The sequence below is a fragment of the Dendrobates tinctorius genome, unplaced genomic scaffold, assembly GCF_039654945.1.
Source record: "Dendrobates tinctorius isolate UK_male_01 unplaced genomic scaffold, ASM3965494v1 ptg000126l, whole genome shotgun sequence".
Lineage (NCBI taxonomy): Eukaryota > Metazoa > Chordata > Amphibia > Anura > Dendrobatidae > Dendrobates > Dendrobates tinctorius.
This window is the reverse complement of record NW_027361794.1, coordinates 17,731,918-17,857,500: the sequence shown is the minus strand read 5'-3', so window position 1 is coordinate 17,857,500 and position 125,583 is coordinate 17,731,918. Positions and strand designations below refer to the sequence as shown.

Here is a 125,583-nt window from a genome sequence, read left to right as displayed (position 1 = left end):
GACTCCTAACAATGGAGACTCAAATACATCAGGCCCTAGGATCGAGTGCATCAGTACTCGATTCCTAGCCTAGGACCTCATTGTTTCAGCCAATCTGATTGGCTGAAACAATGAGAAGCGCTGTGATTGGCTGTTCGGAATAGAACAGCCAATCACAGCGATCAGGGGGGCGGACCAGGGAGGAGACAGCCCTTCTGATGATGACTTTTATGGTGAGGATGCAGAAGAGGGTTTTTGTGATGATTCTTCCATGAAGGTCATATTTGTGCAGATATCTCTGAAGAGTACAACAATGAACCACAAATTCAGTGTCTGCTAAATCCTTCTGATGGTCTTTTACAGTCAAGCATCTATGGAAGGTCAGCTCACTTAGCTGCTCCATGAGGCAGACACAGGAAAACATTTGGTTAAAGTCTCTGGATTGTTTATTGCAACATAAATCAAACAGCCCAAACTGGTAACAGAAACAGCCTTTCTGGCTCAAATGAAAGTAAAAAGTTCATATAAAGTCCTCCCCAGTATGGCATCCATCTTCTGGGACAACACGTATAGCAGCTCACGCAAGAGCGTCAGTCTGGAGGCTTCCTTCCTCCACACAACACAGACAGAGGAAAACAAAACTGGCTGGACATTTATTTCCCCAGCCACAGCCTTGAGGTGGAGATATGTTGAGTAGAAGTCCCGCCCATCCCCTGAGGCCATCTTTTGCATGGCTTATCTTACTGCTTTTTGGACGCAGAGTCATTAACTTGATGTGGGGCAGGGGCGGTTTCTCTGCTGCGGACATCTCCCACCAGGAGTACCATCTGCCTCTGTTGTTGTTGGATCTGCTGCATCAGGAGTTTATTTGTCTCCTGCTGCTGCACACGGAACTGCTGCTCCTGGCACTGCTGCTGTTCACAATGCAGTTGATGTTGCTGCTTTTGAATCAAAATCAGGTGCTTGATTAGCTCCTCCATTTCGTCCAACCATTGTTCCATCTTTGTAGCCGTCTTAACCCAGGACATACAATTTTTCCACAGTTGCTACCCGTGTTCCTCGCTTAGCTGCTCCCTGAGGTAGACACAGGAAAATGTTTGGTTTATGATGCAATAAATAAACCACCCAGAGACTTTAACCAAACAGCCCAAACTGGTAACAGAAAACAGCCTTTTTGGCTCAAATGAAAGTAAATAGTACATATAAACTCCTCCCCAGTATGGCTTCCATCTTCTGGGAGAGCACATAAAGCGGCTCTGATAGGAGCATCAGTCTGGAGGCTTCCTTCCTCCACACAACACAGACAGAGGACAAAAACTACTGGCTGGCCATTTAATTCACCAGCCACACCCTTTCGGTGGAGATATGGTGAGTAGGCATCCCGCCCATCTCTTACCTACTCACCTAGAAACCGTCCCATCTCATGGCTGATTAACACTTTCAGCACATGGCATGCTGAAGAGAAACTTATAGCTTTCTAGATCACGGAGGAAAGCAATCTTTGGGACACATATCTCCCCTCATATACTGTGCCAGTGACCCTGTCACATATTCCCCCCTCTGCCCAAAGCCGGAGGCTTTGGCACCTTCAGACACCAAACTGGGAATTCAGGAGAGGGCAACTGCGTTCCCTATTAACTTCCCAGGTCTGTGTTCTACATGGAACCTGACATTCTGGAGGCCTAAGAACCACCTAGTCACCCAGACATTCTTACCCTTTGTCTACCTTAACCATCTCAGAGAGGTATGATTGGACACAAGTTTGAACCTTCGGTCTAGTAGAAAATACCTAATTGTATCCAAGACCCATTTTATGGCTAGACACTACTTCTTGATGATGGCGTAGTCCTTTTCACATGACGAGAGCTTCCGGTTCAAATACAGAATAGGATGTTCTTCTCCATTTATTACTTGAGACAGCATGGCTCCAAAACCAACTTCTGACACATCCGTCTGGACAACAAACTCTTTGCTTAAGTTTGGTGAGACCAGAACCGGATGTTTACACAGCGCCCTCTTCGGCTCCTGGAACGCCATCTGTTATGATTCTGCAACCGTGGAGGATAGCCGGGGCATAGGCTAGGCAACCAGAACACCAGAAAGGTTGGTAACTAAGCGGACTGCAGTCCCCTAAACTGACAACACAACTAGAATTAGTCGTGGGACGTACCTACGATGCCCTAGGCGCCTCGGCGCAGCCAAAGAGTTAACTAAACAGAAAGAAAGAAAGAAAGAAAGAAAGGGAAATGCTAAACTGCCCTGGAGTAGAACCCCAAAGGAATAGATAGCCCTCAAACATATATTGCCGCTGAGACAAGATGAAGCACAAACACAGGCAGAAAATAGAGTAAGCAAATTATGGGGACCATACTGTCTAGATAGAATAGGACAGGAAAGAATCCTGTCTGCAATCACGCAAAAAACTCTAAGAAAAATCCATAACATCTGATAAGCAAAAATACTGAGGCCACACGACCTCTCCCCCACTAGATCAGAATTCTGGTGTGAACTGGAAGCAAAGCAAAAGGCACTGATATACCAGGGGATCAGAAACACTGAACAAACTGACATGAGCTGAAGCATATAGAACGGGGTCCAGCGCAGGTCCCCGCTGGAACAAGGCTTAGCACACAACAGCAAAGCAGAAATCAGAGTAAAGCAAAAACGGTCAAATAACTTATCTGAAAGATGCAGGACCAAGCAGGGGACAAACAGACTTCCAAAGTGCACAGGAAGAAACAAAATCACCAGCAGCAATTGAGGGAAGGTTGCTCACTTAAATCTTCCCAGTCAGTAACACCTGACCTCCAATCATCTTCTTCAGGTGATTGACCTCCGTCAGATAGACCAACTTCATTACCCGCTGCAACCACCAGAGGGAGCCCAAACTCAGAATCCAGGTCAAACGTGTTGACAACAGTACATCCCCCTTGAGGAGGGGTCACCGAGCCACCAGACCAATCAGGATGGGCCCTGGTGGAAGGCGCGAACCAATCTCTCGGCATGAATGTCAGAAGCAAACACCCAAGAATAATCTTCCTGACCATAACCCTTCCAGCTGACCAAGTACTGGAGTCCCCGTCTAGCCAGACGAGAATCCAATACCTTTTCTACTTCCTACTCCAGATTATCCTTAGCCAATACAGGATCAGGGGGCGCAGCCATGGGAACTACTGGCTCCACAAACCTTTTCAACAAAGATTTATGAAAATCGCTGTGAATCTTAAACGTTCCTGGAAGAGCCAAATGGAAGGAAACAGGATTAATGATTTTCAAAATCTTATAAGGTCCAATGAACCTGTTAGGCGTCGGGTTCCGGTTGCTGCACAGCAGGAATCCCGAGCCTTGCATTTGGCAGTCTCCCATTCCTCTCCGGCCACAGAGGAGGCTGCTCCGCAGACTCGTTGATCCAGGCGCTCTGGTCAGACCAGCTCTGTAGGTTTGGTTGCTGCTGCTGCTGCCACCTCTGGTCCAGCTATAGCAATGCATGCTAGTCAGCAGCGAGCTACTCCAAGGACTAAGTCCTCCTTTCGGTCCACTGAGCATGTCCATGGGATGATCTCTCATTGGAAATCGGAGGTCGCATGCTCAGTTCCTTCTCCAGCTCGGATTGGACCATCAGGAAGGTCCCGGAAGGACGCTGCTATAAAAGAGTCGCATGGCCGCACGGCCATGCACTAGTATAGACTCTTATGCTTAAGGTGTGTATGATGATGGATGCATGTATCTAGTGACTGACTCATTGGAAACCCCTACCCTTCGTTGTGTCTGCATTTAGGTTCTTCGTGTTAGTCAGCGCCCATCAGTGGCTAGGCTTTAGGCCACAGCGCGTCCAGGTCAGCACCTCACGTAGCGCCATATTGTGCCATCCAGCACAAGGCACATAGTACCGCATCTACTGCGGTGCCGTTGAGGGAGGATCTGGAGTCACCAAGTGATTTCCAAATTAATCCACAGGGCGTTGCCAGCAACTGAGAATGACCAGACGGAGACGTGTCTCTGTTTGGGAGGATCAAGGCAGATCTCTAATCCCCTTTATTATATCACCTCTTTTATAGTATTAGCAGTAGCGTAGCTACCGGGGGGGGGGGCAGAGGGGGCGGTCGCCCCGGGCCCTGCTCTCTGAGGGGGCCCACCGGAGCTACACTAATGTAACTGTATCGGCGTGCACAGCGCGCCCATACAGTTACATTCTGCGGCAGAGCAGGGAGAATCGATCTCCTTCCTCTGCCACCCGGCCTCTATGGGCCCCTGAGAAGGCAGTGGGGGGCCCCGGTGCCAGCAGTGGGCTTACAGCCAGCAATGTAATCCTGAGTTAATCTGTGCGCACAGGACCTGTGATGAGGTCACACGAGGGGCGGAGTCAGGGGGTCACATGATCAGGGACTTCAGTGGCTGGCTGCAGGACTCTGCTGTGCTGGTTGTCATGCATTGGTGCTGGATAAGGTGAAGTTTATGTGTGGGGTCGGGAGGGGTTTACAGCCAGGTGGATGTAGCAGAGCTGTGTGTGTATGAGGTGTACAGAGTGGAGCCGTGTGTGTAGAAGGTGTACGAAGCGGAGATATGCATGTATGAGGTGTACGGAGGAGCAGAGCCGCGTATGTATGGGGTGAGCGGAGCCGTTTGTGTACAAGGTGTACGGAGCGGAGCCATTTGTGTACAAGGTGTTAGGAGCGGAGCTGTTTGTGTACAAGGTGTTCGGAGCGGAGCTGTTTGTGTACAAGGTGTACGGAGCGGAAACGTGTGTGTGCGGGGTGTACGGAGCGGAGCCGTATGTGTACAAGGTGTATGGAGTGAATGGGGGGGTGCTGCCTTATACTACAGTCTGCCTATAGGGGATGGGGGAGTGCCTTATACTACAGTCTGCCTATGGGGGGTTGTGCTGCCTTATAATACAGGCTGCCTATTGGGGGGTTGGGGGGGTGCTGCCTTACATTACATTCTGCTTATGGGGGCTGCAATATACTATTGAGTCTGCCCATGGGGGGGCTGCATTATACTGTAGAGTCTGCCTAAGGGGGCTGCATTATACTATATTGAGGACTATCTGGTGTATTATACTATATGGAGGCTATCTAGGGGGCCATCATACAATGTGGAGATTATTAAGGGGGCCATCATACAGCGTTGGAGCCATCATTGGGGGATACTAAGGGGTCAGTATGTATACAGTGAGGGGGCATATTACTGTGTATAGGGGAGCTGTACAGGGGGGGACTCAGGACATTAATAAATGTAAAGTGGGCACTTATTGTTATAGGGGAACTCAGGTTACAGTGACTGTCAAACGGGGCACACAGAGCGCAATATTACATTCTAGGAGACAATATGTGGGCACTGTTTTTTAGGGCAATTGCACCCGGCATTACTATATTATAGAGGGATGCTTTAGAATTTAGAGGTCACACAGAACCACACAGTAGGTGCAGTAATAGGGACACATACAGCTGCAGCGGCTCAGTATTGGGGTATCAGGTGCAGTAATAGGGACAAATACGGCAGCAGAGGCTCAGTATTGGGGTATCAGGTGCAGTAATAGGGACACATACGGCAGCAGTGGCTCAGTATTGGGGTATCATGCGCAGTAATAGGGACAAATATGGCAGCAGCGGCTCAGCATTGGGGTATCAGGTGCAGCACTAGGGACACACGGCAGCAGAGGCTCAGCATTGGGGTATCAGGTGCAGTAATAGGGACACGGCAGCAGCGGCTCAGCATTGGGGTATCAGGTGCAGTAATAGGGACAAATACGGCAGCAGAGGCTCAGTATTGGGGTATCAGGTGCAGTAATAGGCACATACGGCAGCAGTGGCTCAGTATTGGGGTATCAAGTGCAGTAATAGGGACAAATATGGCAGCAGCGGCTCAGCATTGGGGTATCAGGTGCAGCAATAGGGACAGACGGCAGCAGAGGCTCAGCATTGGGGTATCAAGTGCAGTAATAGGGACACATGAGGCAGCAGAGGCTCAGCATTGGGGTATCAGGTGCAGTAATAGGGACACATATGGCAGCAGCGGCTCAGCATTGCGGTATCAGGTGCAGTAATAGGGACACATACGGCAGCAGAGGCTCAGCATTGGGGTATCAAGTACAGTAATAGGGACACATATGGCAGCAGCGGCTCAGCATTGAGGTATCAGGTGCAGTAATAGGGACACATATGGCTGCAGCGGCTCAGCATTGGGGTATCAGGTGCAGTAATAGGGACAAATACGGCAGCAGAGGCTCAGTATTGGGGTATCAGGTGCAGTAATAGGGACACATATGGCAGCAGCGGCTCAGCATTGGGGTATCAGGTGCAGTAATAGGGACACATACGGCAGCAGAGGCTCAGCATTGGGTATCAAGTGCAGTAATAGGGACACATATGGCAGCAGCGGCTCAGCATTGGGGTATCAGGTGCAGTAATAGGGACAAATATGGCAACAGAGGCTCAGTATTGGGGTATCAGGTGCAGTAATAGGGAAACATACGGCAGCAGCAGCTCAGTATTGGGGGTATCAGGTGCAGTAATAGGGACACATATGGCAGCAGCGGCTCAGCATTGGGGTATCAGGTGCAGTAATAGGGACACATACGGCAGCAGAGGCTCAGCATTGGGGTATCAGGTGCAGTAATAGGGACACATATGGCAGCAGCTCAGCATTGGGGTATCAGGTGCAGTAATAGGGACACATACGGCAGCAGCGGCTCAGTATTGGGGTATTAGGTGCAGTAATAAGGACACATACGGCAGCAGAGGCTCAGTATTGGGGTGTCAGGTGCAGTTATAGGGACACATACGGCAGCAGCAGTGGCTCAGCATTGGGGTATCAGGTGCAGTAATAGGGACACATATGGCAGCAGCAGCATCTCAGCATTGGGGTATCAGGTGCAGTAATAGGGACCCATACGGCAGCAGCGGCTCAGTATTGGGGTATTAGGTGCAGTAATAAGGACACATATGGCAGCAGCGGCTCAGCATTGGGCTATCAGGTGCAGTAATTGGGACACATACTGCAGCAGATGCTCATCATTGGGGTATCAGGTGCAGTAATAGGGACACATACGGCAGCAGCGGCTCAGTATTGGGGTATTAGGTGCAGTAATAAGGACACATATGGCAGCAGCGGCTCAGCATTGGGGTATCAGGTGCAGTAATAGGGACACATACGGCAGCAGAGGCTCAGCATTGGGGTATCAGGTGCAGTAATAGGGACATATATGGCAGCAGCAGCTCAGCATTGGGGTATCAGGTGCAGTAATAGGGACACATACAGCAGCAGCGGCTCAGTATTGGGGTATCAGGTGCAGTAATAGGGACACATATGGCAGCAGCTCAGCATTGGGGTATCAGGTGCAGTAATAGGGACACATACGGCAGCAGCAGCAGCTCAGCATTGGGGTTTCAAGTTCAGTAATAGGGACACATATGTCAGCAGCGGCTCAGCATTGGGGTATCAGGTGCAGTAATAGGGACACATATGGCAGCAGCGGCTCAGCATTGGGGTATCAGGTGCAGTAATAGGGACACATACGGCAGCAGGGGCTCAGCATTGGGGTATCAGGTGCAGTAATAAGGACACATACGGCGGCAGCAGCTCAGCAATGGGGTATCAGGTGCAGTAATAGGGACACATACGGCAGCAGAGGCTCAGCATTGGGGTATCAGGTGCTTTAATAGGGACACATACGGCAGCAGCAGCTCAGCATTGGGGTTTCAAGTTCAGTAATAGGGACACATATGGCAGCAGCGGCTCAGTATTGGGGTATCAGGTGCAGTAATAGGGACACATACGGCAGCAGAGGCTCAGCATTGGGGTATCAGGTGCAGTAATAGGGACACATACAGCAGCAGCGGCTCAGTATTGGGGTATCAGGTGCACTAATAAGGACACATACGGCAGCAGAGGCTCAGCATTGGGGTATCAGGTGCAGTAATAGGGACACATACAGCAGCAGAGGCTCAGCATTGCGGTATCAGGTGCAGTAATAGGGACACATACAGCAGCAGTGGCTCAGTATTGGGGTATCAGGTGCAGTAATAGGGACACATACGGCAGCAGCAGTGGCTCAGCATTGGGGTATCAGGTGCAGTAATAGGGACACATACAGCAGCAGCGGCTCAGTATTGGGGTATCAGGTGCACTAATAAGGACACATACGGCAGCAGAGGCTCAGCATTGGGGTATCAGGTGCAGTAATAGTGACACATACAGCAGCAGAGGCTCAGCATTGGGGTATCAGGTGCAGTAATAGGGACAAATATGGCAACAGAGGCTCAGTATTGGGGTATCAGGTGCAGTAATAGGGAAACATACGGCAGCAGCAGCTCAGTATTGGGGGTATCAGGTGCAGTAATAGGGACACATATGGCAGCAGCAGCTCAGCATTGGGGTATCAGGTGCAGTAATAGGGACACATACGGCAGCAGAGGCTCAGCATTGGGGTATCAGGTGCAGTAATAGGGACACATATGGCAGCAGCAGCTCAGCATTGGGGTATCAGGTGCAGTAATAGGGACACATACGGCAGCAGCGGCTCAGTATTGGGGTATTAGGTGCAGTAATAAGGACACATACGGCAGCAGAGGCTCAGTATTGGGGTATCAGGTGCAGTTATAGGGACACATACGGCAGCAGCAGTGGCTCAGCATTGGGGTATCAGGTGCAGTAATAGGGACACATATGGCAGCAGCGGCTCAGTATTGGGGTATTAGGTGCAGTAATAAGGACACATATGGCAGCAGCGGCTCAGCATTGGGGTATCAGGTGCAGTAATAGGGACACATACGGCAGCAGCAGTGGCTCAGTATTGGGGTATCAGGTGCAGTAATAAGGACACATACAGCAGCGGCTCAGCATTGGGGTATCAGGTGCAGTAATAAGGACACATACGGCAGCAGAGGCTCAGTATTGTGGTATCAGGTGCAGTAATAGGGACACATACGGCAGCAGCAGTGGCTCAGCATTGGGGTATCAGGTGCAGTAATAGGGACACATACGGCAGCAGCGGCTCAGTATTGGGGTATCAGGTGCAGTAATAGGGACACATAAGGCAGCAGCGGCTCAGTATTGGGGTATCAAGTGCAGTAATAGGGACACATACGGCAGCAGAGGCTCAGTATTGGGGTATCAGGTGCAGTAATAGGGACACATACGGCAGCAGCAGTGGCTCAGCATTGAGGTATCAGGTGCATTAATAGGGACACATACGGCAGCAGAGGCTCAGTATTGGGGTATCAGGTGCAGTAATAGGGACACATACGGCAGCATCGGCTCAATATTGGGGTATCAGATGCAGTAGTAGGGACACATACAGCAGCAGCGGCTCAGCATTGGGGTATCAGGTGCAGTAATAGGGACACATATGGCTCAGTATTGGGGTATCAGGTGCAGTAATAGGGACACATACAGCAGCAGCGGCTCAGTATTGGGTATCAAGTGCAGTATTAGGGACACATACGGCAGCAGTGGCTTAGTATTGGGGTATCAGGTGCAGTACTAGGGACACATACGGCAGCAGCTCAGTATTGGGGTATCAGGTGCAGTAATAGGGACACAAATGGCAGCGGCTCAGTATTGGGGTAGCAGCAGGATGAGGAGTTTGTGCAGGTTGGGGATAGATGGTGATGGGGCTGGAATATGAGAAGTGAAACATGTCTTTGTTGTATTCTCTGTAGCAGAGTCGTGGCTGGAGAAGTTGTCATGTTGGTCTGGGCCAGATGGAAAAGACTTGAAAAGTGGACGATTCCATCAGAAAGAACGTCAGCGGTAAGGCAATATCTGTAACTGTGCAGTAATTACTTGTATGTTTTGTAGGACTGGTATTTACCACTGACCATGTAATATCCATGTTGGTCTTTATATTGAGATTATTTTCAGTAACAGCGCAGTCATCTTCTACATCCACTATTAGGGTGCGTCACCGAGTTGTAATCAAAGTTACCTAGTTAGGGGCCCACTCAGAAGTTTCGCCCCCTCTAAAGCAAAACCCTAGCTACGCCTCTGAGTATTAGCATACAGCACTTAACCTATAAAAATACAGAAAAACCGGAAACTACATATATGTCCGTATCTACGTGGCATGGAAAGAAGCGCAATAGCACATTCATCAGAGTCATACACAATAATACACCCCCGGGTCTCATATCTCATATCTTGTTCAGACTGGAGCAGTCTGGTTTTATTACAGCCATGGACTTTACTCTAGTTAAGTTACAGAATTTATCTCGTAAACAACAAGATGGATTCACCAGCATAAAAATGGAGCCTTTAGTTTTGATCTTAGATTAGCCCTTCACAGAGGGACTCCGACCCTGTGTCTTGGGGCAGAGTCCTGTAACTTTACCCCAGCGCTCACCTCGCCGAGCTCTGTGATCTTAACAGGCTTCAGCATTTATGTTCAGTGTTGGTGTGGCTCTGTGAGGCAACAGAGTTACACCGGGTGACGCAGACCCGCGTGCGTTCACTTATTATGCCGCTATATAGTGCCGCCATTACCGAGCAGCAGCTACCATCTCTGCACGGTGGACCCCGGGCTGCGAACGCACCTAAATACCTTCTATTTTATTTGGTGCGTTCCGCCAGCCCCTAACCGAACCTTGGCTTGAATTTTGGAGACGCAACTTTCATAGGAATATTTTTTGAGGATAACCAAACCATGTCACCCACTTTCAACCGGGGACCAATAGTCCTATGCCGGTTGGCAAACCGTTAGGCCTTCTCCTGAGAATGAGAAAACTTATCCACTACTTGATCCCAAATCTGCTGCATTCTCTCTACCACAGAATCTACACCTGGACAGGCCGAAGCCTCCACCTGTCCTGAAGAAAACCGAGGGTGAAACCCAAAGTTGCAGAATAAAGGAGACATCAAAGTGGCAAAACTAGCCCTATTATTTAGAGCAAATTCAGCCAAGGGAAAAAAGAGACCCAGTCATCTTGCTCAGCAGAAACAAAACATCTCAAATAGGTTTCCAAAGTCTGGTTTGCTCTCTCAGTCTGCCCATTGGTCTGAGGATGAAACGCAGAGGAGAAGGACAACTGAATTCCCAGTTTAGAACAAAAAGTTCTCCAAAGTCTGGAAACAAACTGGACTCCAGACACAATGTTCTCAGGAATGCCATGCAAACAAACAAACCACCTGTTGTAAAAACAAGGGCACCAACTCGGAAGAGGATGGCAACTTCAGCAATGGTACAAGATGGACCATCTTGGAGAATCTATCACAGATCACCCAGATAACAGTCATTCTCTGAGAGACAGGGAGGTCGGAAATAAAATCCATTGAGATATGGGTCCATGGCCTCCTGGGCACCGGCAGTGGCATTAACAATCTACCAGAACAAGAACAAGTGTTGTGAGTTCATTTTCCCCTTCATTACTGAGGCCCGAGGAACTCCCTCTTCTGGTAAAGAAAGGTAGTGAGCCTGATTGTCAAACACCTGAGGCTGATGATTGTGACTGGCTGAGTGAAGTTACGGACTGGATATAATGCTGCCGACGCCCTTCTGCCCTGCGGGTGATTTCTCTGTGGGATCCTTGGAGACCAGTCTGAATTCCTTCTCCTCCAAAGCTAAGTTTGCTGCTCGGCCTTTTGCTTTTGTGCTTTGACTTTGTTTTTGCTTTGTTTTTCTGGATTTCTGCCATTCCCTGCTGGGGTGTGCTGAATTCATTTAGCTCTGTCTTCTGAAAATACCTGAGTGCTGATTCAGTTTTTGAAGCCTAGCTGCTTCAGGGCCTTTTTCTTATCAGCTGGTTGGCTTATGTCTTTGATAGGGTTTTGGCAGATTGCAGACAGCAGCCTTCCTTTCCTTTCCTATCTAGGTAGTTTTGGGGCCCCGTCTTTGCTCAGTCTATCTTTCTGTCTGTGTTAGTATTTTCATCTTGCTTCACCGTCATTATATGTTGGGGGCTGCCTACTACTTTGGGGTCTGCTCTGGGGCAGTTTAGATTTCCCCTTTCTTTCTTTAGGCCTATGTATTTCTCCGGCTGTGATCGAGGGGTCTAGGGCATCGTAGGAACCCCCTACGGCTACTGCTAGTTGTGTTGATAGGTTCAGGGGTCTGCAATCTGATAGTTGCCAACTTCTCTGGTTTTCTGGACTTAGCTTGTATTTCTGCTTTTGCCTCCTATGGTGACTCATTCATAACAGAATCACCCGCCATACCGCAGATTCTAGGGTACTCAATAGCAGGAAAGAATTGTAAAAAAAAAAAAAAAGTGTGTATATTTTTTCCTCTATATCTCTGAGGCTGTAGGGGGAATTTTTTTTTCCATCAATGGAGATAAAGCAATTGTCTGATCGTGTGGAGCAGCTCGCTGCGGAAGTGCGGGGAATTTCCGCCTACCTTGCTCATTCACATGATGTTGAACCAAAGATTCCTACACCTGATGTATTTTTTGGGGATCGGTCTAAATTTTTGAATTTCAAAAATAATTGTAAATTATTTTTTGCCTTGAAGCCTAACTCGTCAGGGAGCTCCGTGCAGCAGGTTAAAATTGTCATCTCTTTGCTGCGCGGCGATCCCCAGGATTGGGCGTTTTCTTTGAAACCAGATGATCCTATTCTGACTAATGTGAACGCATTCTTTCAAGCTTTGGGGTTGTTGTATGACGAACCTAATGCTATTGATCAGGCTGAAAAGACCCTGCTGGCATTGAGCCAGGGTCGTGATTCTGCAGAATTGTACTGTCAAAAATTCCGAAAGTGGGCAGTACTTACTACCTGGAATGATAATGCCTTGGCTGCTCTCTTTCGGAAGGGGTTGTCAGAAGCCGTAAAAGATACTATGGTGGGATTTCCTGTTCCCTCTGGTCTTGACGATTCTATTTCATTAGCCATTCAGGTTGATCGGCGTTTGCGCGAACGCAAAGCTGCACGAGAGGTGTTGCCACCTGTTGAACAAATGTCTGAACCTATGCAATGTGATACAGTTTTTTCCAGAGAGCAGCGTCAGGAGTTCAGAAGGCGTAATAAGTTGTGTTTTTTCTGTGGAGATGCCTCGCATATTATTTCTGTCTGTCCCAAACGAGAGAAACGCTTTGCACACACGTTTTCTGTTGGGGGTGTTCAACCTAAGTTTTTTCTGGCTATTACTCTGATCTGCTCCCTGTCCACATTTTCCGCCAAGGCGTTTGTGGATTCGGGAGCAGCCCTAAACCTAATGGACTTGGATTTTGCTAAACGTTGTGGATTTCTGATGACACCTCTGCAGACGCCTATCCCTTTGAGGGGAATTGATGCTACTCCTTTGGCTAAAAATAAACCCCAGTTTTGGACCCAGGTGGTAATGCGGGTCGCCCCAGACCATCAAGAAAATTGCAGATTTCTGGTGTTGCATAATTTGCATGATACTGTTGTTCTGGGGTTTCCCTGGTTACAGATTCATAATCCAGTTTTGGATTGGAAATCTGTGTCTGTGGTGAGTTGGGGTTGTCGGTGTGAGGCTCCGGTGTTTTCCACCTCTCCTCAGTCGCATGATGTTCCTGATTATTTGGCGGACTTTTATGATGTATTTAGTGAGAATGAGTCTGCGTCTCTGCCTCCTCATAGGAGTTATGACTGTGCAATTGAACTGAGCCCGGGGTGTAAATTTCCCAAGGGTCGGCTCTTCAATTTATCTGTACCCGAGCACGAGGCTATGCGATCCTATATTAAGGAGGCGTTGGAGAAGGGTCATATTAGACCATCCTCGTCACCCTTGGGTGCCGGTTTTTTTTTTGTAGCCAAAAAGGATGGATCATTAAGACCTTGTATTGATTATCGTGCCCTCAACAAAATTACTGTTAAATATCAGTATCCGTTACCCCTGATTTCTGATCTATTCTCCAGAGTTAAAGGTGCTTGCTGGTTTACCAAGCTTGACCTCAGGGGGGCGTATAATCTTATCCGCATTAAGCAGGGGAATGAATGGAAGACAGCGTTTAATACTCCGGAGGGACATTTTGAGTACCTGGTGATGCCTTTTGGGCTCACTAATGCCCCTTCTGTCTTCTAGTGCTTCATGAACGATATTTTCCGAGATTTTGTCAATAAATTTTTGATTATCTATCTGGATGATATTTTGATCTTCTCCAAGGATTGGGATTCTCATGTGGAACATATTCGGACTGTGTTCCGGATCTTGAGGGAGAATTCCCTGTATGTCAAGGGATCTAAATGCCTTTTTGGAGTACAGAGGATTTCTTTTTTGGGATTTATTTTGTCCCCGTCAACTATTGAAATGGACCCGGCCAAGGTACAGGCCATTCACGATTGGGTTCAGCCCACTTCTTTGAAGGCCCTCCAGAAGTTTTTGGGTTTTGCTAATTTTTATCAGAAATTTATAGCAAAATTTTCTAGTATTGCCAAGCCATTGACTGATTTGACTAAAAAGGGTGCTGATGTGTTAAATTGGTCTCCGGAGGCTGTTTCTTCCTTTCAGGAGTTGAAGCGAAGATTCACCTCCGCCCCGGTTTTGCGGCAACCTGATGTCTCACTTCCATTCCAGGTAGAGGTGGATGCTTCTGAGATTGGTGCAGGAGCTGTTTTGTCCCAAAAGGATCCTGTAACATCTAAAATGAATCCCTGTGCTTTCTTTTCCCGAAAGTTCTCTCCATCTGAACGTAACTATGATGTGGGGAATAGGGAACTGTTGGCCATGAAATGGGCATTTGAGGAGTGGAGACATTGGTTAGAGGGAGCTAAGCATCAAGTCGTGGTCCTCACTGACCACAAGAATTTGATTTACCTAGAGTCGGCTAAGCGCTTGAACCCTAGACAGGCTAGGTGGGCCATGTTTTTTACACATTTTGATTTTGTGGTTTCTTTTCTTCCTGGAACAAAGAATGTCAAGGTAGACACCCTCTCTAGGAGCTTCCTTGCTGATTCTCCTGTGGTGACCAAGCCTGCTACCATCTTAGGCGAAGGGGTAGTTCTTTCTGCCAACTCGCCCGATTTGAGACGTGCTCTGGAAGAGTTCCAGGAGGACAAACCTGAGCGTTGTCCCAGTGGAAAGTTGTATGTTCCTGACCAGTGGAAGATGAGAGTGATGTCTGAAGTTCATTGCTCTGCTTTGGCTGGTCATCCAGGTATTTTTGGTACTAGAGATCTGGTGAGTCGGTTTTTTTGGTGGCCCTCCTTGTCTCGTGATGTCAGGAATTTTGTGCAGTCCTGTGGGAAGTGCTCCCGGTCTAAATCGTGTTCTCGCTCTAGTGGGTTGTTGATGCCTTTGCCTGTCCCCAAGAGGCCATAGACCCATATTTCAGTGGATTTCATCTCTGATATGCCTGTCTCTCAGAGGATGACTGTTATTTGGGTGATTTGTGATAGGTTCTCTAAGATGGTTCATCTTGTACCACTCCCTAAGTTGCCATCTTCCTCTGAGTTGGTGCCCCTGTTTTTACAACAGGTGGTTCGTTTGCACGGGATTCCTGAGAACATTGTATCTGACAGAGGAGTTCAGTTTGTGTCTAGATTTTGGAGAACTTTCTGTTCCAGGCTGGGAATTCAGTTGTCCTTCTCCTCTGCTTTTCACCCTCAGACCAATGGGCAGACAGAGAGAACAAACCAGACCTTGGAGTCACATTTGAGATGTTTTATTTCTGCTGATCAGGATGATTGGGTTTCATTTTTGCCCTTGGCCGAATTTGCTTTGAATAATAGAGCTAGTTCTGCCACTTTGATGTCACCTTTTTTTTGTAACTTTGGGTTTCATCCTCAATTTTCTTCATGGCAGGTGGAGCCCTCTGCCTGCTCAGGTGTTGACACTGTGGTGGAGAGAATGCACCAGATCTGGGACCAAGTGGTGGATAAGTTATCTCTCTCCCAGGAGAAGGCCCAGCGGTTTTCCAACCGACATAGGACCATTGGTCCCCAGTTTAAGGTTGGTGATATGGTGTGGTTATCATCAAAAAATATTGCTATGAAGGTGGCTTCTCCTAAGTTTAAGCCTAGATTTATTGGACCTTACAAGATTGTGGAGATTATTAATCCGGTCTCTTTTTGTTTGGCTCTTCCTGTCACATTTAAAATCCATAATGTGTTCCATAAATCTTTGTTGAAGAGGTTTGTTGAACCTGTTGTTCCGGGGGTGGCACCTCCAGACCCTGTATTGGTTGAAGGTAACATGGAGTATGAGGTAGAGAAAGTACTGGATTCCTGTCTGGCTAGACAGAGACTCCAGTATTTGGTTAAGTGGAAGGGTTATGGTCAGGAGGATAATTCCTGGGTCTCCGCCTCTGATATTCTTGCCAAACGATTGGTGCGTGCCTTTCATCGGGCTCACCCTGATCGCCCTGGTGGCATAGTTGAGGGTTCGGTGACCCCTCCTCAAGGGGGAGGTACTGTTGTGAGTTCATTTTCCCCTTCATTACTGAGGCCCGAGGAACTCCCTCTTCTGGTAAAGAAAGGTAGTGAGCCTGATTGTCAAACACCTGAGGCTGATGATTGTGACTGGCTGAGTGGAGTTACGGACTGGATATAATGCTGCCGACGCCCTTCTGCCCTGCGGGTGATTTCTCTGTGGGATCCTTGGACACCAGTCTGAATTCCTTCTCCTCCAAAGCTAAGTTTGCTGCTCGGCCTTTTGCTTTTGTGCTTTGACTTTGTTTTTGCTTTGTTTTTCTGGATTTCTGCCATTCCCTGCTGGGGTGTGCTGAATTCATTTAGCTCTGTCTTCTGAAAATACCTGAGTGCTGATTCAGTTTTTGAAGCCTAGCTGCTTCAGGGCCTTTTTCTTATCAGCTGTTTGGCTTATGTCTTTGATAGGGTTTTGGCAGATTGCAGACAGCAGCCTTCCTTTCCTTTCCTATCTAGGTAGTTTTGGGGCCCCGTCTTTGCTCAGTCTATCTTTCTCCCTCACCCATGACAGCACCACGGAGAGAGGGGGTCCGCCCATCAAGGATAGGAACCTACAGACAAAAGAGCGGCACCTCTCCTCCGCCCCCAGTTGGGTTCCTGTCCTTGACGGGTGAACCACGGCAGCAGGAGCGCAGCGCTTACCTGAAGGTGAAGATCCGGGACCGTCCCGTCCACAGTCAGACAGCGGGGAGGCCCCTGTCGCGGCGGGGTTGGTTGCCGAAGCCGCCACCGCTGCAGCTGAGGGGCTGTCCAGGGTGAGCGGGCGGGGAGGACCGGGCCGCCTCTCCGGGAGGAGTAGGGGCCGGGGGACGCCGGTATAGGGGCAGCGCCGGGTACAGAGGTGTACCAAGATGGCGCTGCCCTGGAAGTAGAAGGAGGAACTTCCGGGTTCCCGCGGTCGGCACATGCGCAGTGCGCACTCCCCGGGGGAGGCAGCGGTGCAGGCCGGGAAGACAGGTGACGCCAGGGCGGCTTATTCAAATTTGGAACGCTGAAGCAGCCTCAGGGCTGGAAGCGTTCAGGCGCGATGGATAGCGACCAGCATGAGGAGCTACAGCAGCCTAAGCAGCAGCAACATAGGCAGCATCACCAGCACCGCCAAAAGGATAAAGACGGACGGGGGAGCCGGTCCAGTAGCCACTCCACGCAGCATTCAACTGCAAGGAGCAAGTCACCTGCCGTGGATCGCCCAGTGAGAGATTTGGATCCACTTCCAGAACCGGTACCTGCAACCGCGCATGGGGGGTAAGTGGATCTTCGTGAATGTTCCCCATTGTAATAGACTTCTTTCCCTTATCTGGGAAAGAAGAAAGAAAATACCAAGAACAGGGAATGCCCCACCTGTAGGAAACCATTACCAACGCCCTGGGAGAAAAAATTGTGTGACTCCTGTATACAGGAGGTCCTCGGCGGTGAAACCCCGGATCATGCCGCAGACCTAAGGGCGGTAATCCGCGCAGAAATTCAGAGTGCCCTTTCATCCAAAAAATGGGAAAGGAAAGGAAGGAAGGGGGACGTGGTAATAGAGTCCCAATCAGAGAGCTTATTGTCAGGGGAAGTCACCTCCCATACTGTAAATACCGACTCGTCATCCTCCGAAGAGGAGACGGAAGGTCGTCATTGTTTCCCCCTGGACGAAGTGGATGCCTTAGTAAAGGCGGTAAGATCCACTATGGGGGTGGAAGACCCCCGGACTGATAGATTAGTCCAGGACATTATGTTCGGGGGACTGGGTCAAAAGAAACGGAGGGTATTTCCGTTAAATAAGAACGTCCAAGGCCTCATAGATAAAGAATGGGAAAAACCGGATAGGAAAAGCTCTACGGTTCCTTCCATCAAAAGAAAGTACCCATTTGATGAGGAGGCATCCACATCGTGGGATAAGGCCCCCAAACTAGACGTGGCGGTAGCCAAAGCTTCAAGAAGGTTTGCACTCCCCTTTGAAGATATGGGTACCCTGAAAGACCCGTTAGATAAAAAAGCGGATACCCTACTTAAGGGCACCTGGGAATCAGCAGGGGGAAACATCAGGCCGGCGGTAGCGGCAACCTGTACCTCCAGAGCTCTTATGGTATGGATAGACCAATTGGAGAGACAGATAAGGGAAGTGGTTCCCAGAGATAAAATCCTGGAATCCATGCCAATGATAAGAGGGGCGGCAGCCTTCCTGGCCGACTCTTCGGCTGATTCGATAAGATTGTCATCTAAAACGGCAGCCTTGTCGAATGCAGCTAGAAGAGCTTTATGGTTAAAATGTTGGCCTGGGGATCTCCAGACAAAAATGAAGTTAAAAAAAAGAAAAGAGAAGCCAGCGTTGCCAAGGTCAGAACGCATAACATAAAGTGCATTTGCACATAACATCTAACTGTATTCAAAATGAGATATTTAGCAAAAAAATTGATCAATTCAATTGAGCCACCCCGCCGCGCCAAGGCAATCTCATGTGGGGGGTCCTACTCTACGTTTTTAATAAACACTGTGCCATTACGACCTCCTAGATACATTAAAAGCAAGACCACTTTAAATGCAATCCGTACCTGAGCATTTCTGGATCGCTCCCATGATGCCAGAAAAGGCAAGTGCGGATGAAGGCCAACCAGGTCTGAATGCAGACGTGTCAGGTTTAGCCTCCACACATTGCCCGACCAGCAAGCATAGATGAAGGGCAATGCAGGTTCAGATACAGGTGCACAATTAAATAAAGCTTGGGGCAGGGTGGGGCTGCTGTGTATGTGTGCACAGCAGCCTAGATCCATCACAGTGAACACAGAAAAAATGGCGAACACAACCCAGCGCGCACGGCAACAGTGGTGGTCAGCCACATACCAATGTACAAAAAAAGAAAAGAGAAGCCAGCGTTGCCAAGGTCAGAACGCATAACATAAAGTGCATTTGCACATAACATCTAACTGTATTCAAAATGAGATATTTAGCAAAAAAATTGATCAATTCAATTGAGCCACCCCGCCGCGCCAAGGCAATCTCATGTGGGGGGTCCTACTCTACGTTTTTAATAAACACTGTGCCATTACGGCCTCCTAGATACATTAAAAGCAAGACCACTTTAAATGCAATCCGTACCTGAGCATTTCTGGATCGCTCCCATGATGCCAGAAAAGGCAAGTGCGGATGAAGGCCAACCAGGTCTGAATGCAGACGTGTCAGGTTTAGCCTCCACACATTGCCCGACCAATGAAGTTATGCGCCATTCCCTGTGAAGGAAAATTCCTCTTCGGGGAAACCTTGGATGACATCCTCGAAAAGGCAGGCGACAAAAAGAAAGGCTTCCCAAACCTAGGACCAGTGAGCGCCACAGGCTTTAAACGGTCCTTTCGGAACAAAAAGTTCTTTCAGAGGAGACCCCCCGAGAGACCAAAAATGGGAAGACAGAAGAAGGGACAGGGGGTTCATCTTCGGTAACTCGTCCCGGGATAAAAAACCCGCCAAGTGACTGTGGGCCCAGGGTGGGAGGGAGACTAAGTTTTTTCCTCCCAGCCTGGGAGAAAATATCCAACAATCCCTGGCTGATAAATCTTGTAAGATCAGGATTAAGGATAAACTTTTATTCTCTCCCGCCGCAAAAATATATAATTACCCCGATAAGGTCGTCAAAAAACGAACAGGACGCCCTCGAAAAGGAGGTCCTGAGTATGTTGGACAAAAAAGTCCTACAGGAGGTTCCCCCACAGGAGAGAGGCAGGGGGTTCTACTCGCCTCTCTTCCTGGTAGCCAAACCAGACGGCACCTTCCGCACCATCATAAATTTAAAAAGACTGAATTGCTATATCAAGAACGAAAAATTCAAGATGAAATCGATCAAATCGACCATCAAAATTCTCTTTCCGCAATGCTTTATGGTGGTCTTAGACCTCAGCGATGCCTACTACCATGTCCCCATTCACAAAGAATCCAGGCAATACCTCAGGCTAGCAGTCTCGATAGCAGGAGAAATAAGAGAATTCCAATACAAGGCCCTGCCATTTGGGATCTCAGTGGCTCCACGGGTCTTTACGAAATTGGTGGCAGAGATGATGGCTCACATAAGAGAACAGGATGTTCTGATAGTGCCTTATTTGGACGACTTTTTAATAGCGAGCAACTCGGGCCAGAAATGCACAGAACAGAGGGACAGAGTGATGAGCACTCTAAAAAACCTCGGGTGGCTTCTGAACCTGAAAAAGTCAAGGCTGGAACCAAGGAGAGTCCAGGAGTTCCTAGGCCTGACACTGGATTCAAACATCCAAGTGTGTTACTTGCCAGATCACAAAAGGGACAGAATTATTCATATGGTACAAAAAGCGAGGCAAAACCCTTCTATGACACTAAGACGAGCAATGTCCCTGTTAGGGTCCTTCTCTGCATGCTTGCCGGCGGTCCAGTGGGCACAAATACACATGAGGGATCTGCAGTGGGATATCCTGACCAACCAGCGGGCCTTAGGAGACCACTTGGAACATCATATTACGCTAGTTTCAAAAACTATTCATTCCCTAGCCTGGTGGGAGGACAAAAACAACTTGTCCAAAGGGATCCCCTGGGAGGCCAAGATCACACATGTAATTACCACCGACGCCAGTCCTGTGGGATGGGGAGCACACATGGGCATCATTGTGGCTCAAGGGGGATGGAGAAGTCAAGAACTAAAAGCCTCCTCGAATCAAAAAGAACTGCTAGCAGTAAATTATGCCTTGAGTCACTTTTTGCCAGCATTAAAGGGCCATCATGTCCGGATATTCTCGGACAACCGAGTAACAGTGGCCTATATAAACCACCAGGGGGGAACCAGGTCCAGAACGCTAATGGAGGCATCCTCCGAGATATTCAGGTTAGCCGAGGAAAACTTACTGTCCCTATCGGCGCTACACATACGGGGAGTAGAGAACCAGACAGCAGACTTTCTGAGCCGTACCCAACTACATCAAGGGGAGTGGGCTCTAAATCAGTCCGTTTTTCAGAAGATTGTGGAAATGTGGGGAACCCCAGACATAGACTTATTTGCAGACCACAAAAACAAAAAAGTGGAAGCATTCTGTTCTCTAAATCCCAAGGGGAATCCTCAGACCCTGGACGCATTTATGCTCCCATGGACACGGGGACTACTGTATGCCTTCCCACCGACCATTCTCCTCCCGGCGGTGATAAGGAAAGTCAGGGAAGAGGGGGCTCGGGTAATACTTATAGCCCCTTTCTGGCCAAAAAGAACATGGTTTTCATGGCTCAGAATAATGTCAGTAACCGACCCCTGGGTTCTACCAGATCTCCCCGACCTTCTATCGCAGGGTCCTGTGCTACACCCCCAAGCAGTGAACCTCCATTTAACAGCATGGAATTTGAAAGGTCACTGCTGAGGGGGAAAGGATTTTCAGAAAATCTAATTTCCACGTTACAAAAAAGTAGAAAACCAATTACAATCAAAGCCTATGGTAGAACCTGGAGGAAATTCCTATCCAGTTCGGGAGCAAAGGTTCAGGATGGAATACAAATGGATAAAATCCTGGAATTCCTCCAAAGGGGGTTAGAACAGGGACTAGCGACTAACACACTGAGGGTACAGGTAGCGGCCCTAGGCGCCCTCTATAATCAGGAGGTGGCGAGCGACCCTTGGGTATCACGGTTTATGAGGGCCGCAGCCAGGTCTAGACCAGTAGCTACCCAGAAAGTACCATCATGGGATCTGAACTTAGTGTTGTCAGCCCTAACAGGACCCCCATTCGAGCCTATTCAGTCAGCTCCACTAAAGACCCTATCATTAAAAACGATACTGCTAGTGGCCCTAACATTGGCTCGCAGAGTGAGTGACATTCAAGCCTTATCGGCATTACCCCCATTCATTAAAATTATGGAGGATAGAATTATATTGAAACCTGACCCTGCATATTTGCCCAAGGTAGCAACACACTTCCATAGATCACAGGAGGTAGTCCTTCCTTCCTTCTGCCAAAACCCTACGAATAGAGGAGAGGAGAAATTTCACACATTAGATGTGAAGAGGTGCTTAGTGCACTACCTAGAGGCCACCAAGGGATGTAGGAAGGAAGGATCTCTCTTTGTGTGTTTCCAGGGACCTCGTAAGGGGCTCGGGGCGTCCAAAAGTACCCTGGCAAGATGGATAAGGGATGCGATTGCCCTGGCATACTCATGCAGCGGGAATACCATCCCGGAGGGTCTAAAAGCCCACTCTACGAGAGCAATGGTGACCTCATGGGCAGAAAGATCAGAGGTATCAATAGAACAGATCTGTAAGGCGGCCACCTGGTCAACACCTTCTACCTTTTTCAAACACTATCGCCTAGATCTAGCCTCTGCGTCTGACCTGACCTTCGGGAGAAGGGTCCTTCAGGCGGTGGTCCCTCCCTAAGCTACCAATCTCTGAAATTCTCTCCGTGGTGCTGTCATGGGTGAGGGAGAATAGCTTAGTTACTCACCGATAACGGTGTTTCTCGGAACCCATGACAGCACCCGCTTAATTCCCCCCCTTTTTTCACGTGTGCGGTGAGCACGATTTAATGTGTGTAGAGTGTGTTCTTAGACACGAGGCTTCTCTATAAGTATACAAATTATAATGTTATGTATATACTTTTGTTGTTAACTAACCGGGAGACCCTCTGATGCTCTGTAACCAACTGGGGGCGGAGGAGAGGTGCCGCTCTTTTGTCTGTAGGTTCCTGTCCTTGATGGGCGGACCCCCTCTCTCCGTGGTGCTGTCATGGGTTCCGAGAAACACCGTTATCGTTGAGTAACTAAGCTATTCTGTCTGTGTTAGTATTTTCATCTTGCTTCACCGTCATTATATGTTGGGGGCTGCCTATTGCTTTGGGGTCTGCTCTGGGGCAGTTTAGATTTCCCCTTTCTTTCTTTAGGCCTATGTATTTCTCCGGCTGTGATCGAGGGGTCTAGGGCATCGTAGGAACCCCCCATGGCTGCTGCTAGTTGTGTTGATAGGTTCAGGGGTCTGCAATCTGATAGTTGCCAACTTCTCTGGTTTTCTGGACTTAGCTTGTATTTCTGCTTTTGCCTCCTACGGTGACTCATTCATAACAAACAGGGCTTGAACCGAGAAAAAGTCCTACAGGACTGCACAAAGTTCCTGACATCACGAGATAAGGCAGGCCACCAAAAAGACCGACTCACCAAATCTCTGGTACCAAAAATACCCGGATGACCAGCCAACGCGGAGCAATGAATTTCAGACATCACTCTTCTCCTCCATTGGTCTGGGACATACAATTTCCCCATTGGGCATCGTTCAGGTTTGTCCTCCTGAAATTCCTCCAAGGCAAGTCTCAAATCGGGTGAAATAGCGGAAAGAACCACACCCTCATTTAGAATAGTAATAGGCTCAGTCACATCAAGAGAATCCACAAAGAAACTCCTAGAGAGGGCATCCGCCTTAATATTCTTAGTGCCCGGAAGAAAGGAGACCACAAAATTAAAACGCGTGAAAAACAAGGCCCACCTAGCCTGTCTAGGATTCAATCGCTTGGCTGATTTAAGATAGATCAAGTTCTTGTGGTCGGTGAGGCCCACAACTTGATGTCTGGCTCCCTCCAACCAACGTCTCCACTCCTCAAACGCCCACTTCATAGCCAACAATTCCCGATTCCCCACATCATAATTACGTTCAGAATGGGGAAAATTTTCGAGAAAAGAAGGCACAAGGGTTCATCTTAGAGGTTACCGGATCTCTTTGAGACAAAACAGCTCCTGCACCAATCTCAGAAGCATCCATCTCCACCTGAAATGGGAGAGAAACATCAGGTTGCCATAGAACAGGAGCAGAAGTGAATCTCCGCTTAAGCTCCCGAAACTCCAAAACTGCTTCTGGAGACCAATTCACCACATCAGTGCCCTTTTTGGTCAAATCCGTCAGTGGTTTCACAATACCAGAAAAATTACTTATGAATTTACGGTAAAAATTAGCAAAACCCAAAAATTTCTGGAGAGCCTTCAAGGAAGTGGGCTGAACCCAATCATAAATGGCCTGGACTTCAACTGGGTCCATTTCAATAGCGGACGGGGACAAAATGAATCCCAAAAACAAAATTTTTTGTACGCCAAAGAGACATTTTGATCCCTTAACATACAGAGCATTTTCTCTCAAAATCCGGAATACAATCCGAACATGTTCCATATGAGAATCCCAATCATTGGAAAAAATCAAAATATCATCCAAATAAACGATCAAAAACTTGTCTACATAATCCCGGAAAATATCGTTCATGAAAGATTGGAAGACGGAAGGGGCATTAGTGAGCCCAAAAGGCATCACTAGGTACTCAAAATGCCCCTCAAGAGTATTAAACGCCGTCTTCCATTCATCACCGTGCTTGATGCGAATAAGATTATACGCCCCCCTAAGGTCAAACTTGGTAAACCAACTAGCACCTTTCACTCTGGAGAATAAATCAGAAATCAGGGGTAATGGATACTGATATTTAACAGTGATTTTATTAAGGAGACGATAATCAATACATGGCCTTAATGAGCCATCTTTCTTGGCCACAAAGAAAAAGCCGGCACCTAAAGGTGAAGAGGACAGTCTGATATGACCCTACTCCAATGACTCCTTGATATAAGCATAGCATCATGTTCAGGTACAGATAAGTTGAAAGGCCGACCTTTGGGAAATTTACAACCAGGCGCTAACTCGATCGCGCAATCATAACTCCTATGAGGAGGCAAAGACGCAGACTTACTCTCACTAAATACATCAGAAAAATCAGCCAAATAGTCAGGAACATCATGAGACTGGGGAGAGGTGGAGAAACCAGTAGTGTCACTAAGCACTCATTGACAACCCCAACTCACCACAGACATAGATTTCCAATCCAGAACAGGATTATGGGTCTGCAACCAAGGAAAACCCAGTACAATAATGTCATGTAAATTATGCAACACCAAAAATTTACAACTCTCTTGGTGGTCCGGAGCTACCCGCATTATCACCTGGGTCCAAAACTGGGGTTTATTCTCCACCAAAGGGATAGCATCGATCCCCGTTAAAGGAATAGGAGTCCGCAGGGGTACCATGGGAAAACCACAACGTTTGGCAAAGTCAAAATCCATCAGGTTCAGGGCTGCTCCTGAATCAACAAAAACCTTAGCAGAAAATGAAAACAAGGAGCAGATCAAATAAACCGCCAAAAAGAATTTAGGCTGTACACTGCACAAAGCAAATGAGTGAGCAAAACGTTTTTCTCGCTTAGGGCAGACGGAAATAGTATGAGAGGCGTCCCCACAAAAGAAGCACAACTCATTACGCCTTCTAAATTCTTAACGTTGCGCCCTGGACAAAACTCTATCACACTGCATGGTTTCAGAAGTTTGTTCGAAAGGCAACACCGCCTCTCGCATAGTTTTACGTTTACGTAAACGTCGATCAATTTGAATGGCTAATGACATAGAGTCGATAAGGTCAGAGGGGACAGGAAGTCCCACCATAACATCTTTTACGGTTTCTGCCAGACCCTTCCGAAAAAGAGCCGCTAGAGCGTCATCATTCCATTTAGTAAGGACCACCCACTTTTGGAATTTCTGACAATATAACTCTGCTGTTTCCTGACCCTGGTTCAATGCCAGTAAAGTTTTCTCAGCTTGATCAATCACATTAGGTTCATCATACAACAACCACAGAGCCTGAAAAAATGCATCCACATTAGCCAGAATAGGATCCCCAGGTGTCAGGGAAAAAGCCCAGTCCTAAGGGTCACCGCGCAACAGAGAGATGACAATTTTAACCTGCTGCACTGAGGTCCCCGAGGACTTAGGTTTCAAGGCAAAAAACAGTTTACAATTATTCTTAAAGTTCAAAAATTTAGACCGATCCCCAGAAAATAAATCAGGAATAGGTTCTACAGCAGACGATTGAGCAAGATAGGCAGAAATTCCCCGAACTTCAGCAGCAAGCTGCTCAACACGATCGGACAATTGCTTAGTCTCCATTACAGAAAAAATCCTCCTACGGCCCCCAGAGAAAAAGAGGAAAAAATATATAAAAAATTCTGACACATTTTTTTTTTTTTTTTTTACAATTCTCGCCTTCTTTAGAGTTCCCTAGGATCTATAATGTGGGCTGGTGATTCTGTTATGATTCGGAAACTGAGGAGGATAGCCGGGGCATAGGCTAGGCAACCAGAACACCAGAAAGCTTGGTAACTAAGCCGACTGCAGACCCCTGAACTGACAACACAAATAGAATTAGTTGTGGGACGTACCTACGATGCCCTAGATGCCTCGGCACAGCCAAAGAGTTATCTAAGCCTAAAGAAAGAAAAGGAAACTCTAAACTGCCCCGGAGTAGAACCCCAAAGGAATAGATAGCCCACAAACATATATTGCAGGTGAGACAAGATGACGCACAAACACAGGCAGAAAATAGAGTAAGCAAATGATGGAGCCCAAACTGTCTAGATAGAATAGGACAGGAAAGAATACTGTCTGCAATCACGCAAAAAACCCTAAGAAAAATCCAACACATCTGATAAGCAAAAATACTGAGGCCGCACGACCTCTACCCCACTAGATCAGAATTTTGGTGTTAACTGGAAGCAAAGCAAAAGACACTGATATACCAGGGGATCAGAAAACTGAACAAACTGACATGAGCTGAGGCATATAGAACGGGGTCCAGCACAGGTCCCCGCAGGGAACAAGGCTGAACACACAACAGCAAAGCAGAAATCAGAGAAAAGCAAAAATGGACAAATAATTTATCTGAAAGATGCAGGACCAAGCAGGGGACAAGCAGACTTCCAAAGTGCACAGGAAGAAACAAAATCACCAGCAGCAATTGAGGGAAGATTGCTCACTTAAATCTTCCCAGTCAGTAACACCTGACCTCCAATCATCTTCTTCAGGTGTCTGACCTCTGTCAGCTAGACCAACTATATTACCCACTGCAACCACCAGAGGGAGCCCAAACTCAGAATCCATGTTAAAGTGTTCGCAACAGCCATCTCTGTGTCATCAGTCCATTTAACTATCGTCGATTTGATGCATGTAAGAAGCTCCATCAATGTTGCGGCTATTATAGTGAAACTCAGAATAAATCGCCGATAGTACCCCACAATTCCAAGAAACGCCCTCACTCGCTTCTTGGAAAGCGGTTGCGGCCACTCTTGAATGGCCTCGATCTTGTTTATTTGTAGCTTAATTTCACCCTTCCTGACGACATAGCCTAGGTACTATTTTTTCAGAATTATGGTGAACCCCGCATTTCTTAAAGCATCCAGAACCATCTGTACCTTTGGCAGATTACTAGCCCAGTCAGGGCTAAAGACCACAATGTCGTCGAGGTACGCTGTGGCATACTTCTTATGCGGAGTCAGGATCCGATCTATCGCACTCTGGAAGGTTACCGGGGCCCCCTGCAGACTGAAGGGCATTTTGATGTATTGAAAACACCCATCAGGTGTCGAGAAGGCCATCTTCTCTTTGACACTATGGGACATGGGAATCTGACACTAGCCCTTCGTCAGGTCTAGGGTTTTAATGTACCTTGCGGGACCAAGTCTCTCAATGAGCTCGTTCACATAAGGCATTGGGTGTGTATCAAATCTTTAGACTTCAGTCAGCTTGCAGTAGTCTTTACAGAACTGCCACTCACCGTCAGGCTTTGGCACAAGGATGATTGGACTCCACTATCCACTGTTCGACTCCTATATCACCCCGAGATCTAGCATCCTTTTCACCTCATTTGAAATTACCTCCCGACATGCTACTGGAATTCTATAGGGCTTGAGGTTCACCCTGACATGCGGTTCTGTCAACACGTCATGCTCTACAACCTGAGTATGCCCTAAATGCTCCGAGAACAGGTCATGGTTCTGCTGCAATAGCTCCCGACGCTGTTGTCTCTGGGCAGGTGTTAGATTCTCCGCAACAGTGACATCGTCCACTGTGGCTTTGGGACTGGCTCTCAGGCAAGGGGTGTCCAGCGACTCTTGGTCTAACATGATAGACTTGGTGCAGTTTCCTTCGACCCAGCTGTGTACTTTGTAATTAAATTCACCCAGTATTTCTACCACCTCGTATGGGCCTTGCCACTTAGCTAGGAACTTGCTCTCCACCGTACAGATAAGCACTAGCATGGGGTTCCCGGGCTGGAACTGCCACAGCCTTGCTGATTGGTTATAGACTCTTGACTGTGCATCCTGTGCCTGGAGAAGATTCTCCTTTATGATAGGCATTACTTTCGCCATGCTCTCCTGCAGTTGTGGAACACAGAATAATATTAGAAAGAAGGAAAAAGACACAAGACGATAATACACGGATGGGAATAATGGAGAGGAAATATTGGAGAACAATACATGCAGGCTCTGTCTGGCCTAGTGGGGTACCGGGAAATCCCCCGGTAGGCCCTCCCCTTGGCTGTGGGAATGAGCCAGCCAGGAGGAGAAGAGAAAAAAATAAAAAAAAGGGTGCGGGCCCTTTAAAAGAGCAGGGAGGCGCGCACGCAGTGTTCATTACCTGAACTGCTGCGGCGCGCGTTCCGATTGATAGTGGCATGTGTGCGCCCGGCGTATGACGTCAGTTTCATGCGACGGGCACACACATCCACCGCTGGCCTCTGCTATGTCGGTGGCCATTTTGCAATGAGCGCGCCGGCCGCCGACCTGCAGAGGAGGAGGAGGATGCCAGTGCCACCGCTGGGAGCGCAGGCAGGTAAGAGTGAAAGATTTTTTTTTTTCTTCTCTCTCTCTCGGGAGGAGGGGGCCCTGGAAGGATGCACATAAGGGGGGACCTGCATGGATGCAAACAATGGGGGGAGCCCTGGAAGGATGTACATAACAGGGGGGGGCCTGGAAGGATGCACATAACGGGGGGGGGCCTGCATGGATGCAAATAGCGGGGTGGGCCCTGGAAGGATGCACATAACAGGGAGGACCTGGAAGGATGCACATAACGGGGGGGTCCCTGGAAGGATGTGTGGCACCCCTGAGTCTCAGTCGCCACAGAGGTACTGCACCTCCTCCTGAGGTGTGGTGCCCCACCATCCCGGTAAGTTGGAGGCTCCTGACCACGCTCCAATACCTGCATCCCACACAACATGGTAGTTCAGCAAAGCCACATTGCGGCTCCCTGCTTGGAGTGTAGCAGAGCACCTTTGGTGGCTCCCTGCTTAGAACACGAAACGTGCTGGGAGGCGGGTGGAGTTAGAATACATAAAAGAGCGGGAAGGTTTAGGATTTGAGGTCAGTCAGTCAGAGGGACACACCGCAAGATTCTGATGCAGAAAGGTGATTTAATAGATAACAGTACATACATACACAGACGTTTCGGTCTAGGACCTCCATCAATGTACTGTGAAATATAAATAACAAAAGAAAATAATAAAATTGGAAATAAAGTATATACAACAATATATGGGTATTTCACGTAAACAGTTGAAAGGAATGCTGAGACATCGGTCACATTATAGCACATGATGAATACTGGCATAAGAAATAGTCAATCATGAAGAGGAAAAAAAAAAAAAAAAAGGGGCTGGAAAAACACATACACCGATATATTGTACTGTGAGGTTCTCAGTGACTGGGCTTTGTGAGATAAACCTAAAGGAGAATATAGGTACTATAATAGCCAGGAAAACTTTGTGAGTGATAAGATAACTATGTCATCTTAGTTACATACCAATCCTATGAGGAGGTACATGTGGCCGTCCCACTACTGAAAACAGAAAACAGCGCTGAGATGAAGAAAAGTGACGTGCAGTCACTAATCTGTCTGTGTAAAGCATCTAGGTCTTACCGTGGTTATATGTGGAGTATGGACGCGGTATCCGCCGCGAATCCAAGGCGCTATGGTGTGAGAGAGTGACAGGGTTATATTGCCCTGTAAATCTTAAACCCTGGATGGGAGTGCGCCACCGGAAGTCGGTGGGCGTGTACTGAACACGTCATCAAGCGCTGTGAGAAACAGGGAGGAGGCGTGTCGGCAACGAACCCGGGGAGTATACCAGACACATCATCATGTGCTCATGCGCTGTGATAGACAGGGAGGAGGTGTGTCGATAATGAGCCCGGGGAATGTGCCCCAGTCTATCAGGCTGGCTAACAGGGCAGTGCGGTGAAATGGGGTATATTACCCTGGGGGCTACTGCGGCGCCGGTGTCACAGGTGCCAATGGTGAGGATAGTGGCTATTCAGTGCTTTTTGAGGTGATGATTCAAAAAATCACAGTTGTGGGTTCTGTAAATGAGACAAAGTACAATTAGTATCGATGGCATACAATATTACAGCAGTATACAAAAAGGAATATTATAGCGGTATACAACAAAGATAAAATAAAAAGGATAAAAGAAACGAGGTCATTATTTATGATATTGTTACACTAGTGACAATGTTCAGGTACCGGAAGATGTGAGAAATTATGATTGTAAGAAGGCCTGTGTATCATAGTCTTTATTTAACCCCTTAGGTGTCAGGGTATTGAGCTCATGGATCCAATAGGCCTCTCTCCTTTTTAATATATTGATACGGTTGCTTCCTCTGCGTGATGGATGGATTTGCTCGATAACTTGAAATTTCAAATGAGCAATGGTATGACCAGGGGTAATGAAGTGATATGGGATGGGGAGAAGCATATTCTTGCACCTGATCATAGATTTATGCTTGGATATACGATCCCTAATATGTTGTGTGGTTTCCCCCACATAGAGTAGGCCACACGGACATTTAATGATGTATACTACAAACGAGCTGTCGCAGGTGTAGTATTCACGAATATTAAATTTTTTGCCGGTGTAAGGATGGTAAAAGGAGTTACCTTTCTGTACATTAAAAAACCTAGAAAAGACAAAATGAAAAAACCCTGCTGTAATTAAATAAGTAAAAAGCAAAAGTGCATTTAAATCATACAGAGTTCTTAGTAATACTGTATTTGATCAAACATTTGAGGGTTTTTTCATTTTGTCTTTTCTAGGTTTTGTATGCTTTTTGGCCATGTGAACATGCATTTATATGCTGCATGTGTACCAACTCAAACCAAGCTCAATTTTTGTGTTCTTTCTTTGTATTTTTGCATTCTGTGCAAGCTGGGGTGTGGCCTCCTTCTCCTGAGCTGGAAATTGTATTTAAAGGCTTCCCCTGACTGGTGTCCAGTGGTTGGGACCCGGTCCTTGTCTGCCCTTATTCACACAGACGTCAACTTTGACACATGATAAGGTTTTAAATACTAGACAGTGTAGGACCGCCCCGACCACAGAGTCACCTTGTTGATGGTGGGGCGGCTTTTATGCTATGTTTGATCAAATACAGTATTACTAAGAACTCTGTATGATTTAAATGCACTTTTGCTTTTTACTTATTTAATTACAGCAGGGTTTTTTCATTTTGTCTTTTCTAGGTTTTGTATGCTTTTTGGCCATGTGAACATGCATTTATATGCTGCATGTGTACCAACTCAAACCAAGCTCAATTTTTGTGTTCTTTCTTTGTATTTTTGCATTCTGTGCAAGCTGGGGTGTGGCCTCCCTCTCCTGAGCTGGAAATTGTATTTAAAGGCTTCACCTGACTGGTGTCCAGTGGTTGGGACCCGGTCCTTGTCTGCCCTTATTCACACAGACGTCAACTTTGACACATGATAAGGTTTTTAATACTAGACAGTGTAGGACCGCCCCGACCACAGAGTCACCTTGTCGATGGTGGGACGGCTTTTATGCTATGTTTGATCAAATACAGTATTACTAAGAACTCTGTATGATTTAAATGCACTTTTGCTTTTTACTTATTTAATTACAGCAGGGTTTTTTCATTTTGTCTTTTCTAGGTTTTGTATGCTTTTTGGCCATGTGAACATGCATTTATATGCTGCATGTGTACCAACTCAAACCAAGCTCAATTTTTGTGTTCTTTCTTTGTATTTTTGCATTCTGTGCAAGCTGGGGTGTGGCCTCCCTCTCCTGAGCTGGAAATTGTATTTAAAGGCTTCCCCTGACTGGTGTCCAGTGGTTGGGACCCGGTCCTTGTCTGCCCTTATTCACACAGACGTCAACTTTGACACATGATAAGGTTTTTAATACTAGACAGTGTAGGACCGCCCCGACCACAGAGTCACCTTGTCGATGGTGGGACGGCTTTTATGCTATGTTTGATCAAATACAGTATTACTAAGAACTCTGTATGATTTAAATGCACTTTTGCTTTTTACTTATTTAATTACAGCAGGGTTTTTTCATTTTGTCTTTTCTAGGTTTTGTATGCTTTTTGGCCATGTGAACATGCATTTATATGCTGCATGTGTACCAACTCAAACCAAGCTCAATTTTTGTGTTCTTTCTTTGTATTTTTGCATTCTGTGCAAGCTGGGGTGTGGCCTCCCTCTCCTGAGCTGGAAATTGTATTTAAAGGCTTCCCCTGACTGGTGTCCAGTGGTTGGGACCCGGTCCTTGTCTGCCCTTATTCACACAGACGTCAACTTTGACACATGATAAGGTTTTTAATACTAGACAGTGTAGGACCGCCCCGACCACAGAGTCACCTTGTCGATGGTGGGACAGCTTTTATGCTATGTTTGATCAAATACAGTATTACTAAGAACTCTGTATGATTTAAATGCACTTTTGCTTTTTACTTATTTAATTACAGCAGGGTTTTTTCATTTTGTCTTTTCTAGGTTTTGTATGCTTTTTGGCCATGTGAACATGCATTTATATGCTGCATGTGTACCAACTCAAACCAAGCTCAATTTTTGTGTTCTTTCTTTGTATTTTTGCATTCTGTGCAAGCTGGGGTGTGGCCTCCCTCTCCTGAGCTGGAAATTGTATTTAAAGGCTTCCCCTGACTGGTGTCCAGTGGTTGGGACCCGGTCCTTGTCTGCCCTTATTCACACAGACGTCAACTTTGACACATGATAAGGTTTTTAATACTAGACAGTGTAGGACCGCCCCGACCACAGAGTCACCTTGTCGATGGTGGGACGGCTTTTATGCTATGTTTGATCAAATACAGTATTACTAAGAACTCTGTATGATTTAAATGCACTTTTGCTTTTTACTTATTTAATTACAGCAGGGTTTTTTCATTTTGTCTTTTCTAGGTTTTGTATGCTTTTTGGCCATGTGAACATGCATTTATATGCTGCATGTGTACCAACTCAAACCAAGCTCAATTTTTGTGTTCTACCTTTCTGTACATTGTTGCACTGTGTGCATTGCAGGCAAGGGAAAGTGCCGAATTTAGGATTTGATAAGAAACGTTGTTGTTTTAAAGGGGCAGGGGAGCCAATATCTGCTTTAATTAGAGTGTCACGAACATTCCGTGGTCTCCTAAAGCAAGGTAGAAAGGGTTCTCTAAATGCCTCAACATGTGGGTGAGCCGTGGAGAGGAGATGCCAATGACGTCTGATACTGGAATGGATACGATAGGCAAAGGGGTGGTAGTCGTGGATGAAAGAAATGCGGTTGGTGACCTTAGATTTCATAGGGGGGGAAGTATTTACATTGTTTAATACATATGTCGGATATCCCCTCTCAAGGAATTTAGTGCGCATTTCGTCCATGCGTGTTACTAGGATCTCAGTGTTCGACACTATCCTCTGAACCCTTTTGAACTGTGACTTAGGTATCGCATTTTTCATTTTGGTGGGATGAAAGCTATCGTAATGTAGCAAGCTGTTGCGGTCAGTGGGTTTCCTGTACAGGTCAGTGGAAAGGTGTCCCGAATCATCCTTCATGACTAGTGTGTCCAAGAAGTTGATCTGTTGAAGGTGATAGGTCATGGTGAAACTCAGTCCCGGCCAGGCTGTTTGTAGCATAGAAAAGAAGGATTGTAGTGTATCTAGTGATCCCCCCCAAATACAGAAGATATCGTCGATGTATCTCTTCCACACTAGCGCGTGAGTGCGGAAGAGACAATCACGATAGATGATAGAATCCTCAAAGTGGGCTACGTAACAATTTGCATAGGGGGGTGCGGTGTTCGAGCCCATCGCAGTCCCCCTGGTCTGCAAATAGTACGTATAATAATAATAATAAATTTTATTTTTATAGCGCCGACATATTCCGCAGCACTTTACATTTCAGAGGGGATTTGTACAGACAATAGACATTACAGCATAACAATAATCACATACAGTAGATTATAACAAATACCAAGAGGAAAGAGGGCCCTGCTCGCAAGCTTACAGTCTATGAGGAAAGAGGGAGACACGAAAGGTGGGTGGTAACAGTTACCCTGATTGTATGGACCAGTCATAATGTTAAGTGTGTAACAGTACAGACACAGAGGACTAATGGAGGCATAAAGCATGTGGGAACATGATGCGGGGAACCTGGTTATGGTAAAACTTTTGGCTCTGCCACACAGGGATAGATTAGGTTAATGTGTTGGGGTGGTAGGCCAGGTACGTATCTTCAAAAATAAAAAAATTCCTGGTTAATATGATGGACAATAATTCACAACACAAGTTGGTTTGTTCTGGGTGAAAATTAGACAGTTCAAGAAGCCTTTGCACTGACTGGATACCCTGCATGTGGGGAATGGATGTATATAAATCTTTTACATCAAATGTAACAAGGATGGCATCTCTAGGGACGTGGTTCAAGGTACGGATCACGTCTAGAAAGGCCCCTGTGTCAAGTAGGAAGGAAGATGTCTGTTTGATAAGAGGTGTAAGGATTTTCTCAAGGTATTTGGAAATAGGAGAAAAAATAGACTCTGTAGAGGCCACGATGGGTCTTCCTGGTGGATTGTCTAGGTTTTTGTGCACTTTAGGAAGTATGTAGAAGACTGGTGTGATGGGGCCAGGCTGTTTGTAGCATAGAAAAGAAGGATTGTAGTGTATCTAGTGATCCCCCCCAAATACAGAAGATATCGTCGATGTATCTCTTCCACACTAGCGCGTGAGTGCGGAAGAGACAATCACGATAGATGATAGAATCCTCAAAGTGGGCTACGTAACAATTTGCATAGGGGGGTGCGGTGTTCGAGCCCATCGCAGTCCCCCTGGTCTGCAAATAGTACGTATAATAATAATAATAAATTTTATTTTTATAGCGCCGACATATTCCGCAGCACTTTACATTTCAGAGGGGATTTGTACAGACAATAGACATTACAGCATAACAATAATCACATACAGTAGATTATAACAAATACCAAGAGGAAAGAGGGCCCTGCTCGCAAGCTTACAGTCTATGAGGAAAGAGGGAGACACGAAAGGTGGGTGGTAACAGTTACCCTGATTGTATGGACCAGTCATAATGTTAAGTGTGTAACAGTACAGACACAGAGGACTAATGGAGGCATAAAGCATGTGGGAACATGATGCGGGGAACCTGGTTATGGTAAAACTTTTGGCTCTGTCACACAGGGATAGATTAGGTTAATGTGTTGGGGTGGTAGGCCAGGTACGTATCTTCAAAAATAAAAAAATTCCTGGTTAATATGATGGACAATAATTCACAACACAAGTTGGTTTGTTCTGGGTGAAAATTAGACAGTTCAAGAAGCCTTTGCACTGACTGGATACCCTGCATGTGGGGAATGGATGTATATAAATCTTTTACATCAAATGTAACAAGGATGGCATCTCTAGGGACGTGGTTCAAGGTACGGATCACGTCTAGAAAGGCCCCTGTGTCAAGTAGGAAGGAAGATGTCTGTTTGATAAGAGGTGTAAGGATTTTCTCAAGGTATTTGGAAATAGGAGAAAAAATAGACTCTGTAGAGGCCACGATGGGTCTTCCTGGTGGATTGTCTAGGTTTTTGTGCACTTTAGGAAGTATGTAGAAGACTGGTGTGATGGGGAATCTTTTAGTTAAGAAATCACATGTTTTATTGTCTAGGACTCCGCTCAATTTGTATTTCGATAAAGCAGTTTGGATCATTAGTTTTACTTCGTTGGTGGGATCCCTCTCAAGTGGTAAGTAGACCGAGGTATCACTCAATTGGCGATGAACTTCGCCCAAATACATTGTTTTGTCAAGAACAACTATGGCCCCCCCTTGTCTGCTGGTTTAATGATTATGTCTTTATCGTCCTGTAGGGTTTTAAGGGCTTGTTGATCAAGTGCAGTAAGATTAGATGGGAAATGCATTCGCCCTTTGTGGATGTCGTCTCGCAGATTTTGGAAAGTGTTGTCAATGAAAGAAATGAATGTTTCCAAGGCATGTGAGCCCGTGGGTGGTCTAAAATTGCTTTTGTTCCTAAGTCCTAAGCTATCCGAGGATAGCAGGAGAGGATGTGGAAGTATAGTGCTATTGTTGATAACAGTAACATTGGAAAAATGTAGTTTTAATCTTAGCGATCTATAGAACCTCTGCAGGTCCATGTCAAGATTAAAGGTATTGTACCTATAACTTGGGCAGAAGGAAAGGCCCTTTTGTAATACGCGATATTCTGCAATGCCTAGGCTTTTGGAAGAGATGTTGATTACCAACGGGTCTTTACCTGCGAGCGGGTGATACGACCGGAGTCCATACTTCTGTGTGGGTCTCTTCCCCCTGCGGGTCCTCTTCTTTTTGTGGATCTGCGTCTCTGTCCTAAAAAACGACTGGATGAAGTCTGTCTGTCGTGATCCGATCCTGAAGATGAAATGTCCGTAGTGGATCTGTAATTGGAATAGGGATTGAAATTGCCGGAGTTGTGAGACTCTCGCCATTTGTAAACTCTATTTTGTTCGTAATCTTCTGTATCACGGGCAAACTTATTTGTTTTCCTTGTCTCAATGTCTCGTCGATGCTGTTCAATGACTCCGTTGATCTTGGTCTTCAGATTGTTGAAATCTTCAGTACTGATGGAAGATGAGAGCTGGGTTTCTATGTTAGTGATTTCCTCTTTACACTTGGCGATTCCAAGATGCAGATGCTCTAACGTGAGAGTTATAAGGTCAAAAGATCATTTATTAATAATTTGTTCAAAACGGAAACAAAAATCACTTGAATCGCTGAAGAGGGTGGGACGTAGGGGAACACGTAGTCCCCTTGGTATCCTCTGAACTTTAAGGTATTCAGTAAGAGTAACACAGTGTAACTCCAGATTAGTGCACCGCCTGAGTGTCCTCTCCAAGTCACGACCCTTGGTCTCCTTTGGAGGAATTCTAAGGAAATCGCTAGGAAGAGTGGATTGTGCTATAATGTTCGATGTCTCTTCTGCATTATACGAGAAGGTAAGAGATGTCATTGCCCAAAAAGGGTGTGCACAGCGTAAAGGATAATGATATAGGAACAAAACCGTTGGCACAACCCTGGAGGTCAGAGGTGGTGCCCAAGTAGGATCCCAATCCGTGAACTTAATATATATAAACTTCGCACACACCGCCAAGAGATACATCGACGATATCTTCTGTATTTGGGGGGATCACTAGATACACTACAATCCTTCTTTTCTATGCTACAAACAGCCTGGCCGGGACTGAGTTTCACCATGACCTATCACCTTCAACAGATCAACTTCTTGGACACACTAGTCATGAAGGATGATTCGGGACACCTTTCCACTGACCTGTACAGGAAACCCACTGACCGCAACAGCTTGCTACATTACGATAGCTTTCATCCCACCAAAATGAAAAATGCGATACCTAAGTCACAGTTCAAAAGGGTTCAGAGGATAGTGTCGAACACTGAGATCCTAGAAACACGCATGGACGAAATGCGCACTAAATTCCTTGAGAGGGGATATCCGACATATGTATTAAACAATGTAGATACTTCCCCCCCCCCCCCCTATGAAATCTAAGGTCACCAACCGCATTTCTTTCATCCACGACTACCACCCCTTTGCCTATCGTATCCATTCCAGTATCAGACGTCATTGGCATCTCCTCTCCACGGCTCACCCACATGTTGAGGCATTTAGAGAACCCTTTCTACCTTGCTTTAGGAGACCACAGAATGTTCGTGACACTCTAATTAAAGCAGATATTGGCTCCCCTGCCCCTTTAAAACAACAACGTTTCTTATCAAATCCTAAATTCGGCACTTTCCCTTGCCTGCAATGCACACAGTGCAACAATGTACAGAAAGGTAACTCCTTTTACCATCCTTACACCGGCAAAAAATTTAATATTCGTGAATACTACACCTGCGACAGCTCGTTTGTAGTATACATCATTAAATGTCCGTGTGGCCTACTCTATGTGGGGGAAACCACACAACATATTAGGGATCGTATATCCAAGCATAAATCTACGATCAGGTGCAAGAATATGCTTCTCCCCATCCCATATCACTTCATTACCCCTGGTCATACCATTGCTCAATTGAAATTTCAAGTTATCGAGCAAATCCATCCATCACGCAGAGGAAGCAACCGTATCAATATATTAAAAAGGAGAGAGGCCTATTGGATCCATGAGCTCAATACCCTGACACCTAAGGGGTTAAATAAAGACTATGATACACAGGCCTTCTTACAATCATAATTTCTCACATCTTCCGGTACCTGAACATTGTCACTAGTGTAACAATATCATAAATAATGACCTCGTTTCTTTTATCCTTTTTATTTTATCTTTGTTGTATACCGCTATAATATTCCTTTTTGTATACTGCTGTAATATTGTATGCCATCGATACTAATTGTACTTTGTCTCATTTACAGAACCCACAACTGTGATTTTTTGAATCATCACCTCAAAAAGCACTGAATAGCCACTATCCTCACCATTGGCACCTGTGACACCGGCGCCGCAGTAGCCCCCAGGGTAATATACCCCTTTTCACCGCACTGCCCTGTTAGCCAGCCTGATAGACTGGGGCACATTCCCCGGGCTCATTATCGACACACCTCCTCCCTGTCTATCACAGCGCATGAGCACATGATGACGTGTCTGGTATACTCCCCGGGTTCGTTGCCGACACGCCTCCTCCCTGTTTCTCACAGCGCTTGATGACGTGTTCAGTACACGCCCACCGACTTCCCGTGGCGCACTCCCATCCAGGGTTTAAGATTTACAGGGCTATATAACCCTGTCACTCTCTCACACCATAGCGCCTTGGATTCGCGGCGGATACCGCGTCCATACTCTACATATAACCACGGTAAGACCTAGATGCTTTACACAGACAGATTAGTGACTGCACGTCACTTTTCTTCATCTCAGCGCTGTTTTCTGTTTTCAGTAGTGGGACGGCCACATGTACCTCCTCATAGGATTGGTATGTAACTAAGATGACATAGTTATCTTATCACTCACAAAGTTTTCCTGGCTATTATAGTACCTATATTCTCCTTTAGGTTTATCTCACAAAGCCCAGTCACTGAGAACCTCACAGTACAATATATCGGTGTATGTGTTTTTCCAGCCCCTTTTTTTTTTTTTTTTTCCTCTTCATGATTGACTATTTCTTATGCCAGTATTCATCATGTGCTATAATGTGACCGATGTCTCAGCATTCCTTTCAACTGTTTACGTGAAATACCCATATATTGTTGTATATACTGTATATACTTTATTTCCAATTTTATTATTTTCTTTTGTTATTTATATTTCACAGTACATTGATGAAGGTCCTAGACCGAAACGTCTGTGTATGTATGTACTGTTATCTATTAAATCACCTTTCTGCATCAGAATCTTGCGGAGTGTGCCAAGTTTATATATATTAAGTTCACGGATTGGGATCCTACTTGGGCACCACCTCTGACCTCCAGGGTTGTGCCAACGGTTTTGTTCCTATAAGTCAGTCAGAGGGAGTCACTCAGTTAGGAGTGAGGAAAGAAGATCCCTCAGAGAGGGATGGAGGAAGGAGGTGCTGCAGCAGATCTCAGTGACCTGGGTCTGCTGGCACGGGAAAGGAAAGAAGGAGAAAGACATTGAACTGAAACCTGATCTTCCATAAGAAGGAGAGACTAGTACGGAACGAAGGAGTAAAAGGGAACAGAGGACGTGGGTTAGGAGAGAACCCTGCCTAGAATTTCTAAGCGCAAGGCCAGGGCCCGGTCACCGAGGTTGTATGAATACTAATGGTCCTACAGCAGACACCGGTGGAGTAGTGGGATGTAAATGCACTACTCCCATCTAAGACTTGGGGGCACAACAGCAACTTGGATAGTGAGCCGGGACTCAGGAGTCCCCGAAGCAGGCTACAGCTGTCTGCCGTACATGTAGAGTTCTTGGGAACATCTGTCAGGAGGCACTCCAGTGTAACTCAGTACTGGGAGTACTTCACACTTAAAGGCGCTATAAGAGGAGACGTTCAGAAAGGCACATGTTGGCGGAACGTTGGAAGGGAGCATTCCATCTGGCCTGGAGGTTGATTGAGTCCCTGACCCGGAGGACACGGCACGGAGGCGGGCAACTGTATGTGTACTACAGACTGTGAGTAAAGCTTTGGAACTACAAGCCTGGTGTCCTCCATTGATTCTTGCGCCAACACACCCAGCACCGCTACATCTGGGTACCAGTTCTACACCGCTTGTCCCTCTCCTCTAACCCCTACATCCACACTGCCCTGGGGCTACAGCTCCACCTGTGGGGAGCTTCACCATCTTGGCTGCAACACACCACCAGCCCCAGAGGATCTGCACACAGCGTCAGCTCAACGTCTCACTTGCCGAACACCACAGGTGGCGTCACGAACTATTCCATTAACTACATTCCACCATTCAACTTCCCTGTTAATTGGGCACCCAGGGCCACGGACCGGGTCACTGTTGCTGTGACACATCCCACCGACACCGGCCCGGTATCGAGTACCCCACATCCCTGGGAGGGCGACCCAGATGCACATAACGGGAGGGGGCCTGCATGAATGCAAATAACGGACGGGGCCTGGAAGGATGCACATAATGGGGGGGCCCTACATGGATGCAAATAACGGGGGGCCCTGGAAGGATGCACATAACTGGGGGGGCTGGAAGGATGCACATAACGGGGGGGCCTGGATGGATGCACATAACGGGGGGGCACCTGGATGGATGCACATAATGGGGGGGCTGGATGGATGCAAATAATGGGGGGGCACCTGGATGGATGCAAATAACGGGGGGGGCCTGGATGGATGCAAATAACGGGGGGGGCCTGGATGGATGCACATAATGGGGGGGCCTGGATGGATGCACATACAGGGGATGGGAGGGTGGATGGATGCACATACAGGGGAGCCTGGTTGGATGCCCATACAGGGGTTGGGGGGGCTGGATGGATGCCCATACAGGGCGGAGCCTGGAAGGATGTACATACAGGGGATGGGGGGGGCCCTGGAGGGATGCACATACAGGGGATGGAAGGGGGCTAGAAGGATGCACATACAGGGGATGGGGGGCCCTGGATGGATGCACATACAGGGGATGGAGGGGGGCTGGAAGGATGCACATACAGGGGATGGGGGGCCCTGGAAGGATGCACATACAGGAGATGGGGGGCCCAGGAAGGATGCACATACACGGGATGGAGGGGGGCTGGAAGGATGCACATACAGGGGATGGGGGGCCCTGGAAGGATGCACATACAGGGGATGGGGGGCATTGGATGGATGCACATACAGGGGATGGGGTGCCCTGGAAGGATGCACATACATGGGATGGAGGGGGGCTGGATGGATGCACATACAGGGGAGGGGGGTCTGGATGGATGCTCATACAGGGGAGGGGGGCCTGGATGCAGGCACATACAGGGAAGAGGGGAGCCCTGGATGGATGCACATGGGGGGCAGAATGGATGAATGTACAGGGGAGGCCAGGATAGATACATGTACGGGATGGAGCTAGGATGGATGCACATGGGGGCCAGGGGTAGGACAAGGGGCCAGGATGGATACACACATGGGGGGGAGGGGCAGGACAAGATGCCTGGATGGATACCCATCCGGGGGGTGCAGGATGGATACATGTGGGGGGCCCAGATGGATACATATGGGGGGCCAGGATAGATACTGTATATGGGGGGCAGGATAAGAGACGAGGATGGATATATGAGGGAGTCAGGATATATTTATGTGGGGGGCCAGGATGGATTTATGAGGGACAGGACAAGGGACCAGGTTGCATATTTATGGTGGGTCAAGATGCATATTTGGAGCGGGTAGGATGGATATATGGGGGAGGGGGCCCTGATGGATATATGGGGGAGGGGCAGGACAAGGGACCAGGATGCATATATAAGGGGGGGGCCTGGATGCATATATATGGGGGGTGGCCAGGATGCATTTATAGGGGAGGGGGACAGGATGGATATATGGGGGAGGGGCAGGTCAAGGGACCAGTATGCATATATATAGGGGGGCCTGGATGCATATACTGTAAATGGCAGGCCAGGATTCATTTATGGGGCAGCCAGGATGGATATATGGGGGGAGGTGGTGGCCAGGATGAATATATGGAGGGGGGCAGGTTGGATACATATGAGTGGGCAAGAATTCATATATGGGGGAAGGGACCAGGATGCAGATATATGGGGGCCCAAGATAGATTTATGGGTGAGGGGGGCAGGGCAAGGGACTAAGATGCAGATATATGGGGAGGTGCCAGGGTGGATATATATGGGGGGGCAGGTTGCATATATGTGGGGCCAGGATGGCTATATGGGGGGGCAGGACAAGGGACCAGGAAGGATATATGCGGGTCCAGGAGAGATATATGGTGAGGCAGGACAAGGGACATATGAGGGCCAGTATGTATACCTGGGGAAGCGGGATGGATATCTGGGGGCCAGTCTGGACAAGGGACATAGGGGTTCAGGCTGGGTGAGGTTATTAAATAAAGGGGGCCAGGATGAGGGACTTTATTACTGTTTGGGGGCCAGAATGAAGAACATGCTATATTAGTTTATGGTGACAAGTGGGGAACATAATTTCTTTAGGGTCCAATTAGGGACATTATTACTACTGTAATATAATTTACTTTTTAGGAAATGGTTTTCCATGGAGGGAACAAAAGGGGATCTTGTTACTGTGCAGGGTGGTACTACGTTGCTTTTCTTCTTCATCTTACATAGTGTAGAAGTCAGGGAAAAAGTAAGGAAAATGCTCAGGAAGCGATCAGCTATTGATGACTGTGTTATTTTTTGCAGAGACGAGTCCTGGTTGGAAGATGTGACGGCAGTCTCTGCTGGTTGAAGAAAAGCAAAGATGAAGGACTTCAACTACAGACGTCACTGGTGAGGCAGTGTATTACATGCACACACACACTATACACTATATACTGTGTACAGAGCTCCTTTGTATAATGTTACTGGTGATCATTGTATTACCTGCACACTATATGCTATATACAGAGGTCCTGTGTATAATGTCACTAGTGATCTCTTTATTACCTGTACACTGACACTATATACAGAGCTCCTGTGTATAATGTCACTGGTGATCACTGTATTACCTGCACACTGACACTATATACATAGCTCCTGTGTGTAATGTGACTGGTATTACCTGTACACTGATACTATATATAGAGTTCTTGTGAATAATGTCACTGGTGGTAATAAGTGTTGTTAGTATTGTGGTTTGTATTCATAATCAGTATTGTATGCGGTCACTATGTGGTGGTAATTTGTGGTCTGGTCACAGTGTGGCAGTATTTCTCCTTGTATGTGGTATTATTTGGTCCCTATATGTTGGTAATATGTCATATTATTCGGTCACTATGTGGTGCTAATATGTGGTCTAGTCATGGTGTGGTGGTATTTGTCCCTTGTATGTAGTATTATGCGGTCTCCATGTGGTCTGATCATGGTGTTTTGGTGTTTCTTCCTGTATGTGATGGTATTGGTCTTGGTATAATGGATTGTGTTGTGTATGGCGGTCATTTGTTCTCTCTGATATTATTTAGGAGAAGATTCTTTATTTCAACTAGAGATTAAATACTGTGTACACAGCGGCAGAGATGCACTTACAGGGGGTTTCCTGTGGAAAAAAGTAATCATCTCTCCACAGGATAAATGATAACGTATTGATTGGTGGGGGTCTGACTACTTGGACCCATTCAGCAAAATGTGGAACTTTTCATCCCCATTAGACTGGAGTGGCATGTCCGACTTGACCACTGATCCATTCTTTCCGTCAGTGGCTGCACTTTTTTTTTTTTTTTGTAGACGCTCCAAAGAGAATGAATGGAGCTTCAGTCAGATATCTAACCTGCCGCTCCATTTTAAAATGAGGATAAGTGTCCTATCAACGATAAAACTTCCTCATTCTTCCGATCGGTGCAGTTTCTAATGGTCGGACCTAAGCGATCACCTATGCTGTGGAGCCCATGGATCGGTGATAACTTGTTCTAACCAAAGAACCCCATTAATGTAAACTACTGTAATTATACATCCCATTTGTGGTGGCGCACAGTAGATGTACAGGAGTTGCCTATATTTTACAGCCGATGCTCCATTATAATGGGGATAACGACTGACAGATATTTGTATATACCTGTAGGGTGGGTCCCTAGAGTCCAATCCCCTGGTGGGCCCCAGACACCCCAGTCCAACCCTGAATACATGTAATATTCAGATGGATCCAATCATTGTTTTATTAAAAAATCTACATATGAAATGAACCAAAACATGATGGAACAAAGCTCAGCTCTGTACACACACGGCTCCGCTCCGTACACCTCGTACACACACGACTCCGCTCCGTACACATCGTACACACACGGCTCCACTCCGTACACCTCGTACACACACGACTCCGCTCCGTACACCTCGTACACACACGACTCCGCTCCGTACACCTCATACACACACGGCTCCACTCCGTACACCTTGCACACACACGGCTCGGGTACATTCACACTGTAAACCCCTCCTGACCCCACACATAAACTTCCCCTCATCCAGCACCATGACAACCAGCACAGCAGAGTCCTGCATACACTGAGGCCCCTGATCATGTGACCACTGACTCCTCCCCTCCTGTGACCTCATCACAGGTCCTGTGCACACAGAACAGCCATACATGTGTGCGGCTCTGCAGGTGAAGGTATGTGGAGATTCTCCATTACTGATGCATTAATATTAGAAATATATTGCTTGATCTTCCAGACCTTATCTTGACCTCTACTGTTCCTGATAACTGCCAGTTTCTTAATTACTAGAGTTGACCAAAACAGGTCGGCCAAATTCAGAATCCGACGATCGAAACCCGAGGTCGGCCATGAGGTCGCCGACTTGAGTGCCAAAGTCGCGTTTCCCACAATCCTTCCAGCGCCTTTTCTCAGCCAATCATCAAGGACGCACACTGTGGGCAACGCGATTACTTCGGCAGCGGCCCCCACCATGTTAGAGAAGGGCGTGCAAGTGATTGGCTTTGTGTGGCGTCACAGTGCCTATAAAAGGCCGTGACCGCCGACCGCCATCTTACTTCTGCCGATCTTACCATAGGGAAAGGTTGATGCTGATCGTTCTCAATGGGGAGAGTGTTTAGGCAGGGAAAAACTAAAACAAATTCCTTCTGCTGATAGCGATTGTCACTGTAAAACACAACACTTAGTGAGCAGTGACAGGGGAGGATATATTTGTGTGCAGCAGCTCTGGTGGTTATTAGGCTGCCTTATAAGGCTCCCTGATAGCTGCATTGCTGTTTGCACACTGCTGTGCAGACTGCTTTTTTAAAAGCAAAAATCCTTTTATTCTTTTTTTTCTGCACAGTAATAATAATAATAATAAATTTTATTTTTATAGCGCCGACATATTCCGCAGCACTTTACATTTCAGAGGGGATTTGTACAGACAATAGACATTACAGCATAACAATAATCACATACAGTAGATTATAACAAATACCAAGAGGAGTGAGGGCCCTGCTCGCAAGCTTACAGTCTATGAGGAAAGAGGTAGACACGAAGGGTGGGTGGTAACAGTTGTCCTGATTGTATGCACCAGCCATAAAGTGTGTGACAGTACAGACACAGAGGGCTAATGGATGCATAAAGCATGTGGGAACATGATGCAGGAAATCTGGTTATGGTAAAACTTTTGGCTGTGCCACACAGGGATAGATTAGGTTAATGTGTTGAGGTGATAGGCCAGTCTGAATAAATGCGTTTTCAGGGCACGCTTAAAATTGTGGGGATTGGCGACTAATCGTATTGACCTGGGAAGTGCATTCCAAAGAATTGGCGTGGCACGTGTAAAGTCTTGGAGACGGGAGTGGGAGGTTCTGACTATTGAGGATGCTAACCTCAGGTCATCAGTAGAACGGAGGGTGCGGGTAGGGTGGTATACTGAAACAAAGGAGGAGATGTAGGGTGGTGCTGAGCCATGGAGGGCTTTGTGGGTGAGGGTAATAAGTTTATACTGAATTCTGGAGTGGATGGGTAGCCAGTGTAATGACTGGCACAAGGTAGAGGCATCGGTGTAGCGATTGGTGAGGAATATGATCCTGGCTGCAGCATTCAAGACAGATTGGAGAGGGGAGAGTTTGGTAAGAGGGAGACCGATTAGAAGAGAGTTACAATAGTCCAGACGAGAATGAATAAGAGAAACAGTAAGAGTTTTTGCAGAGTCAAAAGTAAGAAAAGGTCGAATTCTAGAAATGTTTTTGAGGTGCAGATGACAAGAGCGAGCCAGTGATCGAATGTGGGGGGCAAAGGAAAGCTCAGAATCAAGTATGACCCCAAGACAGCGGGCCTGTTGCTGGGGAGTAATAGTGGAGCCACACACAGAAATAGCAATGTCGGGTATAGGTACATTAGTAGAGGGAGGAAACACCAGGAGTTCAGTCTTTGACAGGTTCAGTTTCAGATATAGTGAGGACATGATATTAGACACAGCGTTTAGACAATCGCCGGTGTTTTCTAGAAAGGCTGGCATGATGTCAGGAGAAGAAGCGTATAATTGGGTGTCATCAGCATAGAGATGGTACTGGAAACCAAATCTACTGATTGTTTGACCAATAGGGGCAGTGTACAAGGAGAAGGGGAGGGGGCCTAGAACCGATCCTTGGGGGACCCCAACAGTAAGGGGAAGGTGAGAGGAGGAGGAACCGGCAAATGATACAGTAAAGGAGCGGTCGGAGAGATAGGAGGAGAACCAGGAGAGAATGGTATCCTTGAGGCCAATGGAACGGAGCATAGTGAGGAGGAGCTGATGATCCACCGTGTCGAATGCTGCAGAGAGATCCAAGAGAATTAGCATGGAGTAATGACCATTTGATTTAGCTGTTAGCAGATCATTAGAGACTTTAGTGAGGGCAGTTTCAGTGGAGTGTAAAGAGCGGAAACCGGATTGGAGAGGGTCGAGAACAGAGTTTTCTGAGAGATAGCGGATAAGACGGGAGTGGACCAGGCGTTCCAGGAGTTTAGAGATGAAGGGAATATTAGAGACAGGTCTATAGTTAGCTATAGATACTGAGCGTAATTTTTTTCACACACCGTTTAGAGGTGTACGTGCCTCACACACTACCGTGTACCGGCTGGTATTACTGACAAATACATGCTATATGTTGTGAGCTCATTTTCTCGTTCACCTTTGGTGTCCGATGAACTCCCTCTGCTGGTGAAAGGAGGTGGTGAAACTGATTTGGATGGGAGAGACCTGCCACCTGAACAGGTGGATTGTGATTGGACATCAGGAATCTCTGAGTGGATATAAGGCAGCCGGCGCCCTGTAGGGTTGCTGGTGATGTTCTCCTGCTCTGAGCTCTGGCCTCCAGTTCAGTTCCTGTCTTCTAAAGCTAAGTTTTGCTCTGCTATTGTTCCATGAGATTTTGTCTGATTTACTTAGTTTTGTGTTCAGCCAGCCCCTGCTGGGACTGTGCTGAACTTCCATTTTGTCCCTGATCGGTTTAATCTCTTTTGCTCTGGCCTCAGAATATATCGGAGTGCTGATATAGGGATTTTGAAGTCTAGTGACTTCAGGGCCATTTTTCCTATCAGACGTGTTGGGACATTTTTGGTAGGGTTTTTGCGGATTGCCGCCAGCAACTTTTCTGTCCTGACCTATCTAGTTAGTTGGGCCCCATCGTTTGCTCTGCCGGTCTTTCTGACTGGATTTGTGTTTTCATCTTTTTTCAACGACAATACATGTTGGGGGCTGTCTATTGCTTTGGGGCAGTTTAGATTTCCCCTTTCTTTCTTTAGGCTTATTTAGCTCTCCGGCTGTGACGAGGCATCTAGGACCACCGTAGGCACGCTCCACGGCTACTGTTAGCTGTTGTGAATAGGATCAGGGGTCTGCAATCCGCTAGCTACCATCCTCTCCGGTTTTCTGGACTTAGCTTGCATTTTTGTTTTTTCCTCCTCCGGTGACTCATTCGTAACACTATATGTGTGTGACTCCGTTAAAAAAATACACGGAGATTAACATTTTTCCATACATACACCGTATAGAGGTGTCCGATTCTCAAACAGTATCGGATATCTGGTGTTTTTACTACGGTCACATCTACGCAGAGTCAGCGTGTGTGTGACACTCCATAAATACATATACGGACATTTCCTTTTCTCCATACACTGTATTGACTGCTGTTCGATTCTCTAACAGTATCGGATATTCGGTGTTCTTATTACGGTCTCATCTACACAGAGTGAGCGTGTGTGTGACACTCTGTAAATACATATATGGACATTTCCATTTTTCCAGACACCGTATTGACTGCTGTCCAATTCTCAAACAGTATCGGATATCTGGTGTTCTTAGTTATTACGGTCACATCTCCACAGAGTCAGCATGTGTGTGTGACACTCCGTAAATACCAATACGGACATTTCCATTTCTCCATACACCGTATTGACTGCTGTCCGATTCTCTAACAGTATCGGATATCTGGTGGTCTTAGTTATTATGGTCACATCTCCACAGAGTCAGCGTGTGTGTGACACTCCGTAAATACATATACGGACATTTCCATTTCTCCATAAACCGTATTGACTGCCGTCCGATTCTCTAACAGTATCGGATATCTGGTGGTCTTAGTTATTATGGTCACATCTCCACAGAGTCAGCGTGTGTGTGACACTCCGTAAATACATATACGGACATTTCCATTTCTCCATAAACCGTATTGACTGCCGTCCGATTCTCTAACAGTATCGGATATCTGGTGTTCTTATTACGGTCACATCTACACAGAGTCAGTGTGTGTGTGTCACAGTCCGTAAATACATATACATTTTCACCAACAGCGTATACAGCTGTACACTTCTGATACAGTACTGTATATCTTCTTGTTGGATTACGGTGAAATACATACTGGGTGTGTGTCTGTGATTCACAAAATATATACAACAATTTCACTTTTTACATACACCTTACATAGCTGTACGCTCCTCATACAGTACCATTTCTCTGTTGGTCTTTTTGGTACATTTTCCCAAACATGAGGAAGTATGGTGGAAGAGGCCGCAGATGTGGGCGGGGGGGCGCAGCTGGTACTGATGGTGGTGGTGGTGCATCGGCTGGTTCTGGGAAAAGCACAATAGCAGCTAAGGCAGGAGGTGTTGAACCTGCGTCATTGTCTGGTACAAGAAGGCCTTTAAGTTTCCCTTTTCTGGGAGTAGGTAAACCGCTTTTAAAGCCGGAGCTTCAGGAACAGGTTTTGGCTTACATTGCCGAAACAGCCTCCAGCTCTATTGCATCCTCTTCTGAAGTTACAACAACTGCAAGCATGGAATCGTCAGTGCAGGCTTCTGGTCAGGAACAACACTTTTCCTTGTGTCCTTCACCCACATCAAAAGTGAAGGATGCCGCAGCACACACTTCAGATTACTCCATGGCGCTCTTTTCACATACCATGCCTGGGTTATCAAGTCAAATCCTGAATTCCTCAGTCCAAGATGAATCTGACATGGACTGCACTGATGCACAGCCACTGCTAGATGATTATGCTGGTACATTCACCCACAACACTACATTGCCCTTGCAGTCTACTGAGCCAGAATCAGACCCTGATGAAACTCAGGTGCCCCTTCCCGCATACTATACCACCTTACACGGTGACACAGAGGAAGGTACAGAGGAAGGTGCTTTTGACATTGAAGACGAGGTCATGGATGACCCAGTTGTTGACATGGATTGGCATCCATTGGGGGAAGAGGGTGCCGGTGAAATTAGGTCAGAACAGGAGAAGGATCCACAGCAGGCATCGTCATCGCAGCGGTTATCTGGCAGGTCCGTAGCTGTCAAAAAACTTGCTAAGAAAACTAAGAGTTGCAGGACAGCTTGGCCAGATGGTCAAATTAGTACAGCGTGCAAGCCCTGAAAATTTATACCATAGTAGGAAGAGTGCAGTGTGGCACTTTTTGAACAAAATCCTACTGATGACGCAAAGGTTATCTGCAAGAAGTGCCGAAGGACCTTTAGCAGAGGGAAAAATCTAAGAAGTTTGAATACCAGTTGCATGCTTAGACATTTAATCAACATGCACTTGGAAGCGTGGACGGACTACAAAACCTCAGGTAGCACATGTGCATCTGCTCCGACTGAAGGTAGCCGGCAATGCTCCATCGCTTCACCCACTCTAAGGCCACCGTCAAGCACACCACCATCAAGAAATGTTGAGGTGTCGTCGCAAGGCCAAAGCAGTCAGTGAATCACAATATTTTCGCCAGGAAACACTGAATCTAGGCCATCAACACCCTCACCAACCCCTTTTCAGTCCATCCGGTCCAACGCTAGTTCCCCCATATGCAGCTCTCAAGTCCAGTTCACCCTACCAGACACTCTCAGGACAAGAAAGTACTCATCCTCTCATCCGCTTTCACTGGCTTTGAACGCCAGTAACGGCACCCTTGACTGGGACAACCCTGCTTGCTCAGGGACACAGCACTTGCAATACTTACCTCTCCCTGCTCCACCGATGTGTAGTCTGGCCACTTAAATCCTTCACAGGGACGGCCACTACAAATTTGGTGTACTGATCGATGATGGTTAAGATGTAGCTATGTCCTGTCCTGCTGGCCTCTACCTTCAGATGATCAGTGGCTACCATTTGTAATGGATGTCAACTCACAATCAGCTGCAGTGGTGCTTTATGACCACCTTTCACATTTTTTATAGTCATAGACGTGTGACATTCCTGCCACCATTTTTCAATGTCTCCTCTCATGGCAATCCAATAGAATCCCCTACGGCCTGTGTCTTCTGTGTTTTGCACTCCAAAGTGACCAGACAGATCATAATAGGCAGTGAGGACCATGTCTACAGCTCTCCCTGCGATCACAATGTGATGGAGACGAGTAACGGTGATGGGATCGACCCTACTGCGATACAGCAACCCTTTCTTCACTAATTTCCGTTTTAGCTGTATCCACATTAAAAGTAATTGAGGGTCAGCATCGCCTCTGCTAATTCTCCCGGGAGGTTTTCCCGTGATTAGTAATTCAAACTTTTCTGAAATCACTCGCCTTTCCATCTGTACTTTTATCCATCTAGCTTCTTGTAGCGGAGAGTCTGGACTGGCTTACTGAGACTGAAATATATACGAAGATTTCAAAGTACCCCAACACTGTATAATGGTGTACGTTTCGAATACATTTCCCTTTTTCTCATTTTTATATTCTTGTGTAATCCATACTGAGCCTGTGAACGTCTGTCTGTAACTCCAGAAATATATTTGTACATTTAAGATTCCCCAACACTGTATACAGCTGTACGCTTGTGATACCTTACCCATTTAATGCTTTTAATATTGTGGTCTAATCCATACTGAGCCAGTGACAGTCTGTTTCTGACTCTGGAAATATATACTGAGATTTACAATGCCCCCTACACCGTATACAGCTGTACGCTTCTGATCCATTACCCTTTTACTGCTTTTTATATTGTGTAATCCATACTGACGCTGAGAGCGTCTGTGTCTGCCTCCTGAAATAAATAGGGAGATTTGCAATATTTAAACAATACTATATCTACCTTGTATCTGGTGAAACAGTACCCTTTTTGTACTTTTTATATTCTTGGCTAATGCATACTGGGACTTAGAGCGTCTGTGTCTGCCTCCAAAAATATAAACGTAGATTTAGAATGTTGAAACTATACTATATAGCCCTTTTATCTGGTGTTAAAATGAAACGCCATGCAGGGCCGGGGGTTACTCAGTACCAGGCCTTTCAGGCTCTTTTAAGGGTGAGGTATGTCACGGTGGTGATTGGGACCCAGTACGTGGCCCTGGGTGTCCAATAAAGAAGATGACAGTTCAGATGAGGGGGAAGATGGTATGATTATTAATTTGGAAAAGGGGGATCATGACGCCACCTGTGGTGCTCAGCTAGGGTAGCCGACGCTGCAATGCATATCCTCTGGGACGTTGTTAAAGCATCCAAGATGATGAAGCTCTCCACGGGCACAGCTGTATTCCAGGGCAGTTGAGATGGTGCTTGTGAGCCGTTGACTGTGATGGTGAGTGTACCTTGTGTAGCAGGCGAGTTGTAAAAGACAACAAGGACATAGTTGGGTGCAGTTTCTGAGTTTTTCCTCAAAAGTTTTGTGCGCAAGATGAACCGCTTGGTACTGTGTCCTCTGAGGGATGGGTCCGCCAAACTCCAAGGTAGATCAGGAACGCCTGTTCAAGACTACTCCTTGTGTATCCTTTCTAGGCCGTGTCTCTGCGCTGATCGCTCCCTTCCTTCCTGCTGTGTGCCTTTGCAAACAGTGTCCCAAGCCGGCAGCCACAGATCACACCGGGCAACGTGGGTCAGGCCCCGGGGTCCTTTATTCCAACTGCTGCCTTTTTGAGTTTTGAATGCGGCTGCGACTGAGGCGCTTAAAGTTACCTCTGCCTCCGTCTTTCTAGCTGAGCCCTGTATTTCTCCACTACCTTTAGGAGCCACCTTCCCGAACGAGGCCTGGTCCTTCCTTGTCCAGAAACGGGCTTCACAGGTGGGTTATTGCACTTCCCGTGCCCCAATGACCCCTTCCTTCCAGTCTAGGAGCTTGGACAAAATGTTTCTCTCTTCTCTGACCCTCAGCCCTCTCACAGCAATCCTGCTCTTACTCTGTCCTGTCACCAACTGACAACTCTCTAGAAAGATCCATTTACCTCAGACTAGCTACACCCACCAACTGTCACCTTGCTCTCTCTCATTGGATGGCCACAATCACTCCACTACCTAAGCTCCTCCCACTGTACCTACCTTCCACACTAACCCCCAACACCCTTTCCTAGTCAGTCTGGGATGAGGCCATTCTCCCGCCGGGTACACCCAGATGCCCTGACAATCTAGTGTGTGTGTTGAGTGCAGGATTAGGAGTCCTGAGTGGTGATCCCTCTTTACCTGAGGGTGGGATACCACACCTTTGGATGAGGTGCAGTACCTCTGTGGCGACTGTACCCTCAGGGGCACCATAGTACCCTTTCTCAATGTTCTATATTGTTGTCGGATCCATACTGGGCCTGAGAGCGTCTGTGTTTGCCTCCAGAAATGTTTACGGATATTCATTATGTTTAAACTATACTATAGATACCTTGTATCTAGTGATGCTGTACCCTTTTGCAAATTTTTATATTATTGTCTAATCCATACTGAGCCTGTGACCGTCTGTGTCTGACTCATGAAATATATACGGAGATTTACAATTATCCCTAGACTGTATAGAGCTGTCCACTTCTGATACAGTACCATATATTTGCTTGTGTTTTGAGTCCATTTTCACAAAAATTAAGTATGGTGGAAGAGGCCGCGGACGTGGGTGTGGAGGGGCCAGCTGGTACTGATGGTGGTGGTGCATCTGCTGGTAGTGCAAAAAGCACAATAGCAGCTAAGGCAGGAGGTGTTGAGCCTGCGTCAATGTCTGGCACAAGAAGGCCTTTAAGGCTCTCTTTTCTGGGAGTAGGTAAACTGCTTTTAAAGCCGGAGCATCAGGAACTGGTTTTGCCTTACATTGCCGAAACAGCCACCAGCTCTATCACCTCCTCTTCTGAAGTTTACAAAAATGCAAGCACTCAGTCATCAGTGCAGGCTTCTGGTCAGGAACCACCCCTTTCCTTGTCTCCTTGACCCCCCATCCAAAGTACAGGATGCGGCAGCCCACAATTCAGATTACTCCATGGAGCTCTTTTCACATGCCATGCCTGTTGTATAAAGTGAAATCCTGAATTCCCCAGTCCAACATGAATCGGAGATGGAGTGCACTGATGCACAGCCACTGCTAGATGATTCCGCTGGTACATTCACCCACAGCACTACATTCCTCTTGCACTCTAGAGCCAGAATGTGACACTGATGAAACTCAGGTGCCCCTTCCCGCATACTATTCCACCTTACACGGTGACACAGAGGAAGGTGCAGATAAAAGTGGCAGTTCCCTGAGCAGGTGGGGGGTCCTACTCGTGGGCGACGGCAGTGTCACAGGGCCCCTCATGGCATGCAAAAGTGTCTCTGCCGGTGGGAGGGCCCACTCGCCGTCAGACATACCTTTGTAATATGTGGGGCCCTGTGCCAGTGCCGTCGCCCACGAGTGGGACCCCCATGCTTGCTCAGGGCCACAGCACTTGCAATACTTAACTCTCCCTGCTCCACCACCGTGACGTCTTCCGCGTTTCCTGACAGTGACATTCAGGTTAGAGAGCGCGTTGACATCACATCTGTATGCCCTCTACCGAAACAGTACAAGTGCAGAGAGCTTGAAGATGGGAATGCTGAGGAGTCCAGAGTACAGCAGTGCCCAGCGAGGAGAGGTATTTAATTTATTTAAATGTTGGGAGCATTTTTTGGGGAGCAATATACACTGGAGAATGAGATATGGGGCCCATCATACACTAGAGCATCATCCATTTGGCCCATCATATACTGGAGCATTCCAAATGGGGGACTTCAGACACTGGAGCAGCATTTATGGGGCCCATTATACACTGGAGCATTAGAAAAGGGGGCCCATTATATATTGAGCATTATTTGGGCTCATAACACAGTGGAGCATCATGCATGGGGACCAACCTATACTGTAGCATTATGTGGAGCTCATCATATACTGTATGGAACATTATATGTGATCAGTTATTCTGTATGGAGAAATATATGGGGCTCATTATTCTGTATGGCGCACTAGGTGGTGGCCATAATATTGTATGGAGTAATATACTGTCCTTTTTTTGAGCTATTGTAGAATTTAAAATCGATAATATCAGTCATGTCATGTAAGCAGTGAAGTATTTTTCATTGTACTATACCTATATTTCTGTGCCGTGTCAGAGCATTTATGAATTGTGGGATGTGTTAAAAGGGCGCACTGACACTCTTTGGCCAAGGGCACATGAAAACCTGGTGCCAGCCCTACCCCCTCACAACTTTAGCCAAATAACCCCCAGTTTTCAATGCGTAACTATTATTATGAAGTAAATTAAGGTTGACAAGCTTCAGTAATATGAATTGATGTATTTGGCATTGAAATGGGCACTCTAGGTGTGTTTACTGTCCTCCACTCCCTGCCGACTATGCTTCCCCATTGACTTGCATTGGGATTCGTGTTTCAGTCAGACCCCGACTTTTCCCTATAGTCGGCCGATTTCGTTCGACCCGACTTTTGAGAAAGTTGGGTTTCATGAAACCTGATTCGACCCGAAAAAAGGCAAAGTCGCTCATCTCTATTAATTACATTTTGAACTGAGGAAAGGGCAACTTGAAGAAAACACTTTGCTATCTTCTTATATCCTTCTCCCGATTTGTGGGCCTCCACCATTTTCATTTTCAGAGTGCTAGGCAGCTGCTTAGAACCCATGGCTGCTATTTTTTGGCACAAGGTTAGAGGAGGCTGGGCTTTTTACAAAGCTGGGAAATTTGCATTACCTGGATAACAATGATAGTGAACAAGCCATAACCCTAACAGGCTAATTAAGGTGTGAAACCTGGGTCTAAGTTATCTGGGCACACAAATCTACAAGGGTGTCCAAACTTTTTCTTCACCCCCTTTTCCTTTTTGTAGTTTTTAAAATGTAAAAAATGGCTATATACAATATATATATATATATATATATATATAATATATATATATGTGACGAGCATCAGCTTACGCTGAGTCGTTTTTCTTGAATGAGTGGACCCTCCGCACACTTTGTACACACACGACTCCCCTCCGTACACCTCGTACACACGGCTCTGCTCCGTACACCTTATACACACATGGCTCTGCTCCATACACCTTGTATACACACGGCTCCGCTCTGTACACCTTGTATACACACTGCTCTGCTCCGTACACCTTATACACACACGGCTCCGCTCCGTACACCTTGTACAGACGCAACTCTGCTCCGTACACCTCGTACACATGCGGCTCCACTCTGAACACCTCGTACACACACGGCTCTGCTCTGTTCACCTCGTTCACACACGGCTGCGCTCCGTACACCTCGTACACATGCGGCTCTACTACGTACACCTAGTACACACTGTTCCGCTCCGTACATTTCGTACACACACGGCTCTGCTATATCCACAATGTAAGGGTAAGTGCACACACTGCGGATAGTGCTGCAGATTTTTCCGTGTGGATTAGCCTGCGGTTTTGCCCTGCGGTTTGACACCTGTACAATGGAGCAGGTTTAAAACCGCTGTGGATTCCGCACAAAGAATTGACATGCTGCGGAATTGAAACCGCAGCAAATCCGCGCGGAAAAATCTGCAGCATATGCACAGCGGTTTTTGTTTTTCATTGATTTTAATGGTACTGTACAATGCAGCAGAAACTGCAGCGTGTGCACACACCCTCAATCCCTCCTGACCCCCCCCACATAAACTTCCCCTCATCCAGTACCATGACAACCAACACAGCAGAGTCCTGCATACACTGAGGCCCCTGATCATGTGACCCCTGACTCCTCCCCTCCTTTGACCTCATCACAAGTCCTGTGCGCACAGAACAGCCATACATGTGTGCGGCTCTGCAGGTGAAGGTATGTGGAGATTCTCCAATATTGGCGCATTATTATTAGAAATATATTGCTTGGTCTTCCAGACCTTATCTTGACCTCTACTGTTCCTGATAACTGCCATGTCTTAATTACATTTTGAACTGAGGAAAGGGCAACTTGAAGAAAACGCTTTGCTATCTTCTTACAGCCTTCTGCCGATTTGTGGGCCTCCACCATTTTCATTTTCAGAGTGCTAGGCAGCTGCTTAGAACCCACGGCTGCTATTTTTTGGCACAAGGTTAGAGGAGGCTGGGTTTTTTACAAAGCTGGGAAACTTGCATCACCTGGATAACAATGATGGTGAACAAGCCACAACCCTAACAATCTAATTAAGGTGTGAAACCTAGGTCTAAGTTATCTGCGCACACAAATCTCCAAGCGTGCCCAAACTTTTTATCACCCCGTTTTCCTTTTTCTACTTTTTAAAGTGTAAAAATGCCTATATGGTACAGACCAAAAGTTTGGACACACCTTCTCATTCATATGTTTTCTTTATTTTCATGACTATGAAAATTGTAGATTCACTCTGAAGGCATCAAAACTATGAATTAACACATGTGGAATTATATCATTAACAAAAAAGTGTGAAACAACTGAAAATATGTCTTATATTCTAGGTTCTTTAAAATCGCCACCTTTTGCTTTGATTACTGCTTTGCACACTCTTGGCATTCTCTTGATGAGCTTCAAGAGGCAGTCACCGGGAATGGTTTTCACTTCACAGTTGTGCCCTGTCAGGTTAAATAAGTGGGATTTCTTGCCTTATAAATGGGGTTGGGACCATCAGTTGTGTTGTGCAGAAGTCTGGTGGATACACAGCTTATAGTCCTACTGAATAGACTGTTAGCTGCTTTTTTCTTGCCATAATACAAATTCTAAGTAAAGAAAAACGAGTGGCCATCATTACTTTAAGAAATGAAGGTCAGTCAGTCCGAAAAATTGGGAAAACTTTGAAAGTGTCCCCAAGTGCAGTGGCAAAAACCATCAAGCGCTACAAAGAAACTGACTCACATGAGGACTGCCCCAGGAAAGGAAGACCAAGAGTCACCTCTGCTGCGGAGGATAAGTTAATCCGAGTCACCAGCCTCAGAAATCGCAGGTTAACAGCAGCTCAGATTAGAGACCAGGTCAATGCCACACAGAGTTCTAGCAGCAGACACATCTCTACAACAACTGTTAAGAGGAGACTTTGTGCAGCAGGCCTTCATGGTAAAATAGCTGCTAGGAAACCACTGCTAAGGACAGGCAACAAGCAGAAGAGACTTGTTTGGGCTAAAGAACACAAGGAATGGACATTAGACCAGTGGAAATCTGTGCTTTGGTCTGATGAGTCCAAATTTGAGATCTTTGGTTCCAACGACGCAGAAAAGGTGAACGGATGGACTCTACATGCCTGGTTCCCACCGTGAAGCATGGAGGAGGAGGTGTGATGGTGTGGGGGTGCTTTGCTGGTGGCACTGTTGGGGATTTATTCAAAATAGAAGGCATACTGAACCAGCATGGCTACCACAGCATCTTGCAGCGGCATGCTATTCCATCCGGTTTGTGTTTAGTTGGACCATCATTTATTTTTCAACAGTACAATGACCCCAAACACACCTCCAGGCTGTGTAACGGCTATTTGACCAAGAAGGAGAGTGATGGGGTGCTACGCCAGATGACCTGGCCTCCACAGTCACCAGACCTGAACCCAATCAAGATGGTTTGGGGTGAGCTGGACCGCAGAGTGAAGGCAAAAGGGCCATCAAGTGCTAAGCATCTCTGGGAACTCCTTCAAGACTGTTGGAAGACCATTTCCGGTGACTACCTCTTGAAGCTCATCAAGAGAATGCCAAGAATGTGCAAAGAAGTAATCAAAGCAAAAGGTAGCTACTTTGAAGAACCTAGAATATAAGACATATTTTCAGTTGTTTCACACCTTTTTGCTAATTATATAATTCCACATGTGTTAATTCATAGTTTTGATGCCTTCAGAGTGAATCTACAATTTTCATAATCATGAAAATAAAAACTCTTTGAATGAGAAGGTGTGTCCAAACTTTTGGCCTGTACTGTGTATATATATATATATATATATATATTTGCCTAAAATATAAAGTAAATGTGTCATCTTTAACTTTAGACCTTTTAGACATCTCTTAATCTTTAACTTGCTTAACTGTTCACATTAACAGCAAAAAACATCTTTTACAATAGGGATAATTTTCAGTTTAGTACTTAGCAGCACATCCGCACTTTTATTATTTACATTTTTGCACAGTAATATTGCATGCACTAGTCCCTTATTTTCATTTTTCTTAAGTGTTTATCCACACTTTAACACTTTACAGCTCACCGCTAATATTCACACACATTAATAGGTTGCTCATAGAGGAAACACATTCTTCACCACTCCACCCTCTATAGGTATAATGCTTCCTTTTTCATGTTTATCTCCATACATACAGTGGGTACAGAAAGTATTCAGACCTTTTGCTCAGTATTGAGCAGAGGCATCCTTTTGAGCTAGTACAGCTATGAGTCTTCTTGGGAATGATGCAAAAAGTTTTTCTCCCCTGGATTTGGGGATCCTCTGCCATTCTACCTTGCAGATCCACACCAGTTCCGTCAGCTTGGAAGGTGAACTTTGGTGGACAGACATTTTCAGGTCCTCCAGAGATGCTCAATTGGGTTTAAGTCAGGGCTCTGTCTGGGTCAGTCAAGAAGGTCACAGAGTTGTTCTGAAGTCACTCCTTTCCTATTTTAGCTGTGTGCTTAGGGTCATTGTCTTGTTGGAAGGTGAACCTTTCACCAATTTTGAGGTCCAAAGCACTCTGGAAGAGGTTTTCATCCAGGATATCTCTCTACTTGGCCGTATTCAAGTTTCCTTCAATGTCAACCAGTCATCCAGTCCCTGCAGCTGAAAAACACCCCCATAGCATGATGCTGCCACCACGTTTCACTGTTAGGATTGTATTGGGCAGGTGATGAGCAGTGCCTGTTTTTTTCCACAGGTACCTGTTGTGAGTTCATTTTCCCCTTCACTACTGAGGCCCGAGGAACTCCCTCTTCTGGTAAAGAAAGGTAGTGAGCCTGATTATCAAACACCTGAGCCTGATTTTGATGACTGGCTGAGTGGAGTTACTGACTGGATATAAGGCTGCCGACGCCCTTCTGCCCGGCGGGTGATTTCTCTGTGGACTTCTAGGATACCAGTCTGATTCCTGCTCCTCTAAAGCTAAGTTTTCTGCTTTGCCTTTTAGCATTTGTGTTTTGTTTTTGTTTGCCCTGCTTTTCTGGATTCTGCCATTCCCTGCTGGGGTGAGCTGAATCTCCTTTTGCCCTGTCTTCAGAATATTCCTGAGTACTGACATAGCCTTTTTGAAGCCTAGCGTCTTCAGGGCCTTTTTCACTGTCAGTTTGTTGGCTCTTATTTTCATAGGGTTTTTCACGGATTGCAGAAAGCAGCCTTCCTGTCCTTTCCTATCTAGTTAAGCTTGGGCCCCTTCTTTGCGCAGTCTATCTTTCTGTCTGTGTTGTGTTCTTTCTTCTTGCTTCACCGTCATTATATGTGGGGGGCTGCCTTTTGCTTTGGGGTCTGCTCTGGGGCAGTTTAGATTTCCCTTTCTGTCTTTAGGCTATTTAGTCCTCTGGCTGTGAACGAGGGGCCTAGGGCATCGTAGGAGCCCCCCACGGCTACTGCTAGTTGTGCTGATAGGTTCAGGGGTCTGCAATCCGATAGCTGCCAACCTCTCTGGTTTTCTGGATGATTTTATGAAACAAACACAACTCTCCCTAGCAGCTGCTCACACTCTCCCTACACTTGCTGTGTTCTGAGTTATGATTGAGTCACCGTAGGAGGCAAAAATAGAAATGCTAGCTAAGTCCAGAAAACCAGAGAGGTTGGCAGCTATCGGATTGCAGACCCCTGAACCTATCAGCACAACTAGCAGTAGCCGTGGGGGGCTCCTACGATGCCCTAGGCCCCTCGATCACGGCCGGAGGACTAAATAGCCTAAAGACAGAAAGGGAAATCTAAACTGCCCCAGAGCAGACCCCAAAGCAAAAGGCAGCCCCCCACATATAATGACGGTGAAGCAAGAAGAAAGAACACAACACAGACAGAAAGATAAGCTTGGGCCCCGTCTTTGCGCAGTCTAACTAGATAGGAAAGGACAGGAAGGCTGCTGTCTGAAATCCGTGAAAAACCCTATGAAAATAAGAGCCAACAAACTGACAGTGAAAAAGGCCCTGAAGACGCTAGGCTTCAAAAAGGCTATGTCAGTACTCAGGAATATTCTGAAGACAGAGCAAAAGGCAAAAGGAGATTCAGCTCACCCCAGCAGGGAATGGCAGAATCCAGAAAAGCAGGGCAAACAAAAACAAAACACAAATGCTAAAAGGCAAAGCAGAAAACTTAGCTTTAGAGGAGCAGGAATCAGACTGGTATCCTAGAAGTCCACAGAGAAATCACCCGCCGGGCAGAAGGGCGTCGGCAGCCTTATATCCAGTCAGTAACTCCACTCAGCCAGTCATCAAAATCAGGCTCAGGTGTTTGATAATCAGGCTCACTACCTTTCTTTACCAGAAGAGGGAGTTCCTCGGGCCTCAGTAGTGAAGGGGAAAATGAACTCACAACAGGTACCGCTTAGAATTATCACCAAAAAGGTCTATCTTCGTCTCATCAGACCAGATAATCTTATTTCTCATAGTCTCGGAGTCCTTAGTGTTTTTTAGCAAAATCAATGCAGGTTTTCATATGTCTTGCACTGAGGAGGGGATTCTGTCAGGCCACTCTGCCATAAAGGCCCGACTGGTGGACGGCTGCAGTAATATTTAACTTTGTGTAACTTCCTCCCATCTCCCTACTGCATCTGTGGAGCTCAGCCACAGTGATCTTGGGGTTCTTCTTCTACCTCTCTCACCAAGGCTCTTCTCCAACGATTGCTTAGTTTGGCTGGACGGACAGGTCTGGAAGACTTCTCGTGGTTCCAAACTTCTTCCATTTAAGGATTATGGAAGCTACTGTGTTCTTAGGAACCTTGAGTACTGCAGAAATTCTTTTGTAACCTTGGCCAGATCTGTGACTCAACACAATTCTGTCTCTGAGCTCCTTGGCAAGTTCCTTTGACCTCATGATTCTCATTTGGTCTGACATGCACTGTGAGGTCTTATATAGACAGGTGTGTGCCTTTGCAAATCAAGTCCTATCAGTTTAATTAAATACAGCTGGACTACAATGAAGGTGAAGAATCGATTCAAGGAAGATCACAAGGAAATGGACAGCATGTAAATTAAAAATGAGTGTCTGACCAGAGGGTCTGAATACTTATAACCATGTGATATTTCAGTTTTTCTTTTGTAATAAATTTGCAAATTTTCTACATTTCTGTTTTTTTTCAGTCAAAATGATCTGCAGATTGTACATTAATGAGAAATAATGAACTTTTTTGAATTTTCTAAATGGCTGCAATGAAACAAAGAGTGAAAAATGTAAAGGGGTCTGAATATTTTCCGTACCCACTGTATTCGGTCCAGCACCCATTATTCATTCTCTTGGCCATTCTCTTTACTGACGGCACATTATATATCCGGGCTTGCGATAATGGAGCGCACGCTTCTTTGGACCACGCCTCTTGACCTGCTTGTCCTCGGCTATCGGACCCCACTGGCACGCGGCACGGTCGTTACCATGATCTCAATACTGGACACTTTCACAGCTCAGAACTATCTACCTTCACAGCTGAAATAGTTGTTCTATCTTTTCAGTATACATAGCGGTTCCCAAGTTGGCTGCCACTTGGAATTATTCATCCATTCATGGCGAATACAATTTCTTGTTCTCCATCCTATGCTACAGATCGTTGGCAGCCTATTGTGTAACACTTTTTACGCAAGTTAATCAGCTCTTCTGCTCTCCTTACCACAGGATTACATGATCTCACTGGAATTAAAGGGAACCTGTCACCAGGTTTGGCCGATATCAGATATGGCCACCGCCTTTCAGGGCTTATCTACAGCATTCTATAATACTGTAGATAAGCCCCCCAATCTGACCAGAAAGATGAGATAAATAAGTTTTATTATACTTATCCGGGGGCAGTCTGGTCCGATGGGTGTTGCAGGTCCAGGTTTGGCACCTCCCACCTTCTCATAATTGCCGCCCTCCTGCTTGCTTCATGGCTCCCGGCATCACGCTCCTGGACAGGCGTACATATCTGCCTGTACTCAGGCCCATGTCTATACTCTGTGTGCTCTACTTTGCGCGTCCGTACTCCTTTACCCTGCTCTGCACGTCTGTATTCCTGTATCCTGCTCTACTTCTCTGTACCCTGTGCACTGCTCTGCACATCCATACTCCTGTACTCCGTTCTGTATGTCTGTCTCTAGTGTTCTGGTGTTCGTCAGTCTTCTACGTTTCCCTTCTATCCCATGTGTCTCCCGCTATCTGAGCCGCCCCTCTTGGTATCAGCTAACGTGGTATTTGTCACACCGCCAGTCACGCCGCTCTCACCTGGGGGCAGGACCCCACGCCCGGTGTCACCATGTCTGGCGCTGCGCTGCTCCGGTGTTCCCATCGGGTCCGCACACGCGCCTCTCATACTTAGTTCCATGGATGCACAACGTTGCTAGTGTGCATCTGTCTCTGCTCTGTCATACTCCTTTGCACACGCTCAGCTCCTACCTTCTCCATGTCGTGCTTCTCAGCACACCCACTGTCTAACCTTGCACTCAGGCGTGCCCTCTGCGCACGCTTTGTCTAACTCTGTACTCAGACGTGCTCCTTCGCTCGCACCCTGCTTTGCTCGCACCTGGGCGTGCTTGTCAGTGCACGCCATACGTGCTCTCGTGTACCCACCTTGCACTATCCTGTATCTAGCGTACTCCCATGTACATGCTTTGTATTGTCCTGTACTCTCCGTGCTCCCGTACACTCGCCCTGTATTGTCCTATACCCTGCGTGTCCCTATGTCCACGCTATGCACACTCTTGTACTCTGCACATTCCCTGTTGCTAGACACATCACTCGTGTCTCCTGTGAGCCGGCCACCTGGTTCCAGCTGTCGTGGTAGCTCACCCCCTTAGGCTTGCCCCTGACACTTCCTGTATAGGGAGTGGTCCTCACTAGGTCAGCTCGCCCTAGGTGGGTTGGTGTCACGACCCAGAAGGTCCACTCCAGGAGTCGTCACAGAATTAGAGATCCCTGGGCCTGTCCCTGATGATCCCTGTATAGGGGTCAGTCTTCACTAGGTCAGCTCGCCCTGGAGCTATCTGTTCCACAGTCCAGAGAGTCCACTCTTATTGCTCGCCTCCCTGAGGCGTTACAGAATAACCAGGCCATAGACCCCGCTGGCACCATGTTTTCCGCGGCTTCCGTACAGGTAACAGCCCGTGGCTTTGGCTCTGTGTCCTTGCCACATTTCCCGCCTCGTGCTTGCAAGCCACCTAAGTTTTCCCAATCTGTGCAGGGTTTTTTGACTCAGTGCAGCATCCATTTTGAACTCCTGCCCCTGTGGTATCCCACCGACCGGGCAAAGGTGGCTTTCATTTTATCTCTTCCAGAGGGAGAGGCCTTGGCTTGGGTGAAGCCCCTGTGGGAGCGTGATGACCCCATTGTCTCCCAATTGGCAGCTTTTTTGGAGACTTTTCGCAGGGTCTTCGATGAACCGGGATGGCTGGCCTCCATGACTGGGTCCCTTTTCAACCTTGGCTAAGGTTCCCTGTCAGTAGCTCAGTGCGCCATTCGCTTCCGCATCCTAGCCTCCGAGTTGGGATGGAATAATGAGGCTCTGGTTGGTGCTTTCTGGCATGGGCTGTCAGGCTGGATTAAGGATGAGCTCGCGGGGCGAGATACTTCAACCTCCTTGGAGGATCTAATCTCCCTGGCCACATGCATAGATTTGCGTTCCCAGGAACGATCCTGCAAGGCTTCCAGAGAGGCTGGTTTACTTCTTCCTCTAGGACAGGTAGGGGAGGCCTTCTTAGGAGGTCCTTATTCCTCATCTCCCTTGACTTTTTAAGTTTTGATATACCTGGAACAGAGACGTTACTCCGAGGTGGCCTATGTGGATTCGGGTGCGGCAGGCAACTTTATTAAAGTAGTCTCAAGACTGTCAGGAGGCTTCAGATTCTTGTTGTTTCCCTGGACAGACCACGTTTGATTGCATTGGTGGATGGAAGACCTTTGCCAGAGCTCGTCACCATGGTGACCGAAGAAATAGTACTACAGATTGGGGCCCTTCATTAAGAGAGCATTGCCTTGTACGTACTACCGAACCTCTCACACGCACTGTTGCTTGTGTTGCCTTGGCTCAGGTCCTATGAACCTATCCTTGATTGGTGCTCGGGTGATGTGCTACGTTGGGGGATCCTCCTGCCAGAAGCAGTGTATGCAGCCAATTCGTCCTGTTAATCTCCCACAGTCCACCTCTGCTCCCGCAGGTCTCCCTTCGGCTTATTGGGGCTATACGGACGTCTTCAATAAGAAGGAGGCTGAGGTCCTTCCTCCACACCACTCGTATGATTGCCCGATCAAGCTTGCTCCTGGTTCCTCACCGCCCAGGAAAAGGATCTACCCTTTGTCTCCAGAGGAAACTCAGGCCATGTCGGAGTATATTCAGGAGAACTTTTCCAGAGGGTTCATTCATCCAGACAGACACGCACACACACACACAGCTCCACTCCGAACACGGCTCCACTCCGTACACCTCGTACACATGCGACTCGGCTCCGTACGTCTCGTACACACACGGCTCTGCTACATCCACCCTGTAAACCCCTCCTGACCCCACAAAGAAACATCCCCTCATCCAGCACCATGACAACCAGCACAGCAGAGTCCTGCATACACTGAGGCCCTGATCATGTGACCACTGACTCCTCCCCTCCTGGGACCTCATCACAGGTCCTGTGCGCACTGAGCAGCCATATATGTGGAGTGTGGAGGTCGGTGCTGGAGGCTCCATTATTCTCTATGTGGAGTGCGGCTCTGCGGGTGGAGGTCAGTGCCGGAGGCTCCATTATTCTCTATGTGGAGTGCGGCTCTGCGGGTGGAGGTAGGTGCTGGAGGCTCCATTATTCTCTATGTGGAGTGCGGCTCTGCGGGCGGAGGTCGGTGCTGGAGGCTCCATTATTCTCTATGTGGAGTGCGGCTCTGCGGGTGGAGGTCGGTGCTGGAGGCTCCATTATTCTCTATGTGGAGTGCGGCTCTGCGGGTGGAGGTCGGTGCTGGAAGCTCCATTATTCTCTATGTGGAGTGCGGCTCTGCGGGTGGAGGCTCCATTATTCTCTATGCGGAGTGTGGCTCTGCGGGTGGAGGTAGGTGCCGGAGGCTCCATTATTCTCTATGTGGAGTGCGGCTCTGCGGGTGGAGGTCGGTGCCGGAGGCTCCATTATTCTCTATGTGGAGTGCGGCTCTGCGGGTGGAGGTCAGTGCTGGAGGCTCCATTATTCTCTATGTGGAGTGCGGCTCTGCGGGTGGAGGTCGGTGGGGATTCTCCACATCTTTTTAGTCTCTTTAGCTTCATAGTATCAGCTCTAATCCAATGGTGAGAGAGCGATTTACCCTGAAGAGTCACAGATTGTGGGGTTGGTATAAAATGTTATATTTAGCGATTTCTGTGTTGTCTCCTTATAAGAATCACAATGGTTTTGTTCCTTTTCCGCTGATTGATACAAACGACCCAACTATGAAACACGAGAACCAAGGAAACCTGTATTACTCTCATAGTACGGGGCCTCTTACTTGGCCCCATATACAGTATAATGTTCCCCCAGTATCGCCATCCTCCACACACAATATGTTTCCACCCAAACCAGGAGATAATCAGTTCTCACTCTTTCCCATACTTAATGCCATAGAGCCCCTTTCTTGGTTCCCGCACACAGAATTATGTTCCACAGTATCTCCATCCCCAATTTTATTTATTTATTTTTGTGTTTTTCATGTAATATACGGAAGCCTACAGGAAAATGCTTAAAAAAAATCACTGTATGTGGAGACATTGGCCTCATATATCTCCTGTCTTGTTGTTCTTGCCAAGAAGCTTTTATAAAAGCCTCAATCTTCTGTGTGTGACTCAGACCTGAGATCTAACGTGATAGAAGCTTACAGTGCGGGGAAGACGGGAAACCTTCATATAGACGGCCGGTGGGGATGGAGTCAGTGACGGACTCTGGCCAAATATGTTTCTAGAGCCGTAGTAGAAGATGAAGATGTCGTCCTCATCATGAAGTAGTTATTTCTCCTGTCACGTGTAATGAATATTTCCTGCAGTATTGCTAATGCCGATTCCAGTGTCGGTAATGAGACGAGAATTAACGTTATGGAAGATGAGTCTATGAGGAACGTATTCAGCTGCCGACTCCGAGGGAGAAACTGCTTGTTGTCTGTGGCCTAAATATATAGGTTTTATTAGTAGATGTAAAGAAGGAAACTAAATACTGTAAAATAATAAATCTCCTCATATGTTTCCCTTATTATCTCCAGTAATTGTATTATTACACAGGATATTTATGATGTTACATCGGCTCATCTTCTCATTCAGGTCTCTACAATATCGGATCCTCTCAGTGAAGATCTTCTACATAAGAGAATTTTCCTGATTTACCCATCAAGGATGGATATGGACAGAGACAAGATGGCGGAGAGGATATTACACCTCACCCTAGAGATCCTCTTCCGGCTTACTGGAGAGGTGAGAGATTCTGATGACGTCACATTACATCATTCTTATCTATGGGAATAACAGATGGACAGAACTGGAGAGGTGAGGACTCTGGAAATGTCTGTAGTGAGATTTATTAATGTGTCTCTCCATAACCAGGATTACACAGTAGTGAAGAAGACCTCTAGTGAGCGCTGTCAGGACCCTGTGTCTGAGGGATGGGGAAGACCCCTGAACCCAATCATGGGGCCTCCACCTCACCCACTGATACATGAGGACGTCAATGACCAGAAGATCCTAGAACTCACCTACAAGATGATTGAGCTGCTGACAGGAGAGGTGACACTGCTGGGAATGCTGGGACATTATACAGTAATGCTATGAAGGGATCGGGGGATGACGGTATCATTGTATGTATCAGGTTCGTATAAGGTGTCAGGATGTCGCTGTCTATTTCTCCATGGAGGAGTGGGAGTATTTAGAAGGACACAAAGATCTGTACAAGGACGTCATGATGGAGGTTCCCCAGCCCCTCACATCACTAGGTAATAGACAGGACTAAATACACACGGCCTATAATTATCTGTATGTAAAGAATGAATTCAGTCCCTGTATGTGTTTCCTCCAGATCTATCCAGTAAGAGGACAACACCAGAGAGATGTCCCCATCCTCTTCTTTCGCAGGACTGTAAACAAGAAGATCCCAATGTTCCTCAGGATCACCAGGTAGATGGAGAGAAGGTGTCATGAGATCTCCCCTATGATGTGTAGATGGCTGTGAAGGTCTTGTGCTCTGTCTTGTTTTATCCCCCAGTGTTATATGTTTTATACTTGTGTAATGAGAGCGGTGGAGATGGCAGGATTAGAGCTGATCATAGATGTGACTTCTCCATCTGTGACTTTTACAATATTTATTTTAGGGTGAAGATCTGACCCATATTAATACTACAGAGACATATGTGAGGGGTGATGAGAGATGTAAAGAGGAGATTACTGCTTATAACTGGTCGGGTGAGTACTGACCACTAAATATAGATGAGTCAGAGATTCTTCTTAGTCACCGGCTATGGCAGCTTTATCGGTGGTGTAGTCAGGCCGTATCACAATCGTGTGATCAATACTATCATAAAACCTCAGGCTTTAGAAAATGATTTTTGAATATGCAAATTTTATTAGTCACACAGAGCCCAACGTTTCGGCCGAGCGGGCCTTTATCAAGGGTATTTATCTAAACAAAATATAACAATAGTGTAAAATTAGGAATCCTGTCTAAGAATGACACAAAATGAAATAAGTACAGTATCACTGACTGACATATTAGTGCGAGTGAAAAAAAGTTTATAATAAAAGTGTCATGGTCACGTGTGGCTGGACACACCGCCTCCAGCAGGGCGAATTTATATGACACGCGTGACCCTGGATACACCGCCTCCAGCAGGGCGAATTTAAATAATAGAACGTCCAGCTGGATACCCCGCCTCCAGCAGGCGAATTTCAGTATACACGTATCTCTGGATACTCCGCCTCCAGGAGGGCGAATTTAAACAATAAAGGGAAACACCAGGGAAACCGATACAATGGAGGGCCCTGCGATAGGGAACGGGGACGTGGAGACCTCCTGCACTCCCCTGAGCCAGTGTCCCTGCACTCCTCATGAACCCTAGGCCGGTTCCGCACTGGGCGCCGATCAGGAGCCTAAAATCCCAAACTCGCCCTGCGCCAATCCCTTACTAGTGAAGTGGACGATGCAGAAACTAATCCCACCACTGCACTAAACACACACTGAGGAAAGTGACAAAACAGGGAAACACCACTTAGCTTTGCTCTGTTGCTTATGCTCCCAGCAACAGAGTCCAACACCTGAGTGCACCTTTTCCTCCCACCGGGTGCAACACCAGCGTGCAGCCTTGGAGCTACAGAGTCCAGAACCTGAGTGCAGCAGTCCAGAAATAAAGTCCAGCATCCAAGTGTAGCTTTCCAGCAACAAAGTCCAGCATCATGAGTGCAGCTTTACACCATAGCTGCCACTCCACCAAGCTTTGCAAGAACTCCTCACTGACACCATAGCTGCCACTCCAGGACTCTGACTGAGCTGCCCGGGACTCTCCTCCAGCTCCTTCCTTCAACAAGGCTTGTTTGCAACTGAGCAATATCACCCACGCTGATTGCAACACCTGACACTCTTTTATTGGTCAGCCAGAGCAATCACACCTGCTAAATAATAACGTTCAATAAACCAAAGTAACCAGTGTGCAATGACCCTAACGGCCACCGGGGGCAAACTAGAACTGAAACCATCACAGTGCAATGACCCTAATGGCCACCGGGGGCAAAACCAACGCCGAGCACACAGCTCAAGGAAAAAAAATGTTACTTGTACATTTGTCTGTCAGATCCAACCTGGATCATGACAAAAAGAAGACGTCTAATCAATATACGCAATACATTGAACAGAAATAACAAAAAAGATTTTTTTCCTCTCAGGAGTAAGGACTCCATCATCAGAATAAATCCTCACAATAAATCAATAAGTACAATCTGTAAAAAAAGAGGAAAAGTGGGGAGAGAAGTTACTCAAATACCATAAATACAATACAGCCTAACGCAGCTTAAAGGTACCATAGAGGAAATGTGCAAAAAGTAAAAGGATATAAGTACCTGTGTGGCTATATATTGAAGTTTCAAAAGCTCTAAGAAAGAAGAGGAGAAAAAAAGGGTAAAAATAAGGTAAAAACCAGAGTATGACAGAAGAAAGCATTGTAAGTATATTGTAATATAAGCGGTATATAGCTAATCTTTACAAACCTAGAACGAGAAATGCGGTAACTTGGGACTGCGCCGCTGCCTGTGGAGTGTGTGCATGTGTATGGGCCGGAACCTGTGTCTCTTTTATATTCTACTCATGACACAAATGCACTACAGCTGGAGGGGTACAGGCGTCCAATAGCGCCAATATCGCGCATGCGCAAACCGTCTCTCCGGACGGAAGTGGGGCATGATCTGTACGAGTAAAAAGGAAGTGTGTCAGAGAAGCTTAATGTTCAACCGTGCGTATGCAGACCGTCCCTCTGGACGGAAGTGGGGCATAATCAAGTCCGAAATCGGAAGTGTGGCAAGGAGGAGTGATAATGTATAAATAATGACCGCTACAGCGCAAGCGCTAGAAATAATGAAAAAAGGGGAAAATATGTGTATAATTATAAGTATATTATATTACATATATCTGAGCCAGGTCAAATCTGAAGGTCTATATCGCATGTATGTGTAAAATTGTTATAAAAACAAGAAATAGAGGGAAAGAAAAAAGAAAAGGGGGGAAAACACCACCAAGTGAAAAAGATCAGAACCAAAAGTGGGTACCTTCCTTCCGCGATTAGGTCTGTAAAAGAATAAAAAGAGAAAGAAAAAATTATTCTTATATTACATAGACACATATGAGGCACTTATATAAATACCTATACAATGCTCATAACATGTTACTTATGAGAAAACCTACGAATGTTTGCATGTGTACACATATTGAGGGATACATGTATACACATACATACATATGACGAGTTTGATCTTTATCTCTCAACGGGAGATCTTTAGATATACCGGATGGTAGCCAGATTGATAGCTTGTTGCCCGGGCAAGGTGACAGATCAACACAGAGACAGGTTATGTATCTGCAACATGCCACACGGCTGTTTAATCACATCAAGTTTATATACTCTTTTGAGTAGGCGGTTACATTACATCATCATATTCCATTGGACAGTTGATTATTCAAGAGTAAGCATAAATGGTTTCAACCAATCAGATTGTACTCGGCTGTTAATTATTAGATACATTCGGGAATTTCCAGAAAAAGGTGGAAACAGGTATTGGTTATACAATACCCTAACACTAGCCTCATTAACCTGTCTTAATAAGGGTTCATAGCCCCTTTATCTATCTATTTCTAAGACTATGTACTCATTATCTACCTTAGGCCTACGTGGAACTCGTGATATGTTCTTTAGTTACATGAATCATAAGAGTTATAGAGGTGAGAGGCAAGAATAACAGGATTAGGTGAGAGTTGATCTCTTCTCTGTCAGCTAATATCATAGAAGTATGGAGAGTGAGACCCTAAGAGTGTATGAAGGGACCCCAAAGAATCAGGGTTTCCCTATCAGTCCCCCCTTTTGAGAACAGATATCATTCTCTCACCCTCCTTCCTCCAGGTACTTCAAAGGCCTAAGCGCCAGTGTTGGGCTTATTATTTTCTTCACCAAATTCCCTGGAGTGGGTTGAGAGATCATATCTCATTCTCAACCTTGTCAATTCTTGGGGGAGTATTCACGTATTTTATCGTGTTAGTGGAAGGTGTTGGGCCTAGCTTGATCTGTTATTCCCCTTATTGCATCTCTAGTGTAATTTATAAACCTCTGTTGATTATAGTAAATGTAATTCATCCAGTACACATGTTTCTTAAAATCAAATCTAAAAGGAGCTGCTGTCTTTAAAATGTCATTTTGGTTTCTCTGCGTCTGTCCCTTTTGGAGCAAGGCTGTCATCAGCAACAGGAACAGGATCATCATTCTTCCGTTCCAGGGCCTTGCAGTGGCTGGCATGAATCCAAGTGGGTTTTCCTTCAAGCTTCACTGAAGTGGATGTAGTGAGGAGAACTTGGAATGGACCGTCGAACCTTTGTTCCAGTGGTTTCTGTGTGTGTCTTTTAACCACCACCCAATCTCCTGGTTGGAGAGAGTGGGTTCCTTCTTGATTCTCTGGGTCTGGAATAGAATCAAAGACTTGTTTATGCACAAGTGAGAGCCTCTTCTGAAGGCTCTGGATATAGCTAGTGAGATTGTCACACTGTAGCTGCAGTGTCTGTGGGAAGTATAGGCCTAACCTTGGCGCTGACCCAAACAAAACTTCATAGGGGAACACTTTTGTCTTTCTATTAGGTGTGTACCTAATGGAGACCAAAGCTAGGGGTAAACATTCTGTCCAAGGTTTCCCCAATTCCTCACTTGCTTTTTGAATCTTTAACTTAAGTGTCCCATTCAGCCGCTCAACCTTACCACTTGCTTGGGGTCTGTAGGGTGTGTGGAATGCTTGTGTGACCCCCAACATTTGCATAACATGCTGCATTACCTCTCCAGTGAAGTGGGTACCTCTATCGGACTCTATGGTTTCAGGTAGTCCGAACCTACAGAAAACTTCTGACATCAGCTTCTTTGCAGTAGCCCTTGCAGTGGCTTTCGGCATCGGGAATGCTTCTGGCCACCCATAGAAGAGGTCAACACACACGAGCACATTCATACATTGCTACTTGGGGTAACTGTATGAAGTCAATCTGCAGTCGTTGAAACGGGTAGAGGGGCTTAGGTATGTGTTTCTGTGGTACTTTCACTACACCTCCTGGGTTGTGTTGTGCGCATGTCAGACATGCCTGTGTGAACCTAGTAGCAACCGTTGTGAAACCTGGGGCTATCCATTGCTTATCCACCAAAGAACACATAGCATTTTTAGAAAGGTACGTCGGTCCATGGGCTGCTTGAGCCATGACTGGGTATGAGGATCTTGGCAGACACACCCACTGTTCCCACCATCCACAAACCTTCATGGTCACGTGCTCCAGCTTTCGACCAGACCTGTTTCTCTTCCCCGGTTGTCTGCCGAGTCAGAGCCTGCAAGATACTCAAGTCGAAGTGGTTACACTCAGTGCTTACCATAACCAGTGGAGGTGCCTCAGGGGTCTCATTGTGTCTGGGTCTTCTAGCTGCTTCTTTGGCAGCTCGATCCGCTTTGTCGTTTCCTCTTGCTTCGGTGATATTAAGCTTTGTATGTGCCTTTACCTTAACTATGGCAACCTCTTTGGGCAGCAGCAACGCTTCCATCAGTTGTTTGATGAGGTGCCCATGTTTAATAGGAGTGCCTGTTGATGTAAGAAAGTCTCTTGCTCTCCATATAGGACCGTAGTCATGGGCCACCCCGAAAGCATACCTTGAGTCTGTGTAAATGTTGTAGCTTCTACCGTCAGCCCCTTTAAGCGCTTCAATGAGTGCCGTCAACTCCGCCTGCTGCGCAGACATATGAGGAGGGAGTGGTTCTGCTTTTACTACCTCGTGCTGTGTTACCACTGCATAACCAGTGTAGAACCGTCCGTCTTCACCGATGCTTCCATCTATGAAAAGCTCAACATCTGGATTAGCGAGAGGTACATCAGAAACATGTGAAAAACCTGCTGTCTCTTGGGCCATAAGGGCCATACAATCATGTTCATGATATACATCAAAAAGCTCCTCTTCAGTCAAATTCTGCAAAAACAGTGGTTTGCCTTGTCCTTCTCCCCCTCCCCCCCTTTGAATCCACCACATTAATGGGAATGAGAGAGGCTGGATTCAAAGTTGTACATCGTTTCAGAGTGACATTGGGAGGCATGAGAAGTGAAGGATTTAGATGAAGGAATTGAGGGTAAACTGATTAAATTTGCTGATGACACAAAGCTAGGAGGGATAGCTAATACTAGAGAGGAGAGAGAGATGATTCAAAAAGATTTAAATAAACTGGAGAAGTGGGCAGCAACTAACAGAATGGTTTTTAACAGGGAGAAATGCAAAGTACTACATCTGGGCAATAAAAATGAAAAAAGCATATATAGAATGGGAGGAATAGGGCTAAGTGACAGCACATGTGAAAAAGACTTGGGTATACTAATAGATCACAGACTGAATATGAGTCAACAGTGTGATGCAGCAGCAAAAAAGGCAAATGCAATTCTAGGATGTATTAACAGAAGCATACAGTCTAGATCATGTGAAGTCATTATTTCCCTCTACTCCTCTTTGGTCAGACCTCATCTGGAATATTGTGTCCAGTTTTGGGCACCACATTTTAAAAAAGACATCAACAAACTGGAGCAAGTTCAGAAAAGAGCGACCAGAATGGTGACCGGTCTGCAAACCCTGTCTTATGACGAAAGGTTGCAGGATTTGGGAATGTTTAGTTTGCAAAAGAGAAGACTGAGAGGAGACTTAATAGCTGTCTACAAATATCTAAAGGGCTGTCACATTGTAGAAGGATCAACTTTATTCTCATTTGCACAAGGAAAGACTAGAAGCAATGGGATGAAACTGAATGGGAAGAGACACAGATTAGATATTAGAAAAAACTTTTTGACAGTTAGAGTGATCAATGAGTGGAACAGGCTGCCACGAGAAGTGGTGAGTTCTCCTTCAATGGAAGTCTTCAAACAGAGGCTGGACAGACATCTGACTGGGATGATTTAGCGAATCCTGCTTTGAGCAGGGGGTTGGACCAGATGGCCCAGGAGGTCCCTTCCAACTCTACGATTCTATGATTCTATGATTCTAAGTGCACACTGCAGTCTCAGGTGTCTGGCTACAGAAATGTACTTGGGTTGAACTTGGTTAAGAATGCTGTGCAAGTCATGTCGAGTGTAGATGGTTAGAGTAGTCCAGTATGATCTCTGATGCTTTGTCAAGAAGGAATGTGACAGCTGTTACTGCTCGGACACAAGATGGTGCTCCTCTCGCTACAGGGTCCAGGCTGGCTGAGTAGTATGCCACAGGCCTGTTTTGCTGACCATGTTTTTGGGCTAGGACCCCTGTAGCATGTCCTTACATTTCAGTGCAGTACAGGAGGAAAAGTTTGGCATAGTCTGGGGTGCCTAGAGCTGGGGCAGAGACGATTGCTAGTTTAAATGAGTAGAAACTGTCTAGTGCTTCCTGATCAAGTCTGAAGGGTTGAGAGGGCACACAATCATAGAGTGGCTGCATGAGAATGGATGCAGAACGAATCCAAGGCCTAAAATATGATGCCAACCCCAGGAAGGTGTGTAGATGTTGAACCCCTGTGGGTGGTTTTAGCACTTCAATCGCCTTTTTCTTGTCCTCTGTCAAGTGGCGTGCACCCTGTGATATGCAATGTCCGAGAAACACAACTTTTGGCTGACAAAACTGTAACTTTTCTCTGGATGCCTTACACTTTTTGGCAGCAAGATGTAGAAACAATGAGATTGTAGCTTCGCAGCATTCATCTCTGTTTGGGGCACAAAGGAGTAGGTCATCAACATACTGAAGTAAGACAACCTCAGCATGTTTGGTGTCCCAATCCTGCAAAATGAATTGCAAAGCAGCAGTATACAGGGTCGGAGAGTTTTGAGCTCCATGCGGCAGCACCAGCCATGTATACTGTTGGCCCCTAAAAGTAAAAGCAAACAAATACTGACAGTCCAGATGCAAAGGGACAGAAAAGAAAGCATTTGCCAGGTTAATACAACTGAAATAGGCAGCTGTTGAAGGGATCTGTGACAAAATTGTGTGCGGATTCGTAACTACTGGTGTCAGTAATTCTGTGCCAGCATTTATGGCTCTAAGATCATGAACTATCCTGTAAGTAACTGGCTACCCTTTCCTGCCTTTCTTTTTCACTGGGAACAAGGGGGTGTTGGCTATAGATTTTGTGAGTTTGATTGCCCCAGAGGCAATTAATTCTGTAATGTTTTTGCCTATAGCTTCCTCTTGAGCTGTGCTTAATGGATACTGTTTTAATTCCGGTGGTCTCTCTCCTGGTTTGAGGTTAATCATTACAGGAGAGACTGGCATGTGTCCGATGTCAGTTTTAGACTTTGACCATAGCGAGTCTGGGATCTGCGCTAACTCCCTATTCTCTTCTGAAAGGGCGGGGGAGTCAGAAAAATACATGCAGGCTAGAACTTTGCACAGGGTGCGCTCAGAGACTCCAGCCTTCAATTTCACATTCCCGTCACAGGCACATATCTTGTATGAATCTATCGCTTGCAGTACATCAGAACCAAGTAAGTTTACAGGTGTTTTGTCACTAACTAGCAGCTTAGTTAGGCATGTGTGGTCAGCCAGTCGAAGGGGCAATGGTTTCGTCATTTTACATTCCTGTATCAGTCCCTCAAACCCTTGAGTGTAAATGGTTTCGTTGGATATGTCAGATGGTTTCACATGTTCCTAGCAAATAACAGTTTTGGCTGCCCCGGTACCCACCAGGAATGGGATTTTTTTTACCATCTGGGAGAGATACTGAGACTACCCCTTGTGGACCTGTGTTTTAACAGGAAGGTGTCCTAAGGGGGTAGATGGCTACGGGGTTGCCTATTTCCTATTGTGGGTCTTGGGTCGGGACGTCCGTCATGGCCTGGTTCTCTTTTCTGGTTGATCTGCACTGTCGGCTAATATGGCACATCTTACCGCACTTGTAACATTCAATCTGTCTGCGGTAATTTCTGGCTGGGGTAGCTTTCTGACCTGTCTGGGTGTCATTGGACGCATACTGTATCTATACTGGCTTCATCCTCTGGTCTAACTCAACACCTTTTGCCACACGCACTAAGTCTTCTATGAGGAATGTCCTCCAGTCGGGCTTAGCTGCCTGCACCCTCTGTCTGAGCTGTGATCTAAGCCCTGCCATAAAAGCTCCATGGAAAAGTTTCCTTCCTGCTTCTCCCATGATGTCATAGCCCAGATCTGCATATCTCAACTTCAGGTTCCCCCAAAACTGGTCTGTCTCCTTAGGACCCTGTACCACATCCAGAAGGGAGATAGTGGATTCCCCCTCCTTTCCTCGACTCCATGTGTGCAGACCTCTCAGGAAATGCATCCCTGACTCTATAGTTCTTACTGTACGTACTGTGCTCCCAGTCTACTCTCTGCACTGTATGACCTTCCAGCTCTGTTTATATCCTCTAATACTGACTCCATTCTTGCATCCCCAATTTTCCCCCTCAGGAGGGACTCGTAAGTCCATCCATGTGCAGGTGTAGGTGTTGTTTAATCCTACCATCCATCTATAAAAGGCCATTGGCAAATCAAATGGGTGTGGGGCGTCTTTGACTAATGTCATTTGGTCCTTTGGACTCCATGGTCAGTAATGAGACACAGTAGTTGTCTGTATAGTCGGTTGTGCGGGGGTAGATGTTGCAGCTGCTGCGATACCAGTCGTGTCCATGGTCTGATATTCCCCTTCTTCCATTGTAATCAGCATACTGTTTTCTGGTTTTACTACCATGTTGTTGTATGTACCCAGGGACCTGATAATGAGTCTGACCCTGCAGGACTGGGTATATCCCTGTGCCTTTGTGGGGTCTTGGTCTCCCGCAAGCAGAACATTGTTCACGCCAGTCGTGGTTTTCCTGTCCCCACACATAAGTCCATCCCTCTAGTCCTGCCATAGGATGGGCCTGATAAGGTGGAGGCGTTTTTATTTTCCTTGCATACCTCACTCCTTTCGGGGTTTCTTCCTTAACCCAACAACCATCTCTCTTCATTTCCTTTGCTACCTCTGCCCAAGCCTTTGCTTGTTTTATTAACTCATTGTGAGCAATCCATCCCCTGCTTGGTGCTAGAGCAGACTCCCAGAGAGAGTAATCCAGTGGATCACCCTCATTCCTAAACCTTTTAACAACTTCTTTGCCTCTTTTACAGCAAACTTTCCTTTTCTTCTCTCTATTATCTCACACGCCTTGCAACCCTCCTGATGCTCTGAACGTTCTGCGTTTCCCATTTCCGTCTGATCTCTCTGTCTGCCTCTTTCTCTGTTTGTCACTCACTATTCTCTTAATACGTGCTGCTATTTTGTGCCCACTTCCCAACTTCGCTTGCAATTCCTTGACCTATGCCGACTGCACTTCGCTAATTCGATGCATAGGCTTGCGTGCCGTTGTTATAAGGGATTTCCGCTCAGTGTCTGAACTTTCGTGACCTAAACTGCCTCCCCACCTTCCCAGTTGATAGGTGTCAAGACCGTAGAAACCTGATAAAGAAGTTTACTTATTTAGTGGTTTGGCCAACGTGACCCCACCCGGTCACCTCCCACTAAATCTCTACATGCTCAGTGCGAGATGGCACTTCTCTGTAATTAATCCTAGTATATTCAGCAATTCTATATATCAACCAGAGAGAAAATCCAACTAACCATAGGCAGACTAATATGACCCAAATTTTCTCATAATCTTCTAGTCCCATATGAGGCAAGGCAGAAATTGAACAGTCCTATACCATGGAGGGTGCGATCATGCATAACCCACACAGTTGCAGCTTCCCCAAGATATCAGCTAAGTTGTTGTAAAACCCGCAGGCCAACAGAAAACACGGATAGGGCAAGCCCAACCACGTGCAATCCAATTTCTCTGCGTGGCTCCGCGACAACAGCAAAATATATTGGTTTCAGCTTATCTCAGGTGTGACTATGTGTTTGACTTCCTAGTGTTCTTCCACTCTATTTCTGGTACCAATTGACCAGTTAGCATACCTAACGGACTCCCTTATACATTCAGGATTTTATGTCACAATCCTTATTACATGCATACGGTCATTCAATTCACTCAGGGAGTCTCATCCTCTACACACACATTCACACCTCCAATACGGTATACCGTTAATGTATCACAAGGATATTCTATGGTTCTTTGCCAAACAACTGGTCATATAAGAAGACGGCTATACTGTACCCGAAACCCGGCTGCAGAGCATGTGACAAGAGGAGACACAGAAAGTTGTAAGAAACAATGGCTCTTACCTTCACCAGTGATTTTAGTCTGTGTTTCCTCTAGGCCTCAGTCTGCGGCTGCCGGATCTCAGATGCCGGGGGTCTTCCTGTTGCGACCAGCCCGCCCAATGGGACGCCAAATGACGAGTTTGATCTTTATCTCTCAACGGGAGATCTTTAGATATACTGGATGGTAGCCAGATTGATAGCTTGTTGCCCGGGCAAGGTGACTGATCAACACAGAGACAGGTTATGTATCTGCAAAATGCCACTCAGCTGTTTAATCAGATCAAGTTTATATACTCTTTTGAGTAGGAGGTTACATTACATCATCATATTCCATTAGACAGTTGATTATTCAAGAGTAAGCATAAATGGTTTCAACCAATCATATTCATATTCGGCAACCAATCAGATTGTACTCGGCTGTTAATTATTAGATACATTCGGGAATTTCCAGAAAAAGGTGGAAACAGGTATTGGTTATACAATACCCTAACATTAGCCTCATTAACCTGTCTTAATAAGGGTTCATAGCCCCTTTATCTGTTTCTAAGACTATGTACTCATTATCTACCTTAGGCCTACATGGAACTCGTGATATGTTCTTTAGTTGCATGAATCATAAGACTTATAGAGGTGAGAGGCAAGAATAACAGGATTAGGTGAGAGTTGATCTCTTCTCTGTCAGCTAATATCATAGAAGTATGGAGAGTGAGACCCTAAGAGTGTATGAAGGAACCCCAAAAAATCAGGGTTTCCCTATCACATGTATATATCCAAAATAACTAATATTATAAGGTAAATATAGTGCTCTCTATAAAAAGAAGATCAAGGCACCAAAACTCCACATTATCATAATGGAAGTTAAAAATAAAATTAAAATGGAGAAAACCTGGAGAAAAAATCAATAAAAAAATCAATAAAAACCTCATACTCCCTATTAATGCCAAAAGGTTCCAATGTTTGAAGAACAAAAATCCAATAGGACTCTCTTTCTTTCAATCTTTGTATCCTGTTGCCACCTCGTCTATCCAGAGGTACACTGTCAATAACTTGATAACGAAGCTGAGAAATATTGTGGTTATGAGAAATAAAATGAGCTGGAATGGGTAACAGAGTTCTCTTACAGCTGATAGTGGATTTATGTTGAGAGACACAGTCTCGGATATGTTGGGTAGTCTCTCCAACATATCCGAGACCACATGGGCATTTTATGAAATATATTACATATGATGAGTCACAATTGTAATAGTCCTTAATTGGAAAAATCTTTCCCGATCTGGCATGGGTAAAGGTTGAAATTGGGGTATCTGAGGATAAGAATTAGAGAGGAGTGGCCAGTGTCGACGAATATCCTTATGGATGATATACATAAAGGGATGGTATGTGTTAACGAAGGCCTCCCTATTAATTTTAGTTGCAGGACTAGATATAGATGGAGGAGAAAAAGACAACAGGGAATCGAGATATCCTCGGGATTCGAATTTGGATTTCATTTCAGCAAAACGACCAACACGATTAAGATTATCAGACACAATATGGGTAATACGTCAAAATTGTGATCTTGGGAGAGATATTTTTTCTTATGTGTTAAGGATGACAGCTAGTGAAATGTAGGAGACTATTTTTGTCCGTTGGTTTTACAAACAAATCAGTGGAAAGGGAACCATCAATATCTCTAATAACCCTGGTGTCAAGAAAAGGAATAGAAACTGAATTATATTGCATAGTGAAAGATAAACCTGCACCTTTTGTATTAATATCTTGGAAAAAACTCTTAAGAGAAACCAAGTCACCCGTCCAGATGAGAGAAATGTCATCTATGTATCTTTTCCACAGTACCGAGTACTGTTGGAAGAGAACATGTGGGTAGACAAACTCTAATTCAAATTCTGCCATAAAAATATTGGCATATGGGGGCACCACATTTGAACCCATTGCAGTGCCACTTGAATAAAAAACTGATCCTCAAATAAGAAAAAATTCTTTGTTAGAATGAGAGTCAACATAGAGATACAAAAAGATTGAATGTCGCTAGAAAAATCCGTTTTATTTTCTAAAAAAAATTTTACGGCTTGAATACCCCTTGTATGGCTAATACTAGTATATAAACTAGTGACCTATAATGTCACCAAGTAACATTTAACCGAAATTAAATTCAAATCCCTAATGCAAGACAAAAAATGTGATGTATCTCTAAGCCATGAGGGGATCAAATGTAAGAGAGGAGAAAGGATCTTTTCAAGTACAACAGATAACAGTGATATTATCTTTACCCTTTTGTTCTCCTCTTCTTTCTTAGAGCTTTTGAAACTTCAATATATGGCCACACAGGTACTTATATCCTTTTACTTGTTGCACAGTTACTCTATGGTACCTTTAAGCTGCGTTAGGCTGTATTTTATTTATGGTATTTGAGTAACTGTTCTCTCCCCTCTTTTTTCCCTTTTTTTTACAGATTGTACTTATTGATTTATTGTGAGGATTTATTCTGATGATGGAGTCCTTACTCCTGAGAGGAAAAAAATCTTTTTAGTTATTTCTGTAAATTTTGTCAATGTATTGCGTATATTGACCATATGTCTTCTTTTATTATAAACTTTTTTCACTCGCACTAATACGTCAGTCAGTGATACTGTACTTATTTCATTTTGTGTCATTCTTAGACATGATTCCTAATTTTACATTATTATTATATTTTTTAAATATAAATACCCTTGATAAAGGCCTGCTCGGCCGAAACGTTGGGTTCTGTGTGACTGACAAAATTTGCATATTCAAAAATCATTTTCAAAAGCCTCAGGTTTTATGATATTATTGATTGATTTTCCTGACGGCTTGGTTGTCTTTCCCCATATATATTATACAATCGTGTGATCACCATTTTGCTGCTAGACAACAATTTCCACCACCCAAAACAGTTCAGATGACGTTGGTCATTGAAAGCCCTTTTCTATAGAAGTTTCAACTTGGAGGAACCACTTACCCCCTGGGATTAGAAGACGCTGATCATTACCTGCCCAGATCTGAAAACTAAAAAGCCAAATGACAGTGTACATAGAATGTGCTGACAAGTTAGAAGATTACTTGAAGAAAAATATTATGATGGGTCTGTAAGAGAAAGTGGAAGGTAATGATGCTGTTGGCTTCCTAGATCCCTGATATTTTATTGGATGAATGTAGCTTCTCTCCCTTCTGTGCTACTGAATGTGCTCATATGGTCCCTACAAGACCAGGTCCAGTCTTTCTGGCCAAACTTCTCTTTTATGATCACTAACATTAAATGTGCAGTGAGGCCAAGTGTGAATTTCTGTACAATAACAACAGAGTTTCCCTTTATCCTGACTTTTCAGTTTAAAAATGACTAAATTCAAACAGGGTCGTGAGAAACTGCATAAAAATATTACACCTTTTATAAATTTCAATGATTTTATTCAAAAATAATAATTGGTTTTATTCTTGGCAGATGATTGTACCAGGAGATCAGGGGGACAGCTGACATCTTCAATTTTTAAATCAGATGATCTTGAGATTACACAGGATACAACTGAAGTGAATGCCATTACTCCAGATATACCATCATCCCTTCAAAGCAAAGATCAACCTTCTGATCCTTTGAAACAGGTCCTGTCTTCTGATTCATTACTGACCCCTGAGGAAACTCAAAGTCACAAAATAAGCATTAAAAAACAAACTTATAAAGCAAATAAACCATTCTCACGTTTTGAATATGTAAATAGTTTTCCCCTCGAAAAGTCTTTTCTTAAATATCAAAAAATTCACACAGAGGAGAATAGATTTTCTTGTTCCAAGTGTGGGAAATGTTTTAACCAGAAATCACATCTAGTTACACACCAGATAACTCACACAGGGGAGAAGCCTTTTTCATGTTCAGAATGTGGGAAATATTTTACAGATAAATCAAATCTTATCACATATCAGAGGACTCACACAGAGGAGAAACCTTTTTCATGTTCAGAATGTGGGAAATGTTTTAACCATAAATCAAATCTTATCAAACATCAGAGAACTCACACAGGGGAGATGCCTTTTTCATGTTCAGAATGTGGGAAATGTTTTACAGTTAAATCAAGTCTTATCACACATCAGAGAACTCACACAGGGGAGAAGCCTTTTTCATGTTCAGAATGTGGGAAATATTTTAACCATAAACCACATCTTATCACACATCAGAGAATTCACACAGGGGAGAAGCCTTTTTCCTGTTCAGAATGTGGGAAATGTTTTAACAATAAATCACATCTTATCAGACATCAGGGAACTCACACAGGGGAGAAGCCTTTTTCATGTTCAGAATGTGGAAAATGTTTTACAGTTAAATCAAGTCTTATCGCACATCAGAGTGCTCACACAGAGGAGAAGCCCTTTTCATGTTCAGAATGTGGGAAATATTTTACACGGAAATCAAATCTTATCACACATCAGAGAACTCACACAGGGGAGAAGCCTTTTTCCTGTTCAGAATGTGGGAAATGTTTTAACAATAAATCACATCTTATCAGACATCAGGGAACTCACACAGGGGAGAAGCCTTTTTCATGTTCAGAATGTGGAAAATGTTTTACAGTTAAATCAAGTCTTATCACACATCAGAGAACTCACACAGGGGAGAAGCCTTTTTCATGTTCAGAATGTGGGAAATATTTTAACCATAAACCACATCTTATCACACATCAGGGAATTCACACAGGGGAGAAGCCTTTTTCCTGTTCAGAATGTGGGAAATGTTTTAACAATAAATCACATCTTATCACACATCAGGGAACTCACACAGGGGAGAAGCCTTTTTCATGTTCAGAATGTGGAAAATGTTTTACAGTTAAATCAAGTCTTATCGCACATCAGAGTGCTCACACAGAGGAGAAGCCCTTTTCATGTTCAGAATGTTTAAAATGTTTTACACGGAAATCAAATCTTATCACACATCAGAGAACTCACACAGGGGAGAAGCTTTTTTCCTGTTCAGAATGTGGGAAATGTTTTAACAATAAATCACATCTTATCAGACATCAGGGAACTCACACAGGGGAGAAGCCTTTTTCATGTTCAGAATGTGGAAAATGTTTTACAGTTAAATCAAGTCTTATCGCACATCAGAGTGCTCACACAGAGGAGAAGCCCTTTTCATGTTCAGAATGTTTAAAATGTTTTACATGGAAATCAAATCTTATCACACATCAGAGAACTCACACAGGGGAGAAGCTTTTTTCCTGTTCAGAATGTGGGAAATGTTTTAACAATAAATCACATCTTATCAGACATCAGGGAACTCACACAGGGGAGAAGCCTTTTTCATGTTCAGAATGTGGAAAATGTTTTACAGTTAAATCAAGTCTTATCGCACATCAGAGAACTCACACAGGGGAGAAGCCTTTTTCATGTTCAGAATGTGGGAAATATTTTACACGGAAATCAAATCTTATCACACATCAGAGAATTCACACAGGGGAGAAGCCTTTTTCCTGTTCAGAATGTGGAAAATGTTTTGAGAGGAAATCATCTCTTTTTAGCCATCAGAGCAGTCACACGGGGGAGAAGCTTTTTTCATGTTCCTAATGCAGGAAAAGTTTTATTTGGAAATTTAACTCTTAATAAACTTCAGAGTAGTCACACAGGGGAGAAGCCTTTTTCTTCTTCAGAATGTTGTTTTAACCGAAAAGTGTATCTTATCATTTCTCATGTTCGGTCTCTTTAAAATATAAACAATCATACTCTCCTTCCATGCCTATGCTGATTAATTGGTGTCGCGATTCACATTCCCGCATTTCTTATCAAAGGGCACATCTTCCCACTCTGGTGCCATTACTGCCTCAGCTTGGAAAAAGCACTGAACTCACAGGCTTGAGCTGTCTTACATTATGAAAGTCTTGCAATTTCTCCTTTCTTAATGTCGGTCTCACAAGAAAACAGCTCCACAAATCTTCTTGTGTTCTCACCGATGCCCACATACTGAGCAGTGTTTGCTTCACAGGGGAATTTACCTCCCCCCTCCCAAACCACAGGGGATTCTGATATGTGGAACACCATAATTGATTTGTATATCATATTGCATCTATGCCAACTAAACAAGACATGGAGCAATATGTACAAAGGCTGGAGACCACATACAAAACTGAAAATATGTTCCCTCACTTATAGCCTGTCACAGCTTACTGTCAAGGTACAGAGATTACAGGATGATGTTTACAAGTTTTGGACCATCAACATGCTCATAAACTAACACTGGATCTTTACAGCCAGCAAATAAACAGTCTGTATAATATGGTTGATGACCAAGAAAATCACAATAATATCTGGAAAAGAGGTATACCTGAAAGCATCAATACCCAAGTGATTATGCAGACACTGCTCACTTTATTCAATACTATCCTTGGTGATCCTATTGATAAGGACTGCTGGAGATCGATAGGATGCACCATACACTAGACAATCATGGCTCAAATTCTGAGAGTCCAATAGACATTATTTGTCACACATTTTTTCAAAGTAAATGAGCCCATTATGAGGAAAACAAGAGAGTTGGGTCTTATTAATTTCAATGTAAAACGCATACAATTGCTCACAGATCCTTTCTGAATGAGCACTCTCCACCCGTGCCTCTGGGAAATCCCTTTCCCCTTCAGGGAGCTTCTTTCAGTCCTTCGGTCCGTACCAGGAGGCCCTCAGAGCAGGGGTCTGCTGTACAATTCTATGTCTTCCCACCTTCCCCTACGGGAAGGTTGCCTATGCACGTCTTTCCCCTTCTTCCCCTAAGGGAAGACTGATCCTAACTTCCCTTCTATTCTCCCACTCCAACCTTCCAGCTCCACCCACCTTCTAACATCCTTTCCTAGCCAGCAGGGATGGTGAAGCACATCACCTGCTGCTGTGGTGGATGCAGTGTTGTGTAAGAGCCAGGTCTGTTGTCTCCATCTTGCCTGAAAGGTGGGATACTACACCTCTGGTTGAGGTGCAGTACCTCTGTGGCGACTGGACCCTCAGGGGCGCCACATTACCCCCCATTAAGCGCAGCACGTCCACGGGCTGAAACAGAGTACATGATGTTACAGGGGAACATACAAACAATTTAAACACGTGTTATCAGGTAAAACATATTCAAACTCAACTTCTCTTTATGAGAGACACTCTCTCACTTCAACGTTACATGATAACATTACCTTACATTATCTATATCTTACATCCTAGATAGTTATCCATTCCTATCTTCTATATTGTGCTACTGGCAGCAACCATTACCAACTGTGAAGTTCGTTACCAAGTCAGGCCACACTATCCCTGCTGAAATACTTTCATTATTCCTTATGTCTTGCATCTATCTATACAATACTAACACATGTCCCTAAACTGTTTGGGTGACAACAGTTGCTAATTGGTTCGCCACCTGCTCTGGACACCTTGTCCCAGAAACAATACTTCTCTCATTTACTATTAGACATTCACCATATTTTACAAAAAGCCAGTTCCCTACTTAATAATCTACGGATACCTATTAGTTCTGATACTCTACCAATGCTATACTAGATTTTCACAATAATCCTATACACTATCAATATACCGTTTCCTATACATAGTATAATATTTACAATCATAATAACATTTTTATTAGTTACAATGAAAAAACAGTCATTATTTGAGGTAAGTGGCAGATTCTATCCCAGCCGGGGTATCTTTTAGTGTCCTTGTGCTGTATGGAGGACCCGCTCAAAACCTCCAACGTTGGTTTTGGGTGGGAGGGAAGATATAACTGGTTTCCCCTTTAGACCTCATCTTCGGCCACACCTAACAGGTTTTTCTTTATGTCTGTAGTTGATGTGCAATGATGAAGTCTCTGTATTTTAAAAGGCGTGTAAAACCAAGAAGGAGCACCTGAATAGGTGCTAAACCATATACGAAGAAAGTTTTGATCACTCACTGTTCATGATCCCATTGTCTCTACTTCTTTTTCTCCTTATGACTATAAAACATAATCAGATATAACATGTTGCCAAAGCCCCCCTGGGTCTAACTATTTACAACGGACTTGCCCTAGTCTCTGTTCATTTTAATGGGGCTGAATGATACAACCTCCTGGTTACATTGAAGCTGTTTGGTTCCCTTGCTTCCAGGGAAGAACTTCAGGACTACTGCGTCTTGGATGGATTATGATTGCTGTAGAAGCCTTGGTATATACTGCTTGCGGAGCTTCATCCGGTAAAGTCACCTCCTGTCCTATTGTTGGCAATGATGATGGAATGGCTGCTGGTTGAGGTACAATTGCAGCCTGAGGAACAATCTGCCTTACTGCAGCTGGTGTCACTGCTGCTGTACGTGGCACTGGTGGTATTGCCATGGCTAGGATTACACTGACGGAGCCTCAGTTGTTGCCCCCTGGTGGTCCTGTGGAGCTATCAGCTTGAGCCATGACGGGGTACAAGGATCTTGGCAGACACACCCGCTGTTCCCACCATCCACAAACCTTCATGGTCACGTGCTCCAGCTTTCGACCAGACCTGTTTCTCTTCCCCGGTTGTCTGCCGAGTCAGAGCCTGCAAGATACTCAAGTCGAAGTGGTTACACTCAGTGCTTACCATAACCAGTGGAGGTGCCTCAGGGGTCTCATTGTGTCTGGGTCTTCTAGCTGCTTCTTTGGCAGCTCGATCCGCTTTGTCGTTTCCTCTTGCTTCGGTGATATTAAGCTTTGTATGTGCCTTTACCTTAACTATGGCAACCTCTTTGGGCAGCAGCAACGCTTCCATCAGTTGTTTGATGAGGTGCCCATGTTTAATAGGAGTGCCTGTTGATGTAAGAAAGTCTCTTGCTCTCCATATAGGACCGTAGTCATGGGCCACCCCGAAAGCATACCTTGAGTCTGTGTAAATGTTGTAGCTTCTACCGTCAGCCCCTTTAAGCGCTTCAATGAGTGCCGTCAACTCCGCCTGCTGCGCAGACATATGAGGAGGGAGTGGTTCTGCTTTTACTACCTCGTGCTGTGTTACCACTGCATAACCAGTGTAGAACCGTCCGTCTTCACCGATGCTTCCATCTATGAAAAGCTCAACATCTGGATTAGCGAGAGGTACATCAGAAACATGTGAAAAACCTGCTGTCTCTTGGGCCATAAGGGCCATACAATCATGTTCATGATATACATCAAAAAGCTCCTCTTCAGTCAAATTCTGCAAAAACAGTGGTTTGCCTTGTCCTTCTCCCCCCCCCCCCCCCCCTTTGAATCCACCACATTAATGGGAATGAGAGAGGCTGGATTCAAAGTTGTACATCGTTTCAGAGTGACATTGGGAGGCATGAGAAGTGCACACTGCAGTCTCAGGTGTCTGGCTACAGAAATGTGCTTGGGTTGAACTTGGTTAAGAATGCTGTGCAAGTCATGTGGAGTGTAGATGGTTAGAGTAGTCCAGTATGATCTCTGATGCTTTGTCAAGAAGGAATGTGACAGCTGTTACTGCTCGGACACAAGATGGTGCTCCTCTCGCTACAGGGTCCAGGCTGGCTGAGTAGTATGCCACAGGCCTGTTTTGCTGACCATGTTTTTGGGCTAGGACCCCTGTAGCATGTCCTTGCATTTCAGTGCAGTACAGGAGGAAAAGTTTGGCATAGTCTGGGGTGCCTAGAGCTGGGGCAGAGACGATTGCTAGTTTAAATGAGTAGAAACTGTCTAGTGCTTCCTGATCAAGTCTGAAGGGTTGAGAGGGCACACAATCATAGAGTGGCTGCATGAGAATGGATGCAGAACGAATCCAAGGCCTAAAATATGATGCCAACCCCAGGAAGGTGTGTAGATGTTGAACCCCTGTGGGTGGTTTTAGCACTTCAATCGCCTTTTTCTTGTCCTCTGTCAAGTGGCGTGCACCCTGTGATATGCAATGTCCAAGAAACACAACTTTTGGCTGACAAAACTGTAACTTTTCTCTGGATGCCTTACACTTTTTGGCAGCAAGATGTAGAAACAATGAGATTGTAGCTTCGCAGCATTCATCTCTGTTTGGGGCACAAAGGAGTAGGTCATCAACATACTGAAGTAAGACAACCTCAGCATGTTTGGTGTCCCAATCCTGCAAAATGAATTGCAAAGCAGCAGTATACAGGGTCGGAGAGTTTTGAGCTCCATGCGGCAGCACCAGCCATGTATACTGTTGGCCCCTAAAAGTAAAAGCAAACAAATACTGACAGTCCAGATGCAAAGGGACAGAAAAGAAAGCATTTGCCAGGTTAATACAACTGAAATAGGCAGCTGTTGAAGGGATCTGTGACAAAATTGTGTGCGGATTCGTAACTACTGGTGTCAGTAATTCTGTGCCAGCATTTATGGCTCTAAGATCATGAACCATCCTGTAAGTAACTGGCTCCCCTTTCCTGCCTTTCTTTTTCACTGGGAACAAAGGGGTGTTGGCTATAGATTTTGTGAGTTTGATTGCCCCAGAGGCAATTAATTCTGTAATGTTTTTGCCTATAGCTTCCTCTTGAGCTGTGCTTAATGGATACTGTTTTAATTCCGGTGGTCTCTCTCCTGGTTTGAGGTTAATCATTACAGGAGAGACTGGCATGTGTCCGATGTCAGTTTTAGACTTTGACCATAGCGAGTCTGGGATCTGCGCTAACTCCCTATTCTCTTCTGAGAGGGCGGGGGAGTCAGAAAAATACATGCAGGCTAGAACTTTGCACAGGGTGCGCTCAGAGACTCCAGCCTTCAATTTCACATTCCCGTCACAGGCACATATCTTGTATGAATCTATCGCTTGCAGTACATCAGAACCAAGTAAGTTTACGGGTGTTTTGTCACTAACTAGCAGCTTAGTTAGGCATGTGTGGTCAGCCAGTCGAAGGGGCAATGGTTTCGTCATTTTACATTCCTGTATCAGTCCCTCAAACCCTTGAGTGTAAATGGTTTCGTCGGATATGTCAGATGGTTTCACATGTTCCTAGCAAATAACAGTTTTGGCTGCCCCGGTACCCACTAGGAATGGGATTTTTTTACCATCTGGGAGAGATACTGAGACTACCCCTTGTGGACCTGTGTTTTAACAGGAAGGTGTCCTAAGGGGGTAGATGGCTACGGGGTTGCCTATTTCCTATTGTGGGTCTTGGGTCGGGACGTCCGTCATGGCCTGGTTCTCTTTTCTGGTTGATCTGCACTGTCGGCTAATATGGCACATCTTACCGCACTTGTAACATTCAATCTGTCTGCGGTAATTTCTGGCTGGGGTAGCTTTGTGACCTGTCTGGGTGTCATTGGACGCATACTGTATCTGTACTGGCTTCATCCTCTGGTCTAACTCAACACCTTTTGCCACACGCACTAAGTCTTCTATGAGGAATGTCCTCCAGTCGGGCTTAGCTGCCTGCACCCTCTGTCTGAGCTGTAATCTAAGCCCTGCCATAAAAGCTCCATGGAAAAGTTTCCTTCCTGCTTCTCCCATGATGTCATAGCCCAGATCTGCATATCTCAACTTCAGGTTCCCCCAAAACTGGTCTACTGTCTCCTTAGGACCCTGTACCACATCCAGAAGGGAGATAGTGGATTCCCCCTCCTTTCCTTGACTCCATGTGTGCAGACCTCTCAGGAAATGCATCCATGACTCTATAGTTCTTACTGTACGTACTGTGCTCCCAGTCTACTCTCTGCACTGTATGACCTTCCAGCTCTGTTTATATCCTCTAATACTGACTCCATTCTTGCATCCCCAATTTTCCCCCTCAGGAGGGACTCGTAAGTCCATCCATGTGCAGGTGTAGGTGTTGTTTAATCCTACCATCCATCTATAAAAGGCCATTGGCAAGTCAAATGGGTGTGGGGCGTCTTTGACTAATGTCATTTGGTCCTTTGGACTCCATGGTCAGTAATGAGACACAGTAGTTGTCTGTATAGTCGGTTGTGCGGGGGTAGATGTTGCAGCTGCTGCGATACCAGTCGTGTCCATGGTCTGATATTCCCCTTCTTCCATTGTAATCAGCATACTGTTTTCTGGTTTTACTACCATGTTGTTGTATGTACCCAGGGACCTGATACTGAGTCTGACCCTGCAGGACTGGGTATATCCCTGTGCCCTTGTGGGGTCTTGGTCTCCCGCAAGCAGAACATTGTTCACGCCAGTCGGGGTTTTCCTGTCCCCACACACAAGTCCATCCCTCTAGTCCTGCCATAGGATGGGCCTGATAAGGTGGAGGCGTTTTTATTTTCCTTGCATACCTCACTCCTTTCGGGGTTTCTTCCTTAACCCAACAACCATCTCTCTTCATTTTCTTTGCTACCTCTGCCCAAGCCTTTGCTTGTTTTATTAACTCATTGTGAGCAATCCATCCCCTGCTTGGTGCTAGAGCAGACTCCCAGAGAGAGTAATCCAGTGGATCACCCTCCATTCCTAAACCTTTTAACAACTTCTTTGCCTCTTTTACAGCAAACTTTCCTTTTCTTCTCTCTATTATCTCACACGCCTTGCAACCCTCCTGATGATCTGAACGTTCTGCGTTTCCCATTTCCGTCTGATCTCTCTGTCTGCCTCTTTCTCTGGTTGTTACTCACTATTCTCTTAATACGTGCTGCTATTTTGTGCCCACTTCCCAACTTCGCTTGCAATTCCTTGACCTATGCCGACTGCACTTCGCTAATTCGATGCATAGGCTTGCGTGCCGTTGTTATAAGGGATTTCCGCTCAGTGTCTGAACTTTCGTGACCTAAACTGCCTCCCCACCTTCCCAGTTGATAGGTGTCAAGACCGTAGAAACCTGATAAAGAAGTTTACTTATTTAGTGGTTTGGCCAACGTGACCCCACCCGGTCACCTCCCACTAAATCTCTACATGCTCAGTGCGAGATGGCACTTCTCTGTAATTAATCCTAGTATATTCAGCAATTCTATATATCAACCAGAGAGAAAATCCAACTAACCATAGGCAGACTAATATGACCCAAATTTTCTCATAATCTTCTAGTCCCATATGAGGCAAGGCAGAAATTGAACAGTCCTATACCATGGAGGGTGCGATCATGCATAACCCACACAGTTGCAGCTTCCCCAAGATATCAGCTAAGTTGTTGTAAAACCCGCAGGCCAACAGAAAACACGGATAGGGCAAGCCCAACCACGTGCAATCCAATTTCTCTGCGTGGCTCCGCGACAACAGCAAAATATATTGGTTTCAGCTTATCTCAGGTGTGACTATGTGTTTGACTTCCTAGTGTTCCTCCACTCTATTTCTGGTACCAATTGACCAGTTAGCATACCTAACGGACTCCCTTATACATTCAGAATTTTATGTCACAATCCTTATTACATGCATACGGTCATTCAATTCACTCAGGGAGTCTCATCCTCTACACACACATTCACACCTCCAATACGGTATACCGTTAATGTATCACAAGGATATTCTATGGTTCTTTGCCAAACAACTGGTCATATAAGAAGACGGCTATACTGTACCCGAAACCCGGCTGCAGAGCATGTGACAAGAGGAGACACAAAGTTGTAAGAAACAATGGCTCTTACCTTCACCAGTGATTTTAGTCTGTGTTTCCTCTAGGCCTCAGTCTGCGGCTGCCGGATCTCAGATGCCGGGGGTCTTCCTGTTGCGACCAGCCCGCCCAATGGGACGCCAAATGACGAGTTTGATCTTTATCTCTCAACGGGAGATCTTTAGATATACTGGATGGTAGCCAGATTGATAGCTTGTTGCCCGGGCAAGGTGACTGATCAACACAGAGACAGGTTATGTATCTGCAAAATGCCACTCAGCTGTTTAATCACATCAAGTTTATATACTCTTTTGAGTAGGCGGTTACATTACATCATCATATTCCATTAGACAGTTGATTATTCAAGAGTAAGCATAAATGGTTTCAACCAATCATATTCATATTCGGCAACCAATCAGATTGTACTCGGCTGTTAATTATTAGATACATTCGGGAATTTCCAGAAAAAGGTGGAAACAGGTATTGGTTATGCAATACCCTAACATTAGCCTCATTAACCTGTCTTAATAAGGGTTCATAGCCCCTTTATCTGTTTCTAAGACTATGTACTCATTATCTACCTTAGGCCTACATGGAACTCGTGATATGTTCTTTAGTTGCATGAATCATAAGACTTATAGAGGTGAGAGGCAAGAATAACAGGATTAGGTGAGAGTTGATCTCTTCTCTGTCAGCTAATATCATAGAAGTATGGAGAGTGAGACCCTAAGAGCGTATGAAGGGACCCCAAAGAATCAGGGTTTCCCTATCACATGTATATATCCAAAATAACTATTATTATAAGGTAAATATAGTGCTCTCTATAAAAAGAAGATCAAGGCACCAAAACTCCACATTATCAAAATGGAAGTTAAAAATAAAATTAAAATGGAGAAAACCTGGAGAAAAAATCAATAAAAAAATCAATAAAAACCTCATACTCCCTATTAATGCCAAAAGGTTCCAATGTTTGAAGAACAAAAATCCAATAGGACTCTCTTTCTTTCAATCTTTGTATCCTGTTGCCACCTCGTCTATCCAGCTTGATAACTTGATAACGAAGCTGAGAAATATTGTGGTTATGAGAAATAAAATGAGCTGGAATGGGTAACAGAGTTCTCTTACAGCTGATAGTGGATTTATGTTGAGAGACACAGTCTCGGATATGTTGGGTAGTCTCTCCAACATATCCGAGACCACATGGGCATTTTATGAAATATATTACATATGATGAGTCACAATTGTAATAGTCCTTAATTGGAAAAATCTTTCCCGATCTGGCATGGGTAAAGGTTTCACCTTTAGTAATGTTGGAACATTGCAAACAATGCAAGCAAGGAAAAGTCCCTTTGCGTAATGGCCTAAATAAAATTTGTCTTCTTGAATCACGGGAACTACCAATGTCTGCCCTTACTAAAAGATTGCGTAAGTTAGGAGGTTTTTTGTAACAAATCAAAGGTGGAGCTTGAAATTGGGGTATCTGAGGATAAGAATTAGAGAGGAGTGGCCAGTGTCGACGAATAACCTTATGGATGATATACATAAAGGGATGGTATGTGTTAACGAAGGCCTCCCTATTAATTTTAGTTGCAGGACTAGATATAGATGGAGGAGAAAAAGACAACAGGGAATCGAGATATCCTCGGGATTTGAATTTGGATTTCATTTCAGCAAAACGACCAACACGATTAAGATTATCAGACACAATATGGTTAATACGTCAAAATTGTGATCTTGGGAGAGATATTTTTTCTTATGTGTTAAGGATGACAGCTAGTGAAATGTAGGAGACTATTTTTGTCTGTTGGTTTTACAAACAAATCAGTGGAAAGGGAACCATCAATATCTCTAATAACCCTGGTGTCAAGAAAAGGAATAGAAACTGAATTATATTGCATAGTGAAAGATAAACCTGCACCTTTTGTATTAATATCTTGGAAAAAACTCTTAAGAGAAACCAAGTCACCCGTCCAGATGAGAGAAATGTCATCTATGTATCTCTTCCACAGTACCGAGTACTGTTGGAAGAGAACATGTGGGTAGACAAACTCTAATTCAAATTCTGCCATAAAAATATTGGCATATGGGGGCACCACATTTGAACCCATTGCAGTGCCACTTGAATAAAAAACTGATCCTCAAATAAGAAAAAATTCTTTGTTAGAATGAGAGTCAACATAGAGATACAAAAAGATTGAATGTCACTAGAAAAATCCGTTTTATTTTCTAAAAAAAATTTTACGGCTTGAATACCCCTTGTATGGCTAATACTAGTATATAAACTAGTGACCTATAATGTCACCAAGTAACATTTAACCGAAATTAAATTCAAATCCCTAATGCAAGACAAAAAATGTGATGTATCTCTAAGCCATGAGGGGATCAAATGTAAGAGAGGAGAAAAGATCTTTTCAAGTACAACAGATAACGGTGATAATATCTTTACCCTTTTGTTCTCCTCTTCTTTCTTAGAGCTTTTGAAACTTCAATATATAGCCACACAGGTACTTATATCCTTTTACTTGTTGCACAGTTCCTCTATGGTACCTTTAAGCTGCGTTAGGCTGTATTTTATTTATGGTATTTGAGTAACTGTTCTCTCCCCTCTTTTTTCCCTTTTTTTTTACAGATTGTACTTATTGATTTATTGTGAGGATTTATTCTGATGATGGAGTCCTTACTCCTGAGAGGAAAAAAATCTTTTTAGTTATTTCTGTAAATTTTGTCAATGTATTGCGTATATTGACCATATGTCTTCTTTTATTATAAACTTTTTTCACTCGCACTAATACGTCAGTCAGTGATACTGTACTTATTTCATTTTGTGTCATTCTTAGACATGATTCCTAATTTTACATTATTATTATATTTTTTAAATATAAATACCCTTGATAAAGGCCTGCTCAGCCGAAACGTTGGGTTCTGTGTGACTGACAAAATTTGCATATTCAAAAATCATTTTCAAAAGCCTCAGGTTTTATGATATTATTGATTGATTTTCCTGGCGGCTTGGTTGTCTTTCCCCATATATATTATACAATCGTGTGATCACCATTTTGCTGCTAGACAACAATTTCCACCACCCAAAACAGTTCAGATGACGTTGGTCATTGAAAGCCCTTTTCTATAGAAGTTTCAACTTGGAGGAACCACTTACCCCCTGGGATTAGAAGACGCTGATCATTACCTGCCCAGATCTGAAAACTAAAAAGCCAAATGACAGTGTACATAGAATGTGCTGACAAGTTAGAAAATTACATGAAGAAAAATATTATGATGGGTCTGTAAGAGAAAGTGGAAGGTAATGATGCTGTTGGCTTCCTAGATCCCTGATATCTTATTGGATGAATCTACTTTCTCTCCCTTCTGTGCTGCTGAATGTGCTCATATGGTCCCTACAAGACCAGGTCCAGTCTTTCTGGCCAAACTTCTCTTTTATGATCACTAACATTAAATGTGCAGTGAGGCCAAGTGTGAATTTCTGTACAATAACAACAGAGTTTCCCTTTATCCTGACTTTTCAGTTTAAAAATGACTAAATTCAAACAGGGTCGTGAGAAACTGCATAAAAATATTACACCTTTTATAAATTTCAATGATTTTATTCAAAAATAATAATTGGTTTTATTCTTGGCAGATGATTGTACCAGGAGATCAGGGGGACAGCTGACATCTTCAATTTTTAAATCAGATGATCTTGAGATTACACAGGATACAACTGAAGTGAATGCCATTACTCCAGATATACCATCATCCCTTCAAAGCAAAGGTCAACCTTCTGATCCTTTGAAACAGGTCCTGTCTTCTGATTCATTACTGACCCCTGAGGAAACTCAAAGTCACAAAATAAGCATTAAAAAACAAACTTATAAAGCAAATAAACCATTCTCACGTTCTGAATATGTAAATAGTTTTCCCCTCGAAAAGTCTTTTCTTAAATATCAAAAAATTCACACAGAGGAGAATAGATTTTCTTGTTCCAAGTGTGGGAAATGTTTTAACCAGAAATCACATCTAGTTACACACCAGATAACTCACACAGGGGAGAAGCCTTTTTCATGTTCAGAATGTGGGAAATATTTTACAGATAAATCAAATCTTATCACACATCAGAGGACTCACACAGAGGAGAAACCTTTTTCATGTTCAGAATGTGGGAAATGTTTTAACCATAAATCAAATCTTATCACACATCAGAGAACTCACACAGGGGAGATGCCTTTTTCATGTTCAGAATGTGGGAAATGTTTTACAGTTAAATCAAGTCTTATCACACATCAGAGAACTCACACAGGGGAGAAGCCTTTTTCATGTTCAGAATGTGGGAAATATTTTAACCATAAACCACATCTTATCACACATCAGAGAATTCACACAGGGGAGAAGCCTTTTTCCTGTTCAGAATGTGGGAAATGTTTTAACAATAAATCACATCTTATCAGACATCAGGGAACTCACACAGGGGAGAAGCCTTTTTCATGTTCAGAATGTGGAAAATGTTTTACAGTTAAATCAAGTCTTATCGCACATCAGAGTGCTCACACAGAGGAGAAGCCCTTTTCATGTTCAGAATGTGGGAAATATTTTACACGGAAATCAAATCTTATCACACATCAGAGAACTCACACAGGGGAGAAGCCTTTTTCCTGTTCAGAATGTGGGAAATGTTTTAACAATAAATCACATCTTATCAGACATCAGGGAACTCACACAGGGGAGAAGCCTTTTTCATGTTCAGAATGTGGAAAATGTTTTACAGTTAAATCAAGTCTTAAAGCACATCAGAGTGCTCACACAGAGGAGAAGCCTTTTTCATGTTCAGAATGTGGGAAATATTTTACACGGAAATCAAATCTTATCACACATCAGAGAATTCACACAGGGGAGAAGCCTTTTTCCTGTTCAGAATGTGGAAAATGTTTTGAGAGGAAATCATCTCTTTTTAGCCATCAGAGCAGTCACACGGGGGAGAAGCTTTTTTCATGTTCCTAATGCAGGAAAAGTTTTATTTGGAAATTTAACTCTTAATAAACTTCAGAGTAGTCACACAGGGGAGAAGCCTTTTTCTTCAGAATGTTGTTTTAACCGAAAAGTGTATCTTATCATTTCTCATGTTCGGTCTCTTTAAAATATAAACAATCATACTCTCCTTCCATGCCTATGCTGATTAATTGGTGTCGCGATTCACATTCCCGCATTTCTTATCAAAGGGCACATCTTCCCACTCTGGTGCCATTACTGCCTCAGCTTGGAAAAAGCACTGAACTCACAGGCTTGAGCTGTCTTACATTATGAAAGTCTTGCAATTTCTCCTTTCTTAATGTCGGTCTCACAAGAAAACAGCTCCACAAATCTTCTTGTGTTCTCACCGATGCCCACATACTGAGCAATGTTTGCTTCACAGGGGAATTTACCTCCCCCCTCCCAAACCACAGGGGATTCTGATATGTGGAACACCATAATTGATTTGTATATCATATTGCATCTATGCCAACTAAACAAGACATGGAGCAATTTATACAGAGGCTGGAGACCACATACAAAACTGAAAATATGTTCCCTCACTTATAGCCTGTCACAGCTTACTGTCAAGGTACAGAGATTACAGGATGATGTTTACAAGTTTTGGACCATCAACATGCTCATAAACTAACACTGGATCTTTACAGCCAGCAAATAAACAGTCTGCATAATATGGTTGATGACCAAGAAAATCACAATAATATCTGGATAAGAGGTATACCTGAAAGCATCAATACACAAGTGATTATGCAGACACTGCTCACTTTATTCAATAATATCCATCGTGATCCTATCGATAAGGACTGCTGGAGATTGATAGGATGCACCATACACTAGACAATCATGGCTCAAATTCTGAGAGTACAATAGACATTATTTGTCGCACATTTTTTCAAAGTAAATGAGCCCATTATGAGGAAAACAAGAGAGTTGGGTCTTATTAATTTCAATGTAAAATGCATACAATTGCTCACAGATCATTTCTGAATGAGCACTCTCCACCCGTGCCTCTGGGAAATCCCTTTCCCCTTCAGGGAGCTTCTTTCAGTCCTTCGGTCCGTACCAGGAGGCCCTCAGAGCAGGGGTCTGCTGTACAATTCTATGTCTTCCCACCTTCCCCTACGGGAAGGTTGCCTATGCACGTCTTTCCCCTTCTTCCCCTAAGGGAAGACTGATCCTAACTTCCCTTCTATTCTCCCACTCCAACCTTCCAGCTCCACCCACCTTCTAACATCCTTTCCTAGCCAGCAGGGATGGTGAAGCACATCACCTGCTGCTGTGGTGGATGCAGTGTTGTGTAAGAGCCAGGTCTGGTGTCTCCATCTTACCTGAAAGGTGGGATACTACACCTCTGGTTGAGGTGCAGTACCTCTGTGGCGACTGGACCCTCAGGGGCGCCACATTACCCCCCCCATTAAGCGCAGCACGTCCACGGGCTGAAACAGAGTACATGATGTTACAGGGGAACATACAAACAATTTAAACACGTGTTATCAGGTAAAACATATTCAAACTCAACTTCTCTTTATGAGAGACACTCTCTCACTTCAACGTTACATGATAACATTACCTTACATTATCTATATCTTACATCCTAGATAGTTATCCATTCCTATCTTCTATATTGTGCTACTGGCAGCAACCATTACCAACTGTGAAGTTCGTTACCAAGTCAGGCCACACTATCCCTGCTGAAATACTTTCATTATTCCTTATGTCTTGCATCTATCTATACAATACTAACACATGTCCCTAAACTGTTTGGGTGACAACAGTTGCTAATTGGTTCGCCACCTGCTCTGGACACCTTGTCCCAGAAACAATACTTCTCTCATTTACTATTAGACATTCACCATATTTTACAAAAAGCCAGTTCCCTACTTAATAATCTACGGATACCTATTAGTTCTGATACTCTACCAATGCTATACTAGATTTTCACAATAATCCTATACACTATCAATATACCGTTTCCTATACATAGTATAATATTTACAATCATAATAACATTTTTATTAGTTACAATGAAAAAACAGTCATTATTTGAGGTAAGTGGCAGATTCTATCCCAGCCGGGGTATCTTTTAGTGTCCTTGTGCTGTATGGAGGACCCGCTCAAAACCTCCAACGTTGGTTTTGGGTGGGCGGCAAGATATAACTGGTTTCCCCTTTAGACCTCATCTTCGGCCACACCTAACAGGTTTTTCTTCAGGTCTGTAGTTGTTGTGCAATGATGAAGTCTCTGTATTTTAAAAGGCGTGTAAAACCAAGAAGGAGCACCTGAATAGGTGCTAAACCATATACAAAGAAAGTTTTGATCACTCACTGTTCATGATCCCATTGTCTCTACTTCTTTTTCTCCTTATGACTATAAAACATAATCAGATATAACATGTTGCCAAAGCCCCCCTGGGTCTAACTATTTACAACGGACTTGCCCTAGTCTCTGTTCATTTTAATGGGGCTGAATGATACAACCTCCTGGTTACATTGAAGCTGTTTGGTTCCCTGGCTTCCAGGGAAGAACTTCAGGACTACTGCGTCTTGGATGGATTATGATTGCTGTAGAAGCCTTGGTATATACTGCTTGCGGAGCTTCATCCAGTAAAGTCTCCTCCTGTCCTATTGTTGGCAATGATGATGGAATGGCTGCTGGTTGAGGTACAATTGCAGCCTGAGGAACAATCTGCCTTACTGCAGCTGGTGTCACTGCTGCTGTACGTGGCACTGGTGGTATTGCCATGGCTAGGATTACACTGACGGAGCCTCAGTTGTTGCCCCCTGGTGGTCCTGTGGAGCTATCAGCTCGGCGGGAATCCTGCGGACATGAAGCATGTACCATCTCCTGTCTCCAAGATGGCGGGTAAAGGAGACGTACTCGTCAGGGAACAGATCGCGCTCCGGATGTCCCTGGATGAGATGAGCTTCGACATCCCGCCTGTTCACAAACAGGTTGGGAGCTTTTCTGGAGTCCTGTATGAACCCGAATCCTCTGTCGAGGTCGAAGCAGAGGACTCTGCCCCAACCCATGGGATTACAGTTCTCCAAATGCTCATCCTGGGCCTGGATCTTGCCCCTTAGATCACGCTTCGCCAAGGCCAGTTTCTGCATTTGTCGCTTCCTCTCTTTCTGCTCAAATTCAAGTATCTGCCTATGGCAGAACTCTTCTGTGGTGATGGGGAACCCCATGACATCAGCTCCCTCTTCCTCCCACCTGGGGATCTTCAGCCTGCTGCATGCTGCGGGAGTTGACTGCGGTATGGGGACAGGTTCCAGGATCCCTCCCCTGGGCGCAGCTTTCCGGTCCCCGGCGATGTCCATGACGACCTGGCCGGAATTTGTGGTCGGTGGTAACCCGATGGGGCCTAGCAGGGCATCCCTTGTCCCAGGGGCGCTGACCGTACCTATTCCTCCTGGCCCGCAGTCATCTTTTACAGGCTCCGGTGACGGAGAGACTGGTGCGGCAGGTACTGGCGAAGATGGTACCTGGGAAATGGCGGTGGGTATCATTGGTGGTGGTACCTTGGGACTGGCAGTGGGTACCGGTGGCATTGGTACCAGTGTTCTGGCAGTTTCCTCCTGGGTAGCCTGTCTTTTCTGCGCAAGCAGAGCCTGCCACTGACGCAGACTTCTGTTCAGCTCCTCAATTTCCTGCTCCAGGTTGACATACTCCGAGGGGCCGGAGCCTCATTCCACAGAGTCGGGAGAAGGTTGCATTTCTCCACCGCACTTCACAGGCCTCCTTCTGCTCTCCATCATGGCCCCCTGGTGTACTGGCTTCTCCTATGCTCTCTTTCCCGCCGTGGGGCCTCTCTCCACCCCCTGCTGGCGGTGTCTTTTTCCTTTGCTGCCATACCTGGCCAAGATCCAGACCCCTCTGGCTGTCGGCCATGATGCAGTTGCATAGAAGTACAGGCAGGAGAAGTTCATGCTGCTTCACGCTCTTTCTAGGGTACCGCCCACGATGGCATGCCTAACCGCACACCTCGTGGGACCGCCATAGCAGCCATCTTTACAGTCAAAATCATAGTCCAATAAATGTGTTGTGGTTTGCCCATTGTGGTTTGTTATTTCTCAGTACAGTCAAATTTCTGGCACACAGGACCCGGTGACACCGAGCATCGAAATCCTGTTCGTGACACCAAGTTGGAGCGCCCGCCAGGGCCGTGGGGTACTCTGTATCGGGCCGCTTTTTAAAGGGACAGTGTCACTGCGGCGGTGACCCGGTCCGTGGCCCTGGGCGTCCAATAAAAGGGGTATATTTACAGGGGATTGAAAATAAAGAGTTTTTGTATACAGTGTTCGTGACGCCACCTGTGGTATCTGATCAGAAGGGACCAGCGCTGCAGTGCACATCCTCTGGGACTGATGGTGTGATGCAGCAGAGTTGGAATAGCTCTCCACAGGCAGAGCTTAGTCCCAGTGCAGTTGTAGAAGAAATTGAGGCCGACGGTGATGATAGTGTTAGGCAAGAGATGTAGCAGTGCTGAGAATGTGACGCAGGAAGAATGCAGAAGACACAGCTGGGTGCAGTTCCGAAGCTTTACTCACAGTTCTGTCTGCAGTACAGATTCCCGCTTGGTGCCACGTCCTCCAGGTGAGGGATCCAGCCAGCCTCCAGAAAGATAGAGAACACCTTTCCAGAATTTCCTGTCAGTATGTGCCTTCCCTGGCCATCTCACAGTGCGGCTTTCCACTTTCCTTCCTTTCCAGCACCTCACAGTCAGTGTCCCAGGCCAGCTGCCGCGAACCCTGCCGGATAACGTGACCCAAAACGTTTCCTTGATCCTTTCTGGCTGCCTTTCCGGAGAAGATAACTGTGGTAATTGGCTGTGGCCCCTAAAGGAGCCACAGCTGTTGGCTTGCTAACTGAGTCCTGTTCTCCACTCCACTAGGCTAGGGGTCGAGACCCTTCTGCGACCTGGATTTCTCCAACCTGATGACCGTCAGCGTGGAACGAGCCCCACGGGGAGCACTCTCCACCCGTGCCTCTGGGAAATCCCTTTCCCCTTTAGGGACCTTCCTTCAGTCCGTACCAGCAGTCCCTCAGAGCAGGGGTCTGATGAACAATTCTATCTCTTCCCACCTTCACTTACGAGAAGGTTGCCTATGCACGTCTTTTCCCTTCTTCCTCTACGGGAAGACTGATCCTAACTTCCCTTCTATTCTCCCGCTCCAACCTTCCAGCTCCACCCACCTTCTAACACCCTTTCCTAGCCAGCAGGGATGGTGAAGCACATGCTGCTGTGGTGTGTGGTGGATGCAGTGGTTTTTTTTATAGCCAGGTCAAGTGTCTCCATCTTACCTGAAAGGTGGGATACTACACCTCTGGTTGAGGTGCAATACCTCTGTGGCGACTGAACCCTCAGGGGCGCCACATGTATTTTCAAAAATCCAAGCAGCATGAGACCATTCTGTGATGCCCTGGACATTCCCAGAATCCATATATCTGACTGGACATCTGCTCCACCATTGCCACAGAGAGTTCCAGCATGTTGCAGAAGGCTTTCAATGGATCAGGAACTTTCCAGATGGGAAAGGAACCTACCAATCGTATGTGCTTCTGAAATGAAACTTGTCTCCACTGATGAGAGAGACAGTTTGCAGATGTTTGGTTGATTCTTTAAGAATATAATTACATATAGCTTAATAGAGTTTTATGTTCCTCTCTCCCACTATAAAGGATGTCTCAGTTCATATAAGATCTTAGAACTGCATATAAGTTGAGCTCACATTATATTACTGTAATATCTGGCTGTATTAATTTACTTGCTATGTATTCCATGGTTCCCCTTAGTAGGATCCCTAGGACCGAAAGTAAGACTTACACCTGTAAAAAAAAAAAAAAAACACCAGTTATGGATTTGAGTTGGGGTCTGCTTATTTCGCAGTTTCTTTGTGTTCAATATATCCATAATCTATATGCCTTGGAGGTAGAGAGGTAGACGTTACTATCTACCTTCTATACTTCCTCCTTGCTCTTAATCTTACTATCCTTTTTTTCCTTCCCCCTTTTTTCCATATAATATGGCACAACTATAACTTACAAGAGCTACAGAAAACAAAAAAAGAGTAGTGAGTGGAGGATAAGCGTATATGTTTGGTATCACAAATCTTGAGGGATGGATTATTCAAGAGCTTTGAACAAATAAAGGCCGATTTTTAACCTTCCAAATAGGGTCGTTGATCAGTATCTGCAAATACGTCATGTGTATAGTACACTATCTAGAACAAACGCCTTACTGATTTATAGATCTCACAATAGATACCATTCCTAAAGTGGTGGACACAAAAGGTGTAATATCCCTTATTTATAGGCAGTTAAGGCCCTTTCACACTAAACGATGTCCAGCGATCCCACCAACGATCCGACATGATGGGATCGTTGGGACATCGTTAGGCTGATCGCTGGTGAGCTGTCACATAGACAGCCCCAGCGATCAGGACGAGCGACGCTGGTTTCTAATGTAAACGGCGGGTATCCAGGAGCTGCGCGACTCCTGGATATCCGCTGTTTACCTTGGAACCCGGCGTACACGATGGTTTCCAAGGTAAACATCGGGTATCTAGGAGTCGCGCGGCTCCTGAATACCCGATGTTTACATTAGCATCCAGCGTCGATGATCGCTGGTCTCTCGCTGCCACATGCAGCGATGCGCGTTGGGAAGCGGGAGACCAGCGATCGAAAAACTGCCCAGGCCGCTCGAGCACGATCAGCGATAAACGGCAGGGGGACCGGTCGCTGATCCCCGTCACACACAGTGATCTCACTGGCGAGATCGCTGATGTGTCACAAAATCAGCGATCTCGCTAGCGAGATCGCTTAGTGTGATGGGGCCTTTACTGGACCTACATTTGATAGTTAAGACAAAATGGGAGGATGATGTGGGTCCTTTGAGGAGCAATGGGTGAAAATGCTGTATGTGACACCTAAACTTTACTTGTCGGAGTCACAAAGAATGTTCCAAATTCCTCTCATCCATAGGGTATATAAATCCCCAATGTTGTTATGCACCAGAGAACTCACACAGGGGAGAAGCCTTTCATGTTCAGAATGTGGAAAATGTTTTAACTAGAGATCAGATGTTGTTATACATCAAAGAACCCACACAGGGGAGAAGCTTTTTCCTGTTTAAAATGTGGGAAATGTTTTACAGAGAAATCAACACTTGTTACACATCAGAGGACTCACATGGGGGTGAAGCCATTTTCATGTTCAGAAGGTGGAAAATGTTATGTGAAGAAATCATCTCTTTTTCATCATCAGAGTACTCACACAAGGTAAAAGCCTTTTTCCTGTTCATAATCTGGGAAAGTTTTAACCAGAAATTACATTTTGTTAAAACCAGCAAATTCATACAGGGAAGAACTTCCCTGTTCAAAATGTTTTAACCAGGAAGCATATTTTGATAGACATCAGAGAAATCACACAGGGGAGAAGCCTTCTTTAATGTATATTCCTAATGTGAGAAATGTTTTACTTTGAAAGACACACCTTTATCAGGAAAAAATTCTTGCTAATAAGTGTCTAATAGACTGGAGACGGCTTCCTGTGACACAGGAGAACAATAAGATAATGTCCATCCTGATCACTGAGAAAACTTCTCTCCTCCAGCCCCACACTTATCTACATTAACTGATTGGTGCAGAATAGAAGAGGAAGGTTCCGGGACCTGCACATCCTGAGGGAGCAGCAGAAGAACCTTCTACCTGACTAGGTCAAGGACCTGGACCTTTCAGATCATAGAACACTGTTTTACATATTTTCAAAAGTTGTCAGGTTCAGTTATGAAATGAGCCATTTCTTAATGATTTAGACCTCCTGACTTCAAATCTAACAATGAAAATGTTTAATTGTTTCTTGTTTCTTTGATATGAAAGAGTTTTCCTTTTACTGCTACATATAATAAAAGCATAAAAGTTTCAGTACTTTGAAACATTATTATTTTTGCAAATATAAAGATGCAGAGTATTTTGTTATGCCAATTTTTAACATTTATTTAGAGGAATTTTAGCAACAATTCAAATAACTTAAACTTGTCTAAACTCTATTGTGAATAAAAAACAGTTGCAGCGGTTTATTTTCTGCAGCATGTCAATTCTTTGTGCGGATTCCACAGCGTTTTTACAGCAATTCCATTATAGGAATCCGCAGGTGTAAAAACGCAGGCCAAATCCGCACTAAATCCACTAGAAATCCGCAGGAAAACCACAGTAAATCCGCAAGTAAAATGCAGGCATTTTGACCTGTGGATTCTGCAGATTCTGCGCGGAAAAATCCACACACAAATCTGCAACGTGTGCACAAACCCTTACAATTGTCCAACAGTAACCTGCAAGCATTGATGGATTCCATATTCCTTGATATCTTTTCTCCATAGCCTCAATATCTTGGTGAAATCTCTCACCGTTCTCGTTGCTCACTGCTCCGCAGTTTGGTGGGAAGAAGCTTAGATGCGAATGTAAGAAATTAATCTTTAAGTTCGTTACAGTAAAGATCTTTACATGTTTTGAAGAGATAAGCACTAGCATGGGGTTCCCGGGTGGGAACTGCCTCAGCCTTCTGATTGGTTATAGACCCTTGCTTGTGCCTCCTGTGCCTGGAGAAGATTCTCCTTTATGATAGGCATTACTTTCGCCATGCTCTCCTGCAGCTGCGGAACACAGAATAATATTAATAAATATGGGTATATTGGGGGCGCTAATCCTATAGGGGGGGATATCCGCTGCAAGACAAAACAACAGACCACTAAGTCGTTTAATTATAATACAGATAATGTAGAAAATGTCTGCGCTGAATAAACCACACAACCCCACAAAAGCAAGGGTTAAAGAGGCCAAATATAGCAATAAATTGCAAATGGATATGGGGATCTCAATTAATCAATATATACAATGAAAAAACAGAATGTCCACCAAACATATGTTCTAAAAAACGCAGTAGCAGAAAACACACTGAATGAAACTACCACTATATAAAAATAGATAAAAGGATCAAACATATATAATAGGCGTATAAATAATAAAAACACTTTAAGAGGATATATATATGTACCTTAGGTGCATTCCAAAAAAACGTTCAAAGCCTCATAAGGGGACCAGAATGTAGCGATTATGAGGGAGCTAATGAAGTTGAGGCTCCATCGCTGCAATGATAATCAAATACTGTACATACAGAGTCTAAAAGCAAGACAAGAGTACGTTTAAGGCACTCAGTCCAGCAATATCTGCTGAGAACTGTCCCGGCCGGTGACGGTCTCTTAGTTACTCACTGTACGCTGCTCCCTCGGTGCGCCGCACCTTTCATGCATAAATACCTTTTTTATATCGGTTCAGATATATGTAAACTGCCGCTGTCCGGTCCGCTGGGCGGGGCTTATTCAACTGCCTCCCCCCCTCCCTGTCTTGCTCTACACAAGAAGAAATGCGTAGAGCAAGACAGGGGGGGGAGCAGTTGAATAAGCCCCTCCCAGCGGACCGGACAGCGGACATCTGAACCGATATAAACAAGGTATTTATGCATGAAAGGTGCGGGGTCAGGGGGAAGCAAAAGTACTAAGAGAATCCTTATGTGACACACAATTGAATGATATCATTATATGATATCTCAGAAAAGGGGTGACAGATTCCATTTAAGTGTTTATCCAGACTTTAACACTTTACAGCTCAACGGTAATATTCACACAGATTAATAGGTTGCTCACAGAGGAAACACTTTCTTCACCACTCCACCCTCTATATGTATAATGCTTCCTTTTTCATGTTTATCTCCATACATACAGTGGGTACAGAAAGTATTCAGACCCCTTTACATTTATCACTTTTTGTTTCATTGCAGCCATTTGGTAAATTCAAAAAAATTCATTTTTTTTTCTCATTAATGTTCACTCTGCACCAAATCTTGACTCAAATAAAGCAAAAATATAGAAATTTTTGCAAATTTATTAAAAAACAAAAGCTGAAATATCACATGGTCATAAGTATTCAGACCCTTTGCTCAGTATTGAGTAGAAGCACCCTTTTGAGCTAGTACAGCCATGAGTCTTCTTGGGAATGATGCCACCAGTTTTTCACCCCTGGGTTTGGGGATCCTCCGCCATTCTTCCTTGCAGATCCTCTCCAGTTCCGTCAGGTTGGATGGTGAACATTGGTGGACAGCCATTTTCAGGTCTCTCCAGAGATACTCAGTTGGGTTCAGGTCAGGGCTCTGTCTGGGCCAGTCAAAAATGGTCACAGAGTTGTTCTGAAGTCACTCCTTTGTTATTTTAGCTGTGTGCTTAGGGTCTTTATCTTGTTGGAAGGTGAACCTTCAGCCAAGTCTGAGGTTCAGAGCACTCTGGAAGAGGTTTTCATCCAGGATATCTCTGTACTTGGCTGTATTCATGTTTCCTTCAATGGCAACCAGTCATCCTGTCCCTGCAGCTCAAAAACACCCTCATAGCATGATGCTGTCACCACCATGTTTCACTGTTGGGATTGTATTGGGCAGGTGATGAGCAGTGCCTGTTTTTCTCCACACATACCTCTTAGAATTATCACCAAAAAGGTCTATCTTCTTCTCATCCGACCAGAGAATCCTATTTCTCATAGTCTGGGAGTCCTTCATGTGTTTTTTAGCAAACTCTATGTGGGTTTTCATATGTCTTGCACTGAGGAGTGGATTCCGTCGGGTCACTCTGCCATAAAGGCCCAACTGGTGGAGGGCTGCAGTAATAGTTGACTTTGTAGCACTTTCTCCCATCTCCCTACTGTATCTGTGGAGCGTTGCCACAGTGATCTTGGGGTTCTTCTTTCCCTCTCTCACCAAGGCTCTTCTCTCACAATTGCTCAGTTTGGCTGGACAGCCATGTGTAGGAAGGTTTCAGGTGGTCCCACACTTCTTCCATTTAAGGATTATGGAGGCCACTGTGCTCTTAGGAACCTTGAGTACTGCAGAAATTCTTTTGTAACCTTGGCCAGATCTGTGCCTTGCCACAATTCTGTCTCTGAGCGCCTTGGCCTGTTCCTTTGACCTCATGATTCTCATTTGGTCTGACATGCACTGTGAGCTGTGAGGTCTTATATAGACAGGTGTGTGCCTTTCCAAATCAAGTCCTATCAGTTTATTTAAACACAGCTGGATTCCAAGGAAGGAGTAGAACCATCTTATGGAGGATCACAAGGAAATAGACAGCATGTGACTTAAATATGAGTGTCTGAGCAGAGGGTCTGAATACTTATGACCATGTGATATTTAGTTTTTTCTTTTGTAATAAATTTGCAAAATTTCTACATTTGTATTTTTCAGTCAAGATGATGTGCAGATTGTATATTAATGGGAAAATATGAACTTTTTTGAATTTACCAAATGGCTGCAATGAAACATAGAGTGAAAAATGTAAAGGAGTCTGAATACTTTCCATACCCACTGTATTAGGTCCAGCACCCATTATACATTCCCTTGGTCATTCTATTTACTGATGGCACATTATATATCCAGGCTTGGGATAATAGAGCTCACGCTTCTTTGGACCACGCCTCTTGACCTGCTTGTCCTCGGCTATCGGACCCCGCTGGTACGCAGCACAATCGCAGTTGCTGGGCCTCTCTGACCTTTTCTGGCGCCTGCGCACTGTAGTACTTTACTTTGCCCTCAATAGGGCAGATAAGTACGCCTGCGCAGAAGCGCGATGCCAGGGAGTCATGAAGCAAGCAGGAGGCAGCGATCATGGGAAGGGAGGGGCCGGACCTGGACCTGCCACACCGATCAGAGCGGACCGCACTCAGAGTGAGAATAATAAAATTATTTTTTCTTCTCTTTCAAGTCGGATCATGGGGCTATCCACAGCATTATAGAATGCTGTAGATAAGCCCTGAAAGGCGGTGGCCGCATCTTATATCAGCCAAACCTGGTGACAGGTTCGCTTTATTAGAGAATTGTATACATATGCACTATGCACTGTAATTTTCTTATTGCTGGATTAGACAGCATGTTTGGGCCCTTCCCTGACATCTGTATTTGCATCTAGTCTTACTGTCTCCATTTATAGCACTGTATTCTCTAAGTAGTGTGATCAACTTTTTACTATTGAGGCTGCCTATGCAGCATCAGTAGTGAAAAGATCTAATGTTAAAAATAATTGTACAAAAATAAAAAATCGGGTTTTATTCATCTTCCGGCGTCCCGCGCAGCCTTCCCAGGCCTCAGTGATGCTTCCGTTCCCAGTAATGCCTTGCGAGACCTTCGATGACGTCGCGGTCTCGCGATACTGTAGCGATCTCGTGAGGAATAGGGACCGCTACAGTATCGCGAGACTGCGATGTCATCAAAGGTCTCACAAGGCATTACTGGGAACAGGAGCATCGCTGAGGCCTGGGAAGGCGGCGCAGGACGCCGGAAGGTGAATATAACCCAATTTTTTTTTACATTTTTTATTCCATTTTTTACAGGGATATGGTACCCACAGCCTGGAGGAGAGTCTCCTCTCCTCCTCCCCCTGGGCATCATCCGCAAATGTTCTGCTTACTTTTCGCATGGTGGGCACAGCCACATGCGGAAAGTAAGCAGAACAATGCATTCCTATGTGGGCGGAATCCCCGCGATTCCGCAAAATTAATGAGCATGCTGCGTATTTTTCCGTGATGCGATTCCGCTGCTGAAAAACCCGCAGCATTAGCACAGCATTGCGGAATCCCATAGGAATGCATGGGATGCTGTTTTTTTACGTTTTCGCAGCAAAAACGTGCGTTAAAAACCGACGTGAAAATGCGAAAAAAACGCAAAGTGTGAACGCAGCCTTAGGCTACTTTCACATCAGTGATTTTTGCCATTCACGGCAGATCCAGCAGTTTTTCCGTATCTGCCACGCAGGGCCGGTTTTTCGGCAAAGTGGGGCCCTTGGCAAAGTTTAAAATGGGGCCCCAAATGCTAACATTGCATATCACACAGAAGCATTTCGATTGTATTTACATGCGCTGAGTTCAGGCCACTAAATGAGTGTGATCGACAATATTGAAGTCGTTCAACACTTGTTTCCCAGCCTCTTTCCACCGTCTGAGAAAGAATAATGGGGACAGAACGATCACTAACAGATCACCATACAGTATCATGTTATCAGTAGCACATCTACAGTTTACACCTCATAGGACTCCATATAATATGATGTGCCCCATCGTCCTCCATATAGTATATTACACTCCTCAGTCCTCGATATAGTATAATATACTCCTCATAGTCCTCCATATAGTATAATACACTCCTCATAGCCCTCCATATATTAAAATACACTCAGTCCGCCAGTCATCCATGTAGTACAATTACCGTATATACTTGTACATAAGCCGACCTCCATAATTTTTCCACAAAAAACTGGGAAAACTTATTGACTCGTGTATAAGCCTAGGGTGGAAAATGCAGCAGCTACTGGTAAATTTCAAAAATAAAAATAGATGTCAGGAGCACCGCACTGCACTTGCTCACTGAGCCAGTGCACTTGTCCTGAGTAAGACAAACTGTGCTCTAAGATACCTGTGGAGCGGGCAGCAGCAGAGAAGATGCGTGCTTCAGACCAGCAGGACGCGAAGCACATGACTGCTGGGGGCGTGGCCTAAACTCCAGAGAGCTAGGAGCTGAAGGAAAACTCCTAGGAGGGTAACTACAGGACAAAGTTACTAAGGGGCATAGACAGGGACACACGATGAGGAAGTACGGGGGCAGCCGGCTTCCTGATCGCTTCTGATATGACTAGAGCTGGAAAGTTTGCAGAAGTTGCGGAGGACGAGCGATTACTGACCAAAGCCCTCTCTCAGTAGCAGCATCCCCTGCATAGCCTTGGATTTCTGCCTGGCTTCCACTGAGACATCCTCTGCCTCTGATGCTTACCAGGAATCTCTGCTTTTTGCCTAGGCCTTCCTCTTCTCGGTCTCTGTCTATCGCCCTGCTTTGCGCCTCCTCATCCAGAACAGGGCGCAGAACAGGGCGATAGTGACCGAGAAGAGGAAGGCCTGGGCGAAAAGCAGAGATTCCTGGCAAGCATCGGAGGATGTCTCAGTGGAAGCCAGGCGGGTCTGGAGCAGCAGAGGTAACGCCAACCACAAGCTCTGCAGCGTGCCTGCAGAGACTCGTATGTCAGTCACTCCATGCCACCGTCATGAGCTTGTCCAGTCTCAGCCCGTACTTAGGGTTCCCGGCCAAGCGTCTTTTCCGTTTCCCGCCCCCGCTGCCACTTCAATCACTGTAGCAAAACTTTTTTTTATGGAGCCATCACTTTTGCGTGGAGTGCGCAGGTGCCGCACGGCAAAATTATATTAAACAACATCTGAAAGGGGCAGGGAGACCGTGTGCTCACAGAGTGTGGGTCACATCCTCGGGGAGGGCGGTCACACATTCTCCCTCAGTGTCCGCGCTGTGTAATGAGGGCATGCAGCAGACCCCCGCAGCAGTGGGCAGGCCAACCCAGGACAAAAAAAGACAAACCTTGCTCAAGTGCCCCTCCCCACATCCTCCCAACCTAGGCACGTGCCCTCAGTGCCTAGTGGCAAATACGGCCTTGAGAAACTCCTTATTTTATCATCCATTTTCAGTGTTATGTTGTGTTTTTTTTTTTTAATATTTTTATTGATTTTTTTAACATAACATCGGATAGGGTAACGTAGCATAGGATAGGATAAGATATAGCATCAGCAATGACACTGTAAATTACCAAAAGTACATATACAAATCTTACTTGTCAGACTACAGGTCCGTATAACTTTTTAAAATAGTATATAGATACATAGATAGATCTCCATCAATGCCTTGTAACCAGAGATGAGCGACTTTGCCTTTTTTAGGGTCGAGTCGGGTTTCATGAAACCCGACTTTCGCAAAAGCCGGGTTGAACTAAATCGTCCGACTATAGCGAAAAGTCGGAGGCCAACTGAAACACGACACCCAATGCAAGTCAATGGGGAAGCAAAGTTGGCAGCAAGTGGAGGACAGTAAACACACCTACAGTGCCCATTTCAATGCCAAAACATCAATTCTTATTACTGAAGCTTGTCAACCTTAATTTACTTCATAATAATAGTTACGCATTGAAAACTGGGGGTTATTTGGCTAAAGTTGTGGGGGGGTAGGGCTGGCTCCAGGTTTTCGTGTGCCCTGGGCCAAAGAGTGTCAGTGCCACACATACCACAACTCATGATGCTCCGATACGGCACAGAAAGATAGGTATAGTACAATGACAAATACTTCACTGCTTACATGACATGACTGATCTAATTTAAATTGTACAATAGCTCAAAAACAGGACAGTATATTACTCCATACAGTGTTATGGCCACCACATTGTGCACCATACAGAATAATGAGCCCCATCAAATGGCCAAGTTCTCCAAAAAATATGACATAGTTGTCATGGGAGATTTCAACTATCCAGACATTTGTTGGGAATCTCTCTCAGGCAAAACTAACAGGTCAAGGAAATTCTTATCCTCTCTTGCTGACAACTTTATCTTCCAAAAGGTAGGGGAGAAAACAAGGGGAACTGCTACCTTGGATCTAATCCTTATAAACAGGGAGGAAATGGTTGAGGAGGTAAAAGTGGCTGGAACCCTAGGAGGTAGCGACCATGCTATTTTAGAATTTTGGATAACTAGAGGAGGAAGACCTGTGAAGACTCAGACGTCAAGGTTAGATTTCAGAAAGGCAGATTTTAAGGGATTCAGAAAGAGAATTGGAGGGATCCAATGGCTGGATATCCTTAAAGACAAAAATGTCCAGGAAGGATGGGAAATCTTGAAAAGTGAAATTCTCAAAGCACAATTGTTAACAATTCCGAAAAGAGGGAAGAATAGGAAGCATTTAAGGAAACCAGGATGGATGAACACAGAACTTAAGCACATGCTAAAAAGGAAGAAAAAAATGTTTATAAAATGGAAAGAGGGAGGCATATCTAAAGAAGAATATAATGCTGTCTGCAGAACCTGCAGGGCACAAATCAGATTATCTAAAGCTGAAAATGAATTGAGGCTTGCAAGAGATGTCAAAAGCAATAATAAAGGATTTTGGGGATATGTCAAAAGTAAAAGAAAAGTCAAAGATGCTATAGGATTTTTACAGGATGAAAATGATGAAATGGTAAGACAGGATGTTGAGAAGGCCGAACTTTTAAATTCCTATTTTGTATCTGTTTTCTCTCAGAAAGGAAATGTAACATTAACTGTTCTTCACTGTCCTATTAAGGGAATAGAAGAATCCAGGAGATCTATAAAAAGAACGATAGTGAGGAAACACTTAGCTAACCTAAATGAATTCAAGTCTCCAGGTCCAGATGAATTACACCCCAGAGTACTGAAGGAGATAGCAGAAGAAATTTTTGAACCCCTCTCCATAATCTTTGAAAATTCTTGGAGAACAGGAGAAGTCCCAGAAGACTGGAGAAGAGCAAATGTTGTTCCTATCTTCAAAAAGGGGAAGAAGGTGGACCCAGGCAACTATAGGCCGGTGAGTCTGACTTCTATACCAGGAAAGATCTTTGAACAGATTATTAAACAACATGTATGTCAGTACCTGGATAAGAATGAAGTGATTAAACAGAGTCAGCATGGGTTTGTAACTAATAAGTCATGTCAAACTAACTTAATTTCCTTCTATGACGGAATCACTGATTGGGTGGATCAAGGAAATGCTGTAGATATAGTATATCTTGACTTCAGCAAAGCATTTGACAAAGTATCTCATACAATCCTTATTGAAAAAATGACTAAGTATGGAATGGACAAGGCAACTGTTAGGTGGATTCATAACTGGCTTAGTGATCGGACCCAAAGAGTGGTCGTAAATGGCTGCACATCCAGTTGGAAGAATGTGTCAAGTGGGGTACCACAGGGCTCTGTCCTGGGCTCTGTATTGTTCAACATCTTTATCAATGATTTAGATGAAGGAATTGAGGGTAAACTGATTAAATTTGCTGATGACACAAAGCTAGGAGGGATAGCTAATACTAGAGGAGAGAGAGAGAGGATTCAAAAAGATATAAATAAACTGGAGAAGTGGGCAGCAACTAACAGAATGGTTTTTAACAGGGAAAAATGCAAAGTACTACATCTGGGCAATAAAAATGAAAAAAGCATATACAGAATGGGAGGAATAGGGCTAAGCAACAGCACATGTGAAAAAGACTTGGGTATACTAATAGATCACAGACTGAATATGAGTCAACAGTGTGATGCAGCAGCAAAAAAGGCAAATGCAATTTTAGGATGTATTAACAGAAGCATACAGTCTAGATCACGTGAAGTCATTATTTCCCTCTACTCCTCATTGGTCAGACCTCATCTGGAATATTGTGTCCAGTTTTGGGCACCACATTTTAAAAAAGACATCAACAAACTGGAGCAAGTTCAGAAAAGAGCGACCAGAATGGTGACCGGTCTGCAAACCCTGTCTTATGAGGAAAGGTTGCAGGATTTGGGAATGTTTAGTTTGAAAAAGAGAAGACTGAGAGGAGACTTAATAGCTGTCTACAAATATCTAAAGGGCTGTCACATTGTAGAAGGATCAACTTTATTCTCATTTGCACAAGGAAAGACTAGAAGCAATGGGATGAAACTGAATGGGAGGAGACACAGATTAGATATTAGAAAAATCTTTTTGACAGATAGAGTGATCAATGAGTGGAACAAGCTGCCACGAGAAGTGGTGAGTTCTCCTTCAATGAAAGTCTTCAAACAGAGGCTGGACAGACATCTGACTGGGATGATTTAGCGAATCCTGCTTTGAGCAGGGGGTTGGACCAGATGGCCCAGGAGGTCCTTTCCAACTCTACGATTCTATGATTCTATGATATATTTCTCCATACAGAATAATTGGTCACATATAATGTTCCATACAGTATATGATGAGCTCCACATAATGCTACAGTATATGATGGTCCCTATGGACGATGCTCCAGTGTGTTATGAGTCCAAATAATGTTCCATATATAATGGGCCCCATTTCTAATGCTCCAGTGTATAATGTGCCCCTTAGATGCTGCTCCAGTGCCTGATCTGCCCCATTTACAATGCTCCAGTATATGATGGGCCTCATGGATGATGCTCCAGTGTATGATGGGCCCAAATAATGCTCCATATATAATGGGCCCCATTTCTAATGCTCCAGTGTATAATGTGCCCCATAGATGCTGCTCCAGTGTCTGATCTGCCCCTTTTATAATGCTCCAGTATATGATGGGCCTCATGGATGATGCTCCAGTGTATGATGGGCCCTAATAATGCTCCATATATAATGGGCCCCATTTCTAATGCTCCAGTGTATAATGGGCCCCGTAAATGCTGCTCCAGTGTCTAATGTCCCCAATCTGGATTGCTCCAGTATATGATGGGCCTCATGGATGATGCTCCAGTGTATGATGGGCCCTAATAATGCTCCATATATAATGGGACCAATTTCTAATGCTCCACTGTATAATGTGCCCCATAGATGCTGCTCCAGTGTCTGATCTGCCCCATTTACAATGCTCCAGGATATGATGGGCCTCATGGATGATGCTCCAGTGTGTGATGGGCCCAAATAATGCTCCAGTGTATAATGGGCCCCATTTCTAATGCTCCAGTGTATAATGGGCCCCGTAAATGCTGCTCCAGTGTCTGATGTCCCCCATTTGGAATGCTCCAGTATATGATGGGCCCCATTTTTAATTAACCCAGGCATGGTATGTGAAAAGATCTCCATGGAGTAATCTAAAGTGTGTGCTGCCGCATCCTTCACTTTTGGTGTGGGTGAAGGACACAAGGAAAGAGGTTGCTCCTGACCAGAAGCCTGCAGTTATGACTCAGTGCTTCCATTTTTTTAAACTTCAGAAGAGGAGGCGATAGAGCTGGAGGCTGTTTCAGCAATGTAAGCCAAAAACAGTTCCTGATGCTCCGCTTTAAAAGCAGTTTACGTACTCCCAGAAAATGGAGCCTTACAGGCCTTCCAGAGCTACACCATGATGCAGGCTCAACACCTCCTGCCTTAGCTGCTATTGTGTTTTTGGCACTACCAGCAGATGCACCACCATCAGTACCAGGTGGCCCCCCACGTCCGCGTCCTCTTCCACCATACTTTCTCATGTTTTGGAAAATGGACCCAAAATACCAGCAGATATATGGTACTGTATCAGAAGCGTACAGCTCTATACAGTCTAGGGATAACAGTATATCTCCGTACATATTTCATGAGTCATACACAGACGCTCTCAGGCTCAGTATGGATTACCCAATAAAATAAAAAGTTGAAAAAGGGCACAGTATCACCAGATACAAGGTATATATAGTATAGTGTAAACATTCTGAATCTCCGTATACCTTTCAGGAGGCAGACACAAACCCTCTCAGGCCCAGTATGGATTACACAAGAATATGAAAAGCTGTAAATGGGTAATGTAACACAAGTGTACAGCTGTATACAGTGTTGGGGTAATCTTAAAGCTCCAAATATATTGCCGGAGTAACAGACAGACGTTCACTGGCTCAATATGGATTACACCAGAATCTAAATAGCTAAAAAGGTTACTGTATCAGAAGCGTACAGCTGTATACAGTGTTGGCCAAGTTTGAAATCTCGGTATATATTTCCGGAGTCACCCTCAGACGCTCACTCAGTCTGGGTTTGACCGTAATAAAAAATGTTTTAAAAAAGGTACTGGATAACAAGATAGCAAGTATATATATTATAGGGTACAATTGAAATCTCCATATACATAGTCCCGTAGTCACTCTCAGACGCTTACTCAGTATGGATTTGACCGTAATACTAAATATCGAACAAAGGTACTGTTTAACAAGATACAAGCTGTATCGAGTTTAGGGTAAAAATTGATATCTCCGATTCACCATATACATATGGTATATAGAAGGCGTAAACCACACACGCTCATTCACTATGGATGATACCGTAATACAAAATTTTTAACAAAGGTACTGTATCAGCACATACCAGGTGTATCCAGTCTAGGGGTAATTGTAAATTTCCGTCTATACTTCTGGAGTCAAACACAGACACTCACAGGCTCACTATGTATTACACCAGAATTTAAAAAGTAGAAAAAGGGAAAGGTAGTTGAAGCATACAAGAATATACAGTGTTGTGGTACTTTTAAATCTTCGTATATATTTCTATCTCGGTAAGGCAGTCCAGACTCTCTGCTACTGGAAGCTACATGGATACAAGTACAGACGGAAAGTCGAGTGTTAGCAGAAATTTGAGAATTACTCATCGCGGGAAAACCTCACGGTAGATGTTGCAGAGGTGATGCAAACCCTCAATTACTGTGTCTGTGGAGACAGCGAAAACGGTTCTTTGTGAAGAAAGGATTGCTTTATCGCAGTAGCGTGGATCACATCACCGTTACTCGTCTCCATCAAATTGTGATCACAGGGAGAGATATAGACATGATCCTCACTGCCTATCATGATGTGTCTGGTCATTTTGGAGTGCAAAAGACAGAAGCCACAGGCCATAGGCGATTCTATTGGATTGGCATGAGAGGAGACATTGAAAAATGGTGGCAGGAATGTCACACGTCTGTGACTATCACAACTGTGAAAGGTGATCATAAAGCACCACTGCATCCGCTTGTAAGTTGACGTCCATTACAAATGGTAGCCATTGATCATCTGAAGGTAGAGGCCAGCAGGACAGGCCATAGCTACATCTTAACCATCATCGATCAATACACCAAATTTCTAGTGGCCGTCCCTGTGAAGGATTTAACTGCCCAGACTACACAGCGGTGGAGCAGGGAGAGGTAAGTATTGCAACTTGCAAGTGCTGTGGCCATGACCAAGCAGGGGAGGCACACTCATGGTCGACGGTACTGGCACTGGGCCCCTCATAGTACGCTGGTGTGTCTGACGGCGAGTGGGCCCTCCCACCGTCAGAGACACTGTATTGTACTATGATGGGCCCTGTGCCAGTGCCGTTGGTCATCAGTGAGCCCATCCACGTGTTCAGAGCAATGGCACTTGCCCGGCTGCGCCAGGTGTTGACCCCAGCTCTTGGGGGGGGGCAGCCAATTAGGGAGGTTTAAAAAATGGCATGGGTTGATGTGTTGGCTGGACATTCAGCTGCTGCAAAGGGCGGAATTGGGCAAGTCCGAGGAAGAGGAGGACAAAAGCGAGGCAGTTTTCTGGCAACCTATGTGTCATCAGGGGAAGGTGGGACAAAATCCTTTGAAACCCATGCATGGTTCATTTTAATGAAGGTTAGATCATCAACATTTTGGGTCGACAGACAGGTCCTTTTTTCTGTCAGGATTAATCCAGCAGCACTGAAGACTCTTTCAGATAACACACTAGCAGCAGGGCAAGCGAGCTCCTATAAGGCATATTGTGCCAATTCAGGCCAGGTGTCCAGTTTAGAGGCCCAATAGTCAAAGGGGAATGACCTGTGAGGGAGAACATCGATATGGGAGGAGAATTAGTTTGTAATCATAGTTGACAACTGCTGTCTCCTGTCACTTTTAATCGATGCAGTATTAGCAGTCGTGTGAGCGGTACTTGAGAAATCATTCCACAACATGGTCATTAAACCCCTGTCTCCAATGCCACTTCGGCTGTGTTCCATGAACACCTCTTCCATTATGCCCACTACGGCTCGTGGGAGAACAGCACCGCTGCTGTGTGCTGGGAAAGCCTCAAACAAATGGCTTACCAGAGTTGCTTATTTGTTAGCCAATATTATCTCTAGGTTTTCCTGTGGCATGATGTTGTGTAATTTGCCTTTGTTGCGTGGATCGAGGATGCTGGCCAGCCAGTATTCGTCATCCCTCATCATTTTGGCAATGCGGGGGTCCCTTTTTAGGATCCACAAGACATAATCGCACATGTGGGCCAATGTTCCAGGTGTCAATGATGCACTGCCACTGCTGGGTGGAGGAGCACTTTCTGGCAAATCCACATCCCTACAGTCACACACAAAGACTATACCTGACCTTGGAACGCCAACATTTTCTCTTGCCCCATGAGAAACATCCTCCTGCCCAAAATAATCATCCCCCTCATCCTCCTCCTCTTCCTCCACCTCGTCCAGGACAGTTCCCTGACCAGACAATGGCTGACTGTCATCAAGGCTTCCTCCTCCTCCTTCTCCGATGCAGACGCCTGATCCTTAATGTGCGTCAAACTTTGCATGAGCAGACGCATAAGTGGGATGCTCATGCTTATGATGGCGTCATTTGCGCTTACCAGCTGTTTGCATTCCTCAAAACACTGAAGGACTTTACAGAGGTCTTTCAGCTTTGATGACTGCTCACCTGACAATTCCATGTCTTCCCTCAAACTGCCTGCCCGTGTATCCTCCCACAAATGCATTACAGCCTGCCTCTTCACACAGGCTCTCAACCATGTGCAGGGTGGAGTTCCACCTTGTTGCAACGTCTATGATTAGGCGGTGCTTGGGGAGGTGGAGCAATCGCTGCAGCTTCAGCATACGAGTGGAGTGGACGTTTGAGCAACCTTATGGAGCAGGGATGTTAACTCCGGATAATTATTAAGGAAGCACTGCACCACCAGGTTCAAAGTGTGAGCCAGGCAAGGTATGTGTGTGAGTTTTGCACGGGCTATGGCGGCCACAAAATTACTGCCGTTATCACTGACTACCTTGCCTGGCTCAAGATGTAGACTGCCCAGCCATGACTCAGTTTGTTGCAGCAAGTAATCGGCCAGTACCTCCGCGGTGTATCTGTTTTCGCCCAAAGACATCATCATTAACACAGCCTGCTGACGCTTACCACTAGCTGTTCGATAGTGGGACACCTCGTGTGCAACACTGCCAGCTGCGGATGGAGTGCTCGTGCGACTGCGCTCTGTGGACGAGCTTTTGCTGATGGAGGAGGAGGGTCGAAAGTCTACAGCCAACTGTTTCCTATACCGTGGGCTAGGCAGCACTGTTCCACCGCCGCTGTCCCTTGTGGAGCCTGCATCCACCACATTAACCCAGTGCGCAGTGATGGACATGTAACGGCCCTGGCCATGCCTACTGGTCCATGCATCTGTTTTGAGGTGCACCTATAAACTCACTGTTTCACATGCCGGTGTAGGGCAGGGATGGATTTTCAAGAAAAGAAGTGCCGACTGGGTAGGTCATAGCGTGGGACAGCGTAGGCCATGAGCTTGCAGAAAGCTTCGCTTTCAACCAAACAGTAGGGCATCATCTCTAATGAGATTAGTTTGGCAATGTAGGTGTTCAAACACAGTGTACGCGGATGAGAGGATGAGTACTTTCTTGTCCTACTCAGAGTGTCTGGTAGGGTGAGCTGGACTGGAGAGCTGCATATGGGGGAAGTAGTGGTGGACCAGACAGAGTGAGAGGGGGTTGGTGATGGTATTGGTGGTGATGGCCTAGATTCAGTGTTGTGTTGCAAAACCATTGTGATTCCCTGAGTGCTTTGGCCTTGCGACCACACCTCCACATTTAGTGCTGGTGGTGTGCTTAACGGTGGCAGTGGTCTTACAGTGGGGGAAGCGATGGAACGTTGCTGGCTACCTTCAGTCGGAGCAGGTGCACATGTGCTACCTGAAGTTTTGTAGTCCGTCCACGCTTGCAAGTGCATGTTGATTAAATGTCTAAGCATGCAACTGGTATTCAAATTTCTGAGTTGTTTACCTCGGCTAAAGGTCCTTCCGCACTTCTTACAGGTAACCTTTGCCTCATCAGTAGGATTTTGGACAAAGTGCCACACTGCACTCTTCCTATTATGGTATACATTTTCTGGCCTTGCACGCTGTGCTAAGTTGACCGTCTGGCCAAGCTGTCCTGCAACTCTTGTAGTTTTTGTTCCACGTTTTTGGACAGCTACGGGCCTGCCAGATAACCGCTGCTGCGATGTCAATGCCTGCTGCGGATCCTTCTCCTTATCTGAACTATTGCCAGCGCCACCCTTCACCCCCAATGGATGCCAATCCGGGTCAAGAACTGGGTCATCCATCACCTCCTCTTCAAAGTCATCTGCACCTTCCTCTTTACCTTCCTCAGTGTCACAGTGTAAGGTGGTATAGTATGCAGGAAGGGGCACCTGAGTTTTATCAGGGTCAGATTCTGGCTCAGTAGACTGCGAGGGCAATGTAATGCTCAGGGTCAATGTACCAGCAGAATCATCTAGCAGTGGCTGTGCATCAGTGCACTTCATGTCAGATTCATCTTGGACTGGGGAATTCAGGATTTGACTGGATAACCCAGGCATGGTATGTGAAAAGAGCTCCATAGAGTAATCTGAAGTGTGAGCTGCCGCATCCCTAACTTTTGGTGGGGGTGATGGACACAAGGAAAGGTGTTTTTCCTGACCAGAACCCTGCACTGACGACTCCGTGCTTGCAGGTTTCGAACATTCAGAAGAGGAGGCAATAGAGCTGGTGGCTGTTTCGGCAATGTACGCCAAATCCTGTTCCTGATGCTCCGGCTTTAAAAGCGGTTTTCCTACACCGAGAAAAGGGAACCTTACAGGCCTTCTTGGGCCAGACGATGATGCAGGCTCAGCACCTCCTGCCTTATCTGCTATTGTGCTTTTGCCAGAACCAGACGATGCACCACCACCATCAGTACCAGCTGCGCCCCCTGCCCACGTCCGCGGCCTCTTCCACCATACTTCCTCATGTTTGGGAAAATGTACCAAAAATACCAGCAGAGAGATGGTACTGTATGAGGCGTGTCCAGCTGTGTAAGATGTATTAAAAAAATTAAATCTACATATATATTTTGTTACTCACAGACGCTCTCACAGTATGTATTTGACCGTAATCCAACAAGCAGATATACGGAACTGTATCAGAAGTGTACAGCTGTATTCGTTTTTTGTGTAACGAACAATCTCCCTATATGTATTTACGGAGTGTCACACACACACGCTAACTCTGTATAGATCTGACTGTAATGCTAACGGCAGATATACAATACTGTTTGAGACTCGGACAGCTCTATACGGTGACTGTATGGAAAATTGTCAATCTCCCTCTATTTTTATACAGACTGACACGCTGTCTCTCTAGTTTTGACCGTTATCAAACAGCAGATGTACGAAACTGTTTGAAAAGCGGACAGCTCTCTAAGGTGTAGGTCTGGAAAAATGGAAAATCTCCTCGGCTTGTTTTTCCAGAGTCACACACAGATAGCTTCTATTTGTCCGTGATACAAGGCGGTACACGGTAGTGTGTGAGGAGCGTACACCGCTATACGGTGTCTGTATGGAAAATTGTCAATCTTCGTCTATTTGTATACGGACTGACACACGCTGTCTCTGTCTTGTTTTGACCATTATCAAACAGCAGATATACGAAACTGTTTGAAAAGCGGACAGTTCTCTAAGGTGTAGGTCTGGAAAAATGGAAAATCTCAGCTTGTTGTTCCAGAGTCACACACAGATAGTTTCTATTTGTCCGTGATACCAGCTGGTACATGGTAGTGTGTGAGGAGCTTGCACCGCTATACGGTGTGTGAAAAAATGAACGCTCGGTAACTCACCAGAACAAAATAATAAAAGTTGGAATGCTTTGAAAAAGCAGTTTGAACAGCAGTGTGCACACAGCAATGCAGCTAGCAGGTAGCCTTAAAAGGCAGCCTAATCACCACCAGCGCTACTGCACACAACAAAAATCCTCCCCTTTCACTGCACACTAACTGTACAGTGAAAAGCGCTATCAGCAGAAGCTATTTTTTTTTCTTCTTCCCTGCCTAATGCTCTCCCTATTCAGAATCAGCAGCAGCACCTCTCCCTATTCTAAGATCGGCAGAAGTAAGATGGCGGTCGGCGGTCACAGCCTTTTATACCCACTGTGATGCCACACAAAGCCAGCCAATCACTTCAATGCCCTTCTCTAAGATGGTGGTGGCCGCTGCCCATGTCATCGTGTTGTCCACAGTGTGCGTCCTCCATCATTGGCTGAGAAAAGGCGCTGGAAGCATTATTTGAAGCGCGAGTTTGGAGCTAGGCTCGGCGACCTCATGGCCGACCTCACGCTATGGTCGGGTTTCGATCGGTGGGTTTTGAATTTTACCGACCCGTTTCGCTCAACTCTACTTGCAACAAAAAATTTGGGGAAACAGTAAGAAAAAGAAAAGACAGACTGACTACATAGATGGATAATAGGGGAAGGTAGAGAATCTCTTTTACTGTATTTTGCATTGTCAAGAGTGTCATTGTACGGTAATATATGTTGTATCTTTAATAGACATTATACATCTGGAATAGTTCCCAAGACCCCTAACGTCTCGCTCAAATCCTCTAGACAGTACCATTCCGTGTGGCGGAAGGGACTAATCATTCTCGATGTTTCGTGAGGGCTACAGTGGAAACCAATGAACGTTTTCCACAGCGGAAATACTTTCCCTGCAGATTTTTCTTTACTCCTTTCCGCCTCTATTAATTCAATTCCCAGTAAGTGTTTCATCTGGGCTATTATAATCACCATTGATGGGGTGCTTGGTTTAAGCCATTCGCCAAATAAACCACGTAAGGCTACAACTATGAATGTGTGGATGTTTTTAGGGATCTATGCTTTAACTTCTGTGGGTTGTGTCTCCGGGGGTCTTAACTGGTGAAATAGCATAGTTTGTGGTGTTTGTGGGAGATGGATTCCCCAGCACAATCGAACCTGCTCCCCTACCTGTTTCCAGTACTCTTTAGCTGCCCTGCATTCCCACACCCCGTGCCAGAGATTCGTTGAAGGCGTTCTGCACTTAGGGCACACTGTAATTTTGTCAGGGAGTCTAGGAGAGGATGGGATATTGGAACCATATAATGCTGTATGCATGAGCTTAAAATAGGTTTCACTCCATCTTTCACATAAAATGGATTTTTTAACTCCTGTAGAATTGTCTCTGCGATATCCTTATCCCCGGTCCACTTCTCCCAAGTCTTAAACAGCTTGTTCTGCTTTAGCTTCAAGAATTTATGTCTTACAGTGTTGTATATTGAGGATATGCTCACATTCTGAGTGCTCATACCCACTCTATTATCTAGAATATGTAGTTCCACTTTGTGGCGCCCTGCGTCTTTATCGCCACAAAAGGGTTAAATATGTACTGTTCTGTATGTGTTTTATGAGCAATGGGAGTTATGCTTTCTCTGCTAGACACACACACTGTTATGCTGTGAGGCTGCAAACCTCCGGAAGCTGAACCCTCAGGACCGCGACGACGAACCTCCCCTAGGCGAGCTGACCAGGTGGACCACCCCCTATACAGGGAGTGTTAGGGGCAGACCCAAGGGAGACTATCGCCGCGGAAGCTGATACCCGGGGACAACCGGAGGAAGACGTAGGCAGGGGAAGGACTAGAGAACCGATGGGGAATGAAAACGACCACAGGGGAGACTGCTGTTGCCGCGAGGATGGAGGTGACCACCAGGAGGGATGCTGGAACAGGTAGCAGGACAGGAACGGAGCAGACCTGGAAAGGAACACGAGAGGGTAACTAATAGGCAGACTAGCGGGAAGTCAGGGGGAGTGCAAGGCACAGAGACAGACAGAGCGCTAGGAAGCGTGGACCCGATATCAGAGCGCAAAGCACAATTGATAATCAGGCAGGGAACCTAGGGAGAGGCTGCCTGATATAGGGCATGCAGGTGGACTTCCGGGTTAGGGAGAGGCGGAGAGCCGGGTTAGGGAGAGGCGGAGCCTAGGATCCGAGGGATAGGACGCCTGGACTGGGGGGGCGTGCGCCTGCGTACCTGGGGAGGTGCAGAGGAGGCGGGACGAGGTGACCGGAAGTGCTTGGTCAGCGTGGAGCCACGGGGGAGAGCGGAGACCGCCGGCGACATGGCGACAGGGGACGCAGCAGAGGTGAGCGGCGCGGCGGTGGCAGGAGCAAGGTCAGTACGCGCTGTGGCGGCAGCGGTCCGAGCGGTGGCTACAGAAGCCGCAGGATGCGCCGGAGCCGGGGAGGTGAGCGTGACAGTACCCCCCTCCT

General features: G+C 45.4%; 1 protein-coding gene across 1 annotated transcript; it reads left to right on the top strand.

Annotated features, from left to right (window-relative positions):
* The first annotated feature begins 4,131 nt into the window (after positions 1-4,131).
* Positions 4,132-105,605, top strand: LOC141047058 (uncharacterized). Its single transcript, XM_073541989.1, is given in 10 exon segments — positions 4,132-4,425; positions 9,642-9,732; positions 43,258-43,344; positions 67,552-67,701; positions 67,831-68,010; positions 68,093-68,216; positions 68,300-68,397; positions 68,592-68,682; positions 82,652-84,595; positions 96,806-105,605. Coding segments are annotated over 10 exon segments (3,678 nt in total). The 5' UTR covers positions 4,132-4,354; the 3' UTR covers positions 97,648-105,605.
* Positions 105,606-125,583: the final 19,978 nt, after the last annotated feature.